The 140733-nt window shown below is 42.5% G+C and overlaps 4 protein-coding genes and 1 pseudogene across 9 annotated transcripts in view; 4 read left to right on the forward strand and 1 right to left on the reverse strand.

The window, feature by feature from the left end:
- The window catches only part of NME9 (NME/NM23 family member 9), a 19438-nt gene extending 2965 nt beyond the window's left edge, over positions 1–16473 (forward strand). Inside the window, exons 3-12 of the mRNA XM_081105912.1 lie at positions 2003–2060; positions 2914–3017; positions 5149–5220; positions 6716–6832; positions 7950–8025; positions 10403–10485; positions 10781–10873; positions 12548–12702; positions 14220–14356; positions 16215–16473. Of these exons, the coding sequence (XP_080962038.1) occupies positions 2003–2060; positions 2914–3017; positions 5149–5220; positions 6716–6832; positions 7950–8025; positions 10403–10485; positions 10781–10873; positions 12548–12702; positions 14220–14356; positions 16215–16276 (957 nt within the window). The 3' untranslated portion in view covers positions 16277–16473. The remainder of the gene's footprint in view (positions 1–2002; positions 2061–2913; positions 3018–5148; positions 5221–6715; positions 6833–7949; positions 8026–10402; positions 10486–10780; positions 10874–12547; positions 12703–14219; positions 14357–16214) is intronic.
- Positions 16474–20744: 4271 nt separating this feature from the next.
- ARMC8 (armadillo repeat containing 8) lies at positions 20745–92373 on the reverse strand. Of its 5 annotated transcripts, none has more exons than XM_081105915.1 (22): positions 92034–92373; positions 76757–76833; positions 67621–67692; positions 65861–66003; positions 65662–65759; positions 61788–61880; positions 58347–58427; positions 56241–56316; positions 56054–56144; positions 54194–54254; positions 52074–52247; positions 48674–48769; positions 39598–39680; positions 39211–39292; positions 35460–35546; positions 32384–32476; positions 30610–30759; positions 29351–29446; positions 28217–28312; positions 25798–25870; positions 24416–24509; positions 20745–21425 (listed from the first exon to the last, which is right to left on the reverse strand). In XM_081105915.1, the coding sequence occupies exons 1-22, from the start codon at positions 92076–92078 to the stop codon at positions 21392–21394; spliced, it is 1995 nt and encodes a 664-aa protein (XP_080962041.1). In that variant the 5' UTR covers positions 92079–92373; the 3' UTR covers positions 20745–21391. The 5 variants fall into 5 exon arrangements, with proteins under 5 accessions (XP_080962041.1, XP_080962040.1, XP_080962039.1 ...); XM_081105914.1 differs by having other exon boundaries at positions 52047–52247; XM_081105913.1 differs by lacking the exon at positions 24416–24509 and having other exon boundaries at positions 52047–52247.
- Positions 92374–95219: 2846 nt separating this feature from the next.
- LOC308529987 (aarF domain-containing protein kinase 1-like) lies at positions 95220–97974 on the forward strand (annotated as a pseudogene). The gene has a single exon. The product of its transcript is annotated as an aarF domain-containing protein kinase 1-like (transcript).
- Positions 97975–100169: 2195 nt separating this feature from the next.
- On the forward strand, positions 100170–112699 carry DBR1 (debranching RNA lariats 1). The gene is made up of 8 exons (XM_081106502.1): positions 100170–100490; positions 101163–101287; positions 103739–103819; positions 105940–106025; positions 107668–107892; positions 110910–110990; positions 111246–111391; positions 111829–112699. Exons 1-8 carry the CDS (start codon positions 100294–100296, stop codon positions 112526–112528), a joined length of 1641 nt encoding a protein of 546 aa, XP_080962628.1. The 5' UTR covers positions 100170–100293; the 3' UTR covers positions 112529–112699.
- Positions 112700–117137: 4438 nt separating this feature from the next.
- On the forward strand, positions 117138–121028 carry A4GNT (alpha-1,4-N-acetylglucosaminyltransferase; the record flags this gene model as incomplete). Its single annotated transcript, XM_081106519.1, has 2 exons — positions 117138–117548; positions 120414–121028. The coding sequence occupies 2 exons, from the start codon at positions 117138–117140 to the stop codon at positions 121026–121028; spliced, it is 1026 nt and encodes a 341-aa protein (XP_080962645.1).
- Positions 121029–140733: the final 19705 nt, after the last annotated feature.

The raw sequence follows: 140733 nt of genomic DNA on the forward strand, positions 1-140733 counted from the left end.
GTTCCCCACACTGTTCTGCTCCTTCAATTGTCCAAAGGGCCCTGGCGGCACGGCAGGTGTGGCTCACACCGTCACAGGTGTGCTCCATGGACAGTTGCCACTGACAGCGGAGCCTCTGAAAGCCACTGTTGTGAGAGAGGGTGGGGGTGGCGTGGGGCTCCTCAGAACCCTTCTGTCACTTCCCTCAGGACTATGGCTGTGGGCCCAGCATGACATCAGTCCAACGTTCTTCTCTCATGTTAGGCATCAAGAAGACTTCTGTTTAAAAAAAAAATCAAAACAAAAAAGTATGAAAACATGTTGTCTTTCAGAAAGATGGAGCTTTAATAGAGTATTTGCAGATACTAGGTTTTGAGCCCTTTTAAAGGGACAAAGACCTTAGCATACCTGTATTAAGAATAAGTAGTAATTGTCATGGTCTTTTAATTTATATGGTTTCAAACGAGCTCCCTACGGAAAAAAAAAAAAAAAAAAAGCTTACTAATTACAAAGGGAAAAGAGAATAATTTCACAGTGGAGGGGCCTGACAGACCACCTTAACAAGTGATCCAAGTAAACATCAGCAGAAATGAGGGAGATGGAAATTGTATGCCACCTGATAAGTTGCCATGGGAGGAACATTCTTCTGCTTCTCTGACACTCCAACCAATTCCAACCAACTCCAACCAATCCAACCATCTCCAACCAGTTCCAATCAGTTCTAACCAATTCCAACCAATCCAACTAATACCAACCAATCTGACTAATTCCAACCAATCCAACTAATTCCAACAACTCCAACCAATCCAATCATCTCCAACCAATTCCAACCAATCCAACCAATTCCAACCAATCCAACCAGCTCCACCAATTCCAACCAATCCAACCAGCTCCACCAATTCCAACCAATTCCAACCAGCTCCACCAATTCCAACCAATCCAACCAGCTCCACCAATTCCAACCAATTCCAACCAGCTCCATCAATTCCAACCAATCCAACCAGCTCCACCAATCCAACCAATTCCAACCAGCTCCACCAATTCCAACCAATCCAACCAGCTCCACCAATTCCAACCAATCCAACCAGCTCCACCAATCCAAAGATGCACAGCCTGACTGTAATCAGGAGGAAACACCAAACACACTCAAACTGAGGAATGGTCTACAAAATAACCAGTATGCAGAATTTAAAAGTGTCAGGTCATGAAAATCAGAGACTAAAGAACTTTTCCAGACTGAAGGAGACTAAAGAGACTCCTGGCACATGATTCTGACTAGAGCTTTTGCTATTATGACTTTATTGGGAGGATCAGTAAAATTTGAATAGAGTCCAAGAGTTACATAATAATAATATATGTATTTATTTTTTATTTTGAGGGTTGTATTGTGGTTATGTAGGAATAATGGGCTATTAGATTAGTAATTTACTTTCAAGTAATTCAAGAAGAAAAATTCCTTTATATTGTACTTGCAAATTTCCTGTAAGTTTGAAATTGTTTCAAAATAAAAACATACAAAAATGTATACTATTTATGAAGAGGGATGATATGTATTTCCCCTTGTATTTAATATTTGATATAATCCAGAATACTTTGTAGATAATAGAAAATGTGGGGAAGTGGCCATAAACTCTCTGTCAATTTCTGATGTGGAGAAAATTAAGGAAGATTTAATAAATGATGAGAAACAGCACATTCATGGCCTGGAAGACTCAAAAGTTGTTAATACTTCAATTATTTCCTAAATTGATCCACAGAATCAATGCAATCTCAATTAAAATCTTGACAGGAGTTTTTGCAGAAATTGCCAGGCTGGCTCTAAAATGTCTGTAGAAATGCAAAGGACCTAGAATAGTCAATACAATCTTGAAAAAGACAATATGGAGGCCTCACATCGCCTGATTCCAAGACTTGTTATAAAGCTACAGGAATGAGGGGGACTGGGGGGGATCTGTAGCAAATATATCAGTGTCTCCCCATTTGTGCCCTCAGTAATACAATATTTGTTCTTCTTTGATGTTAGGTCAACATCAGCACCCAGGAGCTTTGGGAGGAAATGCTCAGTTCCAAAGGACTAACTGGTAATTTAAGATAATTGTTGAGGTCCATCCTTTTAAAAATGGCTACATGACAGATTTACCAAGAAGAAAAAAGCTGCAATGATCACCATTTTCCTGTAACCTTGAGTTTCATGAATGAAGAACAGGTGATTTCTTTGTACATATAGATTTGGCTTGACCATCTATCTGCTGGTGAGTTCTGTTCAGGAAATTCGTCAGTACTATCCGGTAGCAGGCCTCCTGGTCAGGTGCAGGCAGAGGAGAGGTTCCCTCACACCCACCCCTGGCGCACAGCACAGACGGGGACCGAAGAAGACCACGGTATCCAAGTTTCCACCCGGGTCTCTAGCAGAGTCACTTTCCAGGAGAACAGTGTTGACTTTCTAAAGTGAACAAAACTCTCCTTTACCCAAAGCAAGTCACTTGTAATTCATCAGGGGAAAAGGTCAAAGCTCTGTTTATTATCAAAGAAGCTAAGAATTGATTGTATGCTGACAGGTCACCTATAGTGGCTTCTTCCTTTTAGAATAGATGGTTTCAGTCCATTCAAATATTTATTGAGGGCCATTCTGGGCTAGGTCTGCACGTAGCCTGCAAATTCCTTACGGTAAAGGGATCATGGTAAGTAAATGATTTCCCACCCTACACTACTTCACTGTGTTTAGAATTCAGAACAAAGAGCTGCTGAGAATGAGGGATAGCTGTGTTTCCATGCTCCCTTATACTCTGACGGGATAATAAATCCTGTAACCATTAATGTCCCTGCAAACGACATCCATCTGAGGGAGGTAGCATGTGCAGGTGTAAACTTGGCCTGACATGCTGGACGCTGGGGCTCACTGAGCCCCCCTGCTTCTTTCCCGGTGCCGCGCAGTGGTCGATGTCTATCAAGGCTGGTGTGGCCCCTGCAAGCCCGTGGTGAGCCTCTTCCAGAAGATGAGGATCGAGGTTGGCCTGGACCTTCTGCACTTTGCATTGGTAAGATCCTCTCAGCGGGGCTGTCGCTCAACATTGTAAGAAAAGGCAACATTTCAACACAGCAACAGGAAGTGCGAGCTCCCTTTTCAGAGCACTGAAAAGGCATCCACTGTGGGTTTTTATTCGTCATGCTGCCTCGCAGTTTCTCTGGGGATGAAATCCTCCCTCAGCCCCTCACTGACCGTCACTCTGGCCGCAGGGACAGAATGCCTGCCACTCCCTCTTAGCTCACAGACGCCGTGGGCTCTGGAGCTTCCCCTTCAGAGCTCAGGGTTTCAGGATCTCTATCCTCTGCTCCTCAAGGGGGACTCTGAGTAAACATTTACTGGATTAGTGTATGGAAATGGGAATAAATTCCGGAGACGTGTGCAAGAGACACTCCGTGGGTTTGCGGTTCAAAGACTGAACACAGAAGATGGGCTTCACGCTAATCTCGCCACAAGTTTGGCTTCAAGGACTTTGGCTCCTCCCGCTCTGGGAGTCCGTGTGGACGCTACTGCAGGGCGTGGGGAGGAACGTCCGCGGGCAGGTTTCCCAGACACAAGGGCATTGGGAGGCCCTTCTGCCCCTGAGGCTGCCAGTCGGGCAGCAGCAGGACTTAGTGAGCTTCCTGGTGCTGGAGGAGTAGCCGGTGGGGAGCAGGGGAAACCATTTTTCCTCTCGTTCTATTCCTCAAAAAAGTACACTGCCAACAACTTTTGCCAACGTGTTGACAGGACAGTTGTTATGATTCTGATGAAAAAACAATAGAAGCATGAAAGCAAGTCAGGGCTTCACCTGGGGCGGGCAGTCACGGTGTGTGGATGTGTGGTGTGCGTGTGTGCAGTGAGTGCATGCAATGTGTGTGTGGTGTGTGGTATGTGATAGGTGGTGTGTGTGTGATAGGTGGTGTGTGTATGATAGATGGTGTGTGTGATATGTGGTATGTGTTAGATGGTGTGTGTGTGATAGGTGGTGTGTGTGTGTGATAGGTGGTGTGTGTGTGTGATAGGTGGTGTGTGTGTGTGATATGTGGTGTGTGTGATATGTGGTGTGTGAGTGTGTGATAGGTGGTGTGTGTGTGATAGGTGGTGTGTGAGTGTGTGATAGGTGGTGTGTGTGATATGTGGTATGTGTTAGGTGGTGTGTGTGTGTGATAGGTGGTGTGTGTGTGTGATAGGTGGTGTGTGTGTGATATGTGGTGTGTGAGTGTGTGATAGATGGTGTGTGTGTGATAGGTGGTGTGTGTGTGATAGGTGGTGTGTGTGTGATAGGTGGTGTGTGTGTGTGATATGTGGTGTGTGTGTGATATGTGGTGTGTGTGTGATATGTGGTATGTGTTAGGTGGTGTGTGTGTGTGATATGTGGTGTGTGTGTGATAGGTGGTGTGTGTGTGTGATATGTGGTGTGTGAGTGTGTGATAGATGGTGTGTGTGTGATAGGTGGTGTGTGTGTGATAGGTGGTGTGTGTGTGATAGGTGGTGTGTATGTGATAGGTGGTGTGTGTGTGTGATATGTGGTGTGTGTGTGTGTGATAGGTGGTGTGTGTGTGATAGGTGGTGTGTGAGTGTGTGATAGGTGGTGTGTGTGATATGTGATATGTGTTAGATGGTGTGTGTGTGATAGGTGGTGTGTGTGTGTGATATGTGGTGTGTGAGTGTGTGATAGGTGGTGCGTGTGTGACAGGTGGTGTGTGTGTGATAGGTGGTGTGTGTGTGACAGGTGGTGTGTGTGTGTGATATGTGGTGTGTGAGTGTGTGATAGCTGGTGTGTGTGTGACAGGTGGTGTGTGTGTGACAGGTGGTGTGTGTGTGATAGGTGGTGTGTGTGTGTGATATGTGGTGTGTGAGTGTGTGATAGGTGGTGTGTGTGTGACAGGTGGTGTGTGTGTGATAGGTGGTGTGTGTGATAGGTGGTGTGTGTGTGACAGGTGGTGTGTGTGTGATAGGTGGTGTGTGTGATAGGTGGTGTGTGTGTGACAGGTAGTGTGTGTGTGATAGGTGGTGTGTGTGTGATAGGTGGTGTGTGTGTGATAGGTGGTGTGTGTGGTGTGTGGAGTGCAGTGTGCATGTGGGTTGTCCTGTGCAGTCCCTGCCATCATGCCCCTGTACCTGCTGTGCCCAGGGACCTGCTGGCAGCTTGTTTTCTTTAGGCGGAGGCAGACTGTCTTGACGTCCTCGAAAAATACCGCGGGAGGTGCGAGCCCACCTTCCTGTTCTATGCAGTAAGTACGTTTTCAGAACCAGGACTATCTGATGGTTGCAGATCTTTGGGGTTCAGGTGGGTGAGTCTCACAGGCATTAATTCTCACTGGGAGTCACCAAGGGGTCACACTGATCCAAACCCGTGATGTGGTTGCTCCTTGACTGCCTTTATCATTTTGGCAGAAGACGATGTCCTGAAGTCCTGGTGATGCAGGCCCCAACTGGCTGGCGGCCGGGGCCCTGCTCACTGGCCGGTGGGGTTGTCACCTGAGCGGAGGCAGCTTCGGCAGGGCCGTGCAGGGGAAGAACAGGAGTCACTGATATGCTGCTTCTGGCTGGTGGACACTCCTGACTGAGGTTCCACTCTCAGAGCAGCGTTTCAGCTTCCTGTGCTCTGCTCCATGGAGGGGAGCTTACAGCACACCCAGTACCCCTTCATGGGTGGACGAGCTCTGCATGCACCTTTATGTATCATAAAACGTGAAGGTCGTTTACGGAAAGTCAGAAACGAGAGGGACTATTGAGGACAGACAAGCGGTGCAGTGATTTGAAGGTAACTGGGATGTCTTTGGTATGACATCCATGCTCATACTCCTAGGGCCCACTGTCACTCCTGGCTCTCTAGGGTTAGGTCTCCTGACAGGCACTGAAAGCAACTGAATGACATCTTCTTCCTGACCCAGTCCAGCCCCCTCCTTATACTGGGAAACTGAGGGCTCTCCCCACCCCCCGTCCCCCCAGGCCTCCTGATAGCCAGGTCAGGGTTTAGTTTGGAAACGTTTGGGCCCCTCAGCACTGCAAGTATTACAGATCGGGAGCTTGTGATAAAACATTTGCACCTAGAGTTTTAGTCGGGAGACTGAAGTCATATGATGGAACATGGGTGGGGCGGGAGGGAGACGTGGGAAGGAGCTAAGAGGAGCGTGCTCCCCAGCCACACGCTGCTGAATAAGTGAAAGCAAGAAACCCAGGTTCACCCCAAACACCACCTGACCTCCCAGATGGAGTTGGGAATAGAGTCTTGCCTGGAATTCCAAGCATCCTGTACACCCCCCATTAAAGCAATGACCTATTTGCTTTAGAATGACCTCGTTCTATTGTAATTGTTTGTTTGATGATCACCTTTCTGCCCCCACTCGGCTCCCCACTCACTGAGGGCACAACTGTGTCTTTTCGTGTTTAGTGTTCATAGCCTTTGCCTGGGTCTTGGTGCTTGACAGGTAAATGCTTAATAGATAGATACATGTTGAGGGCATGAGCCAGGTATAGGCAACTCACATCCTGTCCCTCCCTTAGCCGACTCCCCATGGCCCTGAAGGAAGTTCTGAAAGGAGGGGCCTGGAGTACAAGGCAAAGAAGTAGATGGAGGCTGTGGGCCTGGGGCCGATCGGCCTTGACCATGACCTTGACCTTGGGCACACTCCTAAACAAAGTGCTTGGACACTCCCACTGGTTCTTGAAGAGATTAGCATCTGGGTTTCCTGTGGCTTGAGCAGCACATCTGTCCTGTTGCAGGGAGGGAAACTGGTGGCTGTGGTTAGAGGAGCAAACGCCCCACTGCTGCAGAAAACCATCCTGGACCAGCTGGAGGCCGAGAGGAAGGTGCTGGCTGAAGGCAGAGAACGGAAGGTGGTAAGGCGGCCACTCCTGTAAGCAGCAAGCTCAGGGCGTGCTCCAGACCTGCCATTCCCTCCCCTTCCCACTAATTTTCCTGGGCCTGTCAGCTGGAAGCTTCATTAAATGCCCACCTGAGTCCCCGCTGAGAGTGCAGGGAGAGCACTAGGCCCCGCTGACACATGCATTTTGAAATCTTCCTTCTGGAGCCTTCTTTTAAAAAGCTGCCCTTCACCCAGAACGCTTCAACTTTCTTTATCCACTTCCCTTCCTCCCCTCCTGCTACTCATCACAGGGTTTCTGGATCCCTGACAATGAAGTCAGAAATGAAAATAAAGGGATGGAATTGAGGAGTGGGCAGGCGGAGCCCAGCCCCAGGGCGAGATCTCTCCTGGTGACCTGCTGCCCTCACCTCGATTCCTGGAAGTCTTACTTGTGATCCCAGAGGGCTCGCGTCTTCACTTTAGAAATTAACCTCTGTCAGGACCATGAGAAACAGCCTGTGGTTCTGAGATACTATTTCCACGATGACACGGGCTGAGTTTTTCATAAATAACTGGCTGCCTCCGAAGAACGACACACCTGCGGCAGAGAGAGGGACACATCCTGGAGCTCTGAGCACCTGCCAAAGGGGCCTTCGTGGTCAGCGTTCATTGTTCCAGTTCTCACATTCGATTCCAAAGGGCAAAGTCCTGTTTTTATAGAATGGACAGGTATCAAATCATACTCTCCCCCCCAGGAAACTGGCAACTTCCCCCCAAGAAAGGCGTTCCCAAATGCTGGTGCGCTCTCTGTACTGCTCCCCTGCACTGTGTGGGCAATTGCTTCATATTTACTCGCCTTTCAGTTCTTCCATTGCCAGCTCTGTATGTGTACTGGGTGCTTGTGGAAACAGGCCGACAGTGAGCCTTAAGTTCAGCACGGATTTCCTTGTCTCCAAACACTCAGCACCCCCTCCCCGCACCGTCGCACAGCTGCTAGCAAGGCTCTCCTCGTTTCCAAGATGGATCATCTTGGCCCTTTTGTTGCTCTGTATTTTGAACCTTTATTTTGGGGGTTTCTGCGGGTTTTTGTGGTCATTTTAATTAATTAATGACCTCATTAATTAATTTAATTAATGACCAATTTGTATCAGATCAAAGATGAGGCTCTCTCTGAGGAGGAGGAACGCTTTTCCCATGAAAAGGACGGTGGCGAAGACGCGGACGTGGGTGAGTGCCCAGCCAACCAGCAAGGCCAAAAGGCCAAGCAGACTCCGACTTGATGTGTTTTAAAAAAATATACGAGTAGTCAGTTTATCGAGCCACCTGAGCCACTTGTAAAACGTTTTGCCTCTGGCCACCTGCCCTCCAGCATCATTTCATATCTCCTTTCTGTCCTTTAATAGCATTTTGGGCACTTCTCACGGCTTTCTGATCATGTTCAAATAGAGCAAGTGTGACTTTCACGGCGACTTCTGGGCGTCAGGAAAAGCTCCCTGGAATAAAGTGGAGGATATCGACACTAATATTGTAAAGTAACAATGCTGATGTTTCCTTAGTCCTTATCTCAGCTAAAGAGCTCCAGTTTCTTTCTTTTTTTTCTCTCACCTTTTTTTCTGACGTATCAGAAAGTCAGCTGAACACCTTCTCTCCCCACAGCCCTGCACCCTCTGCCCTTGCTCTCCCACAGCTCAGGGTTCTACATGGCCCTGCCCGGCAGGCCTTCCCGAGCCTCCTGACAGTGTGGGGGGAAGCCCACGTCAGCCAGGCTGCGGCCGGGGAGGAGGAAGGCCACTGAGACACCAGAGGCAGCCAGGCCTAAGTTCGGGGACAGGGCTGGAAAGAGAAGGAAGATTTGATGATTGCACGAAGCAGAAAGGCTGTGTATTGGTGTGTGGGCAATGAGGATGTTTGAGTTGGGTTCTAACAAGGAGAGGCCCAGTTTAGGAGGGCAAGACGGTTCCAGTGTGAAAAGAAAAATCGTCCATTTGACTTCTGTAGGACACATTTGTTGCCTCCTTTTTGGATTATCTCCTGTGAGTCCCCTCCCCCTTATTTTCCTTCAAATCCAATCTCTCCGCCTAGAAAACAATGCAAAACCCAGTCCTTGCCCTGGCCTTCCCCTCCCCCACTCTGAGCTTCCGGAACTTTGTCCACACTCCGGGGGCCACCCGACCTGTGGCTGCCGCCCGCTCCCCCTGACCTGCTCCTCCCAGGGCACCACTGACCTTCTTCATGCCAAATCCAAGGGACCGTTCCCAGTCACGTCCTATGGCATCTTCCTACAGACGCGGACGTTCGCAATGTCTTCCTTCTCCAACCCTCTTCTCTCTTGGCTTCTCTTGGTCACGGCCTTTCTCGGTGTCCCCCAACGTGTCCGGCCTCTCCTCAGCCTCCCCTTCACTGGCGTCTTTTCTTTCACTCCCTTTTCAAGCTGGAGTTCTCCAGGCCCCTGCTCTGGCCAATTCTCTTCTCACCGTGTACGTCTGAGCTGACCTCACTCACTGGTCAATGTACAAGCACATGTATGTAAGAGCCCCTTAAGGTCTAAGTGCTCATAGCGCTCATAGGATGTTGTAAGTGGAATTCACAGGGAAATGAGTAGAGATGTTGCTTCAAATAATTCACGCCTTGCAGTACACTTCTTTTGAGATTTTTCGTATCTGAAGTCTCATTGCAACACAAATGATGTAAAAGTTGACAGAAGCGGCTAGGAGGACACAGAGTCTGTGGAGAGCAGAGGTTGGTCCCCAAGACCCCGTTCATACAAACAGGAGTACAACAGGACAGACTCATGACTGGACACCGGGCTCCCTGCAGCGCCGGCGGCCTGAGCAGTGGACTGTGGTTATGTGGCATCTCCCTCAGCGTCACGGCTGATTGGACCCATGGACACTGACCGAAGGGCAGCCAGTCAGTAGACGCGCCGGTGAGCTATGACTGGTGCCTGAGCTGCAAACAACACGCTGGCCAATTTGGGCTTCTCTCCGGGGAAACTGAACTGAGGCCGAGAAGCCTGGAGAGCTGTAGCTTGGCCATGTGCGCTGGCGCTGAAGGGTCACGTGGACTCAGGGCCCAGGGCAGCCCTCCTTGGCCATGTGCCAGGGGAGTAAAAAAGAATCATTGGCAAAGGAGCCCGCAGAGTGAGAGGAGAACAAGCAGTCAGCAGTCAGAGCCAGGAATCATGAGAGTGTGACAGGAAAACGAGTAGCCAGGCCTGCGTTGCTTCTGCCACGGCTCCCCCCTCCTCCTCCTGCAGGCCTCCTCTCTCAGCTGTTTCTGGGTTTCTGTTCCTTGGTAGTCTTTGATCTCCTCCCACATCTCCCTTGCTCCTTCCCCCTTCATCCCCCCGCTCCCTCCCTCCCTCTCAGGTCTGTGTCCCTAGCATGTCTCCGTCCCCTGCAGCCAGGTTGAGGTTGAGGTTGAGGTCTGGAGCCAGACCTGTGCTCCCACTAGATTCCAGGTCTGCAGGGGCGCAGCCAGAGGCCAGGCGAGGGACCCCTGGGAGCTGTGTGCAGAGGCTGTGTGGTCCCTGCAGGTGGCCTCCTGAGAGCCTCCAAGATGGATGAGCCCAGCACCTGACAGCACCACCCTTGGCTTATTACAGCTTCATCAGAGAAGACCTGTACCTTGGCGATCATTAAACCAGATGCAGTCGGCCATGGGAAGACTGATGAGATTATCATGAAGGTAGAGGGACAACACGCACCCCACAGGCTGTCCTCGGGTTTCCTCTGGTGGAAACAGGGGTGGGCATCGTGGAGCAGTGTCCTTCCTAGTAGGGAGAGAACGCTTTTAAGGAGCTTTAACCAAAATTCCATTTATGTAAATTAAAATTAAAAATCTAAGCAGGAAAGATATGATAAAGATGAGGATTTCCACTGTTTTTAATGTTGCCTTTTCTATTATCTTCTACTTTTCAACTCATTTAGATGGGAATTTGGGCTGCATTTACCCTTTCAGAATGTGTGTGTATATTCTGCAGATCCAGGAAGCTGGGTTTGACATTATAATGAGTGAAGAGAGGACCATGACGGAGGCAGAAATGCGACTCTTCTACCAACACAGAGCTGGAGAGGTCAGCTCGTCTGCTCCCCTTGTCCAACCCACTCCCGTCTCTTCTCTTTCGAGTATGATCACAGGTTACTAGTTTGGGAGAAAATAGAGAATTAGGAAAAGCAAGAATATAGCAGGAGGCGGCTGTGAATTGGTTTGGTCATGATGCTGCATCGGTGAAGGTGCTTTGGCTGCAGGAAGAGATTTGGACTCTACCTGAAGTAACAAAATAAGGGATTGATTGAAATGATACTCCCTAACTCTGGGAACTGAAGGAAGAGTTGAATGAGAAGGTGTTGGGGAGAAGAACCAAGACAGTTGTAGGGAAATTCAGGAGCGGAACCTCAGGGACAGTCACTTCGGGGGCTGAGGTGCTGCCGTTGGACTTGGGTTCAGCCACCTCCCTTTGCATCTGCTTGGCTCATGGACTTGGCGGAGGAGCTGGCGGCCTAACTTGGTCACAGCCCTCGCTCTCGTTGAGGTGTGTGTGCATGGGGGGTATGGGGGTGTGGATAGACATTACGGTTGTCAGCCAGACTAGGGCCAAATGATGGGGGAAGGGCTGTTCAGGAAGGAAAACCAGAGAGCTGTTACTTGAAGGAAGAGAAAGGATTCTAAAGTACTACCTCCCAAAAACAAAGAAACAAAAAAAGTCTCAACTACACCCCACCCTTGGTTACCCAGCATCCACAGGATTTTCATATATGTGATTTTTTAAAATGCCCCTACCTAATCCTATATAATAAAACCCGAATATGCAAATCGACAGAACGGCAGAATGACCAGTTGCTATGACACACACTGACCACCAGGGGGAAGACACTCAACACAGGAGCTGCCCCCTGGTGGTCAGTGCTCTCCCACAGCGGGAGCACCACTTAGCCAGAAGTGTGTCCCACCTCTGCAGCAGCGCCTAGAATGTTCAACTGATGGCTTAGGCCCGCTTCTCTCAGTGGGTCTAAGCCATCAGTCGGACATCCCCTGAGGGCTCCTGGACTGTGAGAGGGTGCAGGCCAGGCTGAAGGACGCCCCACCCCCTCCCCAGTGCATGAGTTTCATGCACCAGTCCTCTAGTTTCTTATACTCTCACTAGAGGCTCGGTGCATAGAATTTGTGCACTGGGGAGGAGGGGGGGTCCCTCAGCCCGGCCTGCACACACTCACAATCCGGGACCACTGGCTCCTAACCACTCACCTGCCTGCCTGCCTTATCACCCCTAACTACTCTGCCTGCCTGTCTGATTGCCCCTAACCACTCGCCTGCCTGCCTCATCACCCCTAATCACTCTGCCTGCCTGCCTGCCTCATCGCCCCTAACCACTCTGCCTGCCTGCCTGATTGCCCCTAACTGCTCGCCTGCCTGCCTCATCATCCCTAACCGCCTCTGCCTCGGCTCCCGCCACTGTGGCTTTCTCTGGAAGGTCGTCCGGAAGGTCATTTGGCTGTCTGGTCTAATTAGCATATTATGCTTTTATTATAATAGATGTTCAACCCCAAATGAATCAACCCAGAGTCTCCTCTTCCTGCCTTTAGCTTACACCTGGTTCCTCTGGGTATGGGGGGGGCATCACCACCACCCCTCCCAAGGGCCCTTCAGGGGCCTGCTGGCTGGCGGCAAGGCTGCTCACTGACCCCGCCCATCCTGTGGGTGGGACAGGCCCTGTTGACCCTCGGCCCATTTCCCCTCCCTGTTCCAGGAGGCATTTGAGAAGCTGGTACATCACATGTGCAGTGGGCCGAGCCACCTCCTGATCCTCACCAGGACTGAGGACACCGAGGACGTTGCCACCGCCTGGCGAGCCCTCATGGGACCCTGTGACCCGCACGTGGCCAGGAGGGAGCAGCCTGACAGGTGATGTCACTAGCTGGGGTCCCTACATCCATCTCAGAACCTGCATCTGGGGAAGCAGAGAGCCCTGCCTGATGCTCAGCCCCGAATCGTGGGTAACACAGAGGGCTCTCTGATGGCCACGATCCCCCTTTGTTGTAATTTTGGGGGAGACCCTGACATCCTCACCCTCTGATCCAGTCCCTGCCCTTCACCGAATGCCTCCTTGCTGCCTCCGTTGCCCAATTCTGAAGGCTGCTGCTGGACCCAGGCCTCACTGTTCTCTCTGTAGCCAGAAGGTCCCAAAGGGTGGTCTCAGGACCACCTGCCACACTCACCCAGGAAACACAGGTCCCAGGTCCCCCCCGCCCCCTCCTGCCAGGCCAGCCAAGTCAGAGCCTGGGTGGGGTCTAGGAATATGCACTGCACTCAAGCCCCTCAATGCCTACTCCCCTCCCTGGGTGCCCTGAGCGTGAGCACGCTGTTCTGCATATTGTCCTTGGTCTGCTCCTTGCCCCTGTGTGTTTCTAGTCTGACACCACCAATGCCAAATCCACCACATCTTTCTTTCCTTTGAAGCTGTGAGAGGCCCAGCCAACAGGAAAGAAATGAGCAAGAGGCTAAGTAACTGAGGTTGCACCTTGTAGCTGTAGGGGCCAGGGACATTCATATATGAGGCAGCCTGGGCTAGCGAAAGACAGCCCAGTGCTCAGATCTTCGGTTACCATGTACTCAGGCATGTCCCTTCTCAGGGTCTCAGTTCTCTCATCTGTAAAATGGGGATCTGAGCAACTATCAAGGGGGCTAGAGAGTACCATGGTTAAGAGACAAATTTCAGAATCTCTCTTCTTCCTCTTACTGTGTGACCCTGGGCCATGCTTTAATCTCTGCCTTGATTCCCTCATCTGAAAAATGGGTGCTATAATGGGACCTGCCTCAGATGTTGATGTGAGGATTAAGTGAGCATATATATAGGGTGTCCCTCAAAAATGTAACACACACTTCGAATAATTTTAAAGGCAGTGTTTATTAAAATGCATTTCACTTTCAAAACGGAGCTGCCAGCTGTTAAAGTATGTACACATTTTTGGGGGACACCCTGTATGTATGAAGCACAGTGCTTGACACACAGGAAGTCCTAGCAATATTAGCATTAACTGATGGGGGTACTGGGGGTTGATTCTGGAGACCTATCTGAAGCCCTTGGCAGGCGCCAGCCCCTGGTTATGATATCAGTAAAACGGCCGCCCCTGGGCTTCCACCACGACTCACACCGTTCCCTCCCAGGGCTGTGGCACCAGTGAAACGAGAGCACGTTTGAGAAGCACCAGGCAGCGTGCCCAGAATGCTGCCCTGGCGGGCGGGACAGATGTCAGCTCCTGTCACCCTGGCTGCTGTTCTTGGCATTTCCAGCCGAGAGAAAGCCATTTCGCAGAAGTGCAGGGTGCCCATTGGTAGCTGGCGACCACGTTGCCAGAGAGCAAAACATTTCTCTTTCAAATGAAACAACGGTGTCTTGTCCATGTTGCCAATGCTCCCAGTCTCCGCGCTCAGTACGGGACGGAAGTGCCCTTTAACGCGGTCCACGGGAGCCGGGACGCGGAGGACGCCCGCCGAGAGCTGGCTCTGCTCTTCCCCAGCTTTACGTTTGCAGACCACGTCCCGGAAGCCGCTCTGGGTAAGTCATCCAGGCAGGTTTGGTCTCTATCCATCTTTAGTGAATATATGGGGGCGGGCGGGGGGGGGATGATAACCATGTGGTAACCAAGGCTCCAATCTGATAAGGCTGCTCAGACAGGAGCCATTACACAGCTGCAGTGGCAGTCCCCATCTGCTTGGATTTTCAGAGTAACAGCGGCTGTTAAAGCGTATTACATTTTTTTTTTGCGGCATTCTTACTGTGGAGCCATATTTTCATTGCCAAGTTTCTTTGCATTTTCCTGTGGAAACCACTGGGAAAGTAGAACTTTCTGGAAGCCTACATCCAAGCCAGTGAGTGGCCAGATGTCATCCCCTCACTTCCCCTGTTCTCTGCAGGCCCCATGCTAGGCCCTTGGTGAGGTCGCTGAGCTGAGGGTTGCACAGAAGGGCCCTCTGTCACCCTCGTATCCCTCAGCCCCCACACTTTGGGAAAAGCATACTGGGTCATCACCTCCAAATATGGGTGAGAAACACCTAAGACGTCCGGAGCGCACGGGACTTACCCCATTCCACGCGTGGAGAGCCAGGCCTGGCCCTGCTCCTGCTGCCGAGGTCTGCGGTTCTAGTTTGAGCCTGAAGGGACCAGAGGGTGAATGTCCTGGGAAAAGCAAAGGATGTGAGGTGGTGGGGAAGGGATTCTTGGGAGGAGGCCCCATGCAGATCTGAAATGGTGATAACCCGTGTGTGCCCAAATGTGTAATATATTTACCTAAATGTTTGCTATGCTCCTCATTTTTTCAAGATCTGAATGCAGCCAAGTAAGAATAGGTGTTCTGAGGGCAAAGTAAGGTAGGATAGGCCCCGTTGAATCCTTGCCCCTGCCAGCTGAGGGCAAGCTGAGTGTGCCATGGATTCTGGGGAGGTGAGAAATCCTGGCAAGTACCGAGTTCACACACCCGAGTGTGAGTTGCCATTCCTCAAAGCCATGCCCCGCGGGAGGTGCTCTGGGGGCACTGTGAGGGCCAGCATTCCTCTGGCACCTGCCCTCAGAGCCCCCGGTGCATTTCCTTACGTCCCCAGGTCATGGGACAGGGTCATCCTTTCTGGAGGGGCAACTGGAAACAAGCAGGTGTCCCTGAGGTCCAAGACTGAAGTATAAGGAGAGCGAACTGGCTGGGAATACTCATCGGGGCCATTGGGGGGAGTGTTGGGAGATCATGAGGCTGACTTTAGGGTCTCAGGTGATCATGGGTACAGGGGAGAATTCCAGAAGGGCTGAGGCCAGATCACAGCCCGGGAAAAAGTGCACAGCCTCACAGGATGCTAATGTTCCTCCGTTTGCTTGATGTGTCCTGCTTTTCTAGCTGTCAGGAGCAGAGTGTGCTTCCCACTTACCCAGCACTTTTTCTGCTAAGGGGCAAGGGTCAATGTCACTGAAGACAGGTAACCCAGGGTTTGAATCCTGGCTCCACTATTTACCAGCTGAATAGCCTCTGGAAAATGATTTACCTTTTTGGTCCTCAGTTTCCCCATCTGTGAAATGGAGATAATGACAGACCCATTTTAGCCCCATAATAATACCTCTGCAGTAGGGTCTTCCTCATAGGGCTGTTGTGAAGGCGAAAGGAGACCATGGGTGCCAGGTTCTTAGCCTGGTGCCTGACACATAGTAAGCGCTCAACCAATGTTACTCATTCTCCTACTTCTTTAATTCCTGGTCCCCGACACACAGATCAGGACCTCTCTTTGCCGTCCCTTCCCGCCTGACCCCTCACTTTATTGTCTGTGATGTAGCTAGGTCCCCTTTTCCTGTGTTTCTTTGTGGACGGTGTGTGGGACAGAGGACTGGGACGGGGCTGTTTCAGGAATCCTACAGAGCATCTGTCGTCCCACAGACCGCGAGGAAGGAGTGGTGGGCCCCACCGAGGTGCTTCCCTTCCCTGAGGACGTGCACTGAGATGGACGTGCAGCCTCCGCAGCACGGGACCCAGGGCGTGGCCAGCAAGTGAAAGGCCAGTGCGTTCCCATCTGCTGCGCATAAGGAAAGCTCTAGAATCGGATCTTAACTCTTTTGAGCACCGATTTCTTTTAGTTTAGCTCTCTTTCATGAATAATAAAATAGTTTCCTGTCTTTTATTAAACAGTATATAGCACATATACTTTTCTTTTGTGGCTGTTTCTGGAATTTTACAAAATAAGTGGACATTAGTTGTACTCTGCTGTGTTGTCTTGGGGGAAACGGAGTTAGTTACACAGGACAGTGTCTCCCCGATAAACACTGGAATAAATCTACTTTATGGCTTAAACAATTTCAGAGCTTAACTGGGTAACTAGGAACCTGAAAGCCGTGCAACAGGATTGGATTTGACACTGCCAGGCCGATGGGCCTGGAGGCAGACAGGGGAAGCCCGGCCTTCAGCCCCCATGCGGCCTGTCCACGCCACACGGGCAGTCCGGGGATGCCGCAGGCCTGCCCCCGGGTCCTCAGTAAATGGGGTGCTCCTGAAGCAATGCTGGGGGTTCCATTGGAGCCAGGTTCATCTATTTTCCTGATGGTCCCTTCCCCCACGTTTTGGGGTTAGATTCTGGCTAAAGCCTAATTTTAAAACCCGAGAGCTCCTCGTGGAGCCGGTGGCCTCCAGCTTTCACGGAATTGCCCGACTTTGCCCTCCCTCCATGGTTGTGCCCTCGAGGGAAACGGGTTTTCAGTAAGAACTGTTATTACCCCATGAATATTAACATGCACAGCCACTCTTACCGGTTCGCTCTTTGGTTTGCTTTAAGTTCATTAAGCCCAGGCATCACCTTTCCGCTCAGTGAGCAAAAGGCCGTGTTCTTCTGCATCATGAGGCCAATGTCAGCGATTTCCTTCTCACTTGCTCATTTTCTCCAGAGAACTTTGCTTCTCTGACTTGAAGTTCTTTAAACGGGCAGTTCGCCCCCACAAGACTGCTCTTCACGGGCATTGCCTTCTGCAGCCTCGGGCACAGGGCGCATGTGCTGGCACTGGAGGCAGAAGGCTGAGCCGAGCTGCATGAAAGTGGAGACCTGAGCCACCTCACGATGGAAGCACGCTGTCCGCTGTGCTCAGCAGCATCTGCACAGGCCCCTGTGGGGAACAACGGAGCCCTCCCTGACAGGGCACGTCGGGAAAGTTGAACCCACTGTTGCAGACCGCCCATCGTGGGGATGTGCTCTTCCCTTTGGGAGTGGGCTCAAGAGGGGGATTCAATTGCTCTGTGCCCACGTGAGAGCTGGCAAATGCCTTGGAGAATCGCCAGAGCCCTGGGCCTGGTTTTCCACACCACGGATGCTGTATGGCTCTGAATGAGCTGCTTAGGAGTACACCCAGCTGGCAGCTGTCTGATCTCCCCAGAAGCTGGGAAGCCAAGGATCTTCCATCACCGGAGAGGTGAGAGACGAGAAATGAAGCAGGGGAGAGAGAAGAGTAGGCGAGGACGGAGCCTGGGTGGCAGAGGATGTGTTGGCGTCTATGACCATCTTAAGCCTTCCCAGGAAGTGGCTGGGAGTGGCAGGGTCGGGGAGAAACGGGGGCCCTAGGTGACAGGGCCGGAGTGGGAGGAGTGTTGACACACTCTTCCTTCCTTTACACAGTAGGGCCTTTTTCTCAGAATCCACAAGGTTCATGGCAGAGGGATGGAGGTGGTAGGAGATGGAGGGGAGAAGGGTCCAGAGCTTGGCTAAAATGTCAGCCCACTCTGCAGGCAGAATTCCTTGGCAGAGCCCGGCCTGGCTCCCTCCGACAGAAGAAAACCTGGGGCTGCAGGACGGCTGCTATCTGGGGTGGGAGTCCCTGACAGGGTGGAGGCAGCCCAGCCCCATGGAGACAGGGAGGCTCCTCTCAGCAAGAGGGCCGAGTGCCTGGCAGACGAGGTCAGGAGCCGGGGCTGCTGACAGAGGGGCAAAGGCAGGTGGCTCAAGTGGGCCCCATCTGGCCCTTGGGATTGGGGTGCCCCTCAGCTTCCTCTGAAGTTAGGTCATGGATCAAAACTCCCCTCATGCTGGGAACCGACATGTGCCTCTTTGCCCAGCAATCAGAGAGTCAGTGGAAAGGAGCAGGGCTGGGGCAGCACCAGGTGGCAACGAGCTGGGATCGCTCCGTCGACTCTCCATCAGGATCTGGGGTCAGTCTCCCATTCGACTCCTCTCTCAGGCCTCAGTTCCAAGTTTCCTCTACGACAGGGGAATTCCCTCCCCTGCCAATCACCTCCCCATCTTCCCCTCACGCTCTGGGGCAGGTGTCCTTGGCTTTCTTCCTGTTTCTAGTGAGACCAAGAGATTGGAGGTGCTTCTCTACATTCTGGAGGTGGGACAGGAACAGAGGGCAGTGGCGGTCCTGTGGGTCCCTGCAGAGGGACAGCGGCGGCTCATGTACTGTGCAGCTGGTCATCTGCCAGGCTTTGGGCCCAAGTCCAGGTGGCATACTAAGGGGAAGAGGAGAGGACGGAGGGCGACACAACATTGGGGGCATCCTGGTGGCTGGCAGTGGCCACCTGTAAAGGGTCTGCTGGCCTTCAGGAGGCCAGGAGAAGAGGGGCCCCCAGACTGCTGCAGAGGCCCCTGGAAGCTACAGTGACCCTCCGGCACCAGCCACCCCCTATGAAATGTGAAGTCACTTCCTGGTTTCACATTCACCAAGAATCACAGGTTGCAGAAGCCAGTACATACTATCTTCTAATGTTTCCTAGCGTTCCAGACGTTTGGAAAACAGACTCCTTTATAGAAGTTGCCATGATCTTTCTTGGCTTTTATTAGCATGTGTTAAAATCATATCATTCAAACACTACCAGGAGAACACGTATTGTTCCACATAAAGTGCTCAAGGGAAAAAAATGCAACTCATTAAACTGGACATTCTTTTCTAGTTCATAAGTTTTGGGTTACAATCAGGGCACAAAAGGAGAAACAGAATGCAGTATTAGAGAGAGCGAGAAGCTTAGTTAAGAACTTGGGTGAAGATACAAGATCACATCCCATTCCTCCCACCTCTTGCTGACAGAACACTGCACCTGTGTAGAGCAGCAAACAGCTTTGTTTTAATAAATACATTTCCTTCATTGAAATCAGAAAAGTTAATTATAGTAAAGCACTTTTTCTTTGATCATCTGTTTATAGCCACAGGCAAGATTTATCCACAGAGGTTAAGTGTGAACGTGTTATTTCATTGGGCCGTTAGCTTCCTAATGCTATCTGGGTTCAAGATTGTCTCAGCAATTCGTTATTGGTTTCTGTGTATTTACCTGGTACTTTTAAATACCAACTCCATACTGTTTTGTGTTACAAGTGCCAAGCAAGGATGTCCTCACATTAGCACACTGACAGCTGCACAAAACCCAAGTGCCTGTTGGGACAGATTTTTAAATCAATGACGTTCTGAGAAAGTAACAACTTGGAAATCTCTGTGTTTGAATCGCGTGTGGTCAGGTTGAGAACAGGAAAAATTGCGTTAAATACATTTAAAAACATTCATCAGCAATCAAACATATTTGAATCTTCCAAGGAAGGGACAGGTTGGTGGCAGGTGCCCGCGATGTGCGCGACCTCATCAGGAGTGGCTGGTGGGCTCGGGACCCCGTGTGGCATGTGCCCACGGCAAGCTTCTGGCCGCAGGCTCCCTTCCTGGCCACAGTGCCTTTGACCGTCTTTTAACAAAGGGAGAGGAAGGCTGGTTCTACCTTCAGTCAAGAGCAATCTCGGTTGAGTTCACTTCAAAGCTGACCCGGCAGGTGGAAAGGATTCCTCTTTGGTCCTCCCAGGGAGAGTCCCTTTCGTGCTCTCAAACTTCAGTGTTTTTGGCTTCTTGCAGGAAAAGGTCTTAGCTGCATCTCTCACTAACATGCCTATTTCCTTTTACAAAAGGACACTCAATAGCAGTGTCGCTAAGAGAAAACAGCTTCCCACACTATCCTGCTCTTGGCTTCTTTCCACAGATGGTCTGAGGAGCGTTCTCGAGGTTCACAGCGAGGTGTGCTGCTTCAGGCAGCACAAGGGGACCAGACTTTGTTTCCAGGAAGTGAGGAGCTACTTTAGTTTTGAGCACAAGGTTCTGTGACTGGTTCAGATCCTGCCAGATACTGCTGCACCAACGGCAGGTTGAGGGCGGCTGGGAGGCGCTCTGTGCCCAGTTCCTGCCAAGGGCAGCCCAGAGTTATGGCTGGGCTTCCACTATCAGTAGTTATGTTTCCCTTTGATGTTTCAAAAAACCTATGGTGACTCTGTCCCCTCACTCTCCTTCACCCTGTCCATCCGACCTGGAAGTCTGAGAGCTTATTGAATTAGGCTGATATTGACGGCAGTAAGATGCTAGCTTACTATTTTGCACAGCACCATATATCGTGCCTGTTATTCAGGCCAACTATAGCCAACCTTTTTTCTTTTTTTTTTTTTCTTTTCTTTGTTCTTTTATAAAGAAAATCTATGTAAGTTGAGGTTCAGAAATGCATATATTTTTTACTTACAAATATTCATCTGATCAAAATTCAACATAACCTTTATGGAACACTTAACAATTGTTTTGTTTTTAAAATAACATTTCATTCAAACTGTATATAATTCAGTAAAGTTATTTTATACAGCAAGCAATGCTTAAACCCTGGAAAATCTGTAGAAAAGAGATTTTCACACAAAATAAGAAAAGAAAATTTTGAGGTATCCCCCTCACACACACATCCATTCATCCTGACTCACGTGCACACACACACGTACACATACATCTGTGTATGCACAGACACACTCATTCTCACTCACAAAGTGGCTGCAGCATAGGCAAAAAATTGTAGGTCCAAAGGAAAATGATTGATTGTTCTAATAAAGAGTCCAGGTAGCTCAGAAAACCCCCCCAAAACAAACACAACAGTCCTCTGAGGAAATTACTACCTCAAAAATATGTTCTCAAGATGAATTTGAGATCTAAGCCTACCAAATTGCTTTTGCAAAACAGCTCCCTGCAGTCCAAGGTGACGTGTGCAAATAGAAGGAATCAAATGAGGCTAGTTCCTGTACTTCCTTTACCAAGGATGTGGGATGCTTGCGGGTGCCCCGGATGCTCCCGTCACGCCAGATACTGCTGCAGCGCCGTCTTGGCCCTGAAATCACAAAGTTCCTGTCAGTCTTCATCTCAGAAGTATTAAAAAGGGGGAAAACCCTGCGGCTCAAAGATGGTAGTGGGGAAGTCTAAAATGTTAGACTCCCCAAAGGGAACCGGGTGAGCCCAGCTGGGCACCTGCCCTCAGGGGCAGAATTCTGCAGTCAGAAGACACTTCCACACCAGGCTGGCTCCATTCCTCTCTGTGGTTCCCTTAGACAGGGCTGCTCTAGTCCTTACACCTGCTGCAGCCCAGTGATGGTCTATAGTTTTCCTTGTCACTGGCATGAGGTTGTCTCGGATCTGGAATTATGTTCTATTGCCATGCAGGTTTTACCCAGTGCTACAGGACACTGGGGAGGAAGCTTAGGGTTTGGGAAACTAAAATTGACCCAGGAAGGTGTTTAGGTGCTGATTAAAGGTGCACAGAAGGGGCCAGAAGCTCATGGGATGAGGCTGTCATGGTTCCAACGCCTCAGAACGGGTTACAAGCTCATGTAGATCTTCTCCTAATGACACTGACAATGTGGGATGTGCGTTTGTTGTGACTGGGAAAGAAGGTAACTAGTTGGAGAGGAAAGATGCAATGTGGGCAGCGATTTGACCTTCCTGATCCTTGTAAAGGTGTTCTTCCTCTGAGCTAGGACTGAGGGGGCCTCCTTTACTGCTCCTGTTATGAGCTTGTGGGAATTAGGAAGTCAGGTTTTAGCAGTGGTCTTCCCTTCTATGTTAATGGAGGAAAGGCTAACATTTTCAGTTACTATTGGCTGATGAAAGTATACCAAGTAGACTGGGCATGCAATAAGCTGGCCTCAAGTGCAGTTTCTATAGCAAAGTAATAGATATAAGCTACAGTTTAAAAAGTGGTATACTAAGGGATATTCTTGCAATTATCTAAGACTCTATAAAAATGATAGTTCAAATAGAGCAGCCCATCAGAACAGAAAGCTCTATTCAAACTGTCTCTAAGTTATGAGTTGAGTTTTACAAGGAAATTTTCCTACAGAAACAAGTTTATGGCTGATACTACATCCTGCCCCTGAATCACCGTATTTATATGCACAGCCCCACTCTTCCAAGTCCCTAGTTTATCTAATAGGCATCGCAAAGTTGGCTCGCCCAAACAAGAACTTCTGATCTCCCTCTCCCTACCCACTTCGCTCATATTCTTCACCATCTTGGTCAAGGACAACCCACTATGCAGTTGCTCAGGCAAAAACTCTAGGCCAGCGGTTCTCAACCTGTGGGTCGCGACCCCTTTGGTGGTCCAACGACCCTTTCACAGGGGTCGCCTAAGACCATCCTGCATATCAGATATTTACATTACGATTCATAACAGTAGCAACATTACAGTTATGAAGTAGCAACGAAAATAATTTTAAGGTTGGGTCACAACATGAGGAACTGTATTTAAAGGGCCAGAAGGTTGAGAACCACTGCTCTAGGCAGCTTCTTTTCCTCTCTTTCCTTAACATCCTATATCGAATCCTGAGCAAATCCTGTTGGCTCTACCTTTAGATTAAGTCCTGAATCTGACCACTTCTCAAAACGTCTACCACTACCACCCTCATCTCTTATGCACAGGACAATAGCCTTTAGTCTCCCTGTTTCAATTTTTGCTTTATTACGGACGATTCTCTACACAGCCACCAGAGTGATCTTATAAAACTTCAAATCAGATAATGTCTCTTTTGCTCAAAACTCTCCAATGACTTCCTATTAAACTCTGAATGAAATCCAAAGTCCTTACTATTGGCTACAAGGCTCTTCACGTGCTCACCACCTCCTCCCTGAGCTCCGTTCTATCACTCTCCCCCTGGTTTCATTTCCTCCAACCCCAGTGGTCTTCCTGCTATTCCTTGAACATGTCAAGCTCATTACTGCCTCAGGGCCTTGCACTTTCTGCCCCCTCTGCCTGGAACACTCTTCCTTTGAACATCTGCCTGGCAGACTCATTTCATCCAGGTCTTTGATCAAATGTCACATTTTCAGAGGCCTTTATTGACTAATCTGTGTGAAAATTTTCTTACTCTCCAGTCCCTCACATGCTTTTTGTTCATAGTAAATCTCATTTCCTGCTATCTTATTCCATATTTATTTGCTTACTGTCTGTCTTCTGTACTAGAATGTAAGTACCATGAAGGCAAGGACTTCATTAATTTTATTCACCGTTATATCACTAATGCCTAAAACAGTGCCTGGAGGAGGTTAGTATTAAAAAACAAACATTGCTGAGTAGATGGGGATTCAGAGCAGAGGAGAATGAATTGGTGAATCAAGATGAACATGAAGATGTGATACTGGAGAGGGCAGGTAGGGTGGGCATGGGATTGGAGGGAGAACGTAGAGGATGAGAACGGCAGGACCAGGCTTAGGTTGTGCTTAAGAATCTGGAGATGAGAGCTGATGCTCGTTGCTGTAGTCATTGTTATGCACGGAAGTGAGCTGAAAAGCGAAGGCTGCAGTATAAGGGAGTGCACACAGTTAGGAAGAACACTTTTAACTATTTTGAGGTTAGAGGGATCTCTGATTATGATTCTTGCTTCTCCCAGGAAAGGGTGAGCTCTTTGACAACAGGGACTCCTCAGTGGTCACTGCTGCATCCCCGGCAGCCAGGCTAGACAGGCAAAAGGCAGTGCTCAGGGAGGTTTTGAGCTAATGTTTTATTAGTGAATGCCTTTTTTTCTGAAAGCCACATGCATTTCTATTCTAATGACTAAAGGAATGTAAGGAATGGCCTCTGGATCCTTTCCAGGTACCCACTAAGACAGCCCAGACTCATGTTAATTCAGAGTAAGATGAGGACCTTTATTAATTTGCTAATTACTAGTTTATCTCTTACTCAAATGTCACACAGTTGACTCACAGAAAATTAAAAAGGGAATCCAAGAATCTAAAAGATTTTAAGTTTGGCCATGTTAATTGCTAAACAATTCAAATTCTTCATAAGAGGATCCAATGTACCCCAAAGCAGGCCCTTTCGATACTCACTTGTCACATAGGTTTGAATCTGGTGACTGACTCAGTTTGTGTAGAATATCTACAATGCCCATGTCTCGTAATTTATCCTGGCGTTCTTGTGAACCTAAGAGATTAAAGCTAACAGGTTACTGGGCACATGAGCCAGACAGTTGCTCACCTTAGTGTACAATCAACCACCTGGAGCCTTACTTTACCAGTGTTCGTCACTGTCCCCCCTCCTGCCCCTTGGCTTCCTCTCTCCCTGTGTATCGGATCCCCTCTGGCTTGGATTCTCCAACAGATTTCTAACTGGGTTCCCTGCCTCTCGACCCTCCTTCCTGCAGTCCATCCTGAGGTCTGCTCCTCAGTTAACTTCTCCATGGACCGGTCAGCTTCTTCAGCCTGGCACCGGGTCCTCTGTCACCACCAAGCCAGGCTCTTCCTACCCACAGCAGGTCTTGGTCTCCTTTTTCTGTTCTCTTCCAACCTCCACTGACCTCCCAGCACTTCCTGCTGCCTCTCGTTAGCGTGTAGCAGTTTTAACTTCACACGGCTCTGGTCTAGCTTCCAACTAGACTAGGACCTCCTGAGGGCAGCCTTGTTTCCCTGGCACCAGACTTGGACTCTGGGGTCTGTACGTTGAATCCAGTTTCTCCTCCTCCTGCTTTGTTCTGGATACAGCTGCTGAGCAGAGGAATCACCTTCCTCCCCACTGAAGAGCTTCCGTGACTCACTCCTGCACTGACCCCGTCTAGACCGAATAAACCAGAATCTCTAGGGATGGAGCCCAGAAATCTGCATCTTCAAAAGTTCCCCAGGTGATTTTTATGCAGCCAACCCAGCACTGAGACCCCGTGCGCTCCTGCATCGGGGGGTTGGAATCATCTGGGGAGTTTTAAAAACTCTTTTGCCTGGAGCCCACGCCTAAGGATTCTGATGTGATTAGTCTGGTGCAAATTCCCCAGAGGTTCTAGTAAACAGCCAAGGTGGAGGACCTCCTGACAGACTGCCTGCTTCACCGTCACACGTACTGTTCATTTCTCACCAATGCACCCTCTTCTCCATTAAGCTTACGTGCCCGTAGTCCTGACATGCATGCCTCTGCAACAGTGAAAGGCCTGTCCTCCCACTCACTCCACCTCTCGTCTTCTTCAAGTGCATCTCACTGCCCCCTCCTCAGCTCTCTCAGAGCAGGTACTATCACTTACTTCTACAGTGTTGACTTTAAGGCGGGGGCTCAGCGTTAACTGTCCAGCTGACTCAGGCTAGTCCCACAGCTTCTCAGGGCGATGCTGTTAGGTGCTTGGGGCCCAGTGAGCAGTGCCTCAACCCAAGATCTCAGGGGCGCCTGCTGCCTTCCCTGAGTGGGACTTCCTTCCCATCATTTCAGAACAATCTCACCAATCTCTTACCTTCCTCTTCATTCCATATGAGGTTTGATATGCAAAACATAGCGGCAAGCTGCAGCTTGACATGTGAATGACCCTATTTGATGCAGAAAATGAAAATAAAAATGGAGGTAATCTCATTTTAGACCATCTTTTTGTGGCATACTATAAGCAATCCCAATAGCCTAAAGGTTTTAAGCAGGGGCTTCAAACTCAAATGTCTTGAGGGGCCACAAAGTTAGCACTAATGGGTGAACGGACTGGACTAAAGACAATAGGAAATGGTGGAGAATCTGGCAAACAGGGAAAGCCTTACCCAAACACTCACATTCACATTTTAGACATCCTCTGGCTGCCACACAAAGCACCGCCAGGGCCACAGGTGGCGTCTGTAACTTATCCTTTAATCCACACTGACATGAAAATTCCGTGCTTTAGGTTTAAGCTATGCCTTATTCTATTAGAAAACCTTCAGGTCACTAGCAGCCAATAAACTGGATGGATGTGCATTTGGTATTTATCTCTTCAGCTGCTGATAATCTGATTCAAATTACTCTCATTTCTGTAGGAACATCTCCAAAAACTTGACTCTACTTGGTTTATCTTGAATGTCTCCTATTGTTAAGGAGCCACCTATTGGTCTGAAACACAATTCTATTTATTTTTCTTTATGTACTGAAAGCACAACTATTTGGATCATTTATCATTTATGCTTTCTCCTAAATGAAAAAGGGCCCAATGGTTAAACAGTCTTTACAAGTGGTTTTCCTACTGGTGTAAAAAAAACACAAACCCACAAAAAGTCCCCAGTACACTTAAATAATTTAATCATATCTGAGAAATGCCAGTGATATATGCTAGGACAGACTTATCTGACCATGCAGGACTCTCTCTACTAAGCACAGACAAAGAAATGGATGTGGCTTCCTCAAATACATTCTATGATTAGTGGAGTGGTTCTTTTCTCCTTCTACAAGCCAACACTTTTTTTTAGGAGGTGTCCAGCTTGGGCTCATTGAGACAAACAAAACAAAACTTATCACCTGCTCTTAGCCTCAGGCCATATTTGTTGAATAAATGAACTTGTATACAGTACAGCAATAAGCATTACTATGTGTAAGTTCATCATTCACCCAAATAAATATGTTTTCAGAAACAAATTGCTGTGATAGAGAAAACTGGAAGGTGGAGGGGTAGGAACCTAATTTAGGTGGAATGTACAGAAAAGATCTCTTTGAAGGAGGCGACATTTAAGCAGAGACTCGAAGACAATGTCAGTTGTACAAAGAGGAAGGGGCTAGGGGTTTTGAGAGGAAGGGGAAGTTCCTGAAAAGGTCTAAGGTATGAAGGAGCTGCATAGCTGGTGTGAACTGAGGAAGACAAGTCAGGTCATGTGGGACTTCACAGGCCATCATAGGAGAGGATGGATTTTTATTCAAGGTGTAACAGGGAACCACTGAAGGATTTTGGCTTCTTTTCTCTTAATAAAACAAAAAGTGAGCTGCCTCCTGCACACTCCCTACTGGGGGTGTGCCCGCAACCAAGGTACATGCCCTTGGCCAGAATCGAACCTGGGATCCTTGAGTCTGCAGGCGGACGCTCTATCCACTGAGCCAAACCGGGCAGGGCTCAGTGGATAAAGTCTTGGCCCATGGACTGAAGGGTCCCAGGTTTGATTCTGGTCAAGGGTATGTAGCTCGGTTGCAGCCTTGAGGAAACCAATCACTGTTTCTCTCTCTCTCTGTTTATCCCCTCCAACTCTCTCTAAAAATCAATGGGGGAAAATAATTTAAAAAAAGAGAGAATAAGGGTGCCAGCTTGCTGGAGAACCACAGGAGGGCACTAGGCAGTGCTGAGTGCCTATCTGGGTTCTGGAATGAATTTCACAAGAAACCAGCCAGCCTAGTTCTGTGCCATTCTCTATAGCAGGCAGCTCTGACATGGCAAAGAGAACACAGGGTCACCCATGTTTAGGGTGCTGCAAGAAGACATCAACAGTGAAATGAGCAAGAATGTTTGATAGCCACATTTTGGCAGCAGGCAGTTTCTGGTGGTAAGATCCAGGGCATCGTCATGAGAGCTGGTGGCTGAAATGTTTGGAAGCAGGTGGCAGACTGTGTTTGAAAGTAAACGGACCAAAGAACAGGTGCCAGAGGGCTGGAGCGATCCTCCACACAGGAATGCAGCCTAGAGGGAGGACAGGGGCTGGGGACGCTGACAGCCCAACGCCTCGGTCTTCACTGAATGAGAGGGAGGCAAGCAGATGACTGGGGGGACTGGGGGGACTGGGGTGGTGGGTGGTAACACTGCCAATGGCACAGCCTCAAGGACTTGCTGTTGTTTCTTCTTCTTCACGATAGAAGAGAGCTCCCTGCCTCTGTTAGAAGTCCCTGCCTTCTAAGGTGCGGCTAGTGTAGAGCAGTGAAAGGAAACAAGGGCCTACCATGTAATACTTGATTTTCTGCAGGATGTCATCATTGGTCATTATGAGTTCTTTTGCCGTTGTGCCATCTGCGATGTTGGCTAGGATGCACAGTGTCTGGAAAGAACAAAGGGCCAGTGATCAGGAGAACTCTGAAGTCCCTGACTCAGCTCCATCAAGACTGTGAGCCATTTCCCAGGAAATCAGGATTTTCACACATTCCACTTTGAATGTCTTAATTTCTCACTCCCTGGCCTCACTGCCAACAAGCCCAAGGAACCCAAACATTTCAGTGGTTTCTTTTCTGGCATAAGTCATCGCTGGGCAAAGGCAGGCACGTCTTATAGTTCACACTATCACATAAATGAAAGGGAAAACATAATTTAATATTATTTTCTTGAAAACTCATTTCCGAGAGAAGCTCTTGTTACTTCCCTACACGGTTTCCTCAAAGGGGTCGGTCTCTTTGTTGGAAGCTTCAGAAGTGTTGCAAGTCCCCTCTCTCTCCAAATGCTACTTGTTCACAAACGCATGACCTTCTGGGTGAAGGCCTGAGCCCTGTCCATTAGCCACGTGCAATTAGAACCCAAACTTGAAACCTACTAGAGCAGTGGTTCTCAACCCTCCTAAAGCCGCGACCCTTTAATACAGTTCCTCATGTTGTGGTGACCCCCAATTTCATTGTTACAAATTGAACATAATTCAAGCATAGTGATTAATCACAAAAACAATATGTAATTATATATGTGTTTTCCGATGATCTTAGGCGACCCCTGTGAAAGGGTTGTTCGAACCCCAAAGGGGTCACGACCCACAGGTTGAGAACCGCTGTACTAGAGGAACACAAAGGGAAACAAAATGTGGATTAAAGTTGGAGAAAATTATCTCTACTTCTCTTCACTTTGAGTGATTCTTGACTGACCGTGCTCCTGGACTCAATGTCACTCCCTCCAAGAAGCCTTCCCTGCCTTAGTTGGCACAGAGCGTCGGCCCTCAGAATGACGGGTCCCGGGTTTGATTCCAGTCAAGGGTAAGTACCTTGGTGCACAGGACAACGCCCAACCCACTGAACCACACCAGCCAGGGCCAGGGGGAAGAATTCAAATCTTTCTTGGAATAATCAGAAGATATTCCTCAAAGGAAGGGAACACATACCTGTTCTTTGACTTCAATGTTATGCTCCCCTTCCAGAATAAGAGTGACGGCTTGCATAATCTGCTTTCCATGAGTGCTCATGATTTTATCTATATGCTGCAAAACAATGGGAAATCCACAATTATCACTTGGGGAACAAAGAAAAAATTCCACAGGAGAGAACAGAGGCTTCTAAATATACAACTATACTTCAAAGAGAACATCATAGCATATAGAACTAGGTGCCAAAGAATTGTGTTTGAAACTGCATTTTGCCTTCAACATTTTTTTTATGACTTTAGGATGAAGAGAGTGTAGACTTGGATTGATAGAATATGGAATTATAATCACATGGGATCATCAAATGCAAATATATCAAAGAAAAAATAGGCACATAAAAATGGGTGAGGGAGATGTGGGAGCCAGAGATGTGGAAAACATGGTATAGATATACTTGCTACCTTTGAGCATAAATGTATAAAGAAGACTAAAAAAAGAAGTGAAATATAAATAATAACACATAATAAATAATATGTAAGATATATGTTTATATAAATAAGAATATTATGCTCATAGATACAGAGACAGTTTGGTGGCTGCCAGAGGCAGAGGGTAGGGGGTAGGATGGGAAAAATGGGTAAATTGGTTTTTTTCTTTAAATAAATTGAATAAAAACACAAGAACAAGTGAGGCACAGAGAAGAAACCACTCTTGTTTTTTCATCTACATGAAAGGCCCCTGACAATATTGCTCAGGGACCATTAAAGAACAATGAGAGGGACCTCAGAGCAAGGCTCAGCCTCTCCTGCTCTGACATATAGCCACTGTTCTCCATACTGACATCTTCAGCAGTCCAGTAACTGTGGGCTGGGTGAGTGTGGGGTTTATGTCTATGGAATGGCCCTGAGGGGATTCTCTAAAGTGAAAGAATCAGAAGCCCCAGAGATAATTACTTAGGCTGGTAAGAACACCCACATGGCCAGCAAACCAGGTAAGAATAAAGTAACCAATTAAGACAAGCTCATATGCAGCAAGGCGGAAGGAGAGGGAGACAGGACAGGCAGTGAAGGAATGCAGGGTTAGGTGGCCATATATGGTGAAGCAGCTTCCAGAGCACCTATGAAGGGGACAGGTCTAGACATCAACTCCTTGCTTCTCTGGGAAGAAGCAGTTTTTTGATCACACTGTGGGTAGATGTTGCTGGGAGGAGAGGGGAGGGCAATGTGTTACGATGCATATGCAGAGGTAGCTCATCTGGAAGCCTGGGTGGTTTTACTTACAGGCCGAGTGGAGAGGAGATTTCTAAGAAGTCCCAATGTTTTCATCAGCACATTCAAATCTGAATCTGACAATAACCGGAACAGCTGTTCGGTACTCAAGCTTCGTAAAATATCTGCTTTTATTTTTTGTTCAGCCTGAAATGCCATATTCTGAAAGGATTAAAGAAATTTCAAGAATTATGTCTACATTTGCTTTATTAAATTATATTTTTAATAGCAACTCTGGCCCTAGCTGGTTTGGCTCAGTGGATAGAGCGTCAGACTGCGGACTGAAGGGTCCCGGGTTCGATTCCGGTCAGGGGCACATGCCTGGGTTGTGGGCTCAATCCTAGTGTGGGGTGTGCAGAAAGCAGCCGATCAATGTTTATCTCTCATCATTGATATTTCTGTCTCTCTCCCTCTCCCTTCCTCTCTGAAATCAATAAAAATATATTTTAAAAAATGGTAACTCTGATTATTTTCAAAGTACTAATAGAATCTGCAAAAAATCCTTAATTATGTCACATTATTTTTCTGATTCCTATTAATTACCTATAATTCTGTCAAGAGAAAGATAACTGTCACTTCTATATATATTCCTTTATTAAGAATATGATTACTTTCTACACAGGCAATTGAGTATCTTTAAGATTTCTCAAATAAATACAAAATCCATTATTACTTTTGAGAATATCCTTATGGTTATCAAGTTGCCTTCTATGTACTCTAATAACAAATGACTTATTAACAACTATACTGTGCCATGCATTTTGAAAATGACTTAAAAGTATTTGCTAAAAAAAAAAAAAAAAAAAAAAAAAGTATTTGCTTATTATGCATAACCAATGGACACAGATAATAGTGTGAAAGTCCGGGGTTGGGCAGGAGCTGAAAACAGGGGGATAAAGAGGGAGGGACATCTGTGACACTGTCAACAATAAAATAAAAAATACCAAAAATTTAAATAAATAAAAATGTAAAAAAACCCCAAAGACACAAAAGTGCTTTGTAAAGTAGGTAGCTCTGCCCCAATGGGTTTTGCTCAACGGTTAGAGCGTTGGCCCTCGGACTGAAGGGTCCCAGGTTTGATCCTTGAATCAAGGGCACGTACCTTGGTTGCAGGCTTGATCCCCGGCTCCCAGTCGAGGGGGCATGCAGGAGGCAACCAATTGATGTGTCTCTCTCACATCGATGTTTCTCTCTCTGTCTCTCCCCCACCTTTCCACTCTCTCTAAAAATCAATGGAAAAAATATCCTAGGGTGAGGATTAACAAAAAAATAAAAAATAAAGTAGGTAGCTCTATATAGATATCAATATGTTCATGATGAGGAAAATTTGTTTTCCAAAATTAATTTAAGTCAAGTTTCAACATCTGTCCACTTTTCTTATTAGTAAAACAGAGGCACACAGTGGCCAAGCAACTTGCTTATGTTTAAATCTGAAAGCTGAATATGGAGTCTGCTAGGTCCTAGGTCATTAGAAAACTGAGATTAACCAAAGAATTTATATGCATATATGAGCAGCCCATGGACACAGACAACAGTGTGGTGAAGGACTGGGGAAGAGTGGGAAGTGGAGGGAGGGGGCAAAGAGGGGAACTAAGGGACATCTGTAATACTGTCAACAATTAAAAATAATGAAAAGTAAATAAATAAAAGGAAACTAGGCTAAAATAGTTAAGGTTTTTTTTAAACAGAAAACTCCACGTTTCAAATAGTACCTTTTTAGTTTTAACTTTAAAAATAGCTCTATTCTCTTTGCAAATGATGACATACGTAAAAGAGTGAAACGTACCATAAGAGCCCAAATTCCATTCACTCGTAAAGCGGGGTTTTCACTTTGTGTTAATCCACAAAGTAGCTCTACTGCTCCTGATTCTAAAATTGGCTGCCATCAGAAAGGGGGAAAAAAACACACGGCTTTAAGTCAGGTTTGTGAACTAAATGTGTCCATACCCTGGCACTCTGCTTATGATTTTGTTTGCACTCTTACCCAAGTCCAAGCAACTTTCACAGAGCAGGGAGTGAGGTGGCCATAAAAATCACCTTGAGAAGGGCAAGGACAATTATTCTCTCTCAAATCTAAAAACACAAACAACCCCTGTCATTTCCTGTTTTTCTGGTAGTCCTGAGAGACTCAGGAGATATCCTAGCCATCAGTACATTTCACACATACTCATGACCCCACCACCTAGTTCCACAGGCTCTTTCTCACCATCCTGAGAGGACATCGCTCCAGCTCTGTGCAGGCACAGACCTCACTATCTCATGTGTTTTTCCAAGCTGTGACTATGAAGCAACAGGCTGATTCAGAATGGAGCCCAAGATAAACTAACTATCCTCCTTCCACACTGCCAATCTTATTCCAAACAGAATTCATCTTTTAGAACCACTTTCGGAACTATTTCTTAATGATACAAGCAAAATAAGTCTTGTACTTACAGTCATATCATGTTTTATACCTAAAATAGCACATTTTTAGCCTGACCACTTAATTTATGATACTTAGCTGAAAATGGGTTTTGTTAATTTTATAAAAATTCAAATCCTAAAGGACTGATTTACTATCACCAATGAATGCTTAAAAGGCCATCTTTCAAGTGGATTCTAGAAACGGCTTAAGCAATTGAGATTTATATGCCAAGAAACAGAGCAGTGCCTTTCATGATGACATTTTTGAAGGACACACATTCCTCTACTTGTACAAATTGTGGCATGTTTTTTAAAACTTTTTATTTTTAACTAAGTTCAAACTTATAAAGTAGCAAGATTAATACATGGAGCTTATATATATTCTTTTCCCAGATTAACCAACTTGTAACATTTTGCCATATTATTTTGCTTAATCATGAGCTCTTTCATTCTATATACCCATATTCGCATTTTAAAATCTTTTCTGAACCACTTGAAAGGAGAATGCATACATCATGTCCCTTTATTCTTACTACTTCAATGTTTATTCTAAGAACAAGAATGTTCTCTTAGAGAACCACAGAGCAGTTACCGAATTCAGAGAAGTTAACATCAAAACAGTATTTTTATTGAATCTATAGTCCATATTCCAATCCTGTCCTGGTCCAATAATGCTCTTATTACACTTCCTTACCTTCCAATTCAAGATCCAGTTTATTATTTATTGAAATATAATTGGCATACATTATATTAGTCTTAGGTATAAAATATTATTCAATATAAGTATGTATTGTAAAATGATCATCACAGTAAGTCTAGTTAAAATTAACCATCACACAGTTACAATTTTGTCCCTTGTGATGAGAACTTTTAAGATCTACTCTCTCAGCAACTTTCAAATATACAATACAGTACTGCTAACTATAGTCCAGTTTACTTTTAATATGAAAAACCAGTTGTATTAGTGATCTCACACCTGAGCTCATCTACCTTACTGCATAACTAGAGCCTAAATATTTTGAAGGTGGATCTGAGGCATCACAACAGCTATGCAGGATGATTAACGGTGTCACACTGACTGCAACCAGATCCTCATCAGACCAAGATCCCCACCACCAGGGCAGAGAACTGATGGAAGCCCTGGCATCTTATCTCGCCTATGTCATCCTTCAGAATAACTGCCAGTCTCTCCCTTTTGTTCCAAGATTATTGCTGGTAAATAACTGTCTCTGAACCTCCACCTTGTTACTAAAGCCTTCCTAATTACCAGTCAGAAGCCTGTAGCTATTACAATGCAGACAAGTTAGTTCAACCAAAATGGGTCTACTAAATGCGTAATAAAAGACAGTGTCTAAACCTCAGCTCATGACTGGGCAGACCAGAGATATTTTAACATGATAACATTAACTGGATAAGGTTTTCTCCTTCCTTTATTAAAGTTGATTTTAATTTTCCCTATAGAAATAATACATGCTCAAATAACTCATAAAATGTATAAAAAAACAAGGGGAAAATATCTACACATGTAATCCTTCCCCAAACAACTACCAGTAACACTAACCAGTAAAAAGATTATTTTCTGGCCCTGGCCGATTTTTCTCAGTGGTTAGAACATTGGCTCTAAGATTGAAGGGCTGCAGGTTCGAGTCTGGTCATGGGCACATACCTCAGTTGCAGGTTCAGTCCCTGGCCCCGGTTGGGGCGAGAGCAGGAGGCAACCAATCCATGTGTCTCTCTCACATCAATGTTTTTCTTTCTTTCTTTCCCTCTCCCCAACTCCCTACCACTCTCTCTAAAAATCAAGGGAGCCCTGACCGGTTTGGCTCAGTGGATAGAGCGTCGGCCTGCGGACTTAAGGGTCCCAGGTTCGATTCCAGTCAAGGGCATGTACTTGGTTGCGGGCACAACCCCAGTAGGGAGTGTGCAGGAGGCAGCTGATCAATGTTTCTCTCTCATTGATGTCTCTAACTCTCTATTTCTCTCCTTCCTTTCTGTAAAAAATCAATAAAATATATTTAAAAAAATAAAAAATAAAAATCAAGGGAAAAATACCCTTACTCCTAAGGTGAGGATTAAAAAAAAAAAAAGATTATTTTCTGATGCCAGCAGAAATTACTTATAATCCTGGTTTTACAAAATTGTCTTAATTTATTAGTAATGATAGTTTGAAAATAGTCTATTATTTGTGTATTATTTCTTACATTTACAGGCAGTTTAGAGTGAATGCAAACTATAATATCTTTTAAATAATCTGAATATGCCAGGCAGAATAAAAGCGATAACAGAAAATTATAATAACCATATTTAAAAATGATTTATTTTGCTACTCTCCTTCTTGCAGCATCAAAAGTAGTTTTTAAAACTAGTCTTCAAATTTCAGTGTCAACTACTATGAAAGTTATTTGACTAAGCCCCTGGTAGGACCAGGCAAAGTCTAGGAAGAGAAAATCAATACTAACCTCTTTGCTTGGAGAAAATTCAAGAAGAAGGTTACATAGCATGGAAGATGCTACCACTAAGATTTCATCTGGTGCATTTTGCAAAACCTAGGGAATTAAAAAAAAGGGGTACTATTAATGGTTTGGAAACATGGAGGTGAGATCATAAGAATGAGGAAAAACCAAATTTATCCTGATTTCTCGTATTTGAGAGCTGGTTAGGAAAGATGGACCCGATATCGTGTGAGCCTTTACCTAGTGCAATAATTCTGACTACGGCCCCACACCTATCTTGCTGGAGAAGCTACAGCCCCACTGCCAGGGTGGGAGTTGCTGCACAAAGAAGACAGGCAAGGCAGGGAGGGGTGCCCCATGCAAAGGTTTAAAGATCGTGGGACTGCTTTGGGGAAAGTTAGCACATTCTACTTCATTAACTCGGGCCATTTATGAAACACACAATTGCCCAAGGGTCCAAAACTTTCCGATGTGTCCCTAGTAGGACTTGTTTGACCAGGAGCACAGATGGATTAATCTGCTGCACAGGCCGGGTAACGAGGGGACTGGAATCACATAGCCCTGGTTCCAACTCTGACTCCTCCACTTATGAGATGTGTGCACCTTAACCTCTCTGAGCTTTTGAGTTGAGGAATTAAAGAAAACAACACTTTGTTTATAGGACTATTTAGAATAAAATGTGATATAGTGAATAATAAGGGAAGCATAATTGCAAAAAGTTAAGAACATAGACTTCCTGAGTGAAAATTTCAGCCAACCACTGCATAGGTATATGAATTCCTTGGCTGTCAAATGGGGATAATAATAGTACCTGCTTCATAGGGTTTTAGTGAGAATCAATAAATGAAAAGATTTTAGACTAGTAACTGGCACATAGTAAAGGCTATATAAGTAAGGTTTTTAAAAAGGTAATTTATTGCTATAGTTTTTGTTGTTATTAGGCACAAAATCAGGCATATGGCAGGTCTAGAGTAAACTAAATGCCATAGACGCTCACTCAACTCAGAAGACAACAACATGATGACAAATGTTAGCCACCACTAACTATTATCAGAACCTGTTCTTTCCAGTTTCTAAGAGGGAAGGCTTCATAAACACTACCACTTCATGCACTAACCACTCCACCTTAAACCCTTTGCATTTGGGAGCAAATCCGGATAAAGCTTGTCATCCCAAAAGGCATCCTAGGAGCTCTCGCTATGCAAACTGGACATGGAGAATCGCAAAGAAAACAAAAACAAAAAACTAAAAAAACCACAATAAAAAAAAAGAGTTAAATATATTATCTGCTTTCTTCAGCTTAATCAAGCCTGACGTTCCCAAGTTAAGAATAATCAAGAATTACAAAACAGAAGCAGTTCTCCTAAGATACTGTATTTTAACTTTCCTGTGACTTGTTAGCTAGTTGATAAAATAAATCTCCTGTTATGCGTGCTGATCTCTGTCTGCCACACCTCCTCTAAGACACTGTTTACCTTCCCTTGCCTTTCCATGCCCTTTCTCCATCTCTCAGGCCCACCCCATACGCATGCTTGTAAGGCCATCTCCTTCCAGAAGCCTCCGTGGAGCCCTTCGCCCTTCCAGTCAGAAGTCATTCTATCCTCCCCTGTGCCACTGTTTATGGCCTCTTGTAGGACCTTTATTACTGTCCACACTGTTCAAATTCTATGTGTAGACACGCCAACCCCCTTTTCTCTGAACAAACTTCAGCGTCTGAAGGAATAATCTACAGATCTATGATCTAATTTACCCTGGCCTGTATCAGCCGAATGACACTGCACAAAATGGGTGCTCAATGAAGGTTGGCAAAGTAAGAGCAATAATCATTTTCCAAAATTACACTACTTAGAATCACTGGTTTAAATAAGTTAGTGCGTACTAAGGCTTTAAAAAGTTGTTTTGCTTGATATGATTCACTTTTTAAAATATTTATTGTTTTATAGAGGTTAATGTGCTTTTATCAAGTTTTATTTTCAAATTAGATAACAATGAACGATAAACTAAAACAGAAGAGAGTCGGTGAAATTCTTAAAAACATTTCCTCAATGCAGTGTAAGACAGCGTAAAATTTGGAAGTTGACCTCTCACACTAACCAAATAGAATTTCACCAAAATAGTAACAAAAAATAATGACAAATAAACATTTTACTTAAAATCAAATGGCTATTCTCTTGTGGTTTGCTAATCAACAGTTAACTACATGGAAAAGTAAAAGAGGAAAAATAAATAGACACACAGACAGACTTTGAAGTAAGAGGAACTAAAATATCTAAAATAAATTATTGATCTACTTTTGAGCTTTTAATAGTATCTATACTTTAAAACTGCAACAAAGTAGTGGTTTGATAGTAATTATACCCACATGTACCCAAGTGCACAAAACCCTCCCAGATTGCTCCAACCAAGCCACACCGGCCAAGGCTCCGTTTTTTAAAAAAATTAAATATGTTTTTATTGATTTCAGAGAGGAAAGGAGAGGGAGAGAAACATCAATGATGAGAGAGTCATTGATCGGCTGCCTCCTGCATGCCCCCTCTGGGGATTGAGCCCGCAACCTGGGCATGTACCCTGACCGGGTATTGAACCGTGACCTCCTGGTTCATAGGCCGACATTGAACCACTGAGGCACACAGGCTGCGCCAGGGCTCCATTTTCGAATCATATGAGAGAGGGGTACTTAGCCGAGCAATCAGAGAAATTGGCTCCAGAAGAAATATTTAAAAGTTATTTTGGGAAACAGGGCACAGTTAAAGAAAATCGTGAGTAGACAGAATCAATAAAGATTAAGCTGCTATGAAAAAGGTGCACTTTAAGGACAAGAAAGAGTGTCAATAGGAAAGTTACTCATCTGAAGACAGCACTGGTCTAACTCTTCACCTGGGGCTCCTAGCCCGCCCCTCTCCTAGTCACAGGCATCCTTACACTTCCTGCACACGCCGTAATGTCAAGTTTCTGTTCATGCTGCTCCTCTCTCTGGCTAATCCTCCTGCCTTCCTTCCTTTTGCCTTCAAAGTCCATTACATACTCCTCCTGCCTGGACCTCCCCTGACTATTTCTACCACAGTGATGCCTCTACTGTATTGTAACCCTGATGCTTTAAGCTGAAGGCAAGAGCTCTACAGTAAAAAAAACTTGGTAGCCTTCCTATACCCAGAGGCTTTCTTAGCAGGTAGTAAAAAACAAAAACAAAAAATTCTGATTATGAAATGCAAGGTGTATGTTCACTTAAAGAGAAAAATGAAGATGGAACAGAGGCCAAACTGACTGTGCTTTTATTCTAAGACTCAATTCAGATTTAATTGACCTGAAAAACATTATTCCCCCTCAAGAAAAGACCTAAGACAAAAAGAAGTTAGAAAAGTAGGAGGCAACAATTGTATTTAAAAAATATCAAGGGAATGACAAAAGACTAGGAACAGATTATATCTGTAAATGGCAGATTCCTTTCCTTTTAGAACTAAAAATTACAAAGATGACTTTGGATGTAAGTCCAAAGTGTAATACTAAACACACAGGGAGAGCAGATGAGTAACTCAAGCTTTAGTTAATAAAAGAAAGCCAAGCATGCACTTCCCTGTCACATGAGATGCTGACCTCAGAAACACACTCTGCAGGTGTAAAGATGCTTAGGTAACTGCTTAAAATGCTCTACACAAAAATCACACATGCTCCTAGACCACAGAATGCCGTCAGCTTCCTCAGCTCAGTAAGGGTTCCGTGGGAATGGCTGTTACTTGCTGATCCTTCCTTTCCTTACCTTCATTAAAGGTTTCCACACGGCGTGATCCTGGAAGCTGGTTCGAAGCTGCTGCACAGATCTAGATAAACTGTGCAAACATCTACAAAGAATAATCAGAATTAGCTTCACAAGAAGCTGAAACTTACACTTTCAAACACACTGCTTGGCATTTCACAATCACTAGTATACACTTCAGGTATAGCCACAGACATTATTAATTCAACTACTTCAGAACACTTGGTGGGCTTCCCAGGCTCGCTTCTCGGTTTAAATGTTAACACTGAATTCACCTGAGCAGACTTTCGAGTAACACCTGGATTCTGTGCTTACTTGGTGAAGGTCCAGGAAGGAAACGGGTTAAACACATGGCAAGGGGTTTTTATTCAGACCATTTAAAGCTCATACCTGACAGCAGCTAACCGCACCTTGACACTAGACTCAGACAAGCCAGTCACAATTCGGTCCATCATATTTTCAGTCTCAATGATCTGGAGAAAAAGGTTAATGCTGCATAAATAACAACACAAAGATGACACACTTCGCTGCTTGTAAATGCAAGTAGGCTACGTCATTAAAAGTTTAATGTTGGCTTTAGTGAGAGTTTTTACCTCTGGAACCATCAGTTTGTGGTGGGGGCAGGCATCTCATCAGAAAGGTTGGGCTACCCCCTAAGGACCTGCCAGGCTGAATGACAGGCGTAAGGGGCCGATTATGCTTGATTATTTTTAATTAACACTTAAAACAATACCCACACGGCATGATTAGTGCAGAGGTGTTGCATAAATAGTCTGAAGAAAGAGTGAAAGAGAAAACAGACAACCATTGGAAAGGTTCCCGCGACAATGAGATTTTAGGGAAATTATGGTCCACACAGCCCTTAGGAAATGTAACCCGTGGGTTTCTGACAGAGCCACCTCTGGCTACTTTCTTTCCAAGCAAATTGAAAAGTTAAATATTTAGAAAAGTAGCCCTTGCCATTTTCCACTGTAGCACCAAGCCCTGCTCCATGTAATCACTACAATCATGGAGCTTTTTTTTAAATTTAAAAACAAAGCCTACAATTTTTCTTCATTAAGCAATAATGTATAGATACAAAATAAATAGTGTGGGGAAGAAATTAAGTTTAACTTGTGTGGTCCTATGGGAAAACAGCATATTTTAAAAAATGCTAACATAATCGCAACACAAATATCAACAAAACTAATATTTGTAGAGTACTTCTTTGTGCCAGGGGTAGTGCGAATAAATGTTACATTATCTGGTTTATCTTATCCATTTTGTGGCCATTACAGTTATCGCCATCAGCATATTAAGAAACGGAGGACTTAGATAAGACAGAGCCTGAGTCCTTATGCTTAGCCATGCGTGTAAGAGGGCCCTGCTAGAGAAGTAGGCCTGTGCTCACCAGGCGGTTCCCAGGATGGGCAACAAATGAACGGCAGTCATTGCTCCTACGGGAAGATCACCTGGGGAGCTTTTTTAAAAAAAATCCAGGCCAATGAAATCAGAGTCTCTGAGATGGGGCCTAGGCACCTATCTTTTGTTTTCTTTTGTTTTCTAAGCTCCACAGGTAGAGCCCAGTGTGCCGCCATGGTTGAGGATCAATGACCTCAGAGGAGGAGGGGGTGGGAAATCTCAGGATGTTCAAACCAAATGAGAAGAGAAAAAAAAAGTTAAAATTAAGAGTGATGGGGAGAATGTCAACTATTAAGTACAGGAAACCACACTGCAGCTGTAGGGCAGTAATGGTAATTTTTATATAGTGATCTGCAGGTTCCTAAGTGGCTGAGAAAACTTATACTTCTCACCCAAGAGCAAACTTAATCTCACCCTTATCTTTATGCACATCCACCTCTGACCCCATTGTCACTTCTAGCCCCTAAATGCCTTCCTTTCTACGGCTTACTCTTTTCGACCCTCATATACCTTTCTCCCTGACCTGGATTTCTTGCTCAGATACTCCACTTAGTAGACAAACGCCTTCTTTTCACTGTCCTCCCACCACTCACTCCTGTTTCACATCCCAAACTGCTGATTTACAGTAGAAAATTCAGCAATCCTGGCTGCCAGATCTCTGTGTGTGCTACCCCATCTCGGCGGGACCCTCGGCGGTCCGCCAGCCTTGCACTCACCTGCAGGATATTCCCATCTTCCCTATGCGTTTCCATCCTTCCTCAAATTCTTCCTACCTCCCTCACGCCCTCAGGCCCTCTGTGCCCACCTCATTCTTGCAGGGACATGGCTTTTTTTTTTTTCTGGGACACAGGTTGTCTCAACTTCCTTCTTCTCATTAAAGTATCTCCATACTTTTTCACTCTTATTACACTGAAGTGGGGTACTTCAAGCTCAAAGACCTCGCACCTTGATCCAGAAATTACCTCCCCCCACCTCTTTCTTGCAACTTTACTCTGCCCCATCCCACTGGGTCCTTTCTTTTGGCCTGTGCCCTCCCACTTGCACCCTATTTTAAAGACATAAGTGCTCCAACTGTAATCTCTTTAAGTTACAGTCCTCTCTCCCCTACCCTTCCTTAAGTGGACATGTGTTCCAAGGCTCCCTTCATCTCTCATTCTACATATGACAAGTGTATATCTATTCCATACAGAAGCTGCCTACAAAACAAAATGCTGAAAAAGTACCTCTATGGCATCATTAACTCTGGAAGCTTCCTTTCTAAAATATTAATCTACAATGTAATCACATCTAGACAGGTCCCTTAGAAAAATATTTTCAATTGATGCAGAAGTCATACAGATTTTGTGAGTCAAAACTCTGCAACAACAGATTTTAATATTTTGGAAGGAGAAAAGTGGTAACACTTTGAAATAAACTTCTTCATAGGAGATGACTCTTCCAGACCCGTTCATACAGGCTATTTTAATTATAGTCATATCTTAATCATATCTGGGTGTATCAATCATGCCAAAACTGGCTTTTAGTATAGACAAGACTTATACACACACGAGGCCCTGGAATTACTATCTACCAATTTAGTGTCTCATCTCCTTAGCTGTTTTGAACTGTAAGCTACTAAAAAGTACACACCAGTCTTCTGCTTCACTCCTGGACACACAGGAGGAAGCATGTCATAAATGCCAGATGAAGAAAACGATGTAATTAAAGCATCTCATTATCCATTTTGTACCAAAAAGTATGTGAGAGAAAAGATATATATTTTTTTCTGAATCTAATGTTTTGTAACCAGCTAACAAAATAACCAACCTGTACTTCAAACTTTAAAAAACGAACAGGAACTGTAATTCAATGGTTTATGCAACGACAGTATCACAATTAGTAGTACAATACTCAATGTTATGTCTCCACTTAACGAACGTCTGAAATCAATATTCATTACTTGGTTTTATAAATACCTCTGTTTTGTATCTAGCATTACCCCTCCCAGGTGTGCTTCTTTCAGTATGCAGAAGGCCAAGGGTCTCAGGACCGTGGGCAAGCGGCACAGCCTGGTCCTGTCATCATTAACTCTTTACAAATACTTACCATCATCAATGAATGCTGCAGAAATCCTTTACAACTCTTTGGTAGATTAGCCTTAAGACGATAACTAACAATTTTACCACAGATTAAATCCATGGATTCTGAATGAATTTGTTGTTATTCAGTAACAGAGCCGAGTCCTGAAGGGTGCTACTTCTGTGGTACCGTTGAAAACCTTCAAAATGTTCAAGGTGCTTGTTTCAACTTGCAGGCTAAGGCTTAGAAATCGCTCCTTGCATCTGCCTGATTTCATGGCAGAGGCATACAAAATTTTGACATTGTGCCTTTTAAATTTCCATTTAGAATTACTGCACTTTGTAAAATATTTAAAAATATAAATTCATGGTATAATTATACTGTTACCCAGAACACTAACTAGTGATAAAATCAACGTATAACAAATCATAAAAATGTTTAAAGTGAAATACTTAGCAAGTTTCTGAGATGGCAGAAAGATATTTTTAAAAATTGATCTAAATTCAAAAATATACTTTAAAATCTTATAACTTTAAAAATATAGAGAAGAATTTACATTTGTTCAAATTTTGAACATGCATATTTGAGACAGGGCTTCATATGAATAATGACTCTGGAGAAATAACATCTAGGGCAACCATGGACAGTAATACTTAGATAACCAAAGTTAACATTTGGCCTCCATACTTTTCCTAACATATCTATTACCTCTGAATTCAACCAATTATTGATTTATATTGTATATTCTATTTAACTTAAAAAACAACAACCCAAAATTTAATTTGGTGCTTTGAAAGGCATGCTAAAGCAAACAAAAAGTTTTGAAAACCAGAAACTTAAATCTATTCTAAGAGAGTAAGAAGTCATCTTGTAATTAATAAGAGATAAGCTAAAGAAAGAGCCTCTATGCTTCTGAAGTACAAATATTCTTTTTCTATAAAGAATAAATAACTAACAGAACTGGAAATTTATAGATTAAAGTCACTGTCTTCATTGAAAACCTTTTTTATTTATGCCCCAACATTGTTCAGTGTTTCTAGTACAATTTAAAATACATATTTATTTTTAATCTCCCAATGAAGTCATTTAAGATATTCTAATAAATGCTTCCATTTGTTGAGCACTTACAGGCACCATATTAAATATTTTAAATACATTGTATCTTCATCCTCACAATGACCCTGTAGATATAATTTCTTTGCTAGGAAAAAGAAGGTAGAAGACAAATTCTCATTTTTAATTTTTTTTTTACTTTTTATTTTTTTCTGCCTATGCTTTTTAAAAGAAATTATTCAGTTTAAAAGGAAAAAAATATCCCATTCTTGACTACCTTATTCACGTAATATAAAACCAGGGTGACTGGATGACCCCCTCCCCCTGTAAGAAACAAAAACTTAAGATTTCATGTTTTCAACTCTTGAAAATATGAAAGGCAGTTATAAAACATTAAAAATGACAAAAACATTAAATTATTAATTTCCAAACTGATTCAAGAATAGCCCCATTGAAATCAACATGTCTATTCTAATTGTTTTCAAATAATTCCTTAAGCCCCTCGCAAATTCTTACTGGCCATTCCTTCCTGTTCTCTGACTTACTGAGGTTTTATTATAAATGCTGAGTTGTACGGCTGCGTCTTATGGCTCTTCATCTCACTGCACTGCTTTCCTTCCTCCCTCACCAACCAGACAATGTTTACACTTTACAGAATAGGTTGGTTTCTGAGTCAGGCTAATTTCTATAAACCAAATCATGCTTTTATCCCTAGGAAAAAAAATGGGTCCAGATTCACTTGTGATAATATACATTATTTTTAAATCACACATTTTAAAGGAAAAAAAAAACTAAAAAATGGTAAAAATTATTTCAAAATTAAACAAGTACCATACCATAAAATAAGTTCTCTTTGATCTATATCAAAGTGAGTAGAAGTCATGTCCTTGAGATTGTCTGCCTCTTGAAAAATGAGAATTTCCTGCATTTTCTTTATGCTAAAGTATAGTGAAATCCCTTGCCTATATGATCAGATTTTATTTTTCCTATTTTAAATTTCCACTTTCACATACTCATAGAATTGCTAATAAAATTATAAATGTTCTTAATGTGTGGAGGCCCATACATAATTTGATTGAGGGTGCTTAATAATGTAATTTTGCAATATGATTCATTCATCTATTTGTCCATTCATTCATTTTTTTCATTCATTCATTCTTCAGATATTTGTTAAGTGCTGTCTATGCATCCGGCAGTGTTGTAGATGCTGGGAATACAGCGATGAACAATACGTAAAAAAATCCCTGCCCTCGTGGAGCTTACATTCTAGTTTTTCAAAAGGAATCTCCAGCTAAAATGTAAGTACTCAAAATCCAAGAGGAAAGCTTTCTGAAAGTCTCCATTAGTAAGATACCTCAAAGGAGCAAAGGCTACACCAAGTACTACTTTTAACATTTGAAATGTATTTTATTTTTATAAAAAATAAAAATAACATCCTGTTAAGTTTATTAATTTCCTTGAGTTATTTTATACTTACTATTTCTAATTTTCCTCAACTTATACTTTCTAAACTAATAAATTATACTAATTCCTTAAAGAGAGTGAAGAGAGACAAGCCGTTAAAATTTCCAGCCTAATTTATGATCAACAGGTACCAACCAAGTAATGATCTTCATAAGAACAATTCTTTGTTATAAAAGAGTCAGCCTCACAATTACAGGACTGCTTACCACTGCTGCCTCTGCATGACTTCACCACTGACTGGGGTTATGACTGGAAATGCCAGCACTTGCAAGAATGTTAGGTATCTTTACTTCTTTCCTTTTTACTGTCCCATTAACTGAACTTACGCTTCCTAGTCAGCATTAATATGTGGTCAAGGCCATTATTAAAAACTAGACTTTCCCCATGGCAGAGATTATAGTGAATTGTGTAGTTACTGCCAATGCGCTCTGGACCTTTCTTCCACTGAGTACTCAATTCCTACCTCTGCCCTTGCTTAACCTAACAAATTCTTGAGTTATTCTAAGTTGAATATGGCCAGGCGACATGGTCAAGCTCAGTGGTCCATCTTTCTTAGGCTTCTCCCTTCTCATGTCACAGCCAATGGGTAGTGTTTTCTACTGTCACCTGAAGAACTCTTCACACTGCCTGCCTCTCTGACAGGACACCAGAGGACGTCAGGGAATTTGTAAGTATGCCACAGAGTGATGAAATGCTGGGAATTAGAATACCAACTCTGCTCAGCACAGGACACAGAGAGATCTGGGCATATTGAAGGAAATGTCACTGTGTGTATGATTTCTGTATTTTCATTTCTATATTTATTCAACAAATATTTATTTACTGGGTGCTTATGAGGTTCCAGGAGTTGTTATATAGTTGATATCTTTTAATGGGAATACACCAACACTGCTCCAGAGCAGGAGTGGTATATCTCTGACCTAAGGGTCATATCTCAGTCTTCAGCTTAATTTTGTCTGGCCCAGAGAGAAGGTATCAAGAAATGAAATCACAGCAGGTCTTTAGAAGTCTTTAGAAGCAATGAGAGAGAGAAACATAATTCTACGAAGACAGAAGGCCTGTAGCTTTCTCCTTTACAGCAGTTGGGTATATCTCTCATTGTCTACCTCTTATAGCTTCAGTTTTTTCTTTTTCATTCTGCTTCATTTCCTGAACTGATCATAACAGGGCAATGGAATATATCTTACCCCCTGTACTTACTGAATTGCATTCCCATTTTCAGTTTAAAAGGCAGACCAACTGAACACTTCATATTTTTATACTTGTGTGTGTGTGTGTGTGTTTGGGGGGTGGGGTGGGGCGGGGAGGAAATAGCTCTATGATCCTTGAAATTTCTTTCAAAGATTCTCCTCTCATTAACTCAGTAAACTGAAATTCCAACTTGACAAGCATAAATATTGCATTAAAAAAATAAAACAACACTATACATCACGAAAATATAATCAAAGTTAATAAGGCATAAGTGTAAAAGGTAAATAAATATTTCATAGAGAAGTAAATAAAAATCTATCCAAATAATTATGTCAACAAAAAATGGAACAGAAATAAAGGCATTCAAAGAAAAAGGGTCATCATCATTTTTTATGCACGGAAAATAAGGATTCTCCACTCCTAAGAACCATTTTCATGTAGGTTTTATCACAATATAACTTAAATTTTCCATTTTACAATATCTCTCTTCAGTAATTACTATGAACTGTAAGTTATTCAAACACTTCATTTTTCCAGAAATTAAATATCTTCCTAAAAACTCTATATAATCCCCATTATATAAGAATATCACAGTATCTTTGCTTCACCACACAAAAAAACTATAATAATGATAACTTATTCTTTATTTGTCATCTTTCTACAGAAATTATCAGGATTTAGCCTTACCAGGAAATTATACACATTATAAATACAACTTTTAATAGACTGATCATCAGACTGTTATGTTGTATTTCTAGAACATGATATCACAAATTAAGTCATTAATTCCAAAACAATAGTTTATTAACAAAAAAGTACAAAGAAGTACAAATGGACATCCTATTTCCCCCTTTATAGTCCATCTATCTATCTCCCTTTCAGTCCATGGCATAACCTTCTTGAGCTAAAAGAATGGGCAAAACACTTCTCCTCTTTCTAATGAGTCCTAATAACCATCCAAAAACAAATCATTACGTATATAAATTATACAGTCCACGTCAATTTTTAAAAAATGTTTTATCTATGAGTTGCCATAAAAGCCTTTTCCTAAATTGAACGAAGCATATCAACATCCAAAAATTATGTTTGTCAGACATACGGAATACCATATCACTGGTATGTTTACCTTTAAGTAACAGTTTACAAATGAAAGCTTCGAGGTGTCAAGAAGGATTTTCATAGATACTTACTAAGAACACTTCAAGTCAAAAAATCTTGTTAGTTGAACTAAATTGAGGTACATGGAAAATAATTAGTTGCTTTTTTGCACTGATTTTAAATCAATGCTATTTACATATCTAATCTTACTGCTTATTTCAATTTTATTCAAGAATGGTTCCTTTTCAATTGATTTCATGAAACCTATGGCTATGCCACACCTCTCTCTCAAGCCCAAGTACTTCTCTGAATCATGACAAATTCCCAGTACTTTGTAATTTCCCTCAGAAATACCAATATAGATCGAAAGACTTAGTAAAGTGCATGTTCAGTAAATAATGCCCAATTTGCTCTTTCTGCTATGGCTCATCACGACAGAACATGTGGGATTACTTTACTGATGTTCCTAAAAGCCTTGTGTAAAATTTATTAGATTATGTTTATTTTTTTGAGTGGTAGATCCAGTTTTTTGGTTTGAGGAGGGAACCAGGTCAGAGCTTACAACTATACTTTATTTTCTGCTTAAAACTATTTTCATAAAAAACATGAGTTCAGTGTTGGACTAGGCTATTAAAACATAAGGTGCTACACCAGTGATACATTTTTTGGGACCTGAAAATTCACATGATTACTCACTAAACATAAAATCACCATTCCACAAAGATTTTATTCACATCAAACTTGCACAGTAGCAAAAAAATCAAAACATAACTAAGCCACATATCAAAGAACAATATACAATAGATTTAAATTTCTCAATGGCATTGGAAAGTATTTTCATAAATAACATATACAATTCTAGTGTTAGGACTTTCAAGGTGTCTGAAACTTCACAGTGCTAGAAATGATTTTTATCAGAACACATGCAAAAATGTGCAACACAATAATCCATATTAATGACACAGGAAAACACACCAGTTATTTGTCATTCCAGCACGGCCATGCCACTCTATGTTCTAAAAACAAACAAACAACCCCCCCCAAATCCGGGTCCCATTCATTCTTCAATTATGCCTTTAGTCACTCTGCTTTATTATATTCAAACAGTCACTGTTAGTGCTCTTCACCACGACTTTCAGGTTGGCGTCACTCCCTGCCTGCTGGCTGTCAGGACTGGGGGACGCCCCTCTCCCAGACTCACCTTCTTCCGGATGTCTTCATCATTTGCTCCAAGAGAGGCGTAGAGCTTGAATGCAGCCTGGCGGAGTTCGTGAGCATGTTTTAAGTCATGATCAAGCTATGGGAGAGGAGAAAAAGGTATGTTCCAAGTCGGCCCACAAATTAAATTTTCAATAAAACCCATTGAGTAGAGTTGAAAACATGTTTAACAACTATGAACATATGAGTACTCTCACTGAATTCCTGATTATTTTTGGGTTCTGCTCACATGATTGAGACCTCGGTGTGTTTGTGTCAGCATTATCTGGATACACGCTGTCTGCTTCTGTCTAAAGTGAATGCCAGTGTTTGACACTAGTATATGTAAACCTTTGACCCCTAAAAATTCAGTCCTAGATTGTAGCTTCAGTGGCACTAATGCTTGCTTGCACCGGCTCTTTGAAACGCCCTCCTCCAAAACAAGGCACACTCAGGCCTTGACAGCCCCAGAATACAGCTGATAATTTGAGTGCTGTTGCAACAATGTCTTTAGCAGGTTTCCCAAACATTAAGTAGTGCTAGCCTAATTTCAGTATTTCAGATACTTTTAGAAACAGGGAAAACTTTTGTGAAAATCCTTAATAAACGTTATACCATGGTAATCATTATTATTTATCTATTGCCGTTATCTGAGACTTATGTTCAGGAGACTTTTTAGATACATTTATTAAAACTACTTACTGGTATGAAACAATGCTACCTTTCCATATGCATAACTGGCTTCTAAGTTATGAATTTTCTATACACCTGATTTGTCACCAAACTACCATAATAAAAATAGGACAGTTTCAGTGACTATGAACCAGTAAATATATAAGGCATATCAATAATGTAAATAATTTTATAACTAAGAGACATAACTTCTTCATCCAAGTGACTACCACTTTCTTCAAATGATTTGCCTTCAAAATGTTCTCTTATGCAATTATATACTGTTGTTCAAAAATAATCAGAGACCCTCTTTTAAAACTTCCTAAAGAGCTAAGTGGCACTTTAGCTACAAAACCCTGACTAATGTATGTATGAACTAAGAGAGTTTGAAGTTAATTGTCAATGATTGTCATGTGTGAAGATGGGGAAATCCAGCTGGGTAACCTTTAGAATAACAAATAAAACAAAACACCCTGAAACTCATTTTGGGGTAGTTCTGAAGGCAATTCTTAAAAGTAGTTCCAAAAATATTCTGATCAAAGCAGGCACTGATGGATTATGGGAGGAATCTCCCAATATATAATGAGGAACACTCACTTTGATATGTAAATCCTAAAATATTTATTCTTAAAGTTTTAACTACTTTTTAGTCATAACATATTAGAATACTGAGTTGGACTAATATATCACGAAAATCATACATTTGTTAACATGTAAGAATTTCTCTCTATGGTCAATTACTCAGACTTTTATGGTCAGAAACCACTGGATAATCCATCATTAAAAATAAAGATGACTTGCCCTGGCTGGTGTGCTCAGTGGTTAGAGTGTTGACCTACACACTGAAGGGTTTCAACTTTGATTCCAAGTAAAGGGCATGGACCTGGGTTGTGGAAACCCCTGGCATGGTCAGGCATGTGCAGGAGGCAACAATCCAATCGATGTGTCTCTCTCATATTGATATCTCTCTCTCTCTTTTTTCCCCACTATCCCTCTCACCTTTCCACTCTTTCTAAAAAGAAAAAAGTTAAAAAAAAAAATAACCAATGGAGGAAACATCCTTGGATGAGAATTAACAAAAAGTAAAAACTAAATGAAGATGACAAAACAAACTAATGTTCAAGTTTGGCATTGAGCTAATTTTTAAAAATTATTTCTATTCTAGTTTTATTGTAATGAAAATAAAATGGAAAAACCTTAATAGCAGGGATAATCTACATACTAGTTAAATGTTTGCACCTGCTTAGGCTAGAAGTTCTTGTAACTATATTCCCTCACTCTCCTTTCCAACAAAGTGTTCTATTTGCCTTGCTGGGATGGTCAACTAAGGGTGTCCATGAGGCCATAAGTAGGACTTGCCCATGTATCTCTGTACCAGTGAGACACTGTCAGTGTGAGCAAGTAGCCAGAGGGAGAACAGACAAGGCAGATGGTTCAGTATAACCCATCACCTCCACTGGAAAAACAATCATACTGAAGGACGAGAAGACATAACTTGAATACACAGAGGGCAATATACATCATTAACACAAATATTAGTGAAAGCATTTTAGGTCCTTCCTGAGACAGAGAAAATATATACCCTTAATAGTTTATTTTATTTTCAGTATCAAATGCCAAATGAACAGTTGGCTGCCAGATGAATTTTCTTTTTGGAACTCAGGGGCATGAGAGAGGTCAAGAAAACAATTTTTAAAAATTTACCATTGGGACCACTGGTATAAAAAATACAGTCATATTCATGAAACAGTGCTGGTTACTAATTAGGAGGCAATGTTTCTTCTACCATGACCTTCTTAAATAAACTTTCTCTAACATAATATTTATCTCCTATGCTTAGAGAAGTAAACATGACAAATAGACTCAGAAAAACAAAGTCAAAGGAATATCTACCTATCCTAAGGAACTTATATTTTGAGAAAAAGTGAGCACAATTTGGTTCTTGATGGTCTCAGTCTAGAGGTTAAATGATGCTTTACCTGTCACTAGCAGACCAAGTACAGTATAAGACTGCAAAAAGGAGAGAGAAGAAGATGGCAAAAGTTAAGAGAAGTAGCACAAGAGAAAGACAGCAGTGGAGAGTAAAGTAAGGCCACTAAGTTACACATAGCAAAAGACCACGTTGACCTAAAGAGCGAGTACAATGCAATAGAGGTGATTCTGGGAACACAAATAGGATGAGATAACATTATCAGAATGTCAGCAACCTGCTTAGAGACCAGAACCCACTATTTGGGGGTTTTAGTTGGGAATTAGGGACATAATTTTCTTCTTTCCTCATTATTTCCTTAATAAAAAATTTCTGCCCAGCTGGTGTGGCTCAGTGGTTGAACATCGACCCATGAACCAACAGATGGCAGTTCGATTCTAGTCAGGGAACATGCCCAGGTTGTGGGCATGATCCCCCAGTAGGGGGCATGCAGGAGGCAGCCAATCGATGATATTTCTCCCTCATCGATGTTTCTTTCTCTATTGCTCTCCCTTCCTCTCTCTAAAATTCAATAAAAACATATTAAAAAAATTTCTGAACATGAAACAAATTGGACTCAAAAACTCATAAAGCAACATCATCTATGTTACCAAAGGTAAAAGATTCCTTTATTTAAAAGGGCTTTGAACTGTATTATCAAGTGGTTCAAAGTAGTGAACCGTAAGTAAAACTTTTAGGAAGCCCTCTCTAGAGCTGCTGAAGGAAGAGAACATACCCTTTTAATGTCAGTGATGGCACTCACAGAGCTGGGATACTTGAAATAGTCAGCAAGCATGGCAATGAGGTGATCAGTAATGCTGGCAATTCTCTGTAGCTCGACATCTGGTTCAATCAGATAGGCGAGTGTCTCAGCTCCTTCAACTCTCTCCTCCAGTAATCTCTCCTTACTGCACATGCGAACCAAACATGGCAACGTCTGAAAGGTAGTGACATTAATTATTTGCTTTTTGGTAAAGGCAAAAGCTTGGAGATCATTTAGTGACTGAATAAACTCAGTAATTTTTATTGGGAGTCATGCTTGCAATGAAATTTTCAATGAAGACTCACAGAGAATAAGAGAGTTTTTTAATGTAAAAATATATAAAATTCAGTGCATATTAATCATTTATGCTGGTACACTAAACGCTAATCATACAATCAAAATACAATAATACAAACTCTATTCAGGCTTTTGTGATCGATTAGGACTAAAGCCTTATGGTACAACCTTAAAAAAGACATTTCAAGAATCCCTAATAAAGCATGTCTGGTGCTACACCATGTATGTATTTATTTAACTAACTGACCTCCAACAGTTTAACCAGGAACGATTTTGCCTTAGAAAAAGTATGCTATTTTTTCCTTAATGAGCAATATGGCTGGGATGACTTTTATTTTTTGTTTGGGGATTAATATCTACAGGAGCAAAAAAAAAAAAAAAAAAAAAAAAAGATACAGCTTTAAAGATTCCGTGATCTTACCATTACTCAGATTCCATCAGTTCTCCTATAATGCAAGTGAAATGCATTAATTATAGTTCCTAGGTTTTCCAAAGAGCTCCTTGGAAAGACTAATATCTAAACCGTCCAATTTTATTTCTGAGGTCCTTCAAAAATCTTGGCACTGGTCTTGGTTGGTTATCTATCAATAAAAACATCCCATGTATTTACTATTTCTAAGGCTGATGAATCCACTTTAAAGAATAATGTGGAAGTAAAAACTGAAAAATATTACAATTATAGGAAACCTCTCTCAACTACCAGCCAGCTGTGCTTTGCTCTTTTCCAAGTCCCCATTACATCTTTACCTAGGCTTCCAAGAGGAAAGCCTTATTCTTATTTTCTTTTGAACAGTCACTAACATTATCAAACCATAGATACATGGATTATTGAATTTCTCACAACTACTACATCAAGAAAGATACTATTAACCTAGTTTACCAATGAGGAAGGAAGAAAAGAAGCGGTAGAGGAGTAAAGAAAATAAACCAAGGTCCTTGCACGGAAGCCTTTAGCACTCTATGCAGAGTTGGTTTCTTAGGGGGTTGTCAGATCTCATTAAATTAATTGACTTGCTTCACCAAAGACTAAAGCAACCATTAATCTTTTTTTATCCTTGGGTTGATTTTGAACACTGATAGTGAGAGATCTCACATTCATAAAATGACACACAATGAATTTATTTATACTTGCTTTGTTCTTTATAGCTAATAAGACATTTAATGTATTGTTATTCTCAAAATAACCCTGTGGGATAAATGAGCAGGAATTATTGCCTCCATCTTCATAATTAGGAGTCTGAAGTGCCAACAGAATAAGGGGTGTGCCCAAGGTTACCAAGCTAGGCAGTAGTGGCAATGCTAAAAGCAGATTCCAGGTCTTGGGACTCTTAGGGCTAGTCTCTTATCTGGGTTTTTCTGACTTCTCATTGATTTGGACATCAATGATAATGACTGTTTTCATGTGTTATTTACTTATTCCTTCTCATTTCGCCTTTTGATTACCTGCCATGAGAGTGATTTGTCTTTATTTGCAGATCTAATGAACTGCTTCCTATAAAACTATTGCAAACAATAAAAATCAATGGTTAAAATATATTTTCTATCACCTGAATTTTACATATTTTTACACTTTCTACATCCGCCTTATTACCATAAAAATAAAGTATGACAAGGAAATAATTATTTCACTTTGACTTTCAAAACACATATAAAACCAATTTTTAAAAACTACATTCTATCCCATCAAAAAGAAAAGCATGGTGTTTACTATTATTTTATTCTATGCACACATACCATAGTGACAAATAGGAATACCAAAATTTATATTCAACACATATGAGTGGATACTTTTCATATGCCTTTTAGAGAATTAATTAGCTCACCTTCAATACAATACAGTTGTCATCTGTCCGAATTGCTCCAGCTCTACACATGTAAGTTAAACTGGAATAAGATGGCAAAAAGTAAGTTTTTGCTTGTGTTTTAAAACTTTAAAAGGAAAATTACTTACTTGCCTTTAATATTTTATGGGCCAAAAATAAGACAACTACTCTCATTTATTTTGAGAGAGGCTTTGACATTCCCTTATCTGAGGTTCTGTTAATTTAACAGTCAAAGAAAACTAACTGATACCAATGTCATAAGCCAGATATTAAAAAAACCCAAAACCCTACCTACAAAATTTTTAAAAAATAAATGGCCTAATAGGTGGACACATTTCGAAGCTAGATGCTGGGCACATTAGAGATCTTTATACTTTTCTGTTTAGTTTTAAATTTTCCATAATAAAAAGGAAAAAAAATAAAAAGTTAACAAAGTATCTAAGTTTAAATGAAGTTAAGCTGGTATTCCAACTTCAACAGGAGAAGCATTTATCTTCTAATGCTTATGGGTGTCCATAAGAAATTAATTAATCAGAGGTTGTCAGTAGTGGCATTAAGAATTAGGCAATGATTTGGTTTTATTGAAAAACAATTTATCTTCACAATTATATCTGATTTTGAATAAGAATAAAATTACTTTGCACTCCCCAAGAAGGTAATGAACATTAAGCACTTCAGAAACTTGAATGAATTTCCTTTTTCAATTACATTCCTTTAGTAAGCTGGGTGAAAAAAAACACCCATGTTGTAGCTTTTAGGGGATGCTATAAACAAATCAGTAAAATACTTATATTAGAGTGGGGTGGGGAACGTCTGGCCCATGGGCCGTATAAAGGCCTGAGAAATCATTTGGTCTGGCCCCGCCAAGGCCTTAGGGGGGAGTTAATTAAATGTTTGACCATATATAGCAGGCTAATTTTTAAGTTAATAATTTTGTATGGCTTTCAAATTATGTTATAAATATCCAAATGGCCCTTGGCAGAAAAAAGGTTCCCAATCCCTGTTCTAGAGGGTTGGATCCTTTATAGCTGTCATTATTTTAAGGCTTGTTATCCCCACTGTTTTTCTTTTTAAAGGTTCTATGACAGGGTTACCTCACCAACAAAGAAGCAAATAGTTTTGAAGTTAAAACAAAAAGCAAACAAACAAAAAATACAAGTAATATAAACAAACAATAAACAATTCATAATTCATGAGTAATTCACTGAAAATTTGTCATTCTCATCAAAATATCAGAGTTTCTTAAATACTGAAATAAACAATTCATTAAGCATAGAACCCTATACAAAAGGTATTCAACCTATCTGTTAATGTATTGATACAGAATCAGCATGTACTGAAGGCTTATAGGAGCCAAGAGTTATGCTAATAAGAACTTTATGTAACTATCTTATAAATTGTTACATCTCTATGAGAATTTTTTGTTTTGTTTTTCCTAAAATGAGGAAACCACATTCTCTGAAATCGTGCATTGGTTATCAACTTTAATTCTCATCCATATTTCTATCTCTTTATATTTTCCTGGGTTAATACTTTTAATATTTAGCATAGCATGTGATGGTTAATTCTCATCGAATTCCATATTATTTCAACAGAAATACAGGAAGGGAATGTGATAAAGTAATTTTCTGTAGGTAGTCTTAGATGTTATATGAGAGAGAGTTCCTGTTCTGCATGCTACTAAGTAAATGGAGTAAAAACCATGTCCATTTAAGAAAATGTGAGACAACCACATGACTTTCAAATTTTAAAAAATCCCCAAACAAGGCTGGGATTGAAACTGAACCAGTCAATCTGTCCCAAAATACTCTAAGATATTGAGAAACACTATCTTTCTTTCCACATTGTCTTGACTTTTACCATTTTGCTGATGTGAGTTGCATCTCAATAGGCTTATCCCTCTGTAACATCTTCACAAAAATTTGTGGTAACAATTCTCCATCAACCAAAACTAGAAATAAAACAAACAACAAGCATTGAGAACTTCTTTAAATCTACAAAGTTTATAAATTAAATCATGAAGGTTCCACTGAAAATTCCAGCCTACCATTTACCAGGGTCATCGATACCTGGGGGTTTTCAAAAGCTAAAACTGAGAAGCATTTCAGTGCTTGCATTCGAACCTGTAAAAATAAATGAACAAACAAATGTTTTTATTTCAGTTTTGCAAATATGCATTTTTTAAAAATATATTTTTATTGATTTCAGAGAAGAAGGGAGAGGGTGAGAGAGATAGAAACATCAATGATAGAGAATCGTTGATCAGCTGCCTCCTGCTGGGGATCAAGCCAGCAACCTGAGCATGTGACCTTGACTGGAATCAAACCTGGAACCCTTGAGTCCACAGGCCGACACTCTATCCACTGAGCAAAACCAGCTAGGGCACAATTATGCATTTTAATGTCTCAGAATCTAAACTCTTCTGAAGAAATAACTATTTAAATCTGCCAAAGTACTAAAGGAAGGACTCAAGGGAATAGAAATAAAACCTGTATATCTAAGGAGTGCAATAAGTTAAAATTAATGAAGTAATGAAAAAGCAAAAACAAAATGGCAACTAAAATTTAAGTAGATAAATCCCTAATCAAATTTAAGAGAACACTGTACCAAATACAATGTTGGTAAGGCAAAGGGAACTTAAAAGCAATTATTAACTGCCTTTCAAATGGGACATCTCTTTTCCCAAATTACAAAAAACAGATACTTAAAGGAGGGAAAAAAGAGTACTCTACTCTTGTGGTTGCATATGGGGTGAGAATGGGGAATAGAGGAAACAAAGTTACAATAAAAATTTGAAAAGGACTAAATTACTTTACCTTTTAAAACATCTATAGCCAGAACCGGTTTGGCTCAGTGGATAGAGCGTCGGCCTGCGGACTGAAAGGTCCCAGGTTCGATTCCGGTCAAGGGCATGTACCTGGGTTGCAGGCACATCCCCAGTGGGGGATGTGCAGGAGGCAGCTGATTGATGTTTCTCTCTCTCGATGTTTCTGGCTCTCTATCCCTCTCTCCCTTCCTCTCTGTAAAAAATCAATAAAATGTATTTAAAAAAAAAAATAAAAATAAAACATCTATAAATTGTGCCACCATTCCTTAAAACTGGGTAACTGGTGTGGGATGATACCAAGGAAGGGCCCAAACTCTCAACCACATACAACATATTTTACAATTCGCAGGAGCTCCTATAAGAGCTATTTTTTTTTTTTAAACCTTTCTGTTCAGTTTTCACCAGATATCTAATCCTCACTTCCAAGCCTGAGCCTATATTTGATGTTCTTTTGTGGAACCTGGGACTGGTAGGATAGGTAGCTGAGATGTGAAGAAACATGTCCCTCACTTTGGCAGTACAACTATCCTTGTGAGCTCTTCACCAAGAGTGAACTTTGGGCATCTGAGGTAGGGAAAACATACATATTAGCAGGCTGCAATAGAGCTAAGAACCAGAAGAGCAGAGTGAGGTAAGTACAAGTGGATAGAAGACCAAATGACGGGCTTCTCTGCTCTTCAGGAAACTCCTGGTAAACCCAACTCTAATGTGACACAACAAGGACAATGTCCCAATATTTGCTACAATTTGCTAACTGAACAGCAATGAGATGTCCGAAGTTTTAGCTAAACGCTTGGTAATATATCATGATGCCACTTACCTATATATAAAAGACAGTAAAGAACATTCAACTAACAAATCTGAAAACCCTTGACTTTTAAACTCAAATAGAAAAAAGAATACATTTTAAATGTTTATGTATATGTGGATATATACTGTAAGTTTGAGTCACTGTGGCTAAAGGTCTCAAATATGAAAGCCAAAGTTTTTCCTAATATAGCAAGCCACTGCTCCTATATACTTCAAGGCATCAGCTTTCGCACGAACATCTAACTGGAGGAGATTGTTAATGATCACAGGTGAAAATCAATAGCAACTCATGCCACTACCATATCCTGAAAACAAAATAGAAAGGGTAGTTTTTTTTTTTTAAAAAAAGCAACTTCTAGAGATAAGAAAATGCCCCATAACATTTTACTGATAAAAACTACGCTTGGTCACAATATCTAACAAAGAAGGAATAAAATATGTGGGTCTCTTTCTAGAGCAAGATTTTAGAAATCAAAATAAAGTATAAAAATCTGGACATAATTTTTAACATCTTACTTTGTAAGATACTGAGGTTAGTAGGTGAGCAATATTCTGAACTGCACCATGGTTAAATAAAATTGTTTGATGATCTGGACCCTGTAAGAAAAGAGAATATAGCAACACATTAAAAAGAGCAAGATTCTTTCCAATAAAACATTTACTTAAATGTAGAAAACCACACTCAATACAATGCGGAATTCTCAGTTACCCTTCTCTTACATAAACTCACCCCCCCCAAAAAGCAGGGAAACTGGATCACTTATGGAATATCTTTATTGATGGAGTTATGTTTATAAATGATGACAAGATCAAGCACAATGCAATTCTCTGACCACAAGGGTTCCCCACTACTAACAAGATAAACTGTTCTTTTTTAATCCCTCAAATTCTTTACCCCAAAGATTGTAGCAATATTTGTTACAAAAGCTCTTCCTCTTCTCTGTCCTACATAGGATTGCGTAAAAACAACTGCAAGAAAGGAATTAGTGGCTGCACCAACTAGAGAGGAAGAGCTATTGTTTGATTCTTATCAAGTCTTTCTCATCTTTCCAAATCAACCTGCAAGAACCTAGGGTTATGGAGGCAGCAGCCACAGAGTAGGAGGCACATAAGCCCTTGTGATCTTAAACTCCAAAAGATGTCTCAAAAATCTGAGTAACTGCTTAAGAAGAGACAAAAATTTAGAAGTTAGAGCGCCAATTAATATTATTACTAGCCTTTTTCAGCTTTTTAATAAATCAGGGAGAGAAAATTTCAAAGATATAGCTATGATTAGCTTATAACACAAACATTTTAGTTATCTCTCCTCTTTTTCTGTCTCCTCTCCCCCAAGTATGTATATTTATTTGATATTGATATCAGCATATACAAACTTGTGAATTTTAAAACTGTATTATGAATTTTATATGTAAACTGACCAACATGAAAATGAAAGGTTTTACAATTAATGACATTACAGAGATCATGAGATCAGTTGTTTTCAAAGACATATATTGTTAGTGTATCAATAGAAAGATTAATATTGTATTTTAGGCTATTTCTATTGTCATTAGGTTTATAAATGCTATGTTTCCTGAGGTCTAGTTCTATCTCAGAACACCTGAATTTGATCATTTAATTACAGTAGCAAAGGTCATTATCAGGCTAAAAGAAAGCCAAGTTAAGATGAATTTCTCTGTTGTCTTCAGTTCATGAATGCCATGAGGGTGCCTGTAAGTTTCTCTCCAACACAACAACTAGTGATTTAATGGTATTCCTTTAACTATGATTCCAGCTAAAACAGCATTGGCAACTTTCACATAAGCAAACCTAAAAGTGGTGAGAAATTTATAATGAGTAATTCTAAAAGTGATTTGGGTAACTTCAGGAATGGGATCATTCAAATTTCTCATAATTTAACAAAATTTGACATGCAGTAGTTATATACATCCAGGTCCAATCTTCAGTGCCCTTTTGGGATTATTGTAGTTATAACTAGTAGATGCTGTGTTTTCGAGCACACTTGGGTATAGGTGCTCAAAGATTTGTAATGATGCACAGAGTTCTGGAGTATTCTTTTCTACCTGCCAGGTCCAGCTACAAGACATCATTTCATTGTTGAAAGATTTTAGACCCTGTTAGGTTAGCTCATTTTTAGTAAAATGAATTTCAACAAAAGTACTGTTTTCTTAAAGCCTTTCCTTGAATCAAAATGTGTATTTGTAACTTTACCACATATTGTAAAAGTTAAGGGATCATTTGACATCCCTGGTCCTGTGAGTCAGCTTACACACTGTCAAAGCAATCTGGGAAAAGAAACTTCAAAGATTATTTATTTATTTGTTTGTTTGTTTATTTATTTATTTATTGCCTAAAGTTGTACATATGTCTCCTTTTTCCCCGATTGACACCCCGCGCCCTGCCCCGCTCCACTCAGCCATTCCCACCCCAGGCAAGCCCCCACCGCCCCAGCATCTGTGTCCACTGGTTATGCTAATATGCATGCATACAAGTTCTTTGGTTGCTCTCTAACCCAAGCCCACTCCCATCCCCTGACATTGTCTCTGGATCTATTCTTGTTCATCAAATTATGTTGATCATTATATCCCACAAATGAGTGAGATCATGTGATATTTACCTTTCTCCGACTGGAAAACTTCAAAGATTTTTGACAAAAATCTTAAATTCTAAATGTCTTAAATAGAATTAAGTGGGCTGTGAACTTCCTTTAGGATTTGGGAAGGGGTTTAAACATTTAAATTATAATCAATAGATAATTTTTATGGAACCAAATTATTTAATTTTCTTTTATTTGGGAAACTGTTCTAAAATGTGATCTGTGATCTTCCTAGTTTAGTATGTAGGTGTTCACTTCTCTTTCCCATCTTTCCTATAGTTCCCCAAACTCCTTACTTTGTATTTGTATTATAAATGATAGGTGAGTAATGTTGCCCTGGAAACTTACAGAATCATCAGATGATAAATAATTATTTAGTTAGAAGTTAGCAAATGTGTAGAAATTATGAAAGATCTCAAATAATCACCCATTGCTATCAAAAGAGTACACTCAGCCGAAGCCGGTTTGGCTCAGTGGATAGAGTGTCGGCCTGCAGACTGAAGGGTCCCGGGTTCGATTCTGGTCAGGGGCATGTACCTGGGTTGTGGGCACTTCCCCAGTGGGGGATGTGCAGGAGGCAGCTGATCGATGTTTCTCTCTCAGCGATGTTTCTAGCTCTCTGTCTCTTTCCCTTCCTCTCTGTAAAAAATCAATAAAATATATTTAAAAAAAAAAAAAAAAAGAGTACACTCAATGTGTAAACTATAGAACAAAATAAGTAGCACTTCAACTCGTCAGGTTAGGTTCAGGTCCCTTAAATAACAGAAATTTCTCTCAACAAAGAGCAGAATAACCTCTCAGTTCTGCTTGTAAGAGATCACTTAAAATAATTTCCAATAATGTGGAAACTGAAGGTGTAGGGAAGCAGTCATGATCACACACTGCTGGTAGGAGTAAAAATGGTACAACCTCTACACAAGACAGTGTATGATAAAATTACAAATGCACACACTCTTTGATGCAGCAATTCCATTTCTTATAAAATATCTTACATACAAGGTATTTGTTGCAGCGTTGTTTTGTAATAATATTAAGATGGGAAACAAGCTAAATGTCCAACAACAGAGGACTAGTTAAATAAATTACTGAACATCTACACTATATGACTGTTTGTAAGAAAAGAATAAGGGAGCTCCTTATGTACTGATCTGGAATAGCCTTCAAATTATGTTAGGTGAAAAATGCAAGGTGCAGAAAGTATGCAAGGTATACTTTCATTTATTTCAGAAAAAGGAGGGGGAGGGTATATATGCAGAGGTCTGCTTATACATATAGGTTATCTCTGGGAGGATATACACAGGAACATCTCCTTAGGGCATATAAGATTTTACATTATACTGACTATTTATTCTGGTTCTTACTTTACAGCAGTGTGAGAAGATCTGACAGATGTACTCCTGGGTGTAACGGGACTTGCTAAGCAGCGCCATGAGGTGTGGTATCACCGTAGCATCCTGGAGTTGAAGGGAAGGAGAGCACAGCAACAAGAAACTTAGGCATGTGGAGCACATCTAATGAACTATTTCCATGAGCAGGTACTTATGTAAGCCTCTTATCTTAATGACAGTAAATCAGATCTGCTTAAGAAACACTGGAAAACAAAAGCAATACAGCCACCAAAACTGTCTGGGCAAAGAATAAGGAGAAGAGCTTTAATGTTCATCAATCGACAATAAAATACAAAACCAGAAAATTCTCAATTTCTTTCCCATAAACAGCCTATATTCTCACAATAAAACAAAATCATTTCAGTAAGACTTGACAGAAATCTATTCTGAAACCCAAATATGAGGTAAAGATATACAATAATAAATAGCTTATAAGGAGGAATCCTATATAATAAAAGCATAATATGCAAATCGACTGAAAGAAGGAATGACCGGTTGCAATGATGCACACTGACCACCAGGGGACAGACACTCAATGCAGGAGCTGCCCCCTGGTGGTCAGTGTGCTCCCACAGGGGAAGTGCCGTTCAGCCAGAAGCCAAGCTCGTGGCTGGCGAGTGCAGTGGCATGATGGCAGTGGTGGAGCCTCTCCCACTTCCAGTAAGGAGCGAGGGGTCCCGGACTGCGAGAGGGCGCAGGCTGGGCTGAGGAACACGCCTCCCAACCATCAGTGCACGAATCTTGTTATTGTATAAAATACAATTTGTATAAAAATAAACTTGGCAATTACGACTTCTGAGATGTTATGGTAAGTATCAGTAATCAGTAGCAATCTCTCACAATGACTATAGTTAGGTAAGTCAATCTTTGCAATAGCAACTTCTCATTTATAGCATACTCTCTATTCACACTTAGCAACATACATGATGGTACAAAAGAGAGAAGAATCCACCCAACTTGCTGCAGGGCTCTCCAAAAATCTCCTTTTTCTCATTTTTTCATTCCTGCATTTCCTCATACCTGCCCCCCCTTTCTGCCAATTGTCATATATTTGCAGTTTACAGTTGAGTAAACATGCAAAGAATAGTTAATATAATTTGCTCACTGGATAATGAGACTTCAAACTAGACATCCTGCCCTCTTCCAATCTGACTGCTGTCTTCCATTTAGTGCCCGAGTTGCCTCGGCAGCTGGCCTCTTCACTGTCCCATATAGCACTACACTCTGTCATTATCCTACCAACACTTTTCATGGATTCTCCATTGTCTCTGAGGCATAAAATTGAGATGCTTCATAATTTGCAAGTTCTTACTATGAAAGTCACACAATGTCCTTGAGTCTTAATTATTTTCATGTTAGAAAGTTAAGTTGGCATCAATCGGAGTTTTCCAAATTATGCACTATAATTCATTAGTGGGTTATGAAATAAGTTTAGAGTATGAGGAGGAAGGAATTAAGACAGCTGGCCAGGATCAATTTCCCTCTATTACTGACTGGGCTGGGGGTTAACGGGAAACTTCTAGGGCAGTGATTTTCAACCTTTTTCATCTCATGGCACACATAAACTACTAAAAATCCTGCGGCACACCAAAAAATGTTGTTTCCCTCCGAACTCACAAAATAAAATAAAATAATAAAATAAAATAAAATAAAAAAGGTGTAATTTTGATTCATTCACATTGGATGCCTATTGTTGTGTTGGCTGTTATCATTTTTTTATCTGACAATCTAAGGGAAAAGAGGTCAGTGCCCCTGACTAATCAGGTATCGCATGTTTTAAAAATTCTTGCAGCACACTGGTTGAAAATTGCTGACCTAGAGTAAAGAAGACTAGTGACTGGTTTAACCTCTTTGTAAATAAGACACTAGGACCTTAGGAAAACAGACTGATATTTACTAGGAGGAGAGCCCCGTGGAACGCTGTGAGGAGAATTACCAATGTAGGGACTGCTTATAGTACCAGTAGTTCTCAAAGAGTACTCCAAGGACCAGCAGCACTTAAGTTACCTGGAAACTTGTGAGAAATGCAAATTCTCAGGCCCCACCAAGATCAGTGAATCAGAAACTCTAGGTAAGGTCCAGCAATCTGTATTTAACAAGACCTCCAGGCAATTCTGGAGCATGCTCAAGTTTGAGAACCACTGCAGTATACACTTTCCAGATTTATGAGGCATAGCTCCCTGAAGAATGTCACACAAATCCCTGACATATACAATTGAGATTGTCATTTAGAGCCTCCCTGCTGTTCGAGGTTACTCACAAACCTCCTTTATAATACTACTAGAGGCCCGGTGTATGAATTCATGCACCAGTGGGGTCCCTCAGCCTGGCCTGCAGCATTGGACCAAAACCGGCTCAATGACATCCCCCAAGGGGTCCCAGATTGCAAGAGAGCGCAGGCCAGGCCGAGGAACCCCAGTAGTGCATGACCGGGGCTGGGGAGGGACATGGGAGGTTGACCAGCTGGGGAGGGACCGTGGGAGAGCTCCTGGGCATGTCCAGCCCGTCCAGATCGCCTGGACCCCAACAGCAAGCTAACCTACCGGTCGGAGGGTCTGTCCCCTGGTGGTCAGTGCACGTCATAGCAACTGGTTGACAAGTCAACTCTCTGCCCCCTGGTGGTCAGTCACATCATAGCAAGCGGTTGAATGGCCTTAGCATACATTAGCATATTACTCTTTGATTGGTTGAACAGACGACTGGACAACCAGACACTTAGCATATTAGGCTTTCATTATGTAAGATGTATCCTTACCAGCCAGGGGAACATGTGTCTGATGTGGGAAGGACAGATTATGAAGCCACATGACATGTCCCCCATCTCTAATTGTTTTGCCTCTTGATTGCTTATGTTCTTGAAATATTTGTAAAGCATGATTCTGGGCAAGATTTCTGATTCACATGTGTCAGATTTGACATTCTGATTCTTTGTGTTGGCTCAGAATCACAACCACCATTTTTTTTTTAAAATGAAAAAGGATGTAATAGAAACCAGAGAGCATCACATTTATGGAACTGTTTTGTGAAGACCACCTCAGGTTTCTCTCTCTCTCTCTCTCTCTCTCTCTCTCTCTCTCTCACACACACACACACACACACACACACACACACACACACAAATTTGCACCTATGCACAGTGTGGCAATAAAAAATATATTTCTTACTGTAAATTGTGGATAGGAGTATTTGAAAGTTATTGGCCTGGATAATTTTCATTAAGAAAGCACCATGTAACCCACAAATAAAAACATCCCCTAATAATCCCTGAGGTTTGTGAAAACTACTGAATGATTCCAAAGATCTTTGGATTCTCTCACATGAATTTTCTGTTCTAGCCTGGCAAATAAGGCTCTTGCAAGCTGATTCTGCTCCACCTCTCCAACTGAACTAACACTGATACCCCTCCTGCATTAGACTATCCTGCCTGCTATCCTGCATATACTCTTACACAGTTCTCTCCTAGACTGGCCTCTTTACTCTCTAAATCTTATCCATTATTTAAGACCCAGGTCAAATTCTAACTTCTCTATATAGTCTTCTCTGCTGGATTTAACCTAGAATGAGCAGAGCTCCCTACAACTCATTTAGCATTAAATATGTTGCCTTAATTTGTATGTAGTAAGAGATCAAAATGTGTCTTAAAAAATAGCTTATAAATTCCTCAAGGTCTGAGACTATCTTTCACTTCTTTACAAAGCCTAGATTATTTGACATTTGCAAATTAGCAAGAATTAGTACTTCTTGAGACCTTTTTATAATGTAACACAGTTGCGTCTTGAGATGCTAAATAGATTAGAAGTACGATGACAGTGAATGTAACTGATGATTAAAAACATCTAAAACTCACTGTATACAATAACTCCTCTGGAGTGACGGGACTGGTGAAGATGGTGCGCAGACATCGAAGGCAAGCTTCAATGAACTTCAGGTCTAGAGATAACAGTCCTATTAACACAAAATAAATTTAAGGTTCACCTTTTCAGCCATATTTAAAACTGCAAACTGATTCTTATTTTTACTTGTATAAATATGACTTCCTTACATACCTTGCAGTAAGGCAGGGATGATATGGCAATCTAATAGAGACTTGACATTGTTTTCAGTACCCATAGCAAGACTTCCCAATACCACTGCACATTCGGTTTTCAGCTCTGTACTTGAGGTTTCTTGCTGAAGCAAGTACAACAATCTAAAAAGAATGAATTTGATAAACAGAAGAGACTAAAAAACTTAAACGAAAGTAAATTAGCTAAAAGTAATGTGACAAAAAAAAGACTACCAATACATCACACATACTAAAAATACTGTTGACAAGCTTATAGAGGATAGGAAATGGTCATTTGTTTTATCAGCTGATAATTTAATAAAGAAGTGTTTGGAAAAGAAATCTAAAAGATTTTCTTCATTTTGAGCAAAAGAATAATCATATAGTCTCAAGAGTTTATCAGAACTATAAATGTAACAGTTGTCTAAAGTGGTCTCTGTAGAAACTGCAACATCACAGTCCCTGTTATCTGCCACTTCAGAATATGAAGACAGCCAATGCCAAGTGCTGCTGGGTCTTACATTCAGACTAGATATGGACCTTGAATAACCAGAGCTATAGCTTAGAGATCACAAAGGTTGAGCCTACAAGGAATATTCAGAATCCTTGTGTAGCTCTTCAAGTAAGGGGAGCTCTCCTCTTTCTTTAATTCTCCCATTTGGAGAATCCGGGGATCCTCCCATTTTCATTTCAGCCCAGCCTTCCAAACAACTACTCTTCAAATTCTAATTATCCACCACTTATGACCATCTTCCTTATTCTAAGGAAGGACTCTCATGCTCCCTAAAGCATATTTATTTTTTAAAATATGCTTTTATTGATTTTTAGAGAGAGGAGGGAAGAAGGATAGAGAGATAGAAACATCAATGAAAGAGAAACATCATCAATCGACTGCTCCTGCATGCCCCCTACTGGGGATCGAGCCTGCAACCTGAGCATGTGCCCCCCTGACTGGGAATCAACTGATGACCTCTTGGTTCATGGGTCAATGCTCAACCACTGAGCAACACTGGCCATGCCCTAAATTATATTTATATACTGGATACTAATCCTCTAAAAAGGCTACTGAGTGCTTTATGGTTACTAAAGTATATATTCGAAGTTGGTTATGATAAAAACAATACAACCATTAATCCTATATCAAAAGATAACAGAAAAACCCCAAAACATTTAAAAATTCTGAATGAAAAATTTACAGCAACTGCACATAAAACTTAGTTCAAGTAGTAACAGCAAATCAAAAATTATACAACTGTCATTATCTGCCAAAAGGAAGCTTATTAGATCAGAAGAAATCAAACTTTCTGTTAAGTTAAAAAAAAAATTTTAAATTAGAAATTAAATACAGAAAAACAGAATTAAAGGCAAACCAGGTCTCTCTCTCTTTTTAATTCAAAAACAGATATTGAAATCCTGAGAAATTGTTATCCATTCATACAAAAAACTGCCAGGGCTCTCAGTAGATCGGGAAGAATCAATCAGGTTGGTGTACATTGCCTCTCTATCCAACAATCTTTTATTGCAGAGTCAATGCTCTTCCCAAATTTCCAACAAGTATTCATACATTCACTTTACTGCCCATTCTCTGGTATTTTAATTTGTTTTGTTTTTTACAGATGCTTCAAAGAACTCATGGCATTAATTTAGGAAATTAAGAGGCTGTTCAATATAGAATAGGCAATACAGAAAAAATATTAGTCTTATGGTTGAGAATGAGAAATACATTAGAATTAGTAGATAATGGAATGATAGCAAACATACCTTGGGACAGCTCCTAAAACAATGAGGTTGGCTTTCTGCTTGTTGTTTCCAATTACAGCATTTTTCATGTCTCTGAATTCAGGGGAAGAGAAAAGGGTACAATATGTTGAAATATCATAGAATAGAAATCAAAGATCAATTCTTCCACTTTATGTTTATTATGCCACATCTTGGATTGGCAAGTACAGAAGTTAGTGACAAAGTCAATGCACTGACCTTTCCCCCCTGGAACGCCAAAGAGAAGGGATAGAAATAGGTGCTGAGTGAACCTGGGGGCTGTAAAACAGGACAGGAGTGGAGTGGGGGAAGTGGGAGATATCCTGAGTACTGGCAAAAGACTTCCAATACTAAATGCTGAGTTCTTCAAAAAAGGCCACCAAGCCTTTGAATATAAAGAAATACAGATCACCTTCTTTCTTACATCTGGGAGGGGAAAATAAAAGCAACCAGTCCACAGAACATACCTGACCTTGTTTCAGGGAGAATGACTTTTTTACTTTTTTTTCTGACTTCTTTTGGACTGAATATTTCTTATTCTATTTTATCTCCTTTATTACCTTTTTTAAAAAATATATATTTTATTGATTTTTCACAGAGAGGAAGGGAGAGAGATAGAGAGTTAGAAACATCGATGAGAAAGGAACATTGATCAGCTGCCTACTGCACACCTCCTACTGGGGATGTGCCCGCAACCAAGGTACATGCTCCCAGCCAGAATCAAACCTGGGACCTTTCAGTCTGCAGGCTGACACTCTATCCACGGAGCCAAACCGGTTAGGGTTCTCCTTTATTATCTTATTAGCTGTACCTCTTTGGGTTTTGTTCTGTTGTTTTTTAGTGGTTGCTTTGCAACCTATAATGTGCACGTTTCAACAGTCTTCAAGGGATATTATTCTCATTTCATGTGTATTTTAAGATCACTGCAAAAATATGTACTTCCACTTCTCCATCCATTCTTTAAGCTGCTACTGTCACACGTTTTATTTTTAAATTAATTAGAAATAATAGAATATATTGTTACTATGTTTGCTTAAGCAGCCAATTATCTTTTAAGGAGATTTAAAAATAAATGTTTTATATTTCTTACTGATTCACCAGTAATTTTTATTCTAGCTAAACTCATATCTTTACTTCACCAGAAATAAAACTGTATTCATAGAGTATCTCCTATTAATGACCAACTGATTCACAAACATGTGGTTGGTCCCAAAGGACAGGAAAAAAAAAAGCTCAAAATAAACCTAATACCACTAATAAAATGTTTAATAAAAATACTCTGATTGGACCTAGCTGGTTTGGCTCAGTAAATAGAGCATTGGCCTGCAGACTGAAAGGTCCCTGGTTTGATTCCAGTCAAGGGCACATGCCTGGGGCATGTGGGAGGCGACTGGTCAATGATTCTCTCTCATCACTGATGTTTCTATATCTCTCTCTCCCTCTCCCTTTCTTATCTGAAATCAATAAAAAAAGATATTTAAAAAAAATACTCTGGCCCTAGCTGGTTTGGCTCAGTGGACAGAGAACCTGAAGGGTCCCAGGTTCGATTCTGGTCAAGGGCACATGCCTAGGTTGTGGGCTTGATTCTCAGTAGGGGACGTGCAGGAGGCAGCCAATCAATGATCCTCTCATCACTGATGTGTCTATCTCTCTTTCCCTCTCCCTTCCTCTCTGAAATCAATAAAGATATACTAAAAAAAAAAATACTCTGATTGGTCAGTAGCCCTATCTTAATATAGAACAACTATGTGATCTACATAGCCGTGGTTCTCAAAGAGGGAAGGAGGGCATTTCAGCCCCCTACAGACATTTCAAAAGTTTGAGATTTCTAAAAATTTCTGGTCATAGTTTTACAAATAGAAAGCATATTTTTGCAGTTTTAAAAATACATATAATTTTCAGTATTATACCTGCCCTATAAATAAAAGGGAGATTATACTTTTTGTTAGGAGTTATTTCATTTTGGAAAATCAGGTCACTAGCACACTGGCACTCATGGTATTGGAGTCATCAATACCATACACCTGTATCAGCCCACATTTGTAGTCCTTGCATTCACACTGCTGTATTAAGTTTTCTAACATAGTCCCACTTAAGCATTTACATACTGAAACATTAGAAATTACCTTCTTTTTTATTTCTCCTTTATAGTATATGGAGGGAAGGCATTGTTTTTAGTTATGTATGTGAGTTTGTTATATTATGGATTTAATTTCAGCACAGTACAGAGGATGTTACAAAATACTTACAAGGGGAAGTCAGGTCCGATAGCATTAAGGCCATTGCTATAGAGCAGTGGTTCTCAACCTTCCTAATGCTGCGATCCTTTAATACAGTTACTCATGTTGTGGTGACCCCCAACCATAAAATTATTTTCGTTGCTACTTCATAACTGTAATTTTGCTACTGTTATGAATCGTAATGTAAATATCTGATATGCAGGATGGTCTTAGGCGACACCCTGTGAAAGGGTCGTTCGACCCCCAAAGGGGTCACGACCCATAGGTTGAGAACTGCTGCTATAGAGCCTCGAAGTTCTTAGCGCACCCTTTCTTTCTAGCCCCAAATAAGCTTCCCTAGATACTTGACCAGCATCTCTTTTGACTTCCCCTCTTCTAGGTGGCAGAACTCTACAATATATAGGAATTTCTTGTCAACACTGAAAGTTATAATCCTGAAAAAGTTCCATAGTTAGCAAACCAGTATCTTGTAGAAAAGCAAAGTAGGAAACGGGGGGGGGGGGGGGGGGTTACTTTAAAAAACACCAACAACTAATTGTTACAATCAGCATGTATTTCCAATACCAACCAAATTCACTGGCATTTAAAACACTAGTAATAATTATAATATCCTTCTCCTCCATTACCTTCTTTGATTATTGCAGAAAAACACTACTATGGCATAGCGCTCTGCTGAAAGCTCAAGCCAAACACTGTGCATCTACCCAGTCTTCTTTCATTAGCTCAGTGCCTGAGCTGTCTCTGTGAACTATTAGTCAGATCTTCCATATGGTTCACAGAGTATAGTAGGAGTATTATTTGCTTACTAAGGTTCTTACCAAGTTCTGATACTTGATTTTAAAACTACGTGATATCAAAGCCTCATTTATCAAAACATAGTTGTGATACTGGACATCCAGCCTCCTGCCTCCTTGTGGATGCCTGCAGTTTTCTTAAAGCTTACTTCAAAATTATCAGCTTACACACCCAAACAGAGCAGTATGCCATTTACCTCATCTTCTTTCCTTCTCTTACTGTGATCTGCCTACACCAATGCGGCACATTCATTTGTCCAGCAGCTATCTATTGGTGCCATTCTGGATGCTCCCTCTTTCCTGGAACTCCCAACCATAACATTTTCCCAGATTTCTCCCCATTCTTCCTAAACTAAGCAGAAATGAGGTATCCCCACATTACCATATAAACACATTCCAAATATCTGAAATCATGTCCGAGTGAATGTTTTTAGAAAAGCAAACAAAAACGCTTCCAACTGTCCAGTACTCTTAGAAGTTTGCAAAAAGGACACAGAGGAGCCAGCTCTAACCAGTAAAATATGCCCATGCTAGACAAGGAAGAAGAGATGCAAATGCCTGGCAAATAAATTCTATTCAGCTATTGCTATAAAGGGATGCTATAAGATAACTTCTATGAAAGAGTTAAAACAAAAAAAGATGATAATTATCACAATACCCATCTTTAGCAGATCTAAGTACAGTGTAGGATCCCATTTCAGAGCCAGAGCCAGCTAGATGAAGTCTCTTGTTCCAATAACTATTCTCTCATCTCCTTATCCCCTCACTTCCTGGGCTAACTACTCACTTTTCAGGTCCACACTTTGTTGTCATGTCACTTCCTCCAAGAAGCATGACCTGACAACTCCCAGGTATGGGTTAGATGGCCCTCCCAGGTACCCTCTATCATAACACACTCATTACTTTTTAGGATAGAAATCTGTCTCATAAGAGGCAATAAAGTCATCCTGGCCTGGAACCATCAGAGAAGCTACTATCAGTGGACTATAAAATGTACCATATAGAAATCCATATTTCTGTAAAATGCGAACTCATAACTATCATCTGACATGGAAGCACAACAGATCTGTGCAAAATGTATATACTGCTTTGAAGTTTATAAAGCATTCCATAGCCATTGTTTATTTAATCTTCATCACAACCTTGAGTAAGATGAACCCCACTTTACAAATGAGGAAGCTAGACTCAGGTTTGGGGATTTTCTCAGAGCTCCACATTAAATGAGAGAGCTGGTATCAACCTACATACATATTTTTTTGTTAATCCTCACCCAAGGATATTTTTCCATTGATTTTTAGAGAGAGTGGGAGGGAGGGGAAGAGACAGAGAGAAACATGATGTGAGAGAAACACATTGATTGGTTGCTCCCACACATGCCCCAACCAAGGCCTGGATGGAGCCTGTAACTGAGATACATCCCTTGACTGGGAATAAAAACTGGGACTCTTCAGTCCACACGCTGACGCTCTATTCACTGAGCCAAATTGGCTAGGGCTAAACCTATATTTTTATACCACGTATTTTTTCCATTACCTCCGGCCTATCAGGCATTTGGAACAATCTAATAAAAAAGACAAAAGAATTCAAGAAATATGTTTCCCTTTTTCCTCCTGTGTTTCAATTTTTACATTTTTATACAAAATAAAAGTATTTCTAACTTTCAGTCAAAGACATCCTTTTCCCAGTAGATCAAAGGAATATATCACATGTCTACCAACTTTTAATGTTGGGGGGAAAACGCCCTACTTATATACTACAAATAGCCAACCATTAGTTTTGAGCTCAGCATGTGCTAGGCTCTATGAATGATACAAAAGTATCATATAATGGGATGCTTGATCTAAAGAGTTTACAATTTCCTTGGAAAGACCAAAATAACACTAACAATGTAAGGCTATATTATAAATTGAGTGCTTATAGGGCTGAGAAAAGTACATGAAAAGGACAAGCTTAACAGATTTTGAGGCAATAGTGAGAACTAAGATGAACCTTAGAAAACAGCCAAGATCTGAATAAGTGGATGGGGAAGGCAAAAAGAAAAGCCACTCAGGTAAGACCATCCTGAAAATAAAAGTGGCATATTTCTGGGACAATCCCAGAAGCCTGGACTGAAAATTATTTAGGAACATAAAATTAGAAAAGTGATGAAGAGATAAACTAAAGGGAGGAGGATTAAGGAGCAACCATGTTTTTGACAGAAAACAAACATGAAGGAAGCAATAAGGACAATAAGCTGAATGTGGAATGGATTGGAATGCAGATATTGCTTAAGAGAGATAACTAAATGGCTAATGCCCTTCCTTTGTGGTACACCAAGGCCACCTGCACTTATCATTCACTAATCAAACTATGGTGACTATCTCTTTAGTTATCTGTCTCCTTCTTTACACTTTTGGATCTTCCAGAGCAGTACTGCTTTATCATTATACTAGAGGCCCAGTTCACGAAATTCCTACACTCGGGGGAGGGGGGTCCTTAGCAGATGTCCGACTGCCATGGAGCGGGGAGAGGCTCCCGCCACTGCCACTGCGCTAGCCAGCCATGACCTGGCTTCTGGTGCACTGACCACCAGGGGACAGCTCCTGCGTTGAGCATCTGCCCCCTGGTGGTCAATGCGTGTTGTAGCGACTAGTCATTCCGCTGTTTGGTCGATTTGCATATTAGCCTTTTATTATATAGGATAGTTCCACACTATCATGATGCCTAGAATTTGCTAGGCACTCAACACATGTTTGTTAAAGGAATTAATCTATCCAGGTATCTAGTTGTGACACTTGATTAGGGTGGCAACCATAGGAATCATTAATACTAAGGACTTTTGAGGAAGCATTTAACAAGGTGATTTCATAGGTACAGGATATGTGATATGTGACATATCTTGAGTGACTACTTCAAGTCTGGGTGCCTGTGTGCAGGAAACACCAAGAAACTTGGAGAATAAATCCCTTAGCAATACAAGGATCTCTCTTAATTTTGGACACACTGAATTCTCTCTGAGGTGAGATAAGAATATCCAGATAGAAAAGCCAAAAAAGTAAGCCTTGGGGATATGCCACTCTTTGAGAATTGGAAAACAAGAACCAATATTAAGATGTTACAAACATGCAATTGTCTAAACATTTTTAGCTGAAATCTAGCTAGAATCTTAAATTTGCCCACTAATAAATAAACTCAAGAGGCACTGAATTTTACATGGAAATTAACGTTTCTACTTCTTGTCTTTGCATGGTAAAGAGAAAAGGCTCAACTATTAAAACAACATATATAGTGCCTACAATGGCATATGTCTAAATTAAGAGTTTTATGATGGTGATCAAAACCAAGAGAGAAAGCAAGCATTGCATAGTGCCATTAAAACCGTAGAAAAAGTAAGAAAAGAATTGAGATCTAGCTCTGCTGGAGAAACAGTTTCAGTCAGTCGTGTATAAGCATATTTATTCCTAAACAATCAAAATAGCGTAAGTTTTAGGTGAAAACATAATATTATCTAAAACCAGAAAATTATTTTTAAAATTATTGAAGGTGGGAGCCTGAAGCTAAAAGATCCATTATGTCACTTTCACTTTGAACCAGTATTACTTTTTGCTTAACTGAAGAAGCTCTTGTTTGGAATATTGTACATTCATTTTTGGTCTAATAGGTGTAATATATCTAAATTAGAATTCTAGCCCCTCTCCCTCTTCTTGAGTTTGAATTGTTTTATCTGTTGAATATTTTTTATTTGCATTTTCCTTTCTCTTCTTCAAGGAGAATCGTCATTTTGGTGTTTCTTTTCTTTTTTTTTTTTTTTTTTTTAATTCTTACCTGAGGGTATTTTTTCCATTGATTTTTAGAGAGAGTGGAAGGGAGAAGGAGTGACACAGAGAGAGAAACATTGATGTGAGAGAGAAACATTGATTGATTTCTTCCCACACACAAGCCTACCACCCAGTTATATGCCTTTGACTGGAATCAAACCTGGGACCCTTCAGTCTGCAGGCTGATACTCTATCCACTGAGTCAAACTGGCTAGGGCTTCATCTTATTTCTGAAATTGTTTTATATTAGGGCCGTTTAACGATTAACCACTTTAGTGCTAATTTGTAGTACTAAATTTTGTATGTCTGACTTAATTCTTACAAGTTCGCAAGATGGGCAGTATTACTCTCACTTTAAAGATGATGACGCTAAGGCTCAAGGCAATAAAGCAACTGGCCTAGCACACACTAGAAAAGGACTCAACTACAAAATGTCAGAACCAGGAATTCAGCATACTGTTGTCCAACTCCAAAGCCCATTCTCCTTCCACTCACCATCCCTTCACAAAACCTTTCTTACCTGTCTTAGCTAACAGCTAAGTGTCTGAGACTTGACAAGTTTTTAAGAGGCACTAAGGCTAGAAAATAGAAAACTACACCTTAACTCGTTGTTACAATGTGCTCTTCCCAACTTTATTATGCTTTAATATTTTGCCAACTTTCAAGAAGCTACAGTGTTCTTTGGTAAATAAAAAAATTCTGAAATTGACAAGTGACACTCAAATTAGCGAGTCCTATCAGACACAACTCAAGATATAAGTCTTTTACACAAAATCATTGATTCATAACCTTAGTTCTTCTCCTAAATACTACTATGATTATAGTAGCAATGAAAAAAGTAATATTATCTTCTACTATTATTCACTGAGCACTTAATGAGTCTGACATTTTCAACTAAACTATTTATTGAGGAATTTTAAGTGATTCTTAGTCTGGTGATTAGATTAAGTCACCTCATGATTTCTAGGATTATCAATATAGACTATCTGGCTGTGTGTGTGGATTGTCTGCCTGTCTAAGGAGAAGTATTACATTAAACCTTTCCTCCTCTCAACTAATTTGTGTATGTAAGTATAATGCAACCTGATTTAACGGATGGATTTAATACCATATTTCCTGGCAATAATCAAACTAGCCTAAAGGGGCTGATGAAATCATTATAAAGTCCCCTAGTTAAGGGGACAAAAGCACAGTTAACGCAATGAGAAAACAAATACCATCTCCTATTTCTGTAAACTGAGAAGATACGGTGTCAAGTATACCAGGTGGGTCTCCATCCAGCTCCTAACTTTCCCTTCCAGCCCAACTTGAACAGCCAAGCAACTTTACTCACTTATCTAGCTTCCATGTTACAACTGCACATTCCCAAGACATCCCTTCTACAATTCTTTGGGGGCTGAGAGGTAGGAGAAGGGAGGTTGGGGTTGAATAAGAATTGCAGTCAGTAGAAGCATCCTAGCCTTGCCATGGCTGAGCAAGAGTTAAACTGAAGGTACCATTGGCTGATAACACTAGCAGGGTAAGTAAGAGAACAAAGGGACGCATTTGTGCCTTTGCTGCTATCCCAAATGTATCTCATCCTGACCCTTGTTTGTGTCCTCCTTCCCTTGAACACAGTTCAGGACTGCAGGTGCTATGTGGTTCCCTTAGGCTAAACCTTATCGCTTAGAACTAAGGTGTTAAGAGCATGATAATCTGCACTTCGGAGAATTCTGTCTTTCACTCAGTTACAATCTTATCACACTTGTCCCAATTAATTTTTTAAAGCATAATCAATCACTTCAGGTATGTTGTTTAAAAATACGTCCTCTCATTAAACATGGAATTTTAGATAAAAGAAGGGCATTTATGTTATCAAGAGTTTATTTAAATTTCTAATGACCGCTTTCTAAATTCTGGTATTTAAGACATCATTAGTGTATTAGAACCTTAGAGACAGTTGAGTTAACCAAAATCAAAACAAACAGAAAATCCTCTGAGCTATTCTCCTAACCCTTTTCAATTATAAAAGATCATCAATTTTATTCTCTTGCTTTTGCTGGAGATTAAAGTCACAAAAGCATTCTTCAAAGCAACGTTTTTTTAAATGTAAAACAAGTATCCTATAAAAAAATGAAGCTAGCCATGTCAGTTAACTATACAACAGACAATTCTTTAACAGTACAATACTAAAGTCATGACTGTTAAGGGGACTTTCCAATACGGCAGAAAAAAATTTCCTGCATTTTCACAATTATAATATTTATTTGGCAGATTCAAACAAGAAAACAAACAAGACTTGATAGACTCTTAAATACATACTACTTACATGACACCTTGTAGAACTTTCTGGGGATCAGGGTCAAATAGCCTGTCAACATAGTGGCGACTGCTAGCTGTTACTTCCTAGAAAGTGGGGGAAAAATTATGACATCTGAAGCCACGCAAATCACAAATTCACAGCATCACCCACAACATCAAATAGCTATATAATCTAACTTAAGGTAAGTGCACTAGAATGTCTACAAAATGCTTATTATATTAAATCATTCTGAGAAAAGTTGTGACAAGATAAATAAAAAGATGAGGAAGAAGATAGCTGGTTCTCACTGAAAACATAACTAGACAGTAGGACCTTCGCGCTAAGCCCTGCAAGTTTTGCCAACAGAAGTACCGGGCATTAAGAAGCAGTTAAGTTTCTTAACCAGCTGTTGGATGTCACCTATGAATGAAAAAGAGAAAGGAACACTGCTTCTGTTTAGTGCCCACTAAAGGGAAAGAAAACCTGGCTCTCAGCAAGGAAAAGGGGTAGGGACTTCATCAATGGTCTTCGAGGGGTAGTCTAGGTGCAAGAGAAAGTGCCTCAGATTGCTGTACAGTAGCTGCACTGCTAGAATGCAGACATATGCAAAAATATAAACTAAAACAAAGGAGTTGTCACTTTCTGTGGGGGGAAAATAATTAGGAATTAGAGTGATTGTTCAGGTCCGAGACAGTTCGTTAGGCTGAAATGGCTAAAGCTGGATATAAGGGGGAGAGTAAGCGCATAAAGAGCAAGAGGAGACACTTACCTCCCTTTATTTGTATCATGGGGCTTGCTCTATTATGTTATTTCTTACATATAATAGTGATTTTTTTTTTTACATTTAATTCTCAATACTTAACCTTATTTAAAACAAAGAACATTCTTAATTATTAGTTTAAGAACCAGAGAAAAAGCATTTTTGTCCCTTGCTTTTTCTTTCTGATACCTGCTGAAATATACTCATGTACCCATTAGCAATAAATTATTACAGAGAAGAGGAAATACTTTTCAAATTTACCCAGAACCCAGATCAGTAAAGAGTTCATTGCCAACACACAGTGCCAGCTTAAGCTTCTGAGTCAGTAAAAGTAACTGACGAAAAACTACATAAATTCTAATTGCCTGACAATACAGTTAAAAAAAAATCAAAGCATATTTTCATAATATGAGCTTGCAAGCAAAATATATTCACAGGCAACTCAAATGCCCACGTTAAAATGTACTCCATTTATAAAGAACGAAGCCAGAGGTATATCACATTACCTGACTTCAAATTATACTACAGAGGTACAATAATCAAAACAACATGGTATTGGCAGAAGAACAGACACACAGACCAATGGAACAGAAGTGAGAACCCAGAAATAAAAGCACAGGTAGTTGGGCAAACAATTTTTAACAAAGGAGCCAAAAACACACAATACAGAAAAGAAAGCCTCTTCAATTAATGATGCTGGGAGAATTGGAAAGCCACATGCAAAAGAATGAAACCAGATTATAGTTTGCCCCCTTGTATAAAAATGAATTTGAAATGGATCAAAGATCTAAATATAGGATTTGAAACAATAAAATCCACAGAATAAAACATAGGTACTAAACTTATGGACCTGAGTTGTAGAGAACATATGAATTTGACCCCACAGGCAAGGGGAAGTAAAGACAAAAATAATTGAGTAGGACCATATCAAACTAAAATGTTTCTGCACAGCAAAATAGACCAGCAACAAAACAAAAGGGCAACCAACGGGATGGGAAATGATATTTGCAAACAATGGCATTAATGCCAACATGGCATTAATACCCAAAATAAACAAAGAGCTCATACAGCCCTACAAGGTTTGGCTCAATGGATAGAGAGGCAGCCTGCGGATTGAAGAGTCCAGGGTTTGATTCCGGTCAAGGGCACATACTTTCTCTCTCTCTAAAATAAATACAAAGACATATCCTATGTAATAAAAGCCTATCAACTTAATGGCGGGATGACCAGAACGACTGGTCTACCAGTTGCTATGACGCACACTGACCACAAGGGGGCAGATGCTCAACGCAGGAGCTGCTCCCTGGTGGTCAGTGTGCTACCACAGTGGGAGCACTGTCCGGCTGACTATGATGAGCAGCTGCTCCCGCTGCGAACCCCAGGCTGATGGGCAGGAACTTGGGCTGTGATCCTTGCCTCCTCGACCCAGGCTCCTCCTCCTCGCTCCCTACCGCCTCCTCCAGATGCCTGCAGGCTGTGCAGTGCTGCCGCTGGGCTAGCAGAGCTGACCCCGGAGGCTGGGAGGCAGGTTCTTGGCTGCCATGGGACTGAGGCTTACTGCACCGCCTCACAGTGCTATTGTCCCTGGGCCCAGCCCTGACCGAGTCCCCTGGAGAGGCAAGTGCTCCAGCTCCACGGAAGACACCAGACCAGGGAGCAGCTGCTCAGAGGGCGGGTCCACCGCCACTCGGCAAACTGGGATGAGAGGCGCTCGGGTGGGGAAAAAAAAGATAAATATTTTTATAATACCTGACACTTGTTTAGTACGTTACAGTTTACAAAGCATTAGCCTATCTATTTTCTCACTTAATTCATATGCTATTTAGAAATTAAAATATTATAATACACTTTTCAAGGGGGAACTGGAACTGTGACCCCTAAGAAATGAAAGTTTAAACTAGCAACTGCCAATCAAAATTTAGTAGTCCCACAAACTACTAGGGACTTCAAGAGAAAAGTGTTCATAATGTTTGTTCATTCAGGTTTGTTAGGGAAAATCTTGGTTAAGGGAGAGATGAAAGAAATACAACCAAAAAAACCCAGGATGTTTGAACTCTAAAATTCAGTTTAAAACCTATTTCAGGCTGAAATTGTACATGTAAATTAAATATCTTTAATTTACCAGGTGTTATGTTAGGTCCTGGTAATAGAGAGATAAGATAGAGTCCCTTACTCTCAAGGCGTTCACAGCACAGAAAAGAAGCAGATATGTAAGAAAGTTATAAATGTAACTTGAAGCACACGATAAGTGTAACCATAATTTATAGAGAAGTAGTAACTGAGTATTTACTTAAATGGTATATATTAGTTTCCTGCTTTTTCTTACTTAATACAACTGGGGCACTGTGTAAATTCTTAAAAAGTTACAATGTGAGGATAGTTAACTTACCTATGAGTTTCACTTTAGGAAAAACTAGCTGGTACTACAGAATATGTTTTAAGAAGAGGGTGTTAAGACTGGAACAGTTGGGAACCACTAACTAAAATAGCTAATGTTCCAGTTAACTGGGAGCTCCAGAAACCCTTCCCCATCCCCAAAATTTGATTTTCTAATGTCTCTAAAACTCTCAGTCCCTTCCTCTCCCAAATGCTTCCTTTGGTTGCTTTGAAAATTTTCTGAGATGCCAAATTCACAATAATTCATTTTAAAGCCCAGGGACACTTGATATGTTTGTATCTGGCCATATAGAGCTTAGGGTTGCCACAATCCAGCATATCAGAAATCAATACTTTGATATCAGCATTTTCTTAAATTGTGCCTTAATTTCTAATCATATGTTCTCTTTGGTTCTGGTGAGAGAGTTCAACTCACAAAATCCTAAAAACTACTACCTACTGTTGCTTTGAAGAGTTCTGGTGATATGTAATATTTCTCTGCCAGAGGCTTATTTCACTATTAAGCAAAAGTAATCACTACACAATTCCTTCCCGATTTTTTCTGCATCCCTCTGGAACAATACAAACAGGCTAATATCACCAACAAAGAACGACCTTTTCCTTTCAGACAGCTATCATGGCCTTCCACTATACTCCAAAATTCCCATTGGCCTCCAAAAGGAGAAAAAATTAGAACAAAATGCAAGTACTAGTTCAAACCCAAGATTTTGGTGGTTTTTTATGTTCTTTTTCTTCTTGTATTCTGGTAAACTTCTGACCCCATTAGGATTTTCATTCAATTTTTTCAGACCAATCTTACAGTATTTTTGCAACTATTTTTATCCTTAATTTTTTTTAAATCATGCATTCATTCTTTGGTGTTTCTATAGGTTCACAGCATCCTTCCTCCCTCAGATTAATCAAAAGCCTGCTTTTCTGCAGCCTCTAGCAACTTTGGAAAGTTTATAAAATGGCACCTCACAGCTGGGTGGGTCCTATCAGTATAGAATGTAATATACCTATGACAACCAAGATGCCTGGAGTATAATCTGCTTTAATTTCACAAACACAATCATGAAAATTCTTAAATATATAATTTTAAACTTAATCTTCTTGGGTAAGAAGCAATAAATAATTAAGACTGAAAATCCTTTACATGTTAAGAGAACATATTTTAAAATAAATAGTAAATAAATTAGTGCTCATAAAGTTTGAAAATAAAATTCTCAAATGTAAAGCTGTGCACACATTTTTTTTTTTTTTAACTTAGGTGTTTAGAAATATGACTGACACTTTAATAGGACAGCAGGCAAGTCAACCTTTCTGGTTCTGTTTTCCCTGTTGAAAAAGAAAGACAAGAATGAACTAGAGATAATCTGCAGGTTTCTTCCAGGCAAAGATTCCATAATTTTACAGTCACACAAAAAGAAATCTATATATATAAAAGCCAAGCAACTAGAACACCAGAACAACTGGAACGACCAGTAGTTATGACGTGCACTGCGGCTGGCCAATCAGCCTGATTGGGGGGTAGCCCCCTCCTCCCCCCGGCTGGATCAGGGACAGGGTCAGCCAGTCAAACTCCCATGGCCCCTCCCCCTCACTGGCCTGGCCCCATCGGTCCTCCTACCCTGATCAAGGGTGGGGCTGGCCAGCCAACCACCCTTGGTCCCTCCCCCTCACTGGCCCTGCTCTATCAGCCCCCATTGGGATGGGTTGGCTGGACCTTCCCCCTGTGCACAAATTCGTGCACCAGCCTCTAGTTTTATTCATAATAGAAAAACTAGGCACAATTAGATTAAAAGGGATATGAAGAGTAGCCTTTATTTTTTCTGTAATGAGTGTTTAAAGTAATAAAATATTAATATAGTCCTGGCATAATATTGACAATTATAAACGTGCTTTGGTGATCACAAGAACTGAAAGCAATTTATATTCATGCTTCTTTCAGGTGCTGCAGTGGTTCATCCTTTTAAAGTATGGTACAAATCACAAAGAACTATATGTATCTAGATAACCACTAAAGCTCCCTTTCACCATTAAATTCTATTTGTTCACTCTTCAATGTAGACAGAAATGTTTGAAGACCAAGGGCCAAGGAGGCATCCCTCCAGATAGAGTAAATAAACTAAGTAAGGATGTATGGTACAAAACATCATAATCTGGATGTCAAAGAGAGCAAGAACCATCTCTGGGGCATAAGAGTGATAATGTTTGTGAGGAGTGTTACAAAGACTGAGATATTCTCTGGGTTGGCTGGGGTTCATTGAAATGTCTCCAAAAATGATAAGCTACTTCAGAAAATCCACTAGGATGCATTCAAATGCCTACTTCCCGATCCTGAATGACAGTGAGGCTATTCAGACATGGGTGTGGTGTTGTCCTGGACCGTAAGAATAGTTTAAATTATTCAAGATTGCAATCATGTAATGATTTAAGAGATCCTGGGTTCCATCTTTCATGGTAAACCTCAGAAGTAGTATTGTCCAGACAGGCTCGCTGTCTCCAGATTTTAAAAGGCCTTATTTGCTTCAGATTTTTAGAGGCAGTAAACAGACTTGGCTTGGAGCTATCCATGGTTCTGGACTCAGAGTCAGCCCACCACTCCCAGCAATTGGTACATTAGCTTTCCTATTATAATACCATCAGGAGCTGCTGATCCATCACCCACATTGTGGCCTAAGACAACCATGAGCCACTTGTGATCTCCATCTAGTCCTCTCTGCCTGTGCCCAGACCCACAAGTGCCGTACTTTCTCCTAGCTTGGATCTGCACCTAACCTAGCTCTGCCTCCCAGGCCTGCTATACATCTACTACACAAAGACCTTTCTGTAGATATAGTGCATCTCATGGAAGATCACTGACGTACTCTGGGCAACAGATTATGGTTCTTCAGAGCCAAGTACCCCACATGATACCTTACATGAGTTTTAAACCATATTGTTATAATTCTTACCATTTCGAAATGATTTTAAATGACTTTAAAATTTTGCTATGTTTTTGTGGTTGACTTTGGGATGGGTAAAGAATAGGAAGTGTTAACTCAAGATTGATGTGTGGGTTTCAGGGAATCCTTACTTAGAACTTATGTGATTCTTTAGGCATCTGCATATATTTCTGGGAAAGAGGGTGTAAAGACTATTATCCTTAAAAGGTTAAGAACCACTGATAAATATGCTGATGATTCCCAAATAACGATCCCCTTTGTATCTGTGGTGTAATAAATATATTGGGTCTTTGTCCCAGTTCCTGGCACAGAGCTCATAAAACCACTGGAATTTCCATACTAATATGAATGTCTTCGGTTATTCATAAGGAGCCCCTTTTGAGCACACGAGTTAATGCTAATGAATGATTAAGCTGAGGCCCCTAGAAAGCCTCAGGATGGGACTTATTACCAGAAAGAGCAAGTGATTAGAGGGTTTGAATTTTTTTAATATCTATTTTTTATTGATTTCAGAGAGGAAGGGAGAGAGATTGAGAGACAGAAACATCAATGATGAGAAAGAATCATTGATTGGCTGCCTCCTGCACGTCACCTACTGGGGGGGGGGGGGGGAGGGGAGATCAAGCCCGCAACCCGGGCATGTGCTCTTGGCCGGAATTAAACCTGGGACCCTTTAGTCCGCAGGCCGACGCTCTATCCACTCAGCCAAACCGGCTAGGGCAAGAGGGTTAGAACTTTCTATCCCATCCACCAACCTCTGGGAAGGGGAAGAATAAGGGACTAGAGGTTAAAGCTCTATAAAATTTTCTAGAATAAAATTTGACATCCACATGCCAGGAGGGTGGCAGAACCCAGTTTTACTGGGACAGAAATTCCTGTACCTGGGACCTTTCCAGATCTTGCCCTATGTACCTCTTCATCTGGCTGTTCATTTGTATCCTTTATAATAAACTACTACATATAAGTAATTGTTTTCCGGAGCTTTATGAACTATTCCAACAAATGATCGAATCCGAGGAGGGACTTATGGGAACCTGATTTATAGCTGGTCAGTCAGAGGTACAGAAGAACAACCTGGACTTGCAACTGGTGTCTGAAGTGGGAGTCTGTAGGACTGAACCTTTAACTTGTGGGATCTGACATGATCTGCATGTAGATCATTCAGAACTGAGTTAAATTGTAGAACACACAGCTGGTGTCCACAGAGAATTGGACAATTGCTTGGTGGTATTGGAAATATTCCAGAATATCCAACTGCCTACTGGCAACTCTAAATGGATGTCCAGAAAATACTTTAAACTCAGCATGTCCAAAATAAAACTCATTTTTCCTCCTTCTACCTTAACACATTCCTCTCCTAATCCTCAACATCTCAGTATATGATACAACCTAGTTTAAAGGTAAAAATCCTGCAAATCACGCTTAATCGTGATCATGACTCTATCCTTTTCCTCATTCCCCTTTTCCAATGTCACCACTGACAGCTTTTTGAAAGCCTAACATATTCTTAAAAGAATCATGTGCTCTGTAATCATTTCCCAGGTGGTAAGACCTCCAAATATTAACTGATTCTAAGGTGAGAGATTCTTCCCAGGGGTTAGAAACTCTCCCAACTTTTCATTTTTAACAGAAAGCATGCCAATCTCAGCATTCCCCTCTCCCAATAACTGTATTATGAATATACCACAGAATAAAGCTAACTCTTTATTCTTCTGATTTTATGGAACGAAGTCAAAACAGTTTTCCTTTCTCAAAGAGACAAGTGGGGGCTGTTTCTGCAAAACAGCTTTTAATTTGAAATACCTTTCATTCCTATGTAAGTGGTCCCAAGGATCATAGAAAAACTGTCCAGTGAAGGCAGCTATTCTTCAACTTACAGAAAGTTGAATTCCATATCTTTATCCAAAAGCCAACATGACAGATGGCACTGCAAAACAACTGCCAAATCAGAAATAAAAAAGATAACTCAAAATCACTGAAATTCATGGTCTCTAGCACTATTTTAAAATTCTTTATGAGTCCTAGCCAGTTTGGCTAAGTGGATAGAGCATCGGCCTGTGGACTAAAGGGTTTCGGGTTCGATCCCGGTCAAGGGCATATGCCTGGATTGCGGGCTTGATCCCCACCCAGCAGGGGGAGTGCAGAAGTCAGCCTTTCAATGATTCTCTCTCATCACTGATGTTTCGATCTCTCTCTCCCTCTCCCTTCCTCTCTGAAATCAATAAAAAAAATATTTTTAAAAATTATTGAGAATGAAGAGAATAAGAAGGCTAGATCTCCAAGTGAAATAATAGGGATCCAACACAAAGATGATTTTAATTCTTGGTAAAATTTAAACGACTTCTTGAGCACTTACTGTCTAAATTCAGGTGGCATTCTTTCCTTAAACAGACAGCAATATGTCTGGAAAGACAATGAGCATCTTTCATTCTTCACACATTGCCAGTAAAGATTAGGAAGTTCATGCTAATTAATTTATTTTAGGACCACGTCCAGACATATATACCCTTGCTTTTTTGGTGCTTTGTAGAGTAAACTAATGGCAGACTTTAAAATATGCTGACCAGATTTTACTTTGCATGTATTAATAAAAATGAATAGATGGCCAGGCCGCGGTGGCTCAGTGATTGAGCATCAGCCTATGAACAGGGAGGTCACAGTGCAATTCCCGGTTGGGGCACATGCCTGGGTATCGGGCTCAATCCTGGGTGTGCGGCGTGCAGGAGGCAGTGATTGATGATCCTCTCTCATCATTGATGTTTCTATCTCTTTCTCCCTCTCCCTTCCTCTCTCTGAAATCAATAAAAACATACTTAAAATAAAATAAAATAAAAACCAAGAGAGGCGAAATTTGTGCTTATAACATAGTTGGCTTAAAATATCACAGAAGCCCTAACCGGTTTGGCTCAGTGGATAGAGCATCGGCCTGAAGACTGAAAGGTCCAGGTTCGATTCCGGTCAAGGGCATGTACCTTGGTTGCGGGCACATCCCCAGTAGGGGGTGTGCAGGAGGCAGCTGATCAATGTTTCTAACTCTCTGTAAAAAATCAATAAAATGTAAAAAAAAAAAAAAAAAACTTCACAGAAAACTCTAACTATTGTCAGTTGTCCATGTAAAGAGAAAAATCAATATGCAGCTTGAGCCCAACAAAATACTTACAGTCCTCAAGAACAGAACAAAATTAAGGAATATCCAGAGTTGGGATATACTACACAGTTCTAAAAGCTGCTTGTCAAAAAGGGTAATAGTAAAGAAGGCTTAATTAATAAGTGCCTCAGCTGTCCGTATTAGTCTACATTGTGTTTCAAAAGCATTTCATTACCTTGCCTCTCTCAAATAATTACAAAGTAATCAAAATAAAATACAATCATCTTCTTAACAGGGTCTTTCAAAAGCAAACATTTTCATTTTAATTCCAGTTATCAATTGAAAAAAGAATAGATCAAGCCTTTGGTATTATGTCTAATTCTTCACCAAGCCCAAGGTTTTGCAGATTTTCTCCAGTTTTATTTTCCCTGAAAGTTTTATTTTGTTTTACAATTAAATCTATGACCCATTTTACTTTTTGTATGACATGTGAGGTTGAGATAAAAATTCATTTTTAACCTATGGTTAAGAGGATAAAAAGGTAAGTAACAGGCTGGGAGAAAATATTTGCAAAGCACCTGACAAAGGACTCGTACCTAGAATATATGGAGAAATTTCAAAACTCAACAGGCAAAAAACAGTCCAATTAGAAAGTGGTCAACGGACATGAAGAAATATTTCACTGAAATATTTAATTCATATTTTAATAAAGTATGGATTTTATTAAATAAATAATGAAGATATTATTTACACTACTAATCATTATGGAAATGTAAATTAAGGCCATAATAAGATATCACTACACATCTATTAAAAGAGCTAGCCAGATGGCTCAGTTGGTTGAGCTTCCACCCAGGCACTTAGAAGACGAAGTTCGAACCTGGATTGCGAGCTCAATCCCCAGTAGTGGGTAAACAGGAGGCAGCTGGTCAACGTTTCTATCCCTCTCCCTTCCTCTCTCTAAAATCAATAAAAACATATTTTTTAAAAATAATGACAATATCTAATGCTTATGAGGGTGCAGTGAAACTGGATCTCTCAGACATTATGGGTGGGAATATAAAATGGTAGAGCCACTCTAAAAAAGTTGGTTGGTTTCTTTAAGAACTAAATCATATAATGTAGCAATTGCACTCTTGGACATTTATCTCGGGATACCAAAAGTTATGTCTTATTATGGTTGCAAGATGCCCTTCAGCAATAACCATCAGGAAACTAAATAAGGTTCATTACTTGCAAGATCATGAGATGGTGGGAAGCACACATGCACATGGGTCTGGGGTTCTGCTTTTATTGGAGCTGAGGCTAGGGTTTATTGGAGTGAGCCTAGGGTTTCATTGGCTCACTCTTTATTCATGAATTTAAAATACAAAAACCAGAATTTAAAGCTTGAAAATAAAAACAAGCGACTCAAAGGTTTGGTTACTGAAATCAACTAAAATATCTAAAATAAAGGCACTCAGTGGAGGGACTTGGTCTAGCTCTTTATCTAGTCCTGCAGCTAACAATGTTTATTGGAAACTAGAGACCCAGTGCATAAAATTCGTGAACGGATAGGGTCCCTAGGCCTGGCCAGAGATCAAGGCTGATCAGGGCCTTCTGGCTGCTGGCCAGGGCCTTCCTTCGTTCTGCGCAGCCCCCTGATGGTCAGCACACGTCATAGTGAGCGATCAAACTCCTGGTCGAACTCCCCAGGGGACACTTTGCATATTAGCCTTTAATACATAGAGATAGAAGATAGGCGTCCTTGAAGTGGATACCTTTGAAGTGGATGCCTTAGCAATCAAAGCTTAAGTCAGGCACTTACATTACAAAAGAAAAAAATTTATCAAAGTTTACTCTACAAAGGTCTAACAGGTAAATGATTAAACAAATCATGATATATCCATACTAAGAAGTACTGCTTAGCAATAAAAAGGAACAAACTACTGATACACACAACAACTTGGGCAGATCTCAAGGGTGCTGTGTTGAGTGACAAAGCCAATCTCAAAAGGTCACATACTGTATGACTCCATCACATTACAAAAAATGACAACCTTATAGACATAAAGAAACTAGTGGTTGCCAGGGGTTAGATAGTGGGGGAGAGGGAGTAGGTAGGTGTGACTACAAAGAGGTTGCATAGGGAAGATCTCTGTGATTTTAAGACTAATTCTGTAATACACATGTGATAAAATGATAAAAACCCTGTACACATACCAATATCAGTTTTCTGGCTAAATGTAACCAATGGGGGAAACTGGGTAATCTGTACACAGGAATCTCTCTGTACTATATTTGCAACTTACCATGAATACATAATTATTTCAAAATAAAGTTTTAAAAATGCAATGTTAAATCATCCAAAAGTTTGCGAAACATGAGACAATTTTTACATTTGTTGAAAAGGGTGATGTAATGCTAAGTGAAAACCAAAGAGCATTATGGGTGATCATGGTGCAGCCTAGAAAGAGCTGAAGTGTTTGTTCAACTCCCCAAAACAAATAGTTCCAACATTTATTGAGTACCTAGTATATGCAAGATAGTACTGGAAACAGTACTGGGATTAAGAACAAGAAATTAATGTACTAAGGAGATAAGATAGAATAACTATTAAAGGCACAGGGCTTCTGCAGAAGCAGTTCCCTTTGCCTGGAATGTTCTTCTATTTTCCTAGTTTGTTCTTACCCATCTTTGAACTCAGCTCATTGTCATTTCTTCAAGGAGACCCTCCCTAACTCTCCTCACTGCCCTCCACATTAGATCAATTTCCCTACTACATGCTTGTAACAGTGCCCAATATTTTTCACCCATAACACTAACAGCCATTCACAAAGAACTGTGTGTGATGACTTGATAACTATTTCCCCCATTAGATTAAAATCTCCAAAAGGGCAGCGATAGATCTGTGTAGCTCACCACTGTATTCCCAAACCCAACAACCATGCCTGGAAAATGACAAAAGCTCCAAGTATATCGCATGAATAAATCTATACAAAGCTATAATTCATCCGTACAAACGATCAGGCAGACAATAAGTTACTAGGGTTTAAGAACCCTACATCACTTCAACTTGAGAAAGCCAGTTTATATGGCATAGAAAGTTCATATAAAAGGATAAACAATCTTATACCCAAAGCTGAAAATGAAATGTCAGGCCTTCGGCAATAAAAACCCAATAAAGCCCGGCTGACATGGCTCAGTGGTTGAGTGCTGACTTATGAACCAGGAAGTTACGGTTCAATTCCTGGTCAGAGCATATGCCCAGGTTGTGGGCTTGGTCCCCAGTGTGGGGTGTGCAGGAGGCAGCCGATCAATGATTCTCTCTCATCATTGATGTTTCTGTCTCTCTCCCTCGCCCTTCCTCTCTGATATCTATATATATACTAGCATATATATATATATATATATATATATATATATTTAAATCCACTAAAAATTGAAGCAGGGATGTGGCATATCCAATGTGTTCTATAGAAAACTTAATGTGGAGAATGAACTTGAACTGAGACGGTAAGACAATACAGACAGTAAAAATATTTGAGAGAACACTGTTAATGCAGGCACAAAATGAAAGGGTGACCATGGGAACAGACAGATGTGAGAAACACTAAGAATAAAGAGCCAACAAAACTTAAGAACTAATTAGATATAGGGGCATGAAAGGGGAAAGAGTCTGAGGTAATTCAAGGGGTTTATAGTGAGTGATCAGTTAAAGATAGTATCATTAATAGAAATGGGAAATCATGACCAAGTCTTCTTAGGAGATGGAATGTGCTTAGTTGGAAGTGATGGATCACATCCACATAATTGACGATGTGAGACCAGATGGAGAAAAATCGAGGCTGGAAATGTATATGGTATGAGCTGATTAGAGTTAAGGTTACAAGAGTGAATAAGGTCTCTCAAAGGGGAGAAGGTAAAAAAGGCCTTAATAAAAATCCTTTAAAACCATTTGATTTGCCCCTTGCTTGAATTATGTTTATCAAGCTACAGAGTCAATCAGACTGAACGCCCTAAGGGCATGTCTGCTCTCATCCTTGTACTCTCTCAAGTATATATTACAGGTGCAGAATAAGTAGCTTGTTAAGGGAATCAATCATTTTAAATATTTTCTGTTCCACCTGCACTTTGTATTTCAAAAGGTGGTGTCCTAGGTAGTACTTTGAAAGGAGCAATCTTCACTTGAGTATCAGTGAGTTTAGACAGTTTAAGTCAGCCTTGGGCAAACTATGGCCCGAGGGCCGGATCCGGCCCTGTTTGAAATGAATAAAACTAAAAAAAAAAAAAGACCGTACCCTTTTATGTAATGATGTTTACTTTGAATTTATATTAGTTCACACAAACACTCCATCCATGCTTTTGTTCCGGCCCTCCGGTCCAGTTTAAGAGCCCATTTTGGCCCTCCAGTCAAAAGTTTGCCCACCCCTGGTTTAAGTCACTTATCCAAAGATCTGATTTCCAAAGGCTCTAAGGAAGTTCGGGGGGAGGGGGAAGCAACACTTTTGACAGCAAAGTACTGGGCCAGAGAAACCAGACTTTGAGACAGTGAAAATCTTTATTTTTGTTTTGTTTTAAAAGCCCCCAGTGAGACTAGGACTAAAGCAAATCCCCACAAGAAGTAGGGAACATTCTTCAAGAAGTTTTTGAATAAAATTAATCAGAAACGATTTACTGAGGGGGTGAAATAAAAAATCTCAATTGCATGCACTATACAAGTCGGCAATGTACAAAAAGTGAAGAAGGTTTGGGGGAAATGAAAGACAAATGAGATAATAAAAGGGAATTGAGAACAGTGTAGACACATACTTTCTTACAAACATGAGGGGAAAGTCACTGGCCTGCTCTCCCGCAAAACATTTCCAGGATATTCCAGCCAGAGGTGCAGCAATGGGCTAACCTGATTCAATACTTAGGCGAACAGTATTTCCCAGTGGCCGTTTTAAAATAAGAAAAAGGACTACTAAAATGGATTAGGGGAGAAACTTGTGTAGGGCAGCCCCAAATTAAGTGACCAAGGTTGCAGGACGCCAAAGTGCTCTAACCCTGAATCATAAGCCAATGCCCCAGGTGCCTCGGGAGAGCTGAGTGTGTTGGCGGGAGAAGTCGGGGGAGAGAAAAGAAACCGGTTGGAGTCGCAGACTCTAGGCACCTGAGAAGCCATCTATAATCCACCTACCCGCTCAGTGTCAGACGACCCCCCCAACCATCGGAAAGGTGGTCCACCAGCGCACACCGGCTTGTTTCCAGGGACGGCAACTGGACCACCGATAAACGGTCCATTCCCCACTAGACGGGTCTCATTTGCTGCAAAACCCTTTGAAGTTATCGCCCAGTAACTGTCCCCTCTGGCCCCGGATCTCTCACGAGCAACACCACCAGGAAAGCCCTGTTTTGTTTAAGCTTAAAACCACCACCACCACCACCACCACCACCAGGTATTTACTTCCTGGCATGTCAATATGTTCCCTTCCTTCAATAATAGGAAAATTGGAGCTTCCTTCTTTTTCAAGATCTGAGTCCAAGGAAAAAAGAAATGCCAGGCACAAGGTAAGCTCCGTCAGACTCAGGGCTGCACCCTCCCGAGCGGAGAAAAGGGGCTGAAGTAACTACACCCACCAGACGTTGCTACTGATAGGAAACCCCCACTGCCAAGCAGCGAGCTCCCCGGCCAGCGCCCGGCTGCTGGGGCGCCACGGAAGCCGCACAGACCTGGCTTGGCAGCTCTGAGGGTGTGGAGGGCAAGAGGCCCGCACCCCTCCTCGCCTAAGCCGCGGGGACAGGGTGGGCGCTCCTTCCCGGGCGGCCGGCACGCCCCGCGCTCCCAGGGCAGAGCCCCCGGGGGGCCCCCGGGAGGCGGCATCGCTCAGTGAGGCGCTGGCAAACCCCGAACCGCGCCCGCCCGCCCGCCACCCCGCCCGCTGGATGCCGTCCGGAGAACCTGCACCGGTGGGAGCTCCGGGAGTTGGAGGCACCTCTGGCTCGGCCTGGGCTCCGTCTAGCACACCTGCCTACCCTCCCTCACTCCCCCGCCCAAAGCAGAGTCGGGGGTGACCCCAGGGGGTGTGCTCCAGAGGCGCACGGCATTTGGGGTGAACGCTGCGCGCCGGGCCCGAGCTCCCAGGCTGGCGGCGGCGGCGGGTCACTCACCGAGAGGACGCTCATGCGGATTGGGGTCTCCAACAGGCACGCCATCTTGAGCCTTCCCACCCGGCTGCAGCGGACGCCGGCGCGGGGGCCGGCACTTTCGACAGCCAAATGTCGGGCCAACCACAGGTACCTATGCGGAACCAGGCAGGTAGGCGAGAACGGACCACGCTCCAGACACGGCGGGAGGACGGCCAGGGCCCGCAGAAGGAAGGACAAAGGGATACCGCACGGGGGGCCTCCTTACGAATCGTCCGCTGGGAAACGGCAGCTACTCTCAGCCTGGGTTAGAGGTGGGAGCGGACGGCAGTCCGCGCATGCGCACAGAGCAGCTGCGGGCCCCACCTGCCGCGCGCGGGGGGCGGAGCCTCGGGGGCGGGGTCTCGCTGCGCCGCTACTAGCCTCGCGGACCGATTGGTCGGAATGAGTTCGCGTATACATATCCCTAAACCCTAGTATGTGAACCCACGTCTATAATTTGGAGCACATTTATCGCACCCCTTCTTTGCACCAAACTTGTAGCGTCGCTACCTCTATGTTATAGGTGAAGAAACCGTGATCTCAGCACATGGCCTTCAGCCACCCAGTAAGTTTCACAATCCGGCGCTGAAGTGTGACCGGCGTTAGCATGGTCTTGCCTTACCCACCGATGCCGGCGCTGTGCTAAGAGATACTCGAGTCAGAACGCCTGGGTTTAATCCTTGCTGCTTCGTTTACCGGCTGCATTACCCGGGCAAGTTACTTAACCTCCTTTACGTCAGTTTTCTCTTCTGTCAAAAAAAAAAAAAAAAAAAAAGGGTTAGGAGGATGGAGAATGTAAAGCTCTTAAAACATGCCTGGAATGTAGAAAGCGTTATATATGTTAGCATTTCTCCAGCCTCTGGGTCCAGTTGGAAAAAATGGCGACAAATATCTGAATAATTCACACTGAAACGCTCTGATAACTGAAGCCAAATGAAAAATATGCTTCAAACTACAGTGTTTCTGATTGATGAACTCACCTCTCCCACTGTGTGTGTGCGTGCGCGTGTGTGTGCGTGTGCGTGTGCGTGTGTGCGTGTGTGTGTATGTGTGTGTGTATGTGTGTGTGTGTCCCGGACTTGGTCGGACAGGTTTCACCTTCGTGTTGCTGGTAACCAGAAAGGTGTTCCCAGGATGGTTACAATGAGCCTGTTCCGTTACTTGTTCTTTCATTTCCATAAGCCACTCTCTAAATTTATTGTAGCATTAATCATCCTTGCTTATGGGTCTATGTGCCCCTAACAAACTGTTGAGTTTCTGGAAAGCAGGAATTTTGTTTTAGATTTTCCTTCCACGACAACACTATTTCTCAAACTTTAGTCATCTGCTTACCATTCCCACGATCTTTGCCAATCTGCACCCAGGTATAATTATTCATTCAATATCTTTCTAAAGCTAACTTCAAATCATTAAATAATTTTAGCCTCATCCTAAACCATAATACTCTGTAAAATCAAGTTTATTGTACTCTTTATTTTTATTCTAGTATGCATTAACATAACTACAAAGTTTAAAAGTCCATCTATGGATTACCTAAAATCATGTCATGTATTGCATACTCAACAGCACAAAACATAACCACTACACAGCTCATACAGGGGTATCACATGATTTTTCAGTTGATATTTGCGTTGTATAGAGTTGTTATAGCTGTGTTTGATCCACACTTTATCTATTAGTTCAAGCCATACATCTTCCAGGAAGCCCTTCCCCCAAGTTTAGATTAGGTGACCCCTCCTTCATGTCTTCCTTCATCATTCTGTTTTTGCCAATAACACAGCATTTCTAACAATATATTGTAATCATTGTTTATTTGTTGGTTTCCCCTTTACACACATTATGGCAGGCACTAGGAATTTTATCTTCTATGTATCTTGTCTCACTGTGTACCTTAGGATACTCAGTAAATGTTTACTGAATTAATTTTTGGCTTAGTTTAGGTGCCCCAAAAGGCAGGTCCTGGGACAATGATTTGGATACTGATAGTTTATTTGAGAAAAGTTTCCAAGGAACAGAATTGATGGGTCAGGGAGAGTGAGAAAAGAAAGAAGAAAAAGTCAATATAAGCATCCATTATTAAAGTCATGCTTATTTCTTCAAGACCTCTGAGAAACTTGCAGAATGGCCCCCTGGGTATCCATCTTGAGGTTGGAGCATTTATTTTCCATTTGCATCCTGTACAACCTGGTTGAGGTTTTCTCCGGGGTTCTTAGAACTCCCTATCATCCTGAATTGTACTTGTGCACAGAGTAGAGAGGACTTCCTTACTTGATGTAGAAAAGCAGAATCTGTAGGTAGGTGTGTTTCACAAAGGAGAAGTGAAGATAATTTATGCAGTTTAAATCTGATCTTTTCACCCTTTTCAATTCAAGAATGGAATCTGGAAGTCATAAAACTTATAAAGGAGAGATATTGTGTGTCTGTGTCTGTGTGTATGTTTTCTGATGAAATTAGAAAGTCCAATGAAATGTCTGACAAGTTTAAGATTCAGAGGCTAGAGACACTACACAGAACTCTTTTTATCCTATGTTTGCCTCTGTTTAGTTCAATCACCGCAGACGGCTCTCTCCAGTTTTCCCCAAGTGTGCTGCCATCTGGTGGTGGTAGATGTCATAATCACCAAGTTCAATTACTGTAAGATGCAGATAACAAGAATGGATGTTTTTCCTGATGTTTGTAACATTTTATACACTCACTTGAAAACTCATTGCCCAGAAATCTCCATAGCTCACTCCCTTATTCATGGAGGTTTCTGCTCAATATGTCACCATATCATAATGGTCTTCCAGAACATCTATATTTATTCGTTAAGTACCCTACTACCGTCACTATGACATTTCCTACCCACTTAATCTGCGCTATTTTTAATCATCTATCTTTTAAACACAGTTCTTCCTTTCTGTGTCCTTTATTTTTCTCCAGCTCTTGTTTGATTAGATTTTACTGTCAAGTCTTTTTTTTTTTTTTTCAAAACTGGCCCGTGGGTATTGTATCCCTGGATTTTTTTTTTTTTTAATGGTTGAAAACATCTGCTTGTTGACTTTTTCTTGAATATATCTTGGCTAATACAACATACAGGAAAACAGAACACATTCTAGGTGTTTTAAGCAAAAAGATTAGAAAATTGTTGGAAGAACTAACGATGCAAAGAGGGATGGAGAACTTTACTTGAGATCAGGAAAAATAGGAAGGAAGTTCACTCCACTGAGGGAGCCTGGGGTGTTGGGCTGCCGCAATCATTGCCAAAGCCAGAAGAGAAAAGAAATCTTTCTTCTACCTTCTACACTCCGGCGAGAAAAAAATTATGAGATATTCTAAATTAAAAACAACAACATACAATTGCCTGAGAGTAAAAACCAACAACACACAGTTGCCTGAGAGTGCCTAGTTAGCCTGTTAATAGCGGTGAACCAGCTCTGACATTCTTGTAATTCCAGGAGCTCCCACTTCTCATTTACAATGAACTTTCCAATCTGCTGTCCACAGTGAATCCACAGGCATGGACACTTCTCTGAGGACCCTGATGCACCTATCCCAGAACTAGCTCCACTGCACTTTCTCCCATCCCTTTTGTCTATAGCTAATGTAAATCCTTTCAGAAAGGCTTACATCTTTCTGCCCCTAACTCAACACCAAAAAACACAAACCAATTAAAAAAACGGTAAAGGACCTGAATAGACTCTTCTCCAAAGAAAGCATACAGACCACCAACAGGCGTATAAAAAGATGCTCAACGTCGCTAATCATCAGAGAAATGAAAATTAAAACCACAATGAAGTATCAACTCACACCTGTCAGAATGGCTATCACCAGGCAATCAACAAACAACAAATGTTGCTAGGGATGTACTGAAAAGGGAACCCTCTTGCACTGTTAGTGGGAATGCAGATTGGGGCAGCCACTGTGGGAAGGAGTATGGAGTTACTCCCCCCCCGCCCCCCAAATTAAAAATGGAATTGCCTTATGACACAGCAATTCCACTTCTAGGAACTTATCAGAAGAAATCTGAAACACTAAATTGAAACAATATATGCACCCCTATATTCATTGCAATGTTATTTATGATGGCCAAGATTTGGAAGCAGCCAAGTGTCCCTTAGTAGATGAGTGTATAAAAAGGCAGTGGCACATTTACATGATAGAATACTATTCGGCTGTAAAAAAAGAAGGAAATCTTACCGTTTGTGATAACATGGATGAATTTGGGGAGCATCATGCTAAGTGAGATCAGTCAGAGATCCATATGATTTCACTCATTTGGGGAATCTAATGAACAAAATGAACTAACAAGCAAAATAGTGACAGACTCACAGAGAGCTGGCTGACAGCTGCGGTGTGTGTGGGGGCAGTAATGGGGGAAGGAACTGAGCAAAAAAGAAAAAAAAAAGAGAGAAAACAAAAAGCTCATGTAAAGGGACAACAGTGTGGTGATTGTGGGATCAGATGGAGGTGGAGGGGGTGGAGGAGGGTATAGTGGTGATAAAAAAGAAAAAACAGCAGAGATGGATGAACTATTCTCCTTATGTTCTTAATTAGATGTTGTCAAAGGTGTTTTATTTCGTCTTGGCCACTCACTCGTCAGTTGACAATGTGGTCTTTTCCTCCTGGATGTTTTGGAGACACTCATCTGCTTTTGCTGAGCGTGCTGTTTAGTTATGCAAACAACTACTTGCTAGAAAAGAAAACAAAACAAAAAATCCTGTCCCCTGACCCTCTCCTCTCCCCAGCCTCTCCCCAGACTCCACAAGTCCGCACCTCCACCTGCACCTCAGCCACGGATCTATGATTTGTTTGTGAGCTTTGATGACACCCCTATGGGGGCCACCTCCCTGGCCCGGGTCCGTAAGGCAGTGCTGCATGACAGGTGGATGGTGGCTGTGAAGGTCCAGCAACCGAAGGTGCAGGTGCAGAGCTCAAAGGACATTCTCCTGATGGGGGTGCTCGTCCTGGCTGTCAAACAGCTGCTTCCAGCGTTTGCATTCATGTGGCTGGTGGACGAAGCCAGGAAGAATCTGCCTTTGGAGCTGGATTTCCTCAATGAAGGGAGGAATGCAGAGAAAGTGGCCCAAATACTCAAGCACTTTGATTTCTTAAAGGTCCCCCAAATCCACTGTGAGCTGTCCACCAAGCGGGTCCTTCTGATGGAGTTTTAGATGGTGGGCAAGTCAACGACAGAGACTACATGGAGAGGAACAAGACTGATGTCAACGAGATCTCGCGCCACCTCGAAAGGTACATATACAGTGAAATGATCTTTGTCAGTGGCTTCGTGCACTGCGACCCCCACCCGGGCAGCGTGCTGGTGCGGAAGGGCCCGGACACCGCAGAGGCGGAGATCGTCCAGTTGGATCACGGGCTCTACCAGGCGCTCACGGAAGAGTTTCGCCTGGACCACTGCCACCTCTGGCAGTCGCTGATCTGGACTGACACGGAGAAGGTGAAGAAGTATTGCCAGCGTCTGGGAGCTGGCGACTTCCACCCTTTCTTGGCCTTCATGCTGACGGCCCGCTCGTGGAATTGGTCAACAGGGGCATCAGCCAAGCTCCAGTCTCTGCCACTGAGAAACTGAGATCTGCAACAACGCGGCCACCTGCCTCCCCCAGATCAGCCAGCTCCTCACCCAAGTGCCATGCCAGATGTTGCTCATCTTCAAGACCAATGACCTACTACTGTGAGGCATCGAGGCCACCCTGGGCACCTGCGCTAGCTCCTTCCTCAACATGTCATGTTGCTGCATCAGAGCACTTGCCACGCAAACAAGAAGAACACCTGTTCATTCTTCAAAAAGACCCAGATCTCCTTCAGTGAGACCTTCAGCCTGTGGCAGATCAGCCTTTATGAACTCATTCTGAGTGCGAAGGGGCTGAGGCTGGCCAGCTGGGTCTTGGCTCTGCTTTGCTGGCTGTTGCCTGCTCCACACTGAGTGGACTTTCTATCCCCTTCCCTTTTTCGGTGTGACTCTATGGTGGGCACGGGGTCTTTCCACTCAGCCTTTACTCATGTCTCTATCAGTTGCCCTGTTTCTGCCACTTGGTGGCCTGGAGTCCCGAGGTCACTGTCTGGAATTCCTGTCCCACCATAGGCCTGTCTGAACCACAAGCTGACCATGCAATAGTTTCTCTCCTTATCCAGGGAGATGGCACACAGTCTGCTTTCTGACTCCTGGCATGTGCTGTTGGGTGGGATGTCCCCCCACTTCCATTAGCCTTCCCTGTGTCAGAGTGGCCCATGAATCCCACAGAGGGTGTAGGAAGTTTGACTTTACTGAAGGGGAGCAGCGTCTCTGAACTTGCTTGAGACAGGTTCCCTCTCCTCGCCCTCACACTCCCCACAGGTGTTGCCCCTTAGCAAGTGGCTTGGCCTCCAAGGCAGGCTGTGCCGCAGCCATGGGTTCACTGCTGTACTGGGGACCCCCTTGGGTAATGAAGCCCTTCAGGTCTTGCTTGGTGGGATTTGTAGTCTAGGTGGCAGTGAATCCACGTTGGCCATTAGGCAGGGGCAGACCTGGACACCATGTGCCATTGTGTTCTGCCTGGCTTCTTGCCTCTGCACCGCCAGGTTGCCACTGCGGGGCCAGGCCACTTCCTGCTTCTTGTAGGTTTCTCTCATCTGCCAAGACTTAGACCTCCTTGGAGCTGTTAAGAAGCCCATGGCCAGGAATTCAGAGGCTCAGCTGAAACCCCTGGGTTCTCACCATATTCCCTGTGACCGGGCACCTGCCTTGTTCTAATAATCGCTTCCTGGCTTAGCCCTTTGGTTCATCGTGTGATGCCCCCAGTCCAGAAGACTGTCGTCTGAACCTCACTGTGGCTAGGGTTCCACTCTGTCACCTGCCTGCACCCTGTGCTTTACCTTATTGCCTGCGGCCAGTCTGGCCCTCTCCCAGCACGAACATCTGCTCCTGTTTCTGGGACACCCCAAACTCCTGCTTTAGCTGCTGTCCCTGTGTGTTTTCCAGGTGCTATTGGGTGGATGTCTCCCCACTTCCATTAATTCCTCCTGTGTCAGGGTGGACCATGGATCCCACCCACACTGGCACATTTAACTTGCAGGAAGTTTGAATTTGCTGGAGGGGAGCATGGTCTCTGAGCTGGCTGGAGGCAGGTTCCCTCTCTCTGCCCTGTTACTGTCCACAGGGGTCACACCCAGATTCAGTAGGTCCTAGCTCTTTCTGAGCACCTTTGCTCAAGGACAGTAATTGTGTATGAGTCTCTGTGATTTAATTCACCCCATTCATGGGGCAGAAAACCCCCAAATTTGAGTCTTATTTTCTGTTTGCATTGTTCATAATACAATAATCAGATTTTCCACTGACCACAGATGAGTCGAAATCCCTTTATTTCCTGAAAGAATTAATTGTTCTTAGTGACTAGTTGGGTGTGCCCAGGGGCCTGAGAGAATAATTTGCAAAATCTGTTACTCATCATGAGGATACATACTGGATATTATGTATATATATATATTTTAAAATATATTTTATTGGTTTTTTACAGAGAGGAAGGGAGAGGGATAGAGAGTTAGAAACATCAGTGATGAGAGAGAAACATCCATCAGCTGCCTCCTGCACACCCCCTACTGGGAATGTGCCCAAAACCAAGGTACATGCCCTTGACCAGAATCGAACCTGGGACCTCTCAGTCCACAGGCCGACGCTCCAGCCACTGAGCCAAACCGGTCAGGGCTGGATATTATATTTTACGGTGTCTTTTATAGCCCCTGAAGTAAACATTTTTTGTTGTTGTTGTTCAGGGTAAAAAAAATAAAATCCAGGGTAAAAAAAGAAAATCTTCTGGGAGATCATTTTAAAGCCTCAGTGAGACTTTACGTTTATTTTAAAACTATTTTTAGTTTTTGGTTCTTTAAAATCTTTTTTTTTTGTTTTATTTCTAATTTGCTTCCAGGAATGCATCTCTGCCGTGAAAGCTTCATCCTAGGGAATTAGCCGATCGCACCCGCGCACTTATTTATCTGGGGACTTTTGTTTCTATTTTCTCAGTATTGTGGTTGTGACTTTTATTATCTGTCAGACTGCGAAGACTTAAAAGACCTGAGTCCTTCCCGAAAACGCTCTGGAATCCTGGCGTTAACTCCGCCCCGTCTCTCGCGAGAGTTGAAACCGGAAGTGGAATATATTGCAGGCGTCGCGACAAGGTGGCGGCTCAGTTCACGTTGGCGGGAGCTGAGCGACCCGCCCGGCCTTGGCTCTCCACACGGGGCTCGCTCTGCTCTCGGGGCCGGCAGGATGCGGGTGGCCGTGGCCGGCTGCTGCCACGGGGAGCTGGACAAGATCTACGAGACGCTGGCGCTGGCGGAGCGGCGCGGCGCGGGGCCCATCGACCTGCTGCTGTGCTGCGGCGACTTCCAGGCGGTGCGCAACGAGGCGGACCTGCGCTGCATGGCCGTGCCCCCCAAGTACCGCCACATGCAGACCTTCTACCGGTGAGGCGCGGCGCGGCCCTGGGACCCGCGGGAGGGGGGACTCGCCAGCCGTGGGAGGACCCTGGGCGGGGTCGGAGCCCCTCTGTCTGAGTTCCCGTCCCGGTTCACGCCGTGTGTCTCCAGGAACCGGCGCTCGGTCAGTGTCACTCCTCACTGTCCACCTGCCTCACCTGTTTCGGGAGGGGTCGCAGCCTGAGGGCCCGGCCTGGAGGGAGAGGCCGAAAGGTTAATCTGCTTGTACTCGATGGGATTCCGGGACTAGTTGGTGCCGCGATCCCGGAGTTTCCATTGGGCGCCTGCTCCGCGCTCATCGTGGCTCTAGAAGCTGAGAACCGACCACGTTCCTGACGTCACTGGCCTGAAACGCGAGGTGGCAGCCCTTCGTTCTTAAGGACGGGGATGGGCAATTTAAACCACTCACTGTTTTATTTTCCAAATCCAGTTTACGTTAAGTATTGTTTTGCATTAGTTTCAGGTGCGCTGCATACACTCTACAAGGGGATGGGCAGCGTGTTTAGAAAGTGCCTTTTAACTTGAAGGGAGGAGCCCAGATTTTTCCTGAAGCCCTTGCTTTGCTCTGCTGCCCTGTCGGATTGTGCAGGCGCACCCGATTGCTTTTCTCTGTGCCTGCTTTTCTCTTTGCCAACGGACAGCTTTGCTCTTACGTTCCAGGTATTACTCTGGAGAGAAAAAGGCCCCGGTTCTCACAGTCTTCATTGGAGGGAACCACGAAGCCTCAAATCATTTGCAAGAGTTACCCTATGGTGGCTGGGTAGCACCAAACATTTATTACTTAGGTATGTGTTTGTGGGTAAGTTCTTGGTTTGAGGGGATGGAAGAGCCTTTTAAGCTTTCTATACCAGTTGGGCAGCGTCTTCAGATATATGGTGTTTTGGGAATGTCTCTTAATTTGAATAGGTCATCATGAAAATATGTCCATGCTTCATCTAGTGCAGTGATGGCGAACCTTTGGAGCCCCGTGTGTCAGCATTTTGAAAAACCCTAACTTAACTCTGGTGCCGTGTCACATATAGACATTTTTTGATATTTGCAACCATAGTAAAACAAAGATTTGTATTTTTGACATTTATTTTATATATTTAAATGCCATTTAACAAAGAAAAATCAACCAAAAAAATGAGTTCGCCTGTCACCTCTGACACGCGTGTCATAGGTTCGCCATCACTGATCTAGTGTTTCAAGCAATAGATAATAAAACTGCAAAGAACTTACACACTACTTGTAATTCCTTTATTTTCCCCCACTCTTTTTATTAAATGAAAAAAAAGTAAACTTTTTATATTGGAAATTGTTAAACATACACAAAACTAGAGAATAGTACGGGTTTTCCTCAGTATTGGACTGTAGAACATTCCTATGAACACTTTCATAAGGGGAAATGGTGTAAAGCAAATAAGCAATTACCAGTAATTTCAAAATCACCAATACTGTGGTAACATTAGAAAATTTTTATGTTTTTTAGTTATTGATTTTAGAGAGAGAGGAAGAGAGAAAGAGGTTTCTTGTTTTACTTATTTATGCACTCATTAGTTAATTTTTGTATGTGCCCTGACTGGGGATTGAACCTGCAACTTTGGCTTATCGGGCCAATGCTCTAACCAACTGAGTTAAGTGGCCAGGATCCTACCAATTACCATTAATTTACATGCAAAAATTTTGAGTATTCCCAGTCCCAGAAAATAACCTACTAAATCATACCAATAGGTTTGATGACATCCAGTTTTTTGCTAAGTATAACTCCTTTACAAGCTCAGGCTTTTGTGCTACCTTCGGACACATCTAGCAAATAGATGCACAAAATAAATCGAGATAAAGCACAGATGCTCAGACACAGTTCAAAGCTATGGTGGCTTAATGCTGAGTGTAGTTTCTGGGGAAGGGGCTTAGTGGGGCCACTGTCCCTGCTCTGGATGCAGGCTACAAAACAAATGCTGAAGCTATTTTGGCTCTTCACCTATTTTCATTAGAGCAAAAATCCTCTTTGGATTTCTTTCAGTTAGTGAAAACAGGCATTCTGGAGAGAAAAAGGCTCCAGTTCTGTAGGTCTTTCATAAAAGTGAAATTGTGTAACACAGACTTTGGAAAAGCTGGGGATATCTGTGTAATGGATCTCCATACCTATTAACTAGTTTCAACCACAATTATTCTGCCATCCTTATTTCAGCCCATCCTCTCTTAAACTTTTTTGGTGGGAGAAGTGACGAGTTATTTTAAAGCAAATTCAAGTCATGAGATTATTTCACCTGTAAACACTCAGTACATATTTTTTAAGTGATAAGGATTTTAAAAAATACCCAGTGCCATTGTTATACCTAGCTAAAGTAACAGTAATTCCTATTCTCTGTTGCCTAGTTCATGTTTAGATTTCCCTGATTATCACAGAGATGTCTGTTTTATAATTGACTTGTTAAATAGGACCCAAACAAGGTCCATGCATTTCATTGTCATGATGCTAAAGTCTCTAGCTGTTCCTTTCATCTCTCTCCTTCCCACCCCCATGTCATTTATTTGTTGAAGAAAATGGGAAAATTTCTTGTAGAATTTCCTGCATTCTAGATTTAACTATTGGAATTCACTGAGTTGTTTAACATTTTCCTTTTATCCTCTGCATTGCCTGTAACCTGCATTTAGATTTACAGACCTGGTAAGATTCGGGTTCAGTGTTAGCCCCTTTACACTCTACAATCCTTTTTTCTCTTTACTAAAATGTTTGTAGGTGTTTCTGAAAACTACAGAAATTTAATTTCTCTAGTTCATTACTGATTGATCAGCTTTTGACAAGTGCAACATTATGAAAAAGTGAAATTTTTTAAAGGTGGTCAGTTTAGAAATGAAATATAGAAAGTGCAGGTTCTTTATACCTTAAATGTGCTGACTTTCAGATATATGACATATAAATCCATCATAGGACACTTTTTGCCTATTCCCTCACCACACCCTCATATTCCTTTAGGTACCAAATTATGTCTATTTTCCTCTAAGCACATTCTATTTCATTTGTTTTTTTTTCTTTCTGCTTAGTTTCTTGACTGATCTGCTTCTAGGCCTCTCTTCCCTAGTCTACCTTATATATTGTTGGCATATTACTATGTAGAAGAGTAACCTTATCATGATACTTTATTTTCAAATAATTTTAGGACTGCATGGAATTTTAGGCCTGGAAACTGTTCAGTCAGTAAAGAGATTGCTTTTGCCTATAGTAATCTTATTTAACTGTAATTTCTCAGGTTTGGCAGGTGTAGTAAAATACCGAGGTGTAAGGATTGGTGGAATCTCTGGTATCTTCAAATCTCATGACTATCGAAAAGGTATTGTTGTTCTGACTGTTTTTAAACTTTAAAACTTGCATGCCCCATAGTAACTTAAGCGTAATATATAGTTTGCCTTTTTCATTGGATTTTTTCTATGAACTAATTTATTCTTAAATTTATATTATGAAATATTTTATGCCTATGGAAATATAGAGGACATAGAATGTACTATCTGTGTATCCACCATCAAGTTTCATCAAGACTTAGTATTCTTGCCACTTTTCATTTTGATTTTTTAAGAAATAAAACAGTACAGAATCAGTTGAGACTCATTATTGTCAGTCCTCAGTCCCATTCCTCTTTTTATCCCTCCCTTTCCTCATTAGGTAGTCAGTGTTCTGAATTTGGTGTTTATCATTCACTTGAGTATTTTATATCGTTACCATATATGTAACAGCTTTAAACTGTATTATATAACATGTTTAAACTTCGTATAAATGTATCATTTTGCATGTATCTTTCTGCAACTTTAATATGTTTTTGAAATTCATGTTGATACATGTAACTCTAATACATTCATTTTAGTTTATGAATAGTATTCCATTGCATAAGTAGTTGATCCTTGAACAACGCAGATGTTAGAGGTTCTAACTCCTGCATGGTAAAAAAAATCCACATATAAGTTTGACTTCTTCAAAACTTAAGTTGTCCCTCCATATTTGTGAGGGATTGGTTCCAGGACAACCCTCCCCCGCCCTCACTGTTATGGATACCAAATCCATGGATGCTCTACTCCCCTATGTAAAATGGTGTGTATCAATGAATATAGTTGACCCTCCACATCTGTGTACTCCCAACTGCATATCAAAAACAGTACAGGTATTTATTGAAAATAAAATAATCTATAAGTGTTGTTCAAGGATCAGCTATATACCACACTGCACTTATTCACCCTACAATATCTGAATGAATTATACCTTGATTTTAAAATGAAAGGAATAGCTTTTATTCACATTTGATTTTAAAATTTCTTGAATTAAGTTGGGTAGCTCAAACTTGTCTCCTCAATGTAACTGTTAAGTCACAAGTTTGTTCCCAGTGCCCTGCTCTCTGTGATTATAAACTATTGGCATGAGTGTATAAAGATAAACCGTCTCCTACATGGCAGATGCGCGTGCAAATTGGAACCACTCTTTGGAGGGACAATTGGTCATATCTGTGAAAATTATAAAAGTACTCTAACCCAGTAGTTCTACTCCCAGGAATGTGTCTCTAGGTATATTTTGCATGAGCAAAATGATATATGCAAATTTATTTATTTTAGTTTTATTTGTAGTAGCAAAAGTTAGGAACTAGTTAAATATATCATGACATAACTATGCAGTTTAATGATATGACACCATTAAAAAAGTAAAGAAAAGGACAAAGAATCAGTTAATATGAAAAGAACTCCAAAATAAGTGAAGTGAAAAAACAAGGCACAGAACAAATATAAAGTATACAGCCATTTGTGTAAAAAAAAAAAAGGGAGGATAAAGAAGTAGATGATATGTTATATGCATAGATGAGATCCCTAGAATAAAGTTCTAAAACCTGATTAACGCTAGCTGCCTCCAGGTAGTGTTCCTGATGGCTGCGGACAGGAATTGGAGGACCCCCTCCCATTGTTCTGGCAGTTGTAGTGAGATAAGATTTATATACCATTGTAAGTATACCATTCAATGGTTTTAGTACATTTATAGTTATGCATCCAGATTTTACCACCATCCAGATTTAGACCATTTCTATCACCCCTAAAAGTTTTGTGCCTATTTGTAATTAATCCCGGCTCCCACCAGCCCTAGGCATCCACTGGTCTACTCTCTAGGAGGAACACTTGGTATTCTATACCTTTCCGGAGGTATTTTTTTAAACTACAGTATGTGAATAAACAATGTGCTTCAAAATTAAATATAATTTCATTTTAAAAACCACAAGCCCCCAAATTTAGATTCATAGTTTCTGATCACTTAGTAATTGAACATATAAACATATAAAGAGCAGTGTTTTTTATAAGATTTCAAGAACCAAAAGCATTGATAGCAGACACTAGTTTTAGGGAAGTATGTGTATCTATTTATATAATTTGCAGTTTTTAAAGGTGTTGAATACAGCTTATTTCTCTCCTTCAATTTAAGGTCATTTTGAGTGCCCTCCTTATAATTCAGCTACAATAAGGAGTATATATCATGTGAGAAATGTTGAAGTGTATAAATTAAAACAGGTATGTAAAAAGTACAATACGGCAGGCTTGAAAAAATGTTAAAGTAATTCTGTACCAAAATGTGTTTGATCATTTTGGTATATTACTTCCAAGAAGAGCATAGTTCAGTATTTCTAAAATTTGGATTTGAGTTGTGTTTAGGAGGTTCACAGATGAACATTAAAAAATTCTTATGGTAACAAATTTATTTTAGCGAGTAAAAATAAAACATTCAACTCATGATTTCAGATATTATTACGGTAAGGCTAAAAATATATTGGAATAAAGTGATTCTTTAAAGAAAATATTAGAATATTTTTTTTAAAGAATGGTATTGAATAGAAAATAAAAGTAGAGATGATAGAAGGTATGGGAAAACCGTGAAAGTGATCTCTAAAAACACTGACTCAGCTGGAGAATAGGTGAAGCTAGGTTTTTGTTTGAGAACCATCTCAGTGCCTGACACTGGGCTAAGCAGTTTTCACATGAGATATTTCATATCATTGCCACTCAAATTCTGTCAGATTAAGAATGAGAGGCCAAGGCTCAGATAGATAAGCAACCTGCCCAAGATCTCCCAAGTAGTTAAGTGGCAGAGCCTGTCTGAGAGAACTCAGGCCCTTCCCACCATAGCACACAGCCTCTGTGGGAGCATAAGGATGCTTGCAGGCATTCGATGCCTACTCACAGCAGTTCCTTACTTTGAATGCTTTTTCCTTTTCACCAGTCTAAATCCTACTAGTCCTTGAAGACCCAGGTTAGATACTACTTCCCAACCAGTGTTCTAGTTTAAAGTCATTATGTTTCACTGAAAAAAATTTTTTAATCCTCACCCGAGGATATAGTTTACTGATTTTTTTTTTTTTAAGAGTGAAAGAGAAACATGAATCGGTTGCCTTCTGTACTCGCCCTGACCCAGGATCGAACCTGCCACTTAGATTTGTTCCCTGATGGGGAATTGAACCGGTAACCTTTCCAACCAACTGAGCCACACCGTCCAGGGCTTAACTGAATTTTCATTGCACATATTGCCCTGACCAGTTAGTCATCTCTTTCTTATAGTTTGTATTGTCTTGAACACTTAAGTTATTTACATTTAGTTTTCCAAGTGTGGGATGAGTAAAGTATGGAGTGTATTTTGTGTTCCCCATGAAGACAACAGCCACCTTAAATACTTCTAATATGACTTATGTAGCAAACAGAGTATTTTTGGTATATACTATGTGAATCCATTAGAAAAAAAAGTGGACTATATCTTTAGGTTTACCGTATCATTTACATTAGATGTCTTATGAAATCTGGTGTCTCTGGATCATAAAACATGGTTTCTTTACCAAAAAGGGAAAAGCACAATGGTTATTACATATTTTAGAAACTGAATGTAAAAGACCATAGCTGATGAGCAGTCTAATCCAAGTGTGTCTGCTGACCTGCCTTGCTGGAAAATAAGGATGATTTGTGAGGCGGGGAGGAAGCTGTTTCTTTTTGCCTATGTGAGTGAATAGGTTAGTACTTCTGTGACTTCCTTCCATAAAGAGCCTTAGAATGAGTTACACAAAAATCCAGAGGTCTAAGTGGGTAAATGGTATGTGTCAGGGGAGAGAAGGAAGGGAGTTTTGCTTGTGGTTAATCTGTTTTTAAGAGTTTTCTTTTTCTGTTAAAGCTGAAGCAGCCTATGGACATATTCTTATCTCATGATTGGCCAAGAAGTATATACCATTATGGAAATAAGAAGCAACTTCTTAAGACTAAATCTTTTTTCCGACAAGAAGTGGAAAATAACACCTTAGGAAGTCCTGCTGCCTCAGAGCTCCTAGAGCACTTAAAACCAACTTACTGGTTTTCCGCACACCTTCATGTGAAGTTTGCAGCCTTGATGCAGCATCAGGTAGAAAACACAGTATTTATTCTTGCATTTAACAAACACTTATTGAACATCAGTGGGCTCCTCACTGTTGAAACAGTTGTAAAGTTAGAGAAAGAAATGAAAGATAACTTCCAGAATCCAGTGGGGGAAGGGATAAGTAAGCAGGCAATGATAAAATAGTGTAATAAGTTTGTGACAAAACGTCCTAGGGTCCTGGGAGCACCTACGCCGGACTATGTGGACAAAGAGATGAAGCAAGAGAAGCTTTTCCAAAGGAATTGATGGTGCAGGAAGGAGTAGATATGAGGGTAATCTATGAGAGGGACCAATGTGTGTGAAGGCCAGAGGCTGAGAACAGGGTGCCTTTGGGGGACTGCAGCTCGTTCCCATGGCGGAGGGTAGACGCTGGGGCACGATCATAGTGCCATGCTCTGGAGTTTGGGTTTTAACCAGAGGTAATGGGGAAAGTTGGAGAGTGATGAAATACAGATTTTCATTTTTGAAAGATTAGTTTCGCTACAGTTTTGCAGATGGATTGGAGTGATATAAAATAGGAGGCACAGGAGGTTCTTTAAGCAAAAGATGAGATGGTAACCTAAGGCAAAGAAGGAACACAGAGAATAAAGCAGTGTCTAGAGAGATTTTGGAAGTAGAATCATCAGGATTTGGTGATGGAGGGAGGAGGGAATCTAGGATGAGTCTAAGTTTGCCTTGGGTAATTGCATGGTATAGTGCTTGATAGAAGGTAGAGAATAAATATATACCTATGATTAAGTTTTTATGGAAATATGTGGTTCTTTCTTTCACCTCCGATTCAGACTAAACTCTGACTGTCCCATAAAGTGTTTCAGAGGGAAAACATTTAGAAGATGCTTGGTTAACAAAGTTAGGAGTTCTTGGAGGCTTCTATAGGATTTCTGAGTCTTGAACGTACTGATTAATGGGCATTGCCTTACTCCAAGAGTGCAATGTGGTTTACAGTGCTTCCCGAACTTGCTTGACCACACACTTTTCAGTGGTAGAGGCCCACTTTAGCTGTGTTCCTCAAGGAGACCAGGTTACTCCTTTAATTTTCCCAAGTCCAAGTCATCTGTTTTTATATCAGTCGTCTTTTTTTTAATTTTATTGATTTCAGAGAGGAAGGGAGAGGGATATGGAAACATCAATGATGAGAGATAATCATCGATTGGCTGCCTCCTGTATGTCCTCCACTGGAGATCAAGCCCGCAACCTGGGCATGTGCCTTGCCTGGGAATCAAACTGTGACCTCCTGGTTCATAGATCAGTGCTCAACCATTGAGCCTTGCCAGTTGGGTTCAATTGCCTTTCCACATCTGTGTTACTCTTTTCTGTGTCTTAGGGCTCCTGACATGCTTGGCTTCTTTTTTTTTTTTTTTTTTTTTTAATATATTTTATTGATTTTTTACAGAGAGGAAGGGAGAGAGAGATAGAGAGTTAGAAACATCGATGGGAGAGAAACATTGATCAGCCGCCTCCTGCACACCTCCCACTGGGGATGTGCCCGCAACCCAGGTACATGCCCTTGACCGGAATCGAACCCGGGACCTCAGTCCGCAGGCCGATGCTCTATCCACTGAGCCAAACCGGTCTCGGCGACATGCTTGGCTTCTTATTGAAGTATCTGATTTTCTACTTTTCCCCACTGCATCTTCTGCTGTCAGCCAGGGACTTTTACCTCTGTATTAACAACATATTCGATCCCTTTTTCTTGGCTCCTCAGCCTCCTCTGACTTTGCTAGTGTCCTCTTTTAGCCCCTTCACCAGCCCCACAGATCACCTTTCTTCAGAACTGCCCTGCAGCCAAGATCTGTGTAACCTCTGTGCCTTCCACCTCTCAGTCCCTCTTCAGCACTGAAGTTTGATACCTGGTCCACAGCAGGACATCCCATAGCTTGTTTCCTTGTATTTTTTCCTCCAGGTGCCTTACTGTTTTCAGTGAGTCACTTTTTTACTGTTTTTACTATGACCTTGTTAGTGACCCCTTCCACATTTCTGTCTGACAATTCACTTTTCGAAAAATAGCTTTATTGGTGCCCTGGACAGTGGTGAGAGCGTCGGTCTGCACACTGAAGGGTTGCCGGTTCAATCCTCGACCCTGGTCGAGGCAAGTGCAGGAAGCAACCAGTCGATGTATCTCTCTCACATCCATATTTTTCTCTCTCCTCCCCCTCCCTTCCTCCCTCCCACTCTCTAAAAATCAATGGGAAAAATATCCTTGGGTGAGGATTAACAACAAAAAGCTTTATTGGTGTATAATTTACATAAAATTCAATCAAGTGTATAATTCAGTGTGTGTTCACACATCACATAATCCAGTTTTTGAATATTTCCATCCTCTGAAAAGATCCTTTGTGTGTGTGTGTATGTGTTTGATGTCATTCCTTGTTCTCATTCTCAGCCCAGGCAACCACTAATCTGCTTTGTGTCTCTATGGCTTTGCCCTTTCTGAACCTTTCATATAAATGTAAACATTAATATATAGTCTTTGGTATCTGGCTTCTATTATTTGCTTGTTTTTGAGGTTCACTTATGTTATAGCATCTATCTGTGTTTTTATTTTTATTGTTGAATAGTATAGTATTTCATTCTATAGATACATCGCATCTAACTTTGATGTTGTATCTAAGAAATCTTTGCCTAACTCAAGGTAGTGACGATTTTTCTTCTATGATTTCTTCTAAAAATTGTGTACTTTTAACTCTGCCAATTTATTTTTAAGCTCTTCTGTTATCTTTAATCCTTTTGTTATATGCCTTAATATATGTGTTCAGTGCTTTGATTTAACATTATCATCATCACCGTTAGTTTCTGCTTTGACTTGTGTAAGAATGTAAGACATGAAAGCCAGAGAGTTGAAGTGCCCATTGTTGCACAAGTGAGTGTAGAACTAACTTGCTTTGAAAAAGTAACAGTTGTTCCTTTGACACACAACTTTGTGTAACAAAGATTGTTTCCATCCTGTCCAATGTATGAATTATCTGTGATGTTTTAACATTCTTTCTTAAATCATGGTTTAGGCCAAGGATGAAGGAGAGCCCGCCAAAGCAACCAAATTCTTAGCCTTGGACAAATGCTTACCACATAGAGACTTTCTTCAGGTAAGAAGAAAATGAAATAACTTCTCAATATAGTTTTACTCTTCCAGTGATTAAGAAAACATCTTAATTTTTGTTTTCTAAACTATTAATTTGTGTATTTTGTAATTTATATAGTCTGAGAATTCTTTGGGAATATTTACATTAATATTTTTAGTCTACTAAATTAAATTCCTTTTAACTTTTATTGTTACATTGAAATCCTTAGATATTAAAAATAGATATGTATTTGTTAAAATTACCAATTTGTTCTTATAGGTAATAGAAATAGATCATGACCCCAGTGCTCCTGATGACTTGGAGTATGATATTGAATGGCTCACTATTCTCAGGGCTACAAACAATCTTATTAATGTAACTGCGCGCCTGTGGAATATGCCTGAAAATAATGGCCTTCATACAAGGTAAGCCTGACCTTTTTAGGACTTGCTCTCACTATGCTTGCAAGGTTTTTGTGGTCACCCCCCTCTTTTTTTAATTAAGAAAAAAAATAAAACCCTTTTAAATGAGTGTAAGAATAATTCATGGTTTACAAGAAAATGGATTGTTGAGTACCAACCCAAATAAGTGTATAAGTGATTAAGTATGCACAGAACTAATATGGTGGAGATTTGGTTCACATTAAAACAACTTATACTTGCATTAGGTTGTATAGACAGCTTTTCTTATGAATTGTTTTTATTTTGAAATGGTCCTTTGTTAAATTAACTGTAATTTTACTAAATGGAATTTAGATTATCGTTTATTTTTTATCCTTGTACCTGAAGTTCATAGTTAGATTTCATAATTTGTTGTCTGGGGCCAATGACGTATAAAAGACCATTGTTTTGGACTTTTATAGGTGGGATTATAGTCCAACAGAAGAAGCTATGAATGAAGTATTGGAAACATTGAATCATGACCTCAAAGTTCCATTTAACTTTAGCGTGACGGCTGCTTGTCATGACCCAAGCAAGCCACAGACACAAGTGCAGTTGGTTCACAGGATCAACCCTCAGACTACTGAGTTTTGTGCCAGACTTGGCATCACAGACATTAATGTCAGTCTTCAGAAGGCCAAGGAAGAACACCACTTGTGTGGTGAATATGAAGAGCAGGAGGAAGGGGGCAGTAATGACTCTGGAGAAGAGCCCAGTGAATATAACACAGACACCTCTGCCCTGTCCTCTACTAATCCAGATGAAATAGTGTTAGAGGAAGAAGAGGAAGAGGAAGAGGAAGATAGTTTTGTAAGTGCACATAGTGACCTGAATACAACATCCCTAGAACCTTCTTCTGACCTGGCCTCTGACTTTTCTGCAAGCTTCTCTGATGTCAGGATCCTGCCAGGTTCCATGTTTGTTTCTTCTGATGATACATCGGGTTCCCCAGGTAGCGGAGAGGGGAAACCTGGCGAGGCTGTGGAGTCTGGAGATGGGAAGGACTTAACCAGAGCACCAGGGAAGAGGCTGAGTGATGAGTCTGTACCTGAACAAAGAAAGAAAATTAAGAGGAGGAATCAAGCCATCTATGCTGCAGAGGATGATGACGATGCAGCATGAGACAGTTTATTGTCTTGTATACAGATATGTGATGTTTAAGACCATATTTTTAGAGTTGGGTTTTTTGACTCAAGACTTAACTTTGTAATAATGAAGTTATATAGAGAATTGACTTTGCCCTTAGGCCCTTGTATATTTCATATACAAACATATTAAAATTTCATCTCTTTACTAGATTGAGTACCCTTACTTTAAAGACAGATACTACTCACTTTCATTGTTTTCAACACAAACTTGAAAACACATGGAAGGAGGTTAAAGAGAAGAAGCTTACAGTGGGGCTTCTGTCTTAGCTGGGGCTGCTATAACAAAATACCGCGGACGGATGGCTTAATCAACAGAAACCTATTGCTCGCAGTTCTGGAACTGGAAAGTCCAAGATCAAGGTGAAGATGTGTTCCTGGAGAGGACTCTCTTTCTGGTTTGTAGATAGCTGCCTTCCTACTGGGTCCTCCCCTGGCCTTTCCGAGGTGAATGCTTGTGGAGAGAGAGAGAGGGATCTTTGTTTTACCCCCTTGTAAGAATGCCCCCTTCGTGACCTCATCTAAACCTGATGACCTCAGAAAGGCCTCCAAATACCATTACCTTGGGGGTTAGGGCTTCATTCTCCCCAATGTGGTGGTGGGGGCACAAACATTCAGTCCACAAGCGTTTCTTTCAGCCACATCGGGTACTGCTCGTTCTCACAGCCACTCGGTTTTTACAAAGTTCCCTGCCATGTGGACACGGCACAGGTGGCTCTAAGATGTTTCCAGTTCCTTACAGAACAAAGAGACTAAACACCGACGTACAGAGCTTGAAAGCAAAGCTTGTTCACACAGCCCTCCGCTCCGACTGGAGCCACTGCTCAGTGGATGCATCTTGCAGACCCTGTTCTTCAGCCTGAAAGGGTGGTGTCTGCACAACTGCTGCACTGAGAACAACTGTTTTCCCTTATCTCCCTGCCCTTACCCCCATCCCTTCCTTTATCTGTAAGTAAACTTAAAAAAGGGGAAAAGGACACGTGTGAGCACAGTAATTTCCAGGACAAACCCAGAAATACCTTCCTGATCGCTATGCAAGGTTTTGTACACAGGAGCATGTTTGACTGGTAAGGCTGAGTGGAGAACAAAAGCATTATTGTCAGAAATGCAAGGCTAGAACCATTGGACACGCAGAACAGTTTAAAATATTGTCATGGGACCAGGGAATTTTATGTGGGCATGAATTCACAGATTTTCAATAAAAAAAAATTTGTTTTTCAGGATTTAATGTTGATAATGTCACTTGTTCATAACCTTCCGTTATTCCCACATGGGTTCTCAAGTGTTAGGCTGGGAACTTATTCTCTCTCACTCTGCAGTGAACTGTCTCTGTTCATGCACCTAAACCCAGGTCTCTAGTCTTCATTCCAGCTTCAGAACAGTGATGAAAGGAATTGGCAATGGGTTTATTTTTTTGTTAATTTTGTTTGTTTTTTAAATATACCTTTATTGATTTCACAGAGGAAGGGAGAGGGAAAGAGAGAAACATCAATGATGAGAGAGAATCATAGATCGGCTGCCTCCTGCACACCCCCCACTGGGGATGGAGCCCGCAACCCAGGCATGCACCCCGACCAAGAGCCAATGTATTTTTTTAAATTAAAATTTATTGTTTAGAGAGAGAGAAAAAGGGAGGCAGGGAGAGAGAAACATGGATTTGTTGTTTTACTTATTTATGAATTCATTGGTGGATTCTTCTATGTGCGCTGACCGGGGATCAAACCTACAACCTTGGCGTATCACGAGGATGCTCTAACCATCTGACTACCAGCCAAGGCAGAAATTGACAATGTTGATAAGATATCACTCTGTATTGGTTTTGCACTGTTAATAGCTGAATGCTTTAACAAGTTTATCAGTCCCACTTGATTAACAAATACGTTAAAAGCCGGAACTGTGGTTCCAAGTGCTCCAAAGTAAATAGGGCAAGTATTGCTGGCTCGAATATTTCCTTCTTACAATAAATCAAGAGTTCAAAGAAGCTACAGAATTAAGAGGTGCACTTTTCACGTGTAATTCAGTTCAACAAACATTTCGTGTTAAAATTCCTTTAATTTCCTTCTTGATACAGTGAGTCCTTTATAGCCGAGGGAGTGTGGGCCCAAACCTTGAAGTTTTCCCGGTTGAGTTTATCAGAGGTTATCCGTGGAGCTGGGGGGTTGGGGGGAAATCTCAGCTCTGATTCCAAGGTCTTCCTCCCTGTACCAACTTTTCTTCAGACTAGCTCCGAACATCCACAGAAGAGTATTGTAAAATAAAGACAATACTGGGATAATATTGAATGTAAAAATCCCACTGGATTCAGAGGTTTTGCCCTCATCCTGCGTGGGGCTACATCACTCCACCGTTGCTAAGGCCTCATCAGTCAGTAGCAGTTTCCCAGGCTCCACAGTCCACTGCATTGACCAGCTCTGGCTCACATTGGGGTGGAGGAAGCAGGAACTCTCACAGGAGGCCAAAGCTTTTAGGAAAGGAGACGACATCGGGATGCATATGTGGCTTTCTTCAGCATATCCAGACCCACCCATTGCACATCTCAGATCTCTCCCTGGGGTTGCTTGGCTGGTCGGAGCAAGCCTGCCATTGTGTGGGGCAGACATTTGGAGGAATTTTGAACAGAGTTCTTGTCATGAAGCATCAAAGAGCAGGGACATTCGGACAGGGAATATGTAGGGGCTGTGCATCAGTGACACTCAGGGCAAAGGGACTGGTGCAGGGTATGGCCCCAGGGTCCCCAAAGCCCATCCTGGGACCTCTAGGGACCTGTGGAGTCCAGGTTAGAAGCTGCTGCTGTGGCATCTACCCACACAAAGTCCGTGTGATACAGGCCAGATAAGGCAGAAAGGGGAGCGGAAGGAAGGGAAGGCAGCTCTGTTCCCACCAGAGGGAAGGCTAAAGAGATGAACTGGGAGCCCTGGGAGTTCCTGGCAGAGTGGCTCAGGTGACAGGAGGCCTCTGCAGAAACACTCAGGAAGGACATCAGGTTCACACCAGAGCACCCAGGGGGAACTGTGGCTACCTGCTCATGGCTGAGAGAAGGCTCTGAGTTGAAGATAGGCGCTCCCTGAATGAGAATGGTTTCACTGAGGATAACTACCTACTCATGCCAGGAGCACTGGGGCACAGACCACAGGAGAGCGACACTATCTTTGGAGATGTGGGGGTTGCCACGTCAGTGGAGGGTGATGAACCTGACCTTGTGAGGCTTGGAGGAAGCTGTACCTCACAAGGGGGGCCTCAGGGCAAAGGATCCTTCCTGAAGCCACTGTAACTGAAATTGGCTAATAAATTCTGGTTCCAAATCATCAGGACCTTGGATTCCCAGGGCTGTCCACTGCTTATTGGTGGTGATGGACTTTCTTTTCTTTTCCTCAGATCTGTGTTTGCAAAGTTTGGCCCAAATTACAGGGTCCTCTGATGATGAATCTTTCCCAAGGCTCTGCTCATGATTTGGATGGAAACTAAACTGCTTAGGTGCAATATCTTTTAGCTTCAGGGTTATATTCAACTTTCTCCAGATGAGGTCGTCACCCTATAACCCCCTCCCCTTGATAAATCCACAAATAGGATTAGTGTGTGGGCCACCTGAAAAATTGTGCGAAGCCTTTATTGTCCCCAAGTCTCTGTGTTTGGGGGAACTTACTGAAGGGAGGAGCTTTCTGAGAACTCGTGTTTAGTGTTAATCTTCGGCCAATGATTTACTTCCCTCAGTAGTTGAGTTGGAAGATTAGGTGGTGATTTATCAAAGAGTATAGCAGGAAAAACTTGTGGTCATTGCTAAGACTTCAGACAGTGGCTAACGGTGAGTTTCAGGCTAGAAGGTAAGCTCTGATTCATTGGCTTTGTGTTTTCTAAAAGAGTCATATGGAATGTGAAAAATAGACCATCGAAAAAGTGAAATCTTTGCTCTCCTGGAGTTAGAGCTAATGTTTATGGAGAAGGGGGTCCTACAGGGACAGGCAAGCCCGAGTTAGAGGCATGGGTCTGCTAACTGTGTGATCTTGGCAAGTTCTTTAACTCTTTTCTTCAGTTTGCTTCCCTGGTTAATTTTCTTCTTAGTTCTATTAGTTTCTTAGTAACTTATCTTGAATTTTTTTAGGTGGGCAATCATATTTTCTACAACTAGTGATGTCGTTGCCTCATCCTTTCTAGAATTCATAGCAGACATTCTTTTCTCTTGTTTTATTGCCTTGGTTAGACTTAGCAGAGGATCATTGATCGGCTGCCTCCTGCACGCCTTCTGTTGAACAGAATTGTATCCTGTTCTTGGCATCTATTCACCAAAATGATCATGCAGCTTTTCTTCTTTAATCTATAAGCGAGTGCATGTGATTAATAGTTTTTCTGTTAATGAATGATTCCCCCCCCCATTTTGAATCACCCTAAATCTCCCAGTTAAACTCCAGTTAATACATTTTTCTTTTGAATACTGCATGACTTGATTTGTTTATGTTTCATTTGGGATTTAAGCTTGGAAGTGATACTCCTTTGTTGTTTCTGCGTGTGCTATCTTTACCCGGTTTTGTGGATGTGCTTTGTAATGAATTGTGTTGACTTAAAGGAGCGGCCAGAAGGGAGACGTGGACATGCTGAAGGAGCTGCAGCTCTCCCTGTTGGTCGTCCTGCTGCTCTCCTGTGGCTTCCTCTACCAGCTCACCCTGAAGCCCAGCTGCCTCTTCTCCTGCCTGCCGCCCCACAAGTCCCAGCAGGGGCCGGAAGCCCTTCTGGGCAAGGGACGCAGCATTGTGTTCCTAGAGACCTCTGAGAGGACGGAGCCGTCCCCGCTGGTCTCTTGCGCGGTGGAGTCCGCTGCCAAGGTTTATCCCGAGCAGCCGGTGGTGTTCTTCATGAAGGGCCTCAGCAGCTCCATGCAGCTGCCCCCAAACTCCACGTACCCAGCCTTTTCCCTCCTCTCAGCAATAGACAACGTTTTCCTCATCCCTTTGGATATGAAAAGCCTGTTTGAAGACACTCCATTGTCTTCATGGTACACTCAAGTAAGTGTTCAGAGAATCTTAGAATGCCCATGTTGGGAGGGACCACAGACAGCCTACTCATTTTATAGATGGGTAAACTGAGGGTAAGGACTCAGTGTGAGAGACAGGACTAGAACCCAGAGCCTTTAACTCTTTTATTATTTTTTTAAAAAAATATGTTTTTATTGACTTTTAGAGAGAAGAAGAGGGATGAGAGAGAGAGAGAGAGACTTCAATGATGAGAGAGGATCATTGATCAGCTCAATCCCTCCTACTGGGGATTGAGCCCACAACCCAGGCATGTGCTCTGCCTAGAATGGAACCGTGACCTCCTGGTTCAACCACTGCACCACACCAGTTGGGCAGATCCTTTAACTCTTGCCTGGGTTGAGCTCTGATTCAAGTAATTGGGAGAGACCATAAGTTACTTACCTTTTCCTGTTGTCTTTTGTTTCTGGCTTTCTATCTTAATGTCTAGGTTCCGTTTGAGGCTATTCTTAACGGAATGAGTTTCTGTGTTTTTTCTAGCTGTGTATACTCCTTATTTTTCCCTGCCAGTTTTAAACCCATCCATGTTAAACTATTTTTGCACCTTAAGGGGAAACTAGGCAAGATTTCACATGAAAATTATGTAAATAGAAAATTCACAATAGATCAGGTGGGGTGCTGCTGTATACGATTGGGTATATTAAGATTCTAGAGGCCCGATGCATGAAATTTGTGCATGGGTAGGGTCCCTAGGCCTGGTCAGTGATCAGGGCTGATCTGTGAGGTGACCGGAAGGGCGATCGGGGGGCCCCCGCTGGTACCCACCTTGGCTGGCCTGGGGCCTGCAGGCTGGAGGCAGCTCCTGCATTGAGCATTGCCCCCTGGTGGTCAGTGTGCATCATAGTGACTGGTCGTTCTGTTGTTTGGTCGATTTGCATATTAGGCTTTTATTATATAGGATGATCAAGAAACTCCTGGAAATCTCAGAATTTTGTAATCTTCATCTTAGTAAAATAGCAGAATAAGGAAATAATATTTCAATTAAGTATTTCTCTCATGAGGACCCACAATCAAGTAATGTTTAAGGAACTTATAGTAGAACCATTCAATGAGTCCATTATGGAGCTTTAAACTGTGCCACCTTATGAAGACTACAACATGGAATTAAATACTCTTGCATTATAATGTAAGATTACTTTAGCTATGCAACTCCCCTCCCCCAAACTATTTGGAAGAAAAAGACCTGATGAAAAAAAACAACACACACAGTAATGGCAGGTGTTTTAGTATGAATTGGGAGTGAATTCAGTGATGAGAATATGTTAATTTTATAAAATCATTTTTTAAAAAGTTACTAAAATATGACATAAAAATAATAACATTTGCTTACTATATAAAGTCCTATCAAAGCTCTAATCATAGGCTAGCTAGACCAAATGTCAGAAAGTGTTTCCTCCTTAAAGGGCCAGAAAGTCAGTACTTTAGGTTTTGCAGGCCAAGAGGCAGGATTGAGGCCATTTGTGAAGGTACTTGTGTTGGTTTCCTAAGGCTGTGTAATCAAATGCTACACACTTGGTGACTTAAGAGAACAGAACAGTTGTGGAGGCCAGAGGTCCCAAACCAGTACCACTGGGTGGGTATCAAGGTGCTGGCAGGGCCGATTCCCCCATGGGTGTGGGGGGCTCTAGAAAACACTCCTTCCTGTGGAGCTGGTCACTTCCGCCTCTACCCCCATCTTCACTTCCCCTTTCCTGTGTGTGTGTGTGTGTGTGTGTGTGTGTGTGACCTCTCCATCAACCTTAGTATAAAGGACGCTTATGATTGCATTTAGGATCCGTCAGGATATTCCAGGATAGTCTCTCCATCTCAACATCCTCAATGTATCACAGCTGCAAAGACCCCTTTCTCCATGAGGTAACAGCTATAGGTTCCAGGGCTTAGGACCCGATATCTTCGTGTGGCCATTATTCAGCCACTACAGTACTCGTTTACAAAAGAGGAAAACTGCCACCTGCCTCATTCCTGGGGCTTTCCTGGGTGGATTTTCTGAGTGAAGGACACACCTGCCCCTGGTTGTTGTCAGCAAGAGAGATTTTGTAGACTAAGCGACAGGCCTGAGTGTGTGTGTGTGTGTGTGTGTGTGTGTGTGTGTATAGGGGGAGGAAGGGGTAAAGGCAGTTGGTCAGTTTCACTCTTGTGACTTTACTAGTAGATCCCAGCGCTCCTATCTCTCCCCCTGAAGAGCCAGGAAATCTCAACTTGGAGCTCTGAGCAGGAGGCGGAGCGACCCACCAGACTGAGGTGTCATCTGCAGTTGCCAGCACAGGGTTTCTAACAAATAGGTGACGACTAGCGTCGCCCTGGGCAGCGGTAGAGCAGGCGCTGGGCAGGGGCTGGGAGTGGAGAGGGACCAGGTGAAGGGCACATGCACGCTGGGTGCCTGCGCGCTCAGTGCTCTGCCGCTAGAGGGCGCTCCAGGACTGTAAAGGCCAGGCAGCCTGCTGGCTCTGGTCCCCGCCTCCCACACCTGGGCTCAACTAACATTACCCAAACTCCTTGGGAAGAGAAATCTCTGCTCAAATTGTTCTGGGAGATGCTACATTCATTTTTCACAAACTAGTCATACACCAGGGCTAGCGTCTAGTGACCCTTGGTGGTGGTGGTGATGGTGGTGGTGGTGGTGGGGTGCTGGTGTGGTTTGTCCTGGCCCAGTAAGACCACCTCAGGATAGCTGGGGCCAGCTATTAGGGATGACCCAATGTGCCAGGGCAGCTGGGGAGGGGCAGCAGGCCGCGCTTCCCAAAAATCTATTTGCCCAAAGCCCAATTTTGCCTGGCCTCCTGCTGTAACGCCCCCTCCCCCTCCCCCGCGGGGGCTGATTTGCACCTGCTCCTGCAGATCAACGCCAGCGCAGAGAGAAACTGGCTCCACGTCAGCTCCGATGCGTCCCGCCTGGCCATCATCTGGAAGTACGGGGGCGTCTACATGGACACGGATATCATCTCCATCAGGCCCATCCCCGCCGAGAACTTTCTGGCCGCGCAGGCTTCCCGGTACTCCAGTAACGGGGTGTTCGGGTTCCTCCCCCGCCACGCCTTCCTGTGGCAGTGCATGGAGAACTTCGTCGAGCACTACAACTCATACATCTGGGGCAACCAGGGTCCCGACCTGATGACGAGGATGCTGAGAGTGTGGTGCAAGCTGGAGGACTTCCAGGAGTTGAGCGACCTGCGGTGCTTGAACGTGTCCTTTCTGCACCCCCAAAGGTTTTACCCCATCTCCTACCCTGAGTGGAGGCGCTACTACGAAGTGTGGAGCCCAGAGCCGAGCTTCAATGACTCCTACGCCCTGCACCTGTGGAACTACATGAACCAGGAAGGGAAGGGTGTGGTGAGAGGCAGCAACACGCTGGTGGAAAACCTGTACCGCAAGCACTGTCCCAGGACTTACAGGGACCTGATTCGAGGCCCAGAGGGGTCGGTGGCCGGGGAGTCGGGCACAGGAAACAAATAGAGCCAAGTTTGTTGCTGCCACATCGTGGAACTGGATAACGCTTCTCCCGGGGCCTTACTTCCCCGGGGGCCTCGCTGCCCCCTGACCTCCACTTTCCCCAGGGGCTCAGTGCTCTAGTCCTCTACCCACCCTCGGTATCCTCTGGACCTGGGACAGAGCCTGGCACACGGTGGGCACTCAAGAACTCTTGGCTGTATTGAATGTTGAACTCTGCCCAGCTAAGGGAAGGAGGTGAGGGTTACATGCATGCCAGGTCTTGGTCAGCTGAGGATGCAGTCCTTTGCGTTTAGCCTTACCAGCAAAGTAGACCAGGGTGCATGTCAAGTCCACTTTCTCACAACAGCCGTGTAAAAGAGGGTGACCCATTTGCACAGGGGGAAATCGAAGCTGGTGGAAGTGGCAGTCACAAACAGCTACCCTCAGAGTTATTTTCTACACACGCCAGGGACACATGGGGACAGAGCTGCGAAGCAAATGCTCTCAGCCCCAGATTTCACACTGGGCTGCACTCAGAGGACGCACACCGACTGCCAGGCCCCAGGCTGAGCCTAGAGATGCTTTAGCTAAGTTGTGTCTCATGATGACCCTGCTCGGTAGAGTTTATTTTTCCCGCTTTACAGAGAGGTTAAGTGACTTTCCCAGGGGCACTCAGCTTGGGAATGTGGAATGTAAATGAATCTTTGACTCCAAATCCTAGGCTCTTCCCTCCCCTGCAGGGGATAGTAGGAACCCCTGGAGAGATAAGCATGCCTAGGTCCTGGTCCCTGCCCCAGTGACATTTTTAGCATTTTAAAACTTGTGATAAAACATACATACCATAGCATTTGCCATTTTAACCGTTTTAAAGTGTACAATTCAGTGGCATATAGTATATTCACATTGTTGTGCAACCATCGCCACCATCCATCTCCAGGACTTTTTTATCTTCCCAGAGTGAAATTCTGTCCCCATGAAACACTAACTCCTCCTTCCCTATCTCCCCCCACCCCCTCTCAGCCCTGGTAACCACTATTGTATTTTCTGGAATATCTCTATGTATGTGACTATTGTAGTTATGATGTACAGGTGAAATCATGTATTTGTCCTTTTGTGTCTGGCTTATGTCTCTTAGCATAATATTTTCAAGGTTCATGTTGTAACATCTATCAGAATTCCATTCTGTTTTAAAGGAAATTCTATTCCATTGTATGTATGATGGGCCACATTTTTAATCCATTCATATGTGGAGGGGCACTTGGGTTGCTTTCATCTTTTGGCTATTGTGAATAATGCTGTTAGGAACTTGTATGTGCAAAATTTGAGTTTCTGCTTTCAGTTCTTTTGAGTATACACCCATAAATGGAACTGCTGGGCCATATTTTAATTCTATGTGTAAGTTTTTGAGGAATTGCCATTCCCCCCCCCCCCCTTTTTATTTACAGCAGCTGTATCATTTTTTACTCCCACCAGCAATGCATGGACTTCCAATTTCTCCACATCCTCACCAACACATGTTCCCACAGGCTTTTGCTTTGGCTGCCCCAAGATACAGAGCTTGGCAGATTGATACTGGTGTGCGAGAAAGGCCTTACAAAAATTCTCCGAAATCTGCATCTCAGCAAAGCAAGGGCTGGCTATGGAAAGGGGTCAGGAGAGAAAGAGTTCTTTGGTCCTGGGCTTCACAGCTAGATGCACAGGACAGGCCACTGGCTTAGGGATGGTGGTGATAGGGTAGTTGACAGCTGACCAGGCCTGGGACTCACCCAAGGGACCAGCGTGGGACAGCTAGAAACCAGGAAGATCCCTTTAGATTAGGGCCAGTGAGCTGCGTGAGTGCGTGCGTGCGTGCGTGTGTGTGTGTGTGTGTGTGTGTCTCTGTGTGTCTGTGTGTGCGCCTGTGTGTGTGTCTGTGTGTGCGCCTGCAGCAGCACATCCAGCCTCCTGCTCCAGGTGGTGGCCTCTCAGCAAGGACTGGGAGCCATTCACATGGGCCCTGGGTTTTCCTAAGGGATTAAGCCCAGCAATCCCTCCTTCCCCCTCCGATAGATCTAAAAATAGCTGGGGGGGGGGGTGTAATGATTGGGGAAGGGCTCCACCCCTCTTTATCACGGGGTGGGGTGCCTGTCTGGAGATCCTGATCCGTTGGAGACCCTAGGCCTCTAGTGGCTGGGGAAGAGAGGTTCTCTTGTCCCTGGCCTGGCACAGGGCAGCGCTGAGGTGGCCAGGTGGCTCTGTCCCTGCCCCCAAGAGCACCAGCGTTCCCAAGGCTGGGGAAGCATCCGGGCCTGCAGGGCGGTGAGGATTCTGGCAAAGGCCTGGGGCTGTTGGGGGCAGTTCAGGAAACCTGGAGGCGGGGCCAGGCTGAGAAACAGAGCTGGTACCTCTGGAACGCTACTGCTCTCCTGTCTTCTGGGACCCTCAGCTGAGCCAAGGTGCGTGGGAAAACTATGCCAGGACAGAAACAGGTAGGGAAAATCCTTGCAGTCCCAGCCATCGGTGCCAGGGGTGGCAGGAAGCTAAACAGCTGCTCCAGACTCCTGCAGGACTCCCGCGCCGGAGCTGGGGACCTGAACCTGGGCTTGGCTTCCAGAGGCCTGGCTTGGCTCTTCACCCTCTGCTCCTGAGGTTTGCTCTGAACCAAGGTACCCCCAGAGAGGAGTGGAAATGACTGAGTCCCCAGGAGTGGGCTTCCCAGAGAGAAGAGCTTTGGATTTTTCCTTTTTTAAAAAAGTAAAGCGATGTGGGGTGGCTTAGTGCTTTAAGTGCTGTAGGTAAAGGGGGCTCTTTTAGTAATGAGATGATTTAAAAACAAAGTCATTGGATCTCTGGTTCCGCCCCCTTGCCCTCTGGGCCTGGAGTTCAGCAGGAAGCAGCAAAGGGGTCTCCATTGAGGTGGCTGCAGATAAAGTCCAGGGGTGACTTGCTTAGTACAGGACAAGGGTCCAGAGGCCAGCAGAGGACGGCCCTGGAGGGCTGGGCAGGGGCTGCATTCACCCAGCCCTCCTCAGGCCGGGGGCCTGCTGCTCTCTCTCCCGGAGTTCGATTTCTGCTGGACTTTGAAGAGAGGCCCGCTGTGTGAAGGGCTCTAGCTGTGGCCTTTCACACCCCCATCTGCAGACAAGGCGCTGCTCTCTCTCCTTTGTCACAAAGTCCCTAACACCTCCCTCTGGAGCTGGGGACTGGCCAGTGAGAACAGCCCCATTTAGAGGAGGTTGGTCCCTCAGTCAAGTGGCGCATAAGCGATCTTTTGTCTGTGTCTGTGAACGCCAAGGCTCTGGAGACATCATCCTCATGTGGAAACTTGTTTGGATACCATCCAACCAGACACAATGGTCCCACGAAATTATACTCTTCATTTGGGAACAGAAAACGGAATTCGTTTGTGTAACTGAGGGGACCACTTGGCGGGCTGTTCTGAACCTCCTTACAGGCCCCTTGCATCGAGGGCCAGTTCTGATCAGCAGGGCTAACCTCCTGCAATGCCACCTGTCCCTAGGCCACCTGTCCTCTTACCTCTAGGGCAGCGGTTCTCAACCTGTGGGTCTCGACCCCTCTGGAGGTCGAACGACCCTTTCACAGGGGTCGCCTAAGACCATCCTGCATATCAGATATTTATATTACGATTCATAACAGTAGCAAAATTACAGTTATGAAGTAGCAATGAAAATAATTTTATGGTTGGGTATCACAACATGAGGAACTGTATTTAAAGGGCCAGAAGGTTGAGAACTATGGCTCTAGGGCAGCCGTGGGCAAACTACGGCCTGTGGGCCGGATCCGGCCGGTTTGAAATGAATAAAACTAAAAAAAAAAAAGACCGTACCCTTTTATGTAATGATGTTTACTTTGAACTTATATTAGTTCACACAAACACTCCATCATGCTTTTGTTCCGGCCCTCCGGTCCAGTTTAAGAACCCATTGTGGCCCTCGAGTCAAAAAGTTTGCCCACCCCTAGGGGAAGGGTTCTATGGGGTCTGATAGCCTAGGTGCTGAAGAGGGAGAAACTCTCCCAAGAGGCAGTGGCTCCTCCCTGGGAAAGAAGATACCAATACTCTATTCTAACTGCTTTTCTTCTCAATGTGAGAATCAGTGTTGGTTTCTAACAATTCTGAACCTGGGAAGACCGGTTATGTCAGTACGTGGTCTTTTTTCACTAAAATACTCCTGAGAGATGTCAGTCAAATCCGTACCTCCAATTTTCAATTTAAAATCCTTTTGTGGAACAAACGTAATATGGCCTTTTGACCAAACTGTGGACACACAGTCTTTTTTTTTTTTTTTTAAATATATTTTATTGATTTTTCACAGAGAGGAAGGGAGAGAGATAGAGAGTTAGAAACCTCGATGAGAGAGAAACATCGATCAGCTGCCTCCTGCACACTCCCCACTGGGGATGTGCCCGCAACCCAGGTACATGCCCTTGACCGGAATCGAACCCGGGACCCCTCAGTCCGCAGGCTGACGCTCTATCCACTGAGCCAAACCGGTTTTGGCGGACACACAGTCTTTTAAAAAGATGTCCTTGTGGAGAGCGGCTACAGTGTTTGGACAGGTTCAAGCCTCGGACTGATGAGAGGGCACAGTCCTCTCATGGCCACGTGCACGTCCCAGCGTGGAGGGCAGGGCCCGCCCAGCACAATTATGGCCGACAGCTGTAGTTGTGAGCTTGAACCTATGGTCCGAACACGTGGCCCCACGTGCCTGCGTGATGTGGGCTTGACAGCGTTCAGGTGCATGCAGTTGAGTAGGATGGAAACCCACGAGAATGTTGTAAACATCTTGACCATCTTTGCCTCATGGAATCTGCTATAAAATAAAGACATGGCTCGTAGTCCGTGGCGCTGTCTTTCCATCCGGGAGCAGCGTCCCACTGAGACCCAGCTTTCCTTCTCCTGTCTGTCTTTCCTCCATCTTTCACCGCCCCCTCTCAGGGTCACTGAACCAGGCTGAGCTGGAGCGGCACATACGGCGCCCTGGCGCTGAGCATGCCGTGGCCGTGCCGGCTCGCCATGTGTCCTCAACGCTGCTGGGAATGGAGGCCGGCTGGGAGGGAGAGCTGGCTGTGTGTCCGGTGGAATAAACTTCAGGTGGGTGCCTGGCCATGTTGTGTTCGGGCCCTTCTTTGAAACCCCACCCAGGAGAGAACCAGAGGGCTGTGGGCCCCAGTGATGGTTCAGGGGGAGCCTCCAGGAGAGAACCAGAGGGCTGTGGGCCCCAGTAGTGGTTCAGGGGGAGCCCCCAGGAGAGAACCAGAGGGCTGTGGGCCCCAGTAGTGGTTCAGGGGGAGCACCCAGGAGAGAACCAGAGGGCTGTGGGCCCCAGTAGTGGTTCAGGGGGAGCACCCAGGAGAGAACCAGAGGGCTGTGGGCCCCAGTAGTGGTTCAGGGGGAGCCCCAAGGGAAGGACTCAGATCCCGAGACCAGTGAACAGAGAGCAGCAGCTTCAGGGCGGAGGAAGCCGAGTCTATAAAAATGCCCCTGAGGAGAGGCAGGTTGAAGAGGAAGCCCATTCACAGCAGCCTGGGTTCTGCCTGCAGAGCGCCCCGGGGGGAAAGGGCGGGCCTCAGAGTCAGGCACGTAGTGTCCCTCCCACTCCAGGAACCTCATCGGACGGTTTTATTTTATTGGAAACATTTACAAATGGGAAATGCATTCCACCTCATTCCTAAAGCAGGAGAAATACATTAAGGTACACTACGTTAAGTCTCACGTCCACCCCCGTCTTTGTCCACCTGTCCCCTACACCCACCACTGTCCACAGGCGACCACTTGTATTTTCTTTCATACTATCTGGTTTCTTTATGCAAATACAAATAGTCCCATTTTCTCTCTGCTCTCACACCACTAGTAGCATGTTTGTCACCTTTTGTTTTCACCTAAAAACAACCATTTGATGACTTTTGAAAATTGAATTTATTGGGGTGACACTGAGGTAACTTCAATAATCAACTTAACTTTTCACATAGGGATGGCATTGATTTCAAGTCTGTCGTATTTATATGGTTGCAATCTGGGAAAGGCTTTTTACCCCCCCAAACTCTGAGCCCACAATTTATGGAAGAGAAGATGCTTTGGTCTTGAGGTTGGAACCTGGCAGAGGTGTGTAACTGAGATAAAGATTAAGCCCATTTTCAGCTTAGTAAAATCTAAAGTGAGATAGATATCATAATTGGTTGACTTATGTACTATACTCAAACCCTGAGTGCAGAAGGAATCTAACTAGAGCAACCTCTAAAGTCAACAGAACCTCTTCCCTGTGTCCGAGGGGAGCTACAAAGATCCATCAAGTCCTCTCTAGACCAAGGAGGAAAGGAATCACCCAGCACCTGCATGGCCCGCTCTACATCTGTGTTCATGCCTGTCGCTGTTACAGATGGTTAAAGCCTGTCTCCCTGCTGGAGGTAATGGCGCAGGCACAATGTTTTAGAAAATGCAGCAGCCAGGCACCAGCATTTGCTACGTTCTGTGGGGAGGAGAATGTGTTTTTGACTCTTGTGTCACTTGTGTGTGCACAGAGCAGACACTCGCCGTCAGATAAGCCAAACTGAGCCACTTCCAAGTCAGTTAATGTGCCAGGAGTGTCTTCATACCTCATCCCTTTAATGACAAGGCAAGAGAGAAGAACTAACCTAAGCAAGGAGCAGACAGAAAAACATTTCCAAGGCATAGAGAGGACTCAAAAATAAAGGTCAGAGGGTGGTGAATCGAAGGACCTGATCCAAGGAAAAGATAATGATCCGAACTGTCCTGCCACTACCAATAGCTGGTCATGGTTAGGCTCTTGTGGACAATGAAGCTTTTTTTCAACAGAGCCCACCAGCAGGATGGATCAAATGGGTGGTCTGAAGGAATGAGGAGCTGCCACTGCTCAATGACTCCATGATTCTGACCACAGTCCGAGATCTTAGAGAGGAGATGGGTGACAACTAGGGCCTGGTGGCTGATCACTAAGAGTCCATTGCACCGTAAGATTCAACAGCCTTTTCTTTGTGTTGGTTCAGCACAATATCCATACAGAGAAAGTATTTAAGAGTTCCTGGACCAGAAATGATAGGTTGGCTTAAAGACTACTACTGCTTCAGTTGCATTTTATGCACCATCAGTCAACTGGTGCCTACCACACGGTGGCGCTGTGGGCCACAAAGTGGATGGCTACCCAAGGACCTTTTAATAACATGAACTTCTCTGCAAGAGATAACCAGTGTTTTTCCAGCCTGCACCACCACTCCAGGACAGGTGGGGCAGGAGTTGGCAAATTGTCTTATTCTGCCAGGCAACTCTCTTATGACTGAAAAAAATTTTTAAAGACAGGGTATAGAACAGGGACTTGGCTTGCTTTCCTGCTTACCTTTGTGTTACCCAGGCACAGCTGAGAGCCTTGCATGGAAAAGGCAATCAACAGGTATCGATGGGTTTCCACAACCTGTGCTCTCAAGAAGCCTCATTTTTGGGTTTTCCCCATCCTGGGAATATCCAACATGCATGGCAATTCCTCACTGAAAAATCCTGTAACCTCATTGCTTCCTCAGTTGCTGTACTATTTCATTTATAGATACATTTAATTGATTCGTCTGTACCTGCTGCATCTTGATCCCCAGTCCTGTCCCTTAGATATACCCAGTCATAACTGAATCTCAGCTTTGGCTGATGTGCCCTTGAGTTGCCCTTGAACTGTCCACTACTCCTTAACATTCTAGCACATATACGTAACACCGTCACTACCACCTCTACAGCAACCACTGCTGGATATTTATTAATATAATCCCGAGGATTCTTGCCCATTTGTGAAAGCAACTTCTATTGTAGAATGAGTGGGAAGGACCTGAAGAAGGGAGTCAGGAGCTATGATTCAAATCTTGACAGCCTTAAACGTGTTTTGTGACCTTGAGAGAGTCATGTAAACTTTCTTCTTCTCAATCGTGAAGTGAGAGGGTTGGCAGTGACAATCTCCAGGATTTATAGTATTCTAGAATCCCATGAATGCCTCAGGCTGTAGAAATTCACTTTCACCTTTAAAAAGGCTTGTCAATTTGTTAATTAGAACTGGAAAGTCCTTTTGATATTGACAAAATCATTTTTCTTTTTCTTTGTTCTTTGAAAATTTAGAACTGCCTCATTTCAGAATGTTTAAAGCCTATATTTATAATCACTATTTCATGGCTCTAAGCCATTTGTCACATAATTGTCTGTTTTTTCTTTTGGCTTTTGAATTAGTTCTTTTGTGGTGAATGTATAGCAGAAACAAAAGGACTTTTGAAAAAGCCATTTAGGAAGTATGGGGTTCACAGTTGTACCACGAGGGGCCCACACAGCTCTGTGAGAGAACTGGACCTCAGAAGGGAAGCCAGCCACATTCTGGGGGAGAAAGGAGCAACTGGTCAGAGGCAGATCTGCAGTGGTGTAGACAGTAGTTGAGAGTGGCCTCCAAGAAGCCAGAAAATGGTAGTCTGGACTCCAGAGGGGAGAGAATGAGGTACATCCATGAGATGGGAAGGAGGTGGTACATCACAGGGTGGGGGAGAGTTGAGGGTGGGTACAGGCAGAGGTTCTGTGTATATGTGGCACTTTGGACCCACTAGGGAGGAACATGATCTCATCCAGAACCACCCATGGGTAGAGGTAGGTACATTTGGGTTTCAAATGTAAATTATGAGAAATCTGAGAAGTTTGGGGAAGGTACTGCAACAAAGAATGAACTTCCTATTAGTCCAGTGCATAGGGGCTTGGACCATCAATATTTTGAGTGTGACAATATATAATTGATCACATAATTTTTATTCATTAGCTATTGCAGGCTAGGTGGCAAATATACTTAGGTTTAATACCCTATAAACTGGTAGATTTTTCTCATTCTAGAGTGTAGATTCAGGCACTCTCAGTACAGTCTTTAGTCATAGGTGGTTGACAGTTTCTATATTGAAAAGGTTTGGGGGTGGCAACCTGACTGAGGGGTAAGGGATGAGCTTAGGAACACTCTATGCTTTTACTTGGATTGTATGCCATTAGAGTTAAGTGAAATAGAAGAAAATTAAATAGAAAATAAAAAGATTTCACTCTCATTCTTAAATGATAGAATATTTAGGTATAAAATGCTAGAATGGTAATTGCTTTCCATCATTACAAAAAGATATGATTCCATTATGTTCTGGAAAAGTCTGTTATTTCCCAAATGCTCTTGCTTTGTAGTCAACCTCTCTTTTTTCTTGATTTAAGTTTAAAATGTTCTCTTTATTTCTGCAATTCTACAATTTCACCACAGTGTTTCTAAGCATGGACTTACTTGTTTGTGTTTATTCTTACTGGAATATAATATGATTTTAAATTGGAGGAATCATATCTTTAAAATTATTTCTTAAAATTGAAGTATACTAAATGTAAAGGTCAATGGGTAATTAACTGCATTTCCTAGATGCAGATATAGGGTTTATTTTTCTGTATATGGTTGGCCACCTCCATCCACGAACAATAATAGCAACTTACACTGATTTAGACAATTCCCAGGAAAGCAGTAAAAGAACAGAGTCCATGAGGCCTGGGGCCCCTTACCTGCCAGGGGCTAAGGCCATGGGTGCTCCTTCCTGTCTCCTCACTAAGATGACCACATCTACATTCGCATTTGTAGAGTTGAACTCTAGGCCTCTGTACACTGGGCACAGAAAGAGAAGTGAGGCTGTTTTGATGGGTTAGGATGGATGTAGATCCTCCAATTGAAGTTTCCTGTTTGATATAATCACCTCTTTACCAGCTGATGTATTAAAGTAAGCATTGTTCTGAAGACAAACATTCATTTTGTTCTTGGTCAGAGCCTGAAGTCCGTCCTAATTTTCGCCTTCACAGGTCTCCATTACTGGATGGAACGTTTCTTTCTTGATTTACCTGGAAACCTTCTATTGAATGTTTGTTCCTTGCTTACCTCAGGGAGCTCTTCTGCATTGAATAAGCTCTTCCAACTCTGGAGCCACTGTCTAGTGAGTGGAAACGTCTGTACCTGTGGTGTTTTGAAGCTGTTGCGGTTGTGAATTTTTTTTTTTGACAATTATTGTTGTGACATAAAGTGTATTTTCTGTTTGGGTATGTTTCATGTTATAGTAGGTGCTGGCTTCCTGACTTAGCAGAGTAGACAATGGGTGCTCTTGGTGACCTCACCAGACCAGGGTCCCACAGCAAGGACTCATCTGGGATCACACCCTGGGATTCACACCTGCCAAGCTGGCTCTCCTCTCATGCATCTCAAGCCCACAAGCCAGCGGTGCTGCCACAGGTTCTCCAAATCCCTGGGAAACTAAGAAACATATTTCTGGGGTTTTAATTTATTTGAATGTGAGGGGATAAAAGTTAAGCATTTTGACTGGTAAATAACTTTAACTAAAGAAATTACAACAATTAATACAGTTATATAATGCAACAGAATGCAAGAAGCACAGAAGTCTCTCTCTAGAGCTCTCCAATTGAGTCTGGCCCTCCAGGCCTCTCAAGGACAAGTTTTTCAAGGCCGAGTTTCGTGTGTGTGTGTGTGTGTGTGTGTGTGTGTGTGTGTGTGTGTTTCTTCTTTATTAAGGTTTTACATATGTGTCCTTATCCCCTTATTGCCCCCCATCCCCATCCTTTGTGTGTGTTTTAAAAAATATTTTTACTATCAAGATTTAATTTGTATAACATAAAGTTCACCACTTTAAAGTGTATATATAATTCATTATTTTTTAGTATATTCACAATGTTGGGCAACCATCCTCACTATTTCCCTGTTTGTTTTTTTTAAAATATATTTTTATTGATTTCAGAGAGGAAGGGAGAGGGAGAGATAGAGATATCAATGAGAGAGAATCATTGATTGGTTGCTTCCCGCATGCCCCCTACTGGGGATCAAGCACATAACCCGGGCATGTGCCCTGACCAGGAATTGAACTGTGACCTCCTGGTTCATAGGTCGATGCTCAACCACTAAGCCACATCAGCCGGGCACTATTTCTCTGTTTTTAAGGGGGCTCTTTCACGAAAACCTTTGGCAGGATTGAGAATTCACAGTATCAGTAACAGGAGATAGGGAAAAGTCTTTATTTGAAGGGGGAGCTTTGGGTGTATTGGGGATGAGTTTTCATTTCCTATTCACGTCCTGCCACTTAGGCAATGATCCTTCTCTCTCCTGAGGAGGCAACCTGTTCCCTGAGCATTCATGCTGCACTGTGAATGGATTATCACTAGAAAAAGTAAGGCTGGAGTCTTCCTGCCATGAAAATTACTGAATCACAAAGAACGAAACAGCTTAGAAACTGTGAAGACTCCTGAGAGAACAGAAGGGGCTGGACTCCCTTTTAATCAGGTTTCAATGCAGAGACAGGTGTCCTGTCAATTTCCTCATTCAGGGACGCACTTGTCCTGGCATTAACAAACAGAGTCAGCATTCCCGGGAGGCCAGCCAAAGCCTGATCCAATGTGAGTTTGTGCCTTTCTGTAAAGATTTGCAGCAGGATTCCAGGCAGTGTAGATAATGGCCTTCCTCTCACTGTAGATGCCTGGCTATTCCAGGGGGCCAGACCTGGTGGTCATGTTGTTTATCACTTTTCATGCAAATTCATGAGCAGGCTGAACAATGGCGAGTCCTCTTGTCATTCCTGGCCAGTAGCTCTACTGAATGAAGACTTGGGAGGAGGAATGCAAGTCTCTGAACTTGCCTCTGATTTGGGATTTTCTTTTATGGCAGACTCTCCTGAGAGTCTCCCAGTAACTGGCATACCTTTTCAAAGCCATGCAGCAACATCTTGTTAACTTACTTCTAGGTTTCATAATTCGTAGCCATTGCAAGTTCTGAGAATTTGGTGTGTAGGAAAACGGCTCCTGCCCCTTTGAGAAATGGTAATTTACAAAGCTGGGAATAACAATAGGTGCTTTACAACCTTGCAAACCCTGTTGACTGGGCTTCTGAGGCTACGAGAGGTTAGTACTGGTAAATGGCCCACTTTTTATTTTCCCTTAGCGGAAGCCTTTATTTTTATTTATTTATTTATCTTTAAAATTTCAATTTTTAAAATACAATTGACAGCCAATATTACTTTCTGTTAGTTTCAAGTGTACAGCATAGTGATTAGACAATGAAATACTTTACAAAGTGATAACGGGCCCACTTTCATACAGCTCGCTAGGAAATGCTATGGCTCCAAATTCCCCAGGATGCCCATCCACTTCCTTATGAGCCGTATTTGTCATTGGGTCCCATGTTGTGATGCATTGAAACACCTTGGGCTCTGAGTCAGACAGACCCAAATCCCAGCTCCACTAATCGCTAGACGAGTGGCTGGGCAGGTCATGTAACCTCCCCAAGCCTCCGTTTTCTCAGCTGTAATTGTAATAACGACGCTTTGGGAGGTTGTTATGGGAATGAAACGAGCTGAAACACTTCAAACGAGCGTGGTATTGGCACATTGCATACCACAGCAGAATCTCAACAAACGATACTTTCTCTTTCTTCTTTATTCATCTCTGTACCTGTCATGGCACCTGGTACAAAGTAGGTACTCAAGAAATATTTGTGGAAGTAAATTCAAAGGATTCTCCATGGCCCTGTTTCACAGGGACATTGTGAAGTTGGACCCTCTCCAAAAGCTCCCTGAAAGAACAAAAGAAGTTTTGAAGCATGTCAAAGCTACTCATGGTTAAAAATCTTTAGGACGAAGAAGGAAAACAAGAATAATACTGAAAACAACAAAAGTACTAAAATCCTGAAGTGAAATTCACTAGGTGAAGTGCTGTTGTTCTTCAAGAAATAGCACTAGTTGAGGATTGTCATGTACTTTAACGCACAAAGGACAACAAATAGGATGAGATGGCTCTTGGGTTTGGTGGGTTGTTTGACAGTGATGAGAATGGCTGGAGACAGTACACTTTAGTAAGTGTAGTTTTGCTTATGAATAAATAACATATAAAAGATTTCTAAATGTATAACATGGGGTGTTGAAGGGAGGGCATCCTCACTCTGATGCGGGGAGTGATTGGCTGAGGTCCATCTCAGAAGGGATGCAGGAGGGCGAGTGTGTGACATGTTGCCGCCATTCCCCAGCCAATTCCACAGACACTGATTATTGATCACGGCATTCCCGCATGCCTGAGTCCTTCTAACTACAGTCAGTTGGAATCACTCTGAGCTGGCATTTCAGATCCAAAGGTGGAGGTGGGGGGAGGGGGAGGGGACGTCTGTAATAGTGCAAACAATAAAAATATAGTAAAAGAAAAAACCTGTTAAAAAAGATCTAACCCTGATTCTAAACAGGTGTCCAAGACTAAAAAACTTCTCCATCCACCCAGAAAATTTTAGACTAGTTTCCTAGCACAGACAGGCCATGGCACCAAAGCTACTAGCACATCTCAGCATGCCACAGAGCTTTTATTTTTATTTTTAAATATTTTTATTGATTTCAGAGAGGAAGGGAAAGGGAGGAAGGGAGACAAGGGAGGAGGGGGAGAGAGAGAGAGAGAGAGAGATTAATGATGAGTGAGAATCATTGATAGACTGCCCCCTGCAAGCCCCCTACTGGGGATTGAGCCTGTGCCCTTGACTGGAATCAAACCTGGGACCCTTCAGTCCACAGGCTGACCCTCTATCCCCTGAGCCAAACTGGCCAGGGCTGCCATAGATCTTTTAGTGAAGTAGTTGTGCTAGTGTAGGTAGCTAGATATTAGTGGAAGAGGGAGGAGCAAAGGAAATCGACATTGTTGAGCCTGATGGACTGGGGAGCTGAATTGCATGATGGGCCTGCTTCACTAGGAAGTTGCAGCATTCATAGGCATCCCAGGGAGTCAAAGCATTGCCCTGCCACCCCTCCCTCCCGCATGGAAGGAGGAAGGACCAGTTTTTCAATTGCCCCAGGATACAACTGGTCCGTTTGCCTGGACTGTGGAGGTGGGGTGGGGAGGAATAAAAAATAAAGGGGAAATTCTTCTGCTGGGCACATGTGCAGTAGAAGCCAAGATGGCACAGGGGGGAATGACCATGAAGACCTGTCTGTCTGGCCCGAGAAAAGGATCCGATAGGATAAGGGACACAGAACTCCAGAAGACATAGAAAATGGATCGGTTAGGGGAAGGACCCAATACAAGCCTATGAAAAACAGGGAAATTGATTGGTTATTTTAAAAATTACATTATCTCCTTCCTAAGCCCAAGATGATATAATTCAAGCTTAACAAAGTGCTCCCTCCCTCTCTGTTTTTTTTCTGTAATGTGCTTGACTCTGAAGTGTGTGCATTCTCTCTCCATAGCAGTCATGCAGGCCTAGCAGCCATCTGGGGTCTGGCAGCTGCATGGACTCCAAGTGGGCTCCAAGCACAGGCCTGGACTCAGCACCAGCCAAAGCTCAGCCGGGAGCAGACTAAGTCAGCGGGAGGAGGACAGAGACTGAACTGGACTAAGCCTTGGACTGGCACAGAATTTCTGGACACGGGCCCTATTTCTGGGCCTGATAAAGACAAGGCTGGGTTTTTTCCACAGCGGGACAGAGCTGAACCCAGACAGCCCTTTGTGTTTGCTCCACCTTCAATAAACCTCAACACCCTAATCTCCCTCGTGTGGGTCCCCAGGCGGACACCACAAGAACCCCATTGCTACCACTAACAGTTCTTGATATTTTTCACTTTATTTATTTATTTATTTTTTGCAGGGCACTTGCTCTAGAACTCAGATACAAATCTATGCATACTAGATTAGAGGACAATCAAAATGACAACCATCACACTGCATCCAGAATCATCCCTGCTCAACCTTGAGGTAAACTTGTTGTTTATCACTTTTCTTCCCTTGAGATGGTGTATCCTATGATAGTCTTCAGTCTTCATGCTCCCCAAGTCCATCAAACCCCTGTGACACAGTGGGTATTTGTGTGGCATGGGAGTTGTCCTACCCATGGCCTCTGATAAAAGCCTGGCCTGTGGGTCTATGCTTGTTTTGATTAGGATGCCTTGGCTTTAAGTAATAGCAAATCCCAACCAAAATTGAGTGAAGTAACAAAGACGTTAATTATCATACATTCCAAAAAGTTCAGCGATGGGATGTCTGCCGATGAGGAGCATAAATTAGAACTCTGGCTTCACTTCCCCAGGCTTCTCTTGTTCTAGCCTACTCCATGAGTTGGCTTTATTTTCTGGCTGGTAGCAACCTGGCTTTAGTACTTTCAATCATCACATCTAGTCACAGTTATACTTAGATGGAGGAAAAATGTGTGTTTGTGTGCATGTGTGTGTATATTTTGGGAGATAGGGCTGTTTTGCTGTATGCTCATTCAGAATGAAGAAATCTTTCTAAGACTCCTCAAACAGATTTTCTTTAACGAATCACTAGTTAAAACTAGGCCGTGTGCTCTTTCCCCTAGACCAGTGGTCGGCAAACTCATTAGTCCACAGAGCCAAATATCAACAGTACAACGATTGAAATTTCTTTTGAGAGCCTAATTTTTTAAACTTAAACTATATAGGTAGGTACACTGTTATTAACTTAATTAGGGTACTCCTAAGGCTTAGGAAGAGCCACACTCAAGGGGCCAAAGAGCCGCATGTGGCTCGCGAGCTGCAGTTTGCTGACCACTGCCTATACCAATCACTGGAAGGAGATTTAGTCACTATAATTGACTTACAGCAACAGAATGTATATCCTTTGAGCTGAGGATAGGGTCAGAGGAGGGAGAGGTGGATACACTTTTTTAGCAAGTAAAGGTGATAATAGTAGAATTGTTATTGAGTAGGCAAGCCGACAGTTTCTGCTATACAGGGGCAGAACTGATAGAATCAGAGGTGCACCCTTCACAGAGGAATGGCAATTTCTCATTGGCTAGTGGTCAGTCAGTCTCTCTTGAGAAGAATTTAAGCTGAGAGAAACATGGATTATGCTTTGGTGGTAGTAGAAACTGAACTAAAATATCATATAGAGTTGGGTCCAGGTAGGAAAACCATTTTTAGTTGGTGAGTCGGCAGAAGGAAGAGAGAGCCAGAACCATGGAGTGGGGTTTCTGCCCTTTGCATAAAAACTTAACCAGATTTATGTTTGCAATCCAGGGTAAGCATAGTGTAAGTTTAAGCTGGGCCCTCTGCATGGCTAGTATATTTATCTTTGCTGTTCTCAAATTCCAGATGGATAAAGGGCACTGATGCTAAGCTGATGATTGCTCTTCAAGGTCCACCTGTTCTTGAATGTCTAGATAAAATCTCCACTGGTATTTCCCTGAGATTCCCCATTCAAATAGGGTCAATAGAATCTCCAGTTCCTCAGACCTGACTCTTTCTGATTGGGAAAATCCTAAGGGGCTGACACAATCTCCTGATAAAAATGCCAGCTGAAAATGACAGTATCTTTTATGTTGGTTCCTTGAAAGCCTTGATCATAGTTACTACTTTTCATCTTGCCCTTAATTTAGAATGATAGTTTAGCCGGGTATAAAATTCTAGTTTGACAGTTGTTTTCCCTCTGAACTTTGAATATATTATTACAGAGTTTTCTGGCATTTATTGTGCTGAAGTCAGTCTCATTATCAAAGGTTTGTAATAAATAATTTTCTTCTTTGTTTATTTTAAGTTGGTCTTTTCATTGCTGATATTCTTCATGTTCACAACAATGTAGTTAAGTATAAGCTCAGTTCTGTTCAGGAGACTGTGTTTTCAACATATGTCTTTCATTAGGTCTAATGGTGTTTCCTCTCTTCCATTCTATTATTCTTTTTAAAATTGAATTAAGTACATGTCAAAGCTCTTCATCCTGTGTGTCATGTAGCTAAAATCTTTTTTAGGTATTATATCTCTATCTCTGTTTGTGTTGTGTCACTTTATTTGCTCTTGTAGGTCACCATTGCTGTGTCTAGAACACTATTTTAGCTTAATTATGATTCTTATATCAATGACTATATTTAAGATTTTAAGCATTTTATTTGGCTCATTTAAAAATACCACCTATTCTTGCCCTAGCTGGTTTGGCTCAGTGGATAGAGCATTGGCCTGTGGAGTGAAGGGTCCTGGGTTTGATTCTAGTTAAGGGCACATGTTGGGTTGCAGGCTCAATCCCCAGTGGGGGGCGTGCAGGAGGCAGCCAATCAATGATTTTCATTATTGGTGTTTCTATCTCTCTCTCCCTCTCCCTTCCTCTCTGAAATCAATAAAAATAAAATAAAGAATAAAAAATACCACCTCTTCTTTCTTCTTCAAGTCTTTATTGAGAAACATTTACAGTATTCTTATTTTTCAGTCGCTTATATTTTCCAATTAGCTGTCGATCCTGAGAAGTGGTATTTCTTGGTTGTTGCATCTGGTGATTTTCTTATCCTGCTTTGGTTTCTCACATGCTCTATAATTTTTGTATTTACAACCTCTGCCCACATGATACTGTTGAGAAACTCTGCTCTTGTCCTTGCGGCCACACAGCTTTTTCCAACACTGTTTATGGTCTCAATACCTGTCAGCTGCTGGCATTGGCTCAACTGGCATCTCTGGTTCTGATAGTGTTACAGCCAGCATCTCTGACTCTCTAGGCCTTTCTGCTTTAGTCCCCAGATGCTTCCTGCAGCCCCTATCACTCACTGCGTCTACATTCTAGGCAGAAAGATGGAGGAAGGGTCCACAAAGGCCAGGGCTCTGACTTCCACTCACCTCTCATGGGCTAGACCTGTGCCGAGACAAAGATGGCTGGAAAAGCGGCCACTTGAGCTTTTCCAGGTTCTATAGTGAAAGGAGACAAGAGCAAGGAGGTTCGGGGGTGCCTATGAGTAAGAAAACATGTATTGGGTCTTCTAGAAAGTTTGCTATTGCAAACATAAAAATTACATGCCCCTTATAGAAAAGTTAGAAAGACAGAACAGAAGAAAATAAGCTTAACCCAGTCTCGGCACTTAAAGCCAAGAACTATTAACAGTCTGATGCACTTCCTTCCAGATTCTTGCTTGTTTTCCCCATGATTCAGATCATATTGTATTTACAATGATGGTTTTCTTGTAACATGAAAGGATGAGAAATTATCCATCAGTTATGAAAAAAATTTTAAACACTTAACTTTCTGCAGAATATATTGCTATGCTGCTGCAACATGGTGTAACTTCTCCCCTGCTGTGAGGATTAAGATCTGCCCGCCCCTCCCCCCCTACCTTTTACCAGTTTTAGAGAATTAAAAACAACCCCATGTTGCACTCCTTTGTGCTCACAGCATCCCCCCCCCCCAACTTTGTTTGATTTATTTATTTATTTATTTATTTATTTATTTATTTATGTGGCGGAGAAGGGAAGGAGAGTTAAAAAAAGGTTTGGTCCTGCTTCAAAGAGCTTTCCCAAAGAGTGGTGATTCATTTACATGACATATCATCGTGGATGAACACTGTTCTATCTTTCATGCCAGTTTGAATTCAAGGTAATGCATGGAATACATGTTTTTCTGAAATCCAGTGAATTTATTTGGACCCATATGGAGTGTTCCTTGTGTTCTTATACTCATAAAAAAGGTTTTGGCGTTGTGGCTTCAGGAACAAATAAAAAATCACAAATACAATTTGTGTTTGATTTGGGTCGGGTCTAATTACTTAGGAGCCATTCGGCAATAATGGTCTCAGATATTTAAATACTTTGCAAAATGCAATTAATCAAGGGACTGCTGATTCTAAGAACTATGCAACCAACAAGGGATCGAGGGAAGAATTTTAAGTCTGGATGCCAAGTTCAAGGCAAAATATCAATCTCTTCACTTTTGCAATATCTATAAATAAAGTAGATGGAGAGGATAATAACAATTACGTAATGTTAAAGACAAAGTTAAATTTGTCACTTATTCCAGTTCAATAAAATGGTTGTAAGGCAAAGAACAGCTTCAGGCAGGAGACTAGTTACATCGTGCTATTCAGAACTTAAGAGCAAAAGAGTGAACACCCATCAACTTCCTTGGTTTAAAGTTAATTATTTGGCTTAGAACATGTTACTTTGTAACTTGAACACCTATATTATGCCTTGAAAATCCCAGGCAGAAAGTAAACTTATACAGAAAGCCAGAAACTTCATCAGTGCAATATGTTTGCTGGTAGTCTTTACTATCTAAAACCTTTTTCACAACCCTGGCTGGTTTGGTTCAGTGGATAGAGCATTGTCCCATAGACTGAAGAGCTGTAGGTTCCATTTCGTGTCCTCGGGTGAGGATTAACAAAAATAATAGGAGAAAACCTTTTCCCCACACATTCTTGCACATAAGCCCTTGGCAGTAATGAGAACCTGGCCAGTGCACAGAACTTTTACAAATTCTGCAACTGGAGAACTTATTCGTTTGTATGGATTGCATTTTGCTTTTGTAGAAGTCAAAGCTTTATCTTTGTTCAGCTTTTGTGCACCATTTTCTGTGGGATTCCTTGCACCGGGGAAAACATGTATCTATTCTAGAATGATAACAGTGCCAAGTTTCTTTTCACGTTTTCCACATACCATCCTTCCACATATAGTTTCTTAGCCTTGAATCACAACCTTTTTTTTTTTTTTAAGAGTCAGAATGATTTCCTTTGGGCAGATTCCGAGGAATGAGACTGCTGGGTCACAGAGAATGAGCCGTGCAGAGTCTCAGAGTCTGTTGCCAGAGACCACGAGGGTCATCCTGACACCAATTCTTTGGTGAACCCTTCATTGAGTTCTGTCTGCTCCATTGGCCGTGCCCCTTTGCAGACGGTTGGGACGGGTCTGTCCACACAAAAGCTACTGGTTGGAGGGTTCTGCCAGCCTTCAGGAAAAG

Source organism: Myotis nattereri, assembly GCF_964212035.1.
Source record: "Myotis nattereri genome assembly, chromosome: 14".
NCBI classification, from domain to species: Eukaryota; Metazoa; Chordata; class Mammalia; order Chiroptera; family Vespertilionidae; genus Myotis; species Myotis nattereri.

Bases quoted from the DNA above. Each gene is read 5' to 3' on its own strand.
- ARMC8 (XM_081105913.1), bottom strand. From the start codon at position 92,078: ATGGCGTGCCTGTTGGAGACCCCAATCCGCATGAGCGTCCTCTCG. The intron at 66,004-67,620 runs GTATGTTTGCTA...CATTCTTTTTAG, and splicing joins GTTTTAGGAGCTGTCCCAAG to ATTGTTGTACTTGCTTCAGC. The intron at 54,255-56,053 runs GTAAAAGTCAAG...ATCTTATTCCAG, and splicing joins CAACTCACATCAGCAAAATG to TTTAACTTACATGTGTAGAG.
- DBR1 (XM_081106502.1), top strand. From the start codon at position 100,294: ATGCGGGTGGCCGTGGCCGGCTGCTGCCACGGGGAGCTGGACAAGATC. The intron at 101,288-103,738 runs GTATGTGTTTGT...GTAATTTCTCAG, and splicing joins ACCAAACATTTATTACTTAG to GTTTGGCAGGTGTAGTAAAA. The intron at 111,392-111,828 runs GTAAGCCTGACC...GGACTTTTATAG, and splicing joins AATAATGGCCTTCATACAAG to GTGGGATTATAGTCCAACAG.